The sequence below is a fragment of the Euprymna scolopes genome, chromosome 34 (genome assembly GCF_053919585.1).
Source record: "Euprymna scolopes isolate OS-2025 chromosome 34, ASM5391958v1, whole genome shotgun sequence".
Classification (NCBI taxonomy): domain Eukaryota; kingdom Metazoa; phylum Mollusca; class Cephalopoda; order Sepiida; family Sepiolidae; genus Euprymna; species Euprymna scolopes.
This window is the reverse complement of record NC_136515.1, coordinates 21,768,079-21,912,257: the sequence shown is the minus strand read 5'-3', so window position 1 is coordinate 21,912,257 and position 144,179 is coordinate 21,768,079. Positions and strand designations below refer to the sequence as shown.

The 144,179-nt window shown below is 32.9% G+C and overlaps 1 protein-coding gene across 4 annotated transcripts; it reads right to left on the bottom strand.

Moving 5' to 3' along the window:
• Positions 1-36,427: 36,427 nt before the first annotated feature.
• On the bottom strand, positions 36,428-136,914 carry LOC145259126 (RNA-binding protein 26-like). 4 transcript variants are annotated; one of them, XM_080116802.1, is made up of 23 exons: positions 136,721-136,914; positions 119,382-119,402; positions 108,869-108,987; positions 102,063-102,298; positions 96,310-96,383; positions 93,762-93,991; positions 92,947-93,228; positions 90,793-90,903; positions 86,259-86,375; positions 83,181-83,360; positions 77,727-77,897; positions 75,094-75,224; positions 67,264-67,413; positions 63,020-63,169; positions 60,055-60,282; positions 57,086-57,154; positions 55,938-56,000; positions 54,758-54,844; positions 54,326-54,484; positions 47,567-47,773; positions 44,764-44,850; positions 44,096-44,209; positions 36,428-37,325 (listed from the first exon to the last, which is right to left on the bottom strand). In XM_080116802.1, exons 1-23 carry the CDS (start codon positions 136,777-136,779, stop codon positions 37,224-37,226), a joined length of 3,147 nt encoding a protein of 1,048 aa, XP_079972928.1. In that variant the 5' UTR covers positions 136,780-136,914; the 3' UTR covers positions 36,428-37,223. The 4 variants fall into 4 exon arrangements, with proteins under 4 accessions (XP_079972928.1, XP_079972930.1, XP_079972929.1 ...); XM_080116804.1 differs by lacking the exon at positions 136,721-136,914 and adding an exon at positions 124,296-124,420; XM_080116803.1 differs by lacking the exon at positions 119,382-119,402.
• Between the last annotated feature and the right edge of the window lie 7,265 nt (positions 136,915-144,179).

Sequence of the window (144,179 nt, the reverse complement as noted above, 5' to 3'; positions counted from 1 at the left end):
CATTATTCATTAGGGTTATTATTCTTTACTTATTATTTCATTATTCATCAGGGTTATTATTCTTTACTTACTATTTCATTATTCATTAGGGTTATTATTCTTTACTTATTATTTCATTATTCATTAGGGTTATTATTCTTTACTTACTATTTCATTATTCATTAGGGTTATTATTCTTTACTTACTATTTCATTATTCATTAGGATTATTATTCTTTACTTATTATTTCATTATTCATTAGGGTTATTATTCTTTACTTATTATTTCATTATTCATTAGGGTTATTATTCTTTACTTATTATTTCATTATTCATTAGGGTTATTATTCTTTACTTATTATTTCATTATTCATTAGGGTTATTATTCTTTACTTATTATTTCATTATTCATTAGGGTTATTATTCTTTACTTATTATTTCATTATTCATTAGGATTATTATTCTTTACTTATTATTTCATTATTCATCAGGGTTTTTATTCTTTACTTACTAAATATTTTCCAAATTATATTAAACAATATATTACTTTTATTTTCCTATATTCATTTCCATGAAAGTTATCTTAACTTATGTATTTTATACGTTAACTATAGCCAGATCTTTTAAGTGAAATATTATAGTATTCCTTATTTTTATTAAATACATCTTTATTATTGAATAGTTTTGAAATTCTATTAGATATATTATTTATCATTTTTAAATTGATTTTGCGTGATTTGTCTACAATAAATGTTTTCTGATTTATGAAAAAGCTTAAATTTATGAAAAAGCTTAATATTACCATTTTAGTTATTTAATTAATTTTCTTATTTTTATCTATAGTTTTTTCAAGATCCAATTCTGTAAATAATCTCTGAAGCTTTTCTTCCAACTAAATCTAATTACATATAATAAAAAATAAGGTAATATCGCTATATAATCCAATTCAGGTATTGTTCTTTCAATTTCACTATAACAAACTAGTTCCTTACGAGCTGTTCTCTAAAATAAATTATATATATATATATATATATATATATATTCCCAACGGATATAAAGGTTGGGCCAAATCTGCTGAACACATGATATCAAAATTCAAACATCTATCCTTTCATATTTTTCCATCATACACAATTAAATTCTTTCTAACTAGTTTCACACCTGCTTCCAAGTTAGTAATATCAGTGATCTATTTTTTCGTTAGTATAGGTTTATCTGTGATGGGGAATTAGATGTTAAAAAGTATGAATCAAGACCTATCTTTATTATCTCTTAAGCAATTTTATAATATCATTTGTAGAGAACAAGCTAAATTTTTAGTAACATATTTATTTACAGTAGCTACATCTCCTATACTAGGTGTTATTAGGCTTATCTACCAAAATCTTTTTTATGATTTTTTTTTTTTTTTACACAGTGATCACCACTTATCAAGGCCCGGAAGCCACTCAGGGATAAGGGTTATTGCAAGTACATTATGTTAGTGTGGAGATTTGCTGAAGTGTTTACTTAAGGGGGCGGTTCATTAGGAATTTGTTAACATTGGACTTGAAGACATCCAAGTTGTAGTCCGGAGGGAAGCAGGCAGACGGAACAGAGTTCCACAGGCGTGCAGTTCTAAGAAAGAAGCTTTGTTCATGGAATTTATTCTGGAGATATTTCATGTTGAGGTTTTGGGATTTGTGGAATAGGTCGGCATACTTGGTTAGAGCAGTACAGAGAGGGAAAGTAAGAGAGAAAAAGACAGGAAAATATTTTTTGTAGCACACGAAAAGGTAAAGCCGTAACAATTACCCACTAGTATGGCATCGAGAGGCCCCACCAGAGACTACTGCATGGTCCAGATCCACTCACCAAATGGCAATACAGCAGTCCCAGTACTTTGCGCCTGCTGATAGGACAGCCTCCTTGGTGGTTAATCCAAGGTTCGGGTCCCTGACTATCAGGCGGATAACGTCAGCCCAGACAAAACGTTTACCTCCAGCACCCTTACTAGTGACATGGCCACAAGGACAGACAGAGACAGAAAAATTTCCGACATCTCAGACTACTGGTCACCAAATACTACCAACCTTTAAGCAGCTTTTTCTTCACCCTTTGTCGGAAAAATCACTCATTGAATGAGGACTGAATGACAAAATAGGAGAAGCGAGAGTTACTGGAGCTGCCGATAACACATCCACTTTATTATCTACTCTCCATTAAAAAAAAAAAAGGGGGGGGAGGGGAATGGGTACAAGTGACTTATTTATATCTAAGTATTAAGTCCGGTGCTAAGTTAACAATTCGGGACACTTTTGATGATAATCTCCCCTCCCATATTAATGGGTGGAAGTTTGTCGTTATCTATCGAGTTTAAATCATTCTTTCAATGTTAACCAGAGTTCGCTAGATATAAATATTTCAATATTATGCTAAATTAATTTGTTCAAATATTTTTCTATCATTCCATTCTTTTACTTTATTTAATTCCTTATAGTTTTATCACCAAGGACAATTAAATTTTGTTAATTCTTGATTTTTTTTTTAAGTTCCCTTTTTCAATTTTATATTTCTTACCAGATTCAACATGTAATTTTCAAAGTTCTCAAGCATTTTAATAGGCGGTGAATTCTGCAGTGATTTGAGTCCATATCATTTTGTAAAAGTTTTTTTTTTTTTAAAGTAGGCCGATATTCTTTCCATAGTCTTGTGATTTTGTATATTCATTACTATTTTTTCCATTCATAGAGCTAAAAACCTTTCACCAAATCCTTCATATAAATGAATAAGCTTGCATCAAATAATTTTTGTTGATCTTGAGTTGGAAGCATTGTTTAGTTTCAGAAGAGTTTCCAATAGTTATTCTATACAAGTCCCGGAGATGACGAGTTCTCAGGAGACAGCTGTTCTATACAGGATCCAGACTTTATAATTTTGTAGCGAAAGAACAAAAGATTCTTCCACAAAGAAAACACATGCAAGGTTGCTAAAAAAAGCTTTAATTTTTATGAAATAGTTCTAGTTTCTGATTGGTTGGTAGCAAAACATGAATTAATTTGATTTGTCAGTTCCTAGCAGCATCGTTTATAAATAAAAATCTCCCAGCTGTGAAGGACAATACCCCCATTATCAGTCAAAAATATTGCAACAGTTGATATCCGAGCACTGATGATATGCTAAGTAAAGAAATAGAAACATACTTGGTCTATAACAATTGTTTGTTCTAATGAACAATGAAAAGAATTTTTTAATGAATAGTGCGTTCCGTGCATTAAAAGCAGTTATATATATATATATATAAAGCTAACTTAATTATATATACACATGGTATTGAAATAACTTATTTTCACACACACACACATATATATAATTGATAAAGATACAAATAATCTTTAAGCAAACAATTCTATCAAAAGAATAAAAATGGAGCAATTTATATGAGAAATAAAAGATGCCTTTTTCCCCTTTTCTGATGAGAAGTATTTGGCTTCGAAATGCTATTGCCTAAGAGGTTGTTTTTCATTATTTTCTTATTAATCTGATGATGTAAGAAAGTTTTATTTAAATTTAAATTCTAATCTTTTATTTCATATATATGTGATGCGACAATTCCAATATTTCTCCCGATAATTCCTGATAACGAGACAATTACCAATTTCGATTCTTTATAAATCTCTAAATATTTCATTCTAGATAACAACACATGTTAAATGTGCAAATATTTTCTCAAGCATAAGAATACACTTGTGAGATGGATGAACTATAGATTTGTTTAAAATCAACGGACATTTATTATTTTTATTGAAAGTTTAAATAAATATTTATTATTTTATCATTCCTACCTGAAACATTTTGCTTTAAACAAAATCAAATAAAAAAAAAAGAAAATTAAAAGAATCGTTTTTTGCCATCAGAAAATAGGCACACATTTTTCCAATTCCGATATCCCTAAAAGATCCGATTTTTCTGATTCTGATTAATCATTCTAACACTAATATATATATATATATATATATATATATATATATATATATATATATACATACAGGGTGTCCAAAAAGTCACTGATGGGTTCTGAACTTAAGTAGATTCTTTATTTTTGATATCTTTCTGTAATTTTAACACAATCTGGCTAAGACAGAGAAATATTTTTTTTAAATACAAAATTCAATCTTTATTTATATCTTTTAAATGTTGCCGATTTTCAGCTTCGCATATTTGTTCTCTTTCTAAAACTTTATTCATGACAGATTGTAGAATCTCTGGATTGCGATTTAACTCCCTTATTTTGTTCCTGATGTTTTCCTTTAATTCTTGCAGAGTTTGAAGTTTGTTAACATAGACTCTTTCTTAAGATATCCACTCAAGAAAAAGTCGAGGCTAGTCAAATCTGGGGAATGTGGTAGCCATTTGGCAATTCCACTGATAAGCTCTTTGAGTAAAAACAATTGACCTCTGATGTTGGTAAAACAATTTCACAATTTGCATATGTCGCTCAATGCTATACTTATGCATAATTAATTTCCAAAATATTATCTGTTGTCAGGACTTGCTGACATCAAAATTCTTGATAACTTTGGCAGCATCACATACAGATATATGAATGTCGCTTAATATTTGTTCAATCATTGGCGAGATTCTGGAAGCAAGTGACCATATCTGAAACAAAGTTCTTTTCAAAACAGTTTCACTTTGTCAGACGCAGAGGAAATCACAGCAAGAAGGGCTTTCATCCGTTCATTATAATGTTTGCTATTTTCGAAAAAAGAAAGAAGGTTCTTGAGAAACAAGTTTCTACTTAATAATTCTAGATTTTAAAAGTTTAGGTACAGGACCCTTTCGAATTTTCTATAATCTCTTTGCAGCGGTTGCAACTTTAGTTTCAAAGCATCTGTTCTGTTGATAGGAATTAAAATGATGGTTTCTGTAAAATATCTGAAATAGAGAAAAAGAATAATCATTAATGGTAAAATAACAAAGATTTTCAACCCTTCAGTGACTTTTTGGATATATATATACATATATATATATACATACATATATATATATATATATATATATATATATATATATGAGAAAGAAAATTAAAACTGTAAGTTGAACTTTACAATCAAAATTTATTGTTCGACTGAATACTCCAAAAAACAATTTACAAAGTTCTTATTCCGCGGAGTTTCAAAGAATGCTATTCTTATTATTCTTCTCATCAGAGGACATAAAGAAATCAGCAAATTATATTTGTAGCAATGCTAGAATTTGCTAGTTAAGGCATTAAGTGAAACCGCAATTTATTGTAGTTATAAATTGCCAAATATAAAAAGAAAAAATATTGGATATGTAAAAAAACTGAAGTAAAAACAAACCGCATATATTTCAGTTTGAATGAAACTCCTCTAGAGGTGATCCAAAAATAGTTCTTTAAATAGAATGTATTCCAAAATAAATCCAGCGTGACGATGCATATAATCCGATTGGAAAGTTTTCAAAACAACTGAAATAATGTAAATTGTTTTTTTAAATAAATAAATAAATATATATATATACACACACACACACACTATCTTATACAAAACAAAATTTATATGAATCAGCATGGTGTATGTATATAGCACGTTTGACTGGCTTCATTATCGTTGGCATTGGTTTCCCCGATTCTAACTAGAACCAGGTACTTACAGGAGGGACCACGTGAAGGTTGCCAACATCCATAAGTGAAAGTGGTGCTATGGAGCTGATTAGATTGGAACTTGTCACATCCAGGACGTCCGTTTGCATTCTTCTCCACTTCACCACCGTCACCTCCCATTTTCTTCTGACCACCATATAAAGACACACTGGTTATTATGTAGACCGCTATCGGTGGCTGATTCAAGTAGCTTCCTGCAATATTGAGTAAATTACTTTAAAAAAAAGGCAAACGTTTACAGAATTGGTTCTAATATGGAAAGTCTCTCTCTCTCTCTCGTATTCGTTCAACATCAAGTTTCCCTTGAACAGAGGTTAAACATTTTTGGATATTTCATAAGTTCATTCTCCAATCTGCTCAACGAATGAAGGTGAATAGCTTTTATTACTTTTGAGTTTCATATTAATTGCTAAATAAGTAATTACTTTCTGTTCTTTATTATGAAGAGAGGCGAACGAAAATAAACAATTGTGACGACCTGGATCCTTGATGTCAAATCGGTTATGGGTCAGACCAGGCGAACGAAAATAAACAATGAAAAAGGCATTAGAGGACCTCAATGTGCATCATGTGACCACATTGTTCTATCACCCCCAGAGTAACGGCAAAGCTGAAAGGTTCCACAGAACAATGCATGACGTCCTAGCGAAGAAAATAGGGGACAATGAATCAAATGTTAGCGGCTGTCAGGTTCCATGTAAGCGAAACAAGGAAATTTTTACTCAATTAATCACCAAACAGACATATATGTAACATTTACATATGAGAATGATACGATGGGCATGCAATCTGAGTCTTAAAGACAGGCTTAGATCTGATGACCTCAAAGGCAGATTAAATCTGCACAGCATACAGTAGACTTTGATTTATTTGCCTATGTATATTGTTGTCATATTTGGGCTGGTGCATTTGCTACTAGTCTCTCACTCCTGGACAGGGTTCAAAAGAGAGTCACTAACTTGATAGGTCCTGAACTGTCATCTAAACTTCAGCCTATCGACAAAATGTTGTATCCCTCTGCCTGTTCTACAAGTATTTTAATAGTGAATGCTCTGATGAACTACAAGCACTTGTACCCCCTTGACGTAAATACCCTCGACAAGCAGCAAAATCCCACCCCTACACAGTAGAGATCCCTAGGTGTAAAAAAGCCTTCTACTTTAATAGTTTCTTCCCCAGAACTGCTAGACTTTGGAACTGCCTTCCGGGATTCTGCTTTCCCAACTGTACTGATATGCAGAAGTTCAAGTGTAATGTGAACAGACATCTTGCTGCTCATCTCCCTTCATAATACCCCTGCAACTTATATTCCCAATAGTAGCCCCCTACTTCAAAGTGGCGCTGTGCCTTGTTTGGGGTGAAAATTGAATTTTAAAATATATATGTTGAAAGAATGGGCAAGTGTCTTTGAGTTAGTAGATGTAGAACAGTTGAAGTAGCAGAGTTAGTTCACAGGAGAAGGCCAAGGAAAACATGGACGAACTGATAAGGATGGATTTGAGAGAAAAGGAAATAAATAAAGACCTGGTCAGAGATAGTTTAGTTTTGAAATCAATTTCTTAAAGCTGTCCAATGTATACCAGCATGTATAATGGACAATAATCGGAATATGATGATGATAGGAAATTACATGGTGGTTACGAAATCAATTGTAGCAGTGTGAACCATAGTATCAATTAGCAATACTCACTCTTGAGGGTAGATTCGTTCTTGTAACAGAAAATGTACGTTTCTGAAGTTTTGAGATGAGGAGTGATTATTTGTATTATTTGAATTCTTCGAACTACTGTTCCCGTCTTGAGTGCGATTTTCACAATATTTCAGTCAATGCGACCTCCGACCTTCTTCAGGTGTATTTTGTTGAACTTGAGAATCTTTCTGTCGAACTCGGGAATCTGGACAGAATTTTTAACGAAACCCTTTATTTAATCCATAAGGATAGCATACTCTCATTCCGTCAACCATAATTTGGTAGAAATCCTAAGTAACTTGCAATTTTATTTTTAGCGTTGCTCACACTGAGGATTGAACCTTACTTAGGACTTTTACCCTGGCTGATGCAACTAGAGCATGTGGATTAAATAAAGGGTTTCGGAAGATGACCAAGTTCAGCAAGATACACTTGAAGAAGGTTAGAAGTTTAATTGACTGAAACTTTGTGAAAACAAAAACACTCAAGATGAGAACACTATTACAAATAATATGAATATATTTAAACTGAGAGTTCAATCTTTAGTGTAGTGATACTAAAAATGCAATTAAAAGTTATTTAAAACGAGCAAGAAGGGGGGCACCCAGCTTTGCCCGGCTGTAAAATATGCTTAAATATGATAGTTTAATATGTCCAGGTTTTGTATAATACTATAGTCGTGATTTCAATAGAATCAAAAGCAAAACTGAAGATTCCAAAGCTGGTGACGTAACCACTGTACCAACCTGACACACATATGAACTGATTAAAAACTATTTTAACAGGCTAAAGACCCATAAAAGAACGATCCATAAAAAATCCTATCGTTTGAGGCCCTCTGCGACTTTTAGTTTCAGAGGAGATAGAATTTAAAAATATGGAAACAGACAGACAGGCATATAGCCTTTTATATATTAGATTTCTACCCAGTTATGGCTGAGGGAATGAGAATGTTCTCTCATGGATTAAATAAATAGTTCTGTAAGAAACTTCCATATAGATTTCCAAGTTTAACTAATTTAATTCACTGCTCCCCTGTAATTGTAACAGTATTGTATGAAAATATTAGCAACAGCCAAAGGCAAGTGATTTTATTAGCAGCAGGAGCAGCATTTGAACGCATATGCAAATATGCTCAGGCTTGCGTCTGAAGAAAAAGAAAAAGAAAGGACACCACGTGGCTGGGGGAAACAAAGTTGGTGCTGAAGGAGATGGACGTGTAAAAATGAACAGAGAAGAAAGGAGGCGTTAGAAAAAGATGAGTGTGTAGTGGAGCAGAAGTGAGAGACAGGGAGAGAAAAGCACGGAAATAAATGACTTGAGTTATAAAAAAAAAAAAAAGAAAAAAAATGCCAACCCAGATTTGTATTTATTTCCCTTGTTATTAACTGCAACCTTACATAATTATCTTCTTGACAGCTAGCCTAGATTCATATTTCTTCTCCCGTTTTTATGGCATACTTTTGGTTTGTTTTCTTATTGAAAAGGTGAGGTACCTCTTTAAATTATCAAAGACATTTTACCACTCCATATATTATTATATATACTGAATCTCTATGTAGAAGATTTTTAAAAATAGAAATGCAGTGATATATAACTTAAATGTGACCTTTGTTCGTTTGTCGATTTTTGTTCATATGTCAAATCACTTTACAATCAAAATATTCTACATCGCTATCATCAACACTGACCTCTGTCTGGTATCAATTGAAATGAATGGCTCTTGTGTTAGGGAAGCTCCATGCTTTGACAAGCTTCTGGGTCTGACCTTTACTTACTGAAAAGGAACATGTACATCAAATCTGTTGTCAAGGTCACTGGAAAAATAGTTGGATCATTCTACTGCTCTAGTAGATATCTCACTGCTGATGCAATTCTCTACCTGTATAAGATGCAATTCTCTATTTGGATAAGAGCCAAATGCATCCTAGGATGGAGTACTGTTGCCACATCTGGCCAGGAGCTGCTAGAAGCAGCTTATCCTACCTAGACATAGTTTAAAGTAGACCTTGTAGCCTAGCAGAGGATTCCCTTTTCTCTTCCCTGCAACCTCTTTCCAACAGAAGAGACGTTGCAAGCCTGTCTCTGCTTCATCGTTATTTTCATGGCATGTGCTCATCTGAGCTCCAATCTATGGTCTACACTTGCCGAACTTTCAGGAAAAACACTTGTTAAACTGAAACCACTGTCAATTTCTCTTTATCTGTGCTTAAACCTAAACGTGGATTCCATGAACACAGCTCCTTTCTTAGAACTGCATGCCTGTGGATCTCTTTTCTGTTTGTCTGCTTTCCAGCTGACTACAACATGGTTGTCTTCAAGTCCAACGTAAACAAGTTATTTATGAGCTGTAATCCAATTCACCAAATTTCCACTACTAACAATTAGTACAATATTATCCCATTGACTACTGTACACTCATGAACCCTTATCCTCGAGTGGTCTCTGGGCCTTGATAAGTGGTGACACCTTTGTAAAAAAAAAAAAAAAAAAAAAAGGAGCCTTCTCATACGTTTACATATATATATATATCTCGAGTGTATAATTGACTCCATTATACTTTTATACGTTTTGTCATTCTTTTAAACACAGCAAAAATACATGAACTGCATATATCACGATCACTTGCTCATTGTGACTAGAAGCTCCAATCCTGAGGATCCAGTGTCCTTCTCCAGAAGAGTCCTAATCATAAAATCAGACTAGTTGGGTTTTTTTATTAACATTTTTACTGGGTCTGTGGCTTCTCCTAACATCCACATAGGAGGTATTTTAACTTTCAACTTAACATCTACTCTCACTGCCACCCACTTCACTAGGAATTTATTTCGATTTTTGTTCTTGCAATTGTTTATTCACTCCTCTACATTTTCAACCTTAAGACGGTGATCCCTTCAACAACACTCTGGGTATTTTAAATGGTTATTCCAAATGCTTCCTATTAGATTTCACATTGACAGAATAAAAGAATAAGAGTTCAGAAAAACAGAGGATCTTCAATCAAGAAAAAGATGAAGTTTTCCCTATGGAATAAAGTCGGTCTAGATATCAGGATATTGTCACAAACAAGATGCTGATAGTGAACCAAAGCAGATAAAATGATTAGATATTTCTTTTCCATGTCGATCGCAAAAGATCGTGATCAGTTTTGGGATAGCTGTTCTTATTCCCCTATGGGAGATAAGACGGACACAGACATAGTGAGTTTTATAAATTAGATTATAGATTTTTTTACAGTAATCTGAAAATTAGAAAAATAAAAAACGCAAATAGTTAAATGTTTAGAGATTTTAAAAGCATCAGAATCTGTTATCTATAATATAAATCTCACCTGTCTGTTTAAATGTATGTATGTATGTATGTTTGCCTAAAACTTTCAACAGAGGTGACGGATTTTCATGAAATTGGTATTGTTTTGAAGCTCACGGACGACAAATATTGAAAAATTGGCTAAAAACATCAATTCCTTCGCCCTCAACTGGGAACTTTTCTACAAGGATGGGCCCCTTTTCTTGCTGATATTTTCGAAAGTAATCCCCTCTTGGCGATTGACTAGCCTTTGGCACTTCCGGTTTGGTGATGGACGCAACGGCAAAGATGTCACGTTTTTTTTGCACATTCTTTTTCTCCTTCACGGTACATGTTCAAGCTTGCCTGCCTAGTAGCACTTTTTAGGGTTGGTTTTTTTTTTTTGCTCAACACACACCTCCAAACATCTGTGCACTGAGGCTAGTTGTATTGAAATCAGGAATTAAGAAAAGATTTTGCTATTGGAATTGTCTTATCACTAATAATTTCTCAACATGGTCTTAGTTCTATACACAGACACAATGGCTGACATCCAGACCGTTAGTGAAAATTTTACTGCAATGTTAATTGTGCACTATAGTGTACTCTCATGAGCCATTTTCTGTTTCGCATAGGGCTTCTTCCAGAAATCATCTCAGAATTACTAATAGCACTTGTGATATCTCAACATACATACTCCTGATAAGCAGCAAAATCTCACCCCTTCACTGTTGAGGTCCTTATATGCCGGAAAGCCTTCTACTCTGATTTCTTCTTTCAGACTGCTAGACTTTTGCATTCCTTCCGATTCCCTGACTGCACTAATCTACAGAAGTTTAAATGTAACATGAACAAACATATTGCTATTCAACTCCACACACTCCCTCGTTAGGCACAATTCCAAATACTTTCGAAGTGAAAATGAGTAAAATACAAAATTTTAAAAATTAGTCAACCGTACCTGTGCAAACAGAAAGAAAGCATCTACATTTACGTAGAGCTTATAGGTGTACGCGGAAAGATCTCTCTTATTTTTATTAACTGTAATATTCGCTAATTGCTTTTGTGTTGTTTTTTATCTGTGATTTCACCCAAGTTGTATTGTTGGAGACAACGTTGAACTATGTAAAAAAAAAAAAAGAAAGAAAAATCCAGTTAAGAGAGAGAGGAAGGAGTGGAGAAATCTTATCAACATCAATGCAGCTTTAAAACATTTCCTACTTTTTCAAACAATATCTTGATATCCCCACCCACCGCGTTGCCCGGATGTGTAGAGATGGTGTAGTAAAGAACCCCAGTGAGATGGGAACGGAGGTTTAAAAAAAAAAAAAAATGGTAGTGGTGGGAGGGGGGGGGAATCAAAACTAGATAGACAGTTCCGATGGAGAGAGGTGTTAAAATAAGTGGTAGTGGTGGGAGGGGGGATCAAAACTAGAGTAGACAGTTCCGATGGAGAGAGGTGTTAAAATAAGTGGTAGTGGTGGGAGGGGGGATCAAAACTAGAGTAGACAGTTCCGATGGAAAGAGGTGTTAAAATAAATGGTAGTGGTGGGAGGGGGATCAAAACTAGAGTAGACAGTTCCGATGGAGAGAGGTGTTAAAATAAGTGGTAGTGGTGGGAGGGGGGATCAAGACTAGAGTAGACAGTTCCGATGGAGAGAGGTGTTAAAATAGATGGTAGTGGTGGGAGAGGGGGATCAAAACTAGAGTAGACAGTTCCGATGGAGAGAGGTGTTAAAATAAGTGGTAGTGGTGGGAGGGGGGATCAAAACTAGAGTAGACAGTTCCGATGGAGAGAGGTGTTAAAATAAGTGGTAGTGGTGGGAGGGGGATCAAAACTAGAGTAGACAGTTCCGATGGAAAGAGGTGTTAAAATAAATGGTAGTGGTGGGAGGGGGATCAAAACTAGAGTAGACAGTTCCGATGGAGAGAGGTGTTAAAATAAGTGGTAGTGGTGGGAGGGGGGATCAAAACTAGAGTAGACAGTTCCGATGGAGAGAGGTGTTAAAATAAATGGTAGTGGTGGGAGGGGGGATCAAAACTAGAGTAGACAGTTCCGATGGAGAGAGGTGTTAAAATAAGTGGTAGTGGTGGGAGGGGGATCAAAACTAGAGTAGACAGTTTGGGTAGAGTGAGGTGTTAAAAAAAAAAAAAAAAAGTGGTAATAGGTAGGCAGGCTTGAACCCATAACACGAAGGAGGACAATAAAATTTAAAAAAAAAAAAAAAAAAAACCTAATGTCTTAGCTGATGCGTCCATCATGTAACCGGAAGTCGAGATTGTTTGAATTAAGGGTAGTCAATCCAATGGAGACGATGACTTGCAAAAATGTTGACGAAAAACCGACCCCTCCTTGTAGAAAACTACCCAGTTGAGGGTGAAGGAATTAATGCTTTGGGACAATTTTTTTGATATTTGTTGTACGGGAGAGAGCTTTGCAATGATACTAATTTCGTCAGGATCCATTTAGCAGATTATTATTATAAAATCAACATTGATAAGACAGGGGCATGTTCGAAATGAATGCTTCTGTTTTGAGGACAATTGAACCATAATACTTGACTTTTGAACTTTAATTCAAGCTATTATTTAAAAATAATTTTATAAAATCAACAGTAGGTTCTCCACAGTGTAAGCAATGTATTATGGACAAAGTCACTGTGGGAATGGATGTGAAGTTTCCTCCCAGTGTGGCGCAGTTGGTTCCCCAAACTAGAGCAGGTAACCAATCGATTCGATTGAAAAATGGGTGATTTCAGATTTTTATGACAATAAAAATATGGGGTTGAACATTCGCTGATCTTCATTCAATCCCGAGGAACATCTGAGCTCACTGCTAGTTATACTAAAAGTTTAACTTGACTTCTAATGAAAAGTTCTTTCTTCTTGCTAAAACTAAATTTGTGGAATCATTTATTCTTACAGCACATTTTCAGCATCGCAAATTCTTTCCAACGTCTGAAAAGAACTATCTAAATATCTTGATAAGCTGTAACCATTTTCAGCAAAAACAGATATCATAATCTAATGAGTCAACTAAAATGTCAAGTAGAAAGATGAACAGTGGTTTCAGCTTTTCGTCTTTCTAAACAGCTGGGATGGAAAAATTCACTCAATGTCCATCCGTCGATACAAAAAAGACCATCCGATCACCCTGGAGAGATGATGGATTATGCGTAATGAATTGTGAAGCAAGGGTTGCACAATCCTAACCACTTCTCTCCTGAGTCAAGGCTGCTGGATCCCAGTGGAAAAGAATGCCGAAATAAGTGGAGAACATGTAGAGCAACTGGAATTCACAAAGGGTAAACCATCTTAGAACTGACCAGGTTCAATGATGCTTAAAACACCGAAATGTTACAAGTTACTTATTAGTGTTTTGACAATTAATTGGAATCGGGAATTTAAAAAAAAAAAAAAAATTTTTTTAATCAAAATATTTTGGAATATCGGAAAATTTTTTATGTACTTTTTAATACTAAAAACGATTCCTTGAATTAATTAATTTTTTTTAAAACTTAATTTCTCATTGATGAGGAAATGATATTTATTGATTTTAAACTACATGTAAAACTAAACATCTATAGATAACACCACAAATTTCATTTTTACATCTGCGGAAATGTATATACACATTACATGGGTTTTTGCAGTAATCCATAATCTGACCCCTCTCCTATTAAAAAAAACAAAACTCGGTATTTAGAAATTCGAAAAGAATCTGAATTGAAATCAGTAATTGTATCAGAATCGGTAAAAATATTGGAATCATTTCATGACTACTTATTACCATAGTAATGTTATAGCAGGATCTGTGATACAGGGAACTTTTAGGGTCGCTGATTCAAGTGCATGATCATTAATTATAATTAACAAAGATGTAGTATCTGTTCTAATGCTACATTTAGTCTATTCTGTCTTTGGTCAGTAAAGGAGAAATTCTAAACGGAGGAAATTTTTATTTTTGCTCCAATCCAGAGTGACACTTTCTGAGGAGCAGGATTGTCCCTATATTAAAAACTGACCTTTTATCTAATTTTACTCTCAAGGGGAAGCAAGTAAAAAAAAAAAAAAAACACAGATGGTTCAGAGATAGGAAGAAGCAGAGCCCACATGATTAATATCAATACATCTTTAAGAGAGGTATTCCACTTTTTTAGCTTTAATAACGTTATGTGAATTACTTGTTTTTTTTTAACTATGTTAAATTTGACTCATTGACCTTTCTGACATGTACTCCATCTGGCCATTCTGTAACAGCACATATGGGTGCATGAGAAAAATCATCAGCAGCAACATCTGAAGGATAGCTTGCTAGCAAAAATATTAGCAGCAGCAATCAAAGCACTATGCAAAAAAGCAAGGATGTGCAAGCTTGCGTCACAAGAAAAAGAGCAAAATACACTAGATGCTCGAGGAGAGAAGCAAGTTGCATGCTGATCAAGATAGACGTGTGAATATGAGGCCAAGAAGGCCCTGACTCGGGCTGGTGTGGGTTGGTGGCGACAGACTTTTAAGAAGCACGTGTGTGAAAGGACCTTGGAAATATAATGAAATGCGTTGTTTTGGAAGAACCACGAATAAATGCATTTCATTTGCACTTTTAAAAAAATGCCAAGTTGGATTTTTATTTCTTTCCTTTGTTTGTTCATGCAATGTTACAATTCAATATATGATACAAAATAAAATTTTAGCAATGATATTTTTTCAAATGTTAAAACTTTGGAGTAAAGTCAAATCGACAGAAATTTTCATTTGTACTACGTAAATTTTTATTTTTTGTAAATATTAAAATTTATCAAAAGCAATGCTCAATTGAAGCAGAGGGTGGATATACTGAAATATCTGTTCTGTGGTGATAATACCATCCTCTCAAGCATAATGCTCTCGTTATATGTTTGTTCATAATGATACCATCATTCAAGGAATTATGTCCTATTCTGTGGGAGAGAGTAAAGTAGTTTCTGTTCTTTAATCATGGAACCACCCTTCTAGTCAATGTGAAGTCGAACAGGAAGTATTTGGAATAACCATTTAAAATACCTGGAGTGTTGTTGAAGGGATTACCCTGTCTTTGTTTTGAAAATGTAAAGCCATGATGAAATAATTGTAAGAACGAAAATTAAAATAAATTCCTAGTGAAGTTGGTGGCAGTGAGAGTAGATGTTAAGGAGAGAGTTAAAATAAACCCTATGTGGATGTAAGAATCTATAGACCTATTATTATTGTACTATCTTTTACTGATAAATTCATATCTAGGGTAGAATTTGTTGTTTTAATAGATGGGGTGGAGTGATAATGTAGTGTCTGTTCTTTAGTTATACCATCCACCCAGGCATTAGAGAGAGATAAAGTATGAAATAAGAATCCTGGAAACCGAAAGACTCAAAGGGAACACTTTTCTATTGACACCAACTGATTGCCAACACACGTTGTCACTTGCAAACAAACATACATAAACTGAGTTGCTTGTTTTATTAATTGATTTTAAACATTTAGGAAAATTTTAAAAAGTGGGGAAAATATAGTTTCTATGTAGGTAGGTTTTTTTTTTTCTGGAAGAGGAGTGGGGGGGGGGGTTCCATTTTTTTTAAAACAAAACTTTTCAATAAACGAACATAGAGATGGTGTCTATCGAGTAATTTCTCTTCATTTAGTTCAGTTACTCTTATAATTACTAGAATGATGGAGATCTTCCTAAGATTCCAGTTTCTTTTCATGTCGTACAAAAGCCTTGTTATCTTATCTTTTCTCTTTTTCAGCACTGTTTAAGCCGTCATCGTTAGAGGTACTAAAAGCTTCAATTAGGATTGCTACTTTCTCCTTGTTTCACATTAAATGCAAAGTTTAACAGTTGTTTTCTAAGCACGTAGCTCTAGGAATTGCAGCTCTAGTGGATGGTGTATGACTTATAGAGGGAAATATTTTCCTAGAACTTCCTTCTAAACTCAATATCCGTTTTATATTCAAAACTAAACAACTCCTTAAGCTAAGCAGCTGTGTTCCACAATTCATAATGATCGGTTAATTAGTTGAGAAGTTAATCCTGTATAAATAATTTCATACAGAGATAAATATTTATAAATCACTGAGCAATCAAGTAAACCCAATTATTAGCAGAGTTCTATGATGGCTGCGTAAGATGCATGATGTTGTATGGCAGTGTTTGGCCATCACCTCACTTGTCCGAATCCAGGTGGATATGCAACGCAAAGTCAGACCACATCCAGAACATTAGGTCAGACACCTCAACTTGAAAAATTTGCCAAAGCTTGATATCCTAATAAGGCAAAACATCTTTACTGGTTCAGGCAGGTTAGAAGAAGCAAGGATTATACCAACACTTGCAGAGATCTAACATTTGACAGTAAAAATAAAGCCCTAATAAGACATGAAAAGAAACCATTAGGCAAGACTGTAAACAGTGACAAATGGACACAATAAATCCTCATAACCCAACAGCATCAAACCTCTTGCACAAGGGAACACAAATCTAAGTTCTCTTTCTTTCTCCGGTTTGTTGAGATACTCTATCTTTGTCACTTCCTAAAGCAAGTTTTACAGGAAAGTATTAATGATAGTTCCAAACCCCCAGAAGTAACAGATTTATGTGAAAGTAATATTCTATAACTTAGAAACTCCTATGAGACCTGCTCAACAAAATCAGTTTTCTCCAGACTTTACTAACCAGCTACCTAAACACAGAAAACCCAAAGGCATCTGCTACCAATCCCCACACCTTTGAACTGGGAAGGAGAGGGGGAACGATTTATATGTCTGTTTTCTTCATCTCATGTACACATTCCTACATACTAGCAATAGTCAGGCGAACAGAAACAAATTGCGATTCACATATATTACTTACACACACATATTCACCTACAGATTTTTAAGCCTTGTGACTAGTAATTCACTTTTTTTTTTTTTTTTACCAAAGTCAGGCACCATGCCACATAACTAAAACCATAAGAGAATGAGGACTTAACAAATTACACTATGAGGCAACATTTAAAATCTACTATTAAAGGTTGAATTATATATTTATTATTTATATTGCATTGAAATTTTTATTTCCCCCATAGTTTTATAATTACAGTAACAGCACAGATATCTTTTTAACTGAAGCACTATTAAAATGTTATTTTAAACAGATTGATAATATGAAATAATTAGGAATCACACAAGTTCTAACAATGGTTAATGACAAGCTGTGCTAACAAAGAACCAAAAGACAATGATGCTTTTGTTAAGCTTTTAGTTGAGCTATCTATTCAAGTTTTGCACGTGATGTGTTACCATTTTATTTCTAGCTATATATGAACTAGCATCAATACTCAGTGTTGCCTGATGCTATTAAAAAACTAAAAATTTTAAATGGTGTGAAGTTCCCCCTCCCCCCAAAGCAAAATTTTTTTAAGTGAGGAAAAAGGAAAACTTAAGAGGCCCCCAGAGCACTATTAAAATTAAGTTTCTCCCACCCACTATTTTTTGTAAAGAAATGACAATAGTTAAGAAACAATAAATTAAATCTGGAGTTAGCATCTTTCAATTTAAAAAAAAAAAAAAAAATGTTGACTCATTTCCGGGATTATATTAATGCATGATAACATTAAAAATAATGGTTCATTCATGATATGAATTGCCATTTGACCCACCCCACCCCCACCAATGAAGGTTTTGTTTTTCTAAATTTTAGATATCATTTTTCCTGGATTATGCTTATTAAAACAATACCAATGTTGTATAATTTTGTTGTGTATCTTTTAAGTTTTAGCTGGACATACAAATACAATTGCCCTTTATATAACTGTAACATATTTCTATTAAAACTAATCTCTCTATCCCTCCCTGTTTCTCTTTCACCCTCTCTCTCTCTCTCTTCCTAAACCTATCTTTCTCCTTTGCCTATTCCTCTAGTTGGATACACAGATATAACTATTTTATAGAATAGATTCCTCATGGAACTAGTCAGCATTAACTTTCCAAATTAGTAAATAATAACATTGAAAACGTTGACCTTCAATAATTTTGTTTTAAATTTTTTATATTATGCATACCAGGCAACACTGATCAAGAAAACCCCAACTTTGTGGATCTTTGTTTTGTATTTACTTGCTTTTCGATAAGCAGGCATACATACACACACAACTGCCCTTTATATAATCGATTAGGTTTCACAAAATGAAAGCATAAAGGACATACTAAAATTGAGGATGCCAGGCTTGTTTTAAAAAGTTTTTTTTAATGTGTGGTCACATTATATTTGTAGAAATGAAATGTTTTATTACAAGTACATAAACTTAAATGTCATCATCATATCTAATGTCCATTTTACACGTTGCTACTTCTAAACTGAGCTATCTTTGGTCAGGTCTTTTCTTTCTTTCTTTCCTTATCGCTCCCAATGTTTTCCTTGATCTTCCCTATGAACTGAATCAACTATCTCAATTGTTCTACATCTAGTCAAGTTCTCTCATCGACTCTTCCATTTTCAAAGTGGTTGTACTATTCAAGTTCTGCACACATCTCTATCCTATCTAAACCTTATCTTCCTCTGAGGCCATCAGATCTAAGCTCATCTTCAGGATCCGCATAACACATCTATTGTATAATTCTCACATTTTTTCTTTCCAAGACAGATCCTTAATCCACACAATCCAACTTTCACTTTTTTTTTTTTTTATTAAATGAAAATCACTTAAGACAAGGTATGAAGTCACTTGAAGCTAACAAGAAAAAAAGCTGATTATTGCAAAAACAGGAGAAACCTATTGCTCTTAATCTTGAAAAGACCAAGGCTGTAGGTAGAAAGAAAACTGATCAGGAAGAGTGTTTAACAACCTTGCAGTCCTTGAAAAGTTATTGAAATAAGAAGCTGTATTACAATGAGGTATCCAGTGAACTGATAGAGATCACGAGACCAACAAGTCAAACGAGCTGGAACAAAGGAAGCAGGGAATGGCTTAGACAATTCTGAGACACATGTGCCCTAATAGTATTTATAGAAAAAACTGATACAGAGGCTGCAGTAAAAAAGTGTGAAACCAAATTACAGATACATTTCTGCAATTTATCAGAAACCTTTAAATTGGACAGATTCATCAGCTCAAATATGACAACAGCACTCCATACATGGTCTGATAGTAGACTTGTAGAGATGGAGAATAGGCTCGGGTAGAAAGTGTTTAGATCGATAAAGAGAATGCATTTTACGAGCAAAAATAGCAACCAATTTAATACAGGGTGTCCACAAAGTCTGGCTACATTATGTAGCCAGACTTTGAGGACACCCTGTATGTGTGTGTGTATATATATATATATATATATATATATACACACACACACATACATACAGGGTGCCCACAAAGTCTGGCTACATAATCTACAGGATGCTTCCACAAAGTCTGGCTACATAATGTAGCCAGACTTTGTGGACACTCTGTATATGGACTCCAAAAGATTTGATGAGAAAGACCAAGTTGTAGAGTGGATTTCCAAAAGAAAGCATAGCCATCCATAAGAATCCCAGGAAGAAAATGCACACATCTATGATTGAAAGACAATAGCAGTGTATTACTCGATTCACACCTAAATTTTGTAATCACACTAGCACCTGCTCCACCTTGTGCTCTAATAGTATCACCAAGGTAACAAACTTTCGAACAACAAAAATAGATTTAAGTAAATATCTTTTTTACGTGTGACAGGGGGGAGAATTGAAATGAGATGACATCGTAATTAACTTTTTTTTTCAAGCAACATTGTCCAAGGCGAGTTGAACCAGCTTTCCCCAGTGGAAGATCTTTCAAGTGAATATCAAGTTCACAGGCAGTTCCCAACTGCTCATTATATCTCTGTCAGAGAAAACGATGATGTTAGTTCTTGGAGGGAGGTATAAAGATTCTCCTACATACAGCTCCTATTATTCTCAAATGGTCAACCAGCTAATACTAACAAGGTCAATGTTGTTTAACTTCAGTGATTTAATAACAACCGGTACGTCAATATGATTGTGCCGGATTGTGTTTGATTGCCATCATATGAAATTTTCAACTAAAAAGTCTTATATTTTATTTTTGTAAAATTCAAACATTGGCTGGCATTGTACGGATTACCTACGTACATTACTGGATTTTATAGTATTTTATTTGTTTCTTTTTCGGTAACATTTGAACGAGATGCAAATGTTTCTTTGATTGGCGTTGTACAAAATGGATCATCTAAATCTGAACATTTCACCTATTATCTTTTTCGTTTCCTTTTTACATTAGCTTTTTAATTTCTTACTTTTTTATTCTTCTTACTGACTTACCTTTACTCTGACTTACCTGACAGCTTACATTTTCAAATAAGACTGCAGCTGCTGCTATTTAAGAAAGAAAAAGAAAAAAAAAATGTCTACTGAATTAATGTTTTCAAGAATTCAAAAGATTAAAAACGTAAAAAATAAAATGATTATGTGCACAGGACTTTCTAAAAATGGTCTTTCAAGTCAAATTCTCGTAGCATCAGGAATTGTAATTATTACTGGTAACTTAAAATGATAATGTATTATTTAGAATTATGAATCAAGTTCAATTGGAAAGAGATGGAGTTATGTTCCTCTGATTCTCAATATAAGACAAAGCATTTGAACTTGGGTGACTTTGCTCTGGTTGCCCACCTTATCCATGCTGTTAAGAGATTAATCTTTCATTTAGAATTGAGATCACTAAACCTGAAAATCGCCCAGACTTTGACATAAACATCAAAATCTTAAGTCAGGAGTTGCATAATCTTTCAATGAATAATTATTTTGCTTTATACAAAAGATGTATTTCTTTTGCTTTGAAATAAGCTTAGCTCCACAATAATACATTTTTCTTAAAATTTCAACAAAAGGTCTTTTAAGAAAATGGACCATCATTATTTAAAATTTTGAGGAAGTGGGGGGGGGGAGAGAGAATGAGAGAATATTTTAGCAAATGAGTTAATATTTAATCTGCCAGCTTCAAAACAGTTAAAAAAAAATATAGTCAAAGTTTGCGGATTGTAAAACAATGGATTTAATGACAAAATATATCATTTTGATTTCTTTATTTTAGGAAATGTGTTAAAATATTTACAAGGAAAAAAATCTTGCTTGCTTGACTGACTTTTCTTGAATGAAAAAAAATTTTTTAAATGGAAATTGTTTAATTAATTTAGATACTTCTACTTTTAATTTTGTCTCCCGTTTCTCATTAATTATTCTCAATCCAATAATTGCAAGTAAAGAGTAGAAATTAAATTGCAAGCAAGCCAACTAATACTTGAATAAAACTCTCTCTTTGTTGCCCCCCTCTCTTTGATTCCAGCTTGGACGATCAATAATAAAATACTCTATTTACTCTATAATGACGTGTTTGGTTAATTAATTGCTTAATGTTATTTTTGTTGTAGCTGCAAAATGTTCTCAGTCAGAAAGCTCACTATTCACATGTACACAACTTAAGCCAGAGAAGACTTAGATACAATTTTAAATTAAAAGTTAATTTGAACTATTAATTATTACAACTATTTGTGTTGGCATCTGAGAGTCTGTCAGGTATATTCATTCATTCAATAGGCAAAGAATAAACGTACAAGCAATTGCCATTTACAAGGGGATAAAGTCAATAAGAATTTAGGGAGCTATGTACAAAGAGAAACTATACAGGGAGAAAACTGGAGGTCTGACCAGTGTCTGTCCAAGGCCGCCTTGAAGCCCTGTAGTGTAGATTGGTTTACGATCTCATCAGGTAGCTAGTTCCACGGAGATGCCACTTGAACCGAGAACACTGCTTGGCATCGAAGGCTCTGGAACCATAGAAGATAGACCTTTTTCGCATGCCCACTGAGCCCGCGATTCAGGGCGGGGGTGAAGAATAGGTCTTGATCTAGGCCACACTATCTATGAAAGATGTAGGCAAAGACGAGCTCACTTCAAAGCCTCCTGTGCTCAAGAGAAAAAAAAGATTTAGAGCTCTTAAACATTGCTCATAGGATAGATCTCCAAGACCAGCCATCATTCTCGTCGCCAAGTGCCTAACCCATTTGAGATGCTGGACGTCCTTTACGTCATAGGGGGGTGTAGCCTGAATACTGTATTCGAGAATCTAGCACACTAAGGAGGTGTAGAGAGGAAGGAAGATGGAGGGAGTGAGACAACCAAAGGAGCAACACATAAGGAACAGGCACCCCTGACCTTGTTAGCAGCAGTTATGCAGTGTTCAGAGGGTGAATATGTGCAATGCACAATCACTCCAAGATAACACAATGTATATATTGAGGGTTTTCTATATTTTAAATATGGTACATGCTGATTGTATGTTTATGTTTCAGACTGAAGTACATAATATTAATATATAGATAATGATGAACACATCTCAATCAGTACGAATCATACATCTGAAAAAGGCTGAAGGATACATCCTCTGAAACATGGTAGAAATAAAAATATCAATGCTGATGAAGACAATCATCTGATGCTAAACAGTCAAGCTACACTGACAAAAGGTAGCACCTCGAAACATCCATGTCTGTAGATTACTATTTTATAAGTAAAATAAGAATAATAAATAAATCAATAAAAATATTTGTTTACATCCCAAAAAATATGGGCGATTTTCTAAGGAAAAAGATCTTCAAGATTGAAGGTGTTATTAATCATATTATTGTTTAAAAATCAACAAGAAATCTACATCTCATGTTAAACAATGTAAATGCAAATTTCATCCATGAAATCGCTGTTTTTGTCTGAGATTTTCTTTTATACTCGAGGAACATGAGTAAGCATTGGTAACCCCCACCCCCATGTCTGCGAAGAGGGTATTGCAAGAATTAATTTGTTTTCTCCTGTAAACAACTCTAATCAGTTTCAACTAAAAGTTACAATTAAGAAAAAAAAACATTGTGCAGGGGATGGTGGGGGAGGGTGGGAGGAGGAGAAAGAAATTCACTTTTTCTTTATAAAATAAGTCATCTAATTTCCCAACAGTCTAAATAAATATATTCAAATTCTTAGCCTTTACAGCTAAATTATTTTTAGTTTTCAAAGAGAACTGTTATGAAAAAAAAAAAAAAGGGGGGGGGTATCAATAAGTTGGAGAGTCAAAGAGAAATAGAGAAAAAGATAAAGAGCGAAAGAAAGAGAAATAAAATCCAGTCAAATAACAAAAAGATAAGGAGGTAGTGATTTGGTAGATATCAGCTTTTTCTTAAAAAAAAAAAAAAAAAATTCCACTAAACTCACATCATTAAGAAACCGAAATTCTTTTTGATACAAAAACAGAAAAAAAAAAAAAAAATACCAAATTAAATCCTTAACTCGTTTTAATACAATGTTCATCTAACGAAGATTTTTAGATAGCGTATTATTACTTACATGTTTCAGACCCTTTTGCTTGCCATTCTCACAATAGTTGTATTCTACAACCTTCTTCAGAAAGAAAGGGAAGACTTTCTTTTAGAAGAAAATCTTAGAATTTCAAGATTCTTTAATGATAAAAATTAATTACATTTAAGCCGAGAACATAATAATTATAAAACGTTTTTTAATCTCTTTCCAACAACTGGTGCTACTGATACGTTCGGAGACATTTATTTCTCCCATATCATTTCTATTGCACAAAAATCTTATTCTATGTATTCAGTATTTAGATTTGGATATTTCTGAAAAAGTGAAGAAAAAATGATTTCAGCTTTTTATACATTTTGCTAATGTAATATAAACTCCATACGTCCTTACTGCTATTTAGCTGGATTTTAACATCTCTCTGAACACACAGCCACAATAATCAGAGGCATTTTTACATTTTATCACATTAGACGAAGATTGCATAACAGAACTGCTTTTTCTTGGAGTTATCTTTGGTCTACATTTTTGAATGAGAAGTATCTATTAGAATTGAGTAAATGACAAGTTATTAACCCTGACAAAAGCAACCCAAAGGAGACCGAGAAGTAAAATATCCTAAACACTGTGCAAACGGCAGCAATAAAGATGAGGAAATTAGTCCATAACATAGCAAAAAGCATTCTTTTAACTTTAATAGTTAATTTCAGTTTGGAAAATCGCATAACATTTATGATGGATAAAAAAAAGAAAGAAAAAAAAAAAAAACAAAAAAAAACATACTAACCCATCAAAACTTACCCATCCAAATGAGTTATAAACATAAAATTGTCACTGCATTCAAATTAAATTCTCTGAATATTGAAAGACTTGGTCGGAAATATAAAATTTACAGATATTTAACTTACCATCATTTTAGAAAAACAGGATTTTTAAAAGTAATGAGATCTTAATCGTAGATTTTTTTATACATTATCTTAAATAAAAATTTAATTGTTTGTATAATTTAGAATTTGTAAAACAATAAGGCTGATATGATTATTCATTACGCCATGAGATTGAGAAAATGGGCCAGATGTTCTCATCTGCTTTTTAACCTGCATAAAAAAAGAAAGAAAAAAAAAAAAGACATTAAATAAATTATGTGTAATTTGTCTGAATAATTAAATATTTTATAACAGAAAGGAATTAATCTAAAATATATCAAACATTTTTTTTTATGCATACATTTTTTTAAATACCTTTCTTTTATAGCGTTCAAATCACATTTTACCAAGGCAGGTCTGACAGGCCTGCAACTCTAGGTATGTAAGTAGTCAATGGGAAAAAAGACACTGAAAGTGAGATGATTTTTCACCCTGAGGGGCATGACCCTCTTCTGTATGTAACCGCGCAAGTGTGTAGAGATGGATGCACCAGAAAAAAAGAAAAAAATAATATTTGGTGCTTATTTAGAATAAAACACATTTTCAAAACAAAAATACAGAACTTTATGATATTTGTACGAAGATATCACATTCCAAAAATCAGCTCAATTGATTAAGTAGGGTTTTTTTTTTAACTAAGAAAATCAAATTTTACAACGAAGCAAGAAGTTATGCTTTGATCTGCCAGGTTTAATAAAGGGGAGATAATTTAAACTATCAAGATCAAAATCAGCCTTGTAATGGCTACAAATCATAAAAAATGATTTTCAACATATATAAAAAAACTTCAATTCATGTGATTTTTGGAATATAACGTCTTCACTATCACAGGTATTATTTTTCTCTAGTTTTTTTTTTTTTTTTTTAAATGGGTTTCATTCGAAATAAGCATTAAAAACTCAAATCAGTTTCATGTAAGAAAATCCAAATTCAGAAAAAAAAAAAAAAAAAATCCACACTAATGAGTATGAATTAGCATGAAAATATTTTCACATGAAAAAATAAAAAAAATGTTAAAATAATCATCTGCACTATTTTATATGGTGCATCTACATTCTAATAACGAAAAAATATTGAATTTCAAGTAAAACGAATGGTACCTACGTAATTGTCACATCGCAAATAATAACCTACCCAAAAATGGAAAAATAATTATTAATGAAAAAACTTTGATAAAGTTTAGATGAGGAATAAAATTTGTCCGACATTTTGAATTATGTTCATTACGTGATATAAACAACAATTATCACCCGTTATTCTTTAGGAAGGGTAACAGTGATTTTGCATCATTTCACTAATTTTTTAAAATTAATAATTCTAACTTACCATTTTTTTTTTTTTTAATTTTGGGATAGGCTACTATCTGAGACATAATTATGTAGGTACCATTTGTTTCACTTGAAATTCAATATTTTTTTTTGCTATAACAGAAGTACAAGTTTATAAAGGACAAAAAAAATGCTGATTTGGCAAGTAACAAGACCTTGAATACTTGCATGATGCCATAAAAAGAATTATATGTCACAATGTTTTGAGATTAAAGGCAAAGCGGAGCTGATCAACTGATCGAAAGAATATAAAGATGAGCATCTAAATCTGATTCCATCATTTGCATATTTCTTTTCCATCTGTTACCAATTCTTGCAGATATCTTTTTTCTCTTTAAATATTTCTGAGGACAAAACTTTACTACAAAGTTCTAATGACAACTTGTATTCAAAAGAATCCATTTTATTTCTGTGCAGTCAATATTGAACATATAAAGGTGGATTCCAGATATTAATGCAGTTGAACATATCTCTTAATATGAAACAGAAAGGTAAGAATAGAGGAGTGGGGCCTTGTGGAAATTCTACATCAATTTGCATAATTTGCTGTTTAAAATAATATTGTTCTCAAAATAATGTCCGTCAAGGTCATTACTATTAAGAAAAAAATGAATTCTTCCATAATTCATTTACGTGATTTTTGGTGCATGATATTCTCTTTCCGTCATGGGTATGTACATCATACAGATTTTTCATTATTCATAGAGAGAAACCTGGACAGGCGCAAACAAAAAAGATTTTCTTTTTCTTCTACAAATTTTGGTTGGTAATTCTCTTTTGTAATTAAATTAACTTGAAGAGAATCAGTTATCATCTGCTTCTTATTTACAAATACAATGAATATCTGCATTAATACAGATTATCTCCCTTTAGTTTAACATGTAGTGGCTAAGTAAGGGAATGACTTGCGGGTTGATTATTAATAGTAAAACCTGCAAAAATTTCTACATCAAACAATACTATCCCTGTGAAAATAATGTCTATCACAATGAATATTATAAAGAAAAAAATAGTCTTTTTCCATAAAAATAATTGGTAAATATTCTTTAAATAAATAAAATGAATATGCCCGATTTATAAAATTTGTAACAATCCAATTGGCTTTTGTCCAGAATCTCCCCCTCCCTTTATAAAAAAAAAAAAAAAAAAAAAAAAGATGCATGCACTCATGATGGAAAAAAAATATTGCCTACCGAATATCAGAAATTGATCAAGTAGTTTTTTTTTTTTTTTTTTATGAAGAAAACAAATTTTAAAGCAAATTTGAGTTTTTCCAATATTCCAATAATGGCTAAAATCTTGCAAATTGGAATTACTTGAAGTTATTTCCTTTGTTCCTTCAACCTGTTTTCAAGATGGAGTTATATCTCACTGCTGAGCGACCATATTTGATTTTATTATGTAATAATAGAACTACTTGATCAATTTACATGATTTTTAGTGTACAATATTTTTTTCCATCACAGGTATATATATATATATATATATATATCATACAAATTTGCTTTGTAACCGTTTCTGGTAGCATTATGCTGGAAATTAGGAAGTGTGTTAGCTGTCTATAACCAAAAATTTCCAATCAATTTGGAAAGTAGAACGACCTTTAATGTAAATGTGGTATTCTGGTGACGGACTGATGATTCTAATAGTAGGGTAAACAATTTTAACATTTTTAATCAAAGACGACTGACAACCTCTATTTCCTCACACTTTTCATGTCCTACCTAATTTGTTACAAATTTAAATCTTTAGAATTTGTGATATCATTCAAAGTGTAGTATCTGTTTGGTCAAAAGATGGTACAATAATATTGTGAGGTCTGCATCTGAAGTCCATAAAATAGAATGACATCCAAAACTCCTACAATATACCACTTTCCCCGCAACTGGGTATATTCTGAAGCTACATTAACAAAAGTACTTGGATAAAAATGTTTCCATTTAAACAAATGTACTACAATAATAGGGTCTGCATGTGCCAGACATCTATAGGATAATAAAAAAAAAAAAAAAAAAAAAAAAAAAAAAAAACAGCAATCTGCAACAGATGAAAGATACAATTGTCAAATTTCTACAAATCTCTCTAGTCTTGCTTTAATTATATTTTAAAATCCACATCGTAACATCTTGCAATCATATATACAGAAGACTAATGGTATCTGTTTCATTTCAATTTTGGTCAAAGCATCAAGTGCCAAGTAGGTAATTGTCATAGTATATGTTCCATGATTCATGGTGTCATACCATTGAGGTAACAGGGTTGTTGAATAAGTCATACTTTCACTCATCTTATTTTTTCAAAAGTTGAGCTTCTCAGTCGATTTCCATGAGGGTGGGGGTGAAAGGTACACCTAATCATCTTAAATTCATAAGTTGGTGCTTGTGTTTATCTTACATTATTGACTTTAGCAAAGCTTTTTTCTTTTCTTTTTTTTTTTTTTTACAAAAGAGTCACCTCTTATTAACGCCCGAAGGCCAATCGAGGATAGGGGTTAATGAGTGTATGGTAGTCACTGGGATAATACCGTAGCAATCGTTAGTGGAAAAACTCAGGCTTTTACATTACATTTTAGTGTCTGTCAAGTAGATACCAATTCTGATTTATATTCGGTTGTTTGAAATATCACATATCTTTAAATAAAATGTTTTATAATCAGAAAACTCTGTAATCAAGTTAAAAGTAGAAAAAAAAAAAAAATATCAAAGTTTATCACTTGGTTGTTTTTTGAGCTCATTTTTGTATATGTAAACTTAGTTATTAAAATTATCATTTTTAAACCAGAATGAGTAACAGTAATATCTATTAGTCTATTCTGTCCTGAGTCAATGAAGATGTTCTTCTAGAATGAGGCAATTTTTATTTTAATTATGAGTTGCCCTTTTGAGGGAGCTGGAGGTTTCTACCTTAAAATTCGATCTTTGTGTCAAACTTTACTCTCAGATGGAGGTAAGTGAATAGAAACGAATATTCTTTAAAAATGAGACCAGAGTTATCTCCTCCTGTCATCTTTACTATTTAAATTATAAAAACAATCATTTAAAGCTTTTGTAAAATTTGAATGGAAAACTGTATATTTATGGAAAATGTCAATTTTTTTGCCAATTTGCATGGAGTAGGGGCAGGGGTCATTTTTCAATTCTCCTTGTTGGCAAACCAGCGATTTCTTGGGTTCTCTAGTAATATACAAAATGCAGCTTGTAAGTGATTTGATAATTACAAGTTTCCTCATCTCTTGATTGTAATACAATTATTCATTATATCTTAAATTCCCAATTCTAATTCTTTTTAAATTAATATATAGTAACAAAACCTTGATTAAAAACATGACCTCTGCCTTAGTAATAAACTTACACTGTATTTAAATGTTATGAACCATAGACTAGTTTTACTGGTTGTTTAAAATCAATTAAAATTTATCGTCTCCTCAATTGAAACAGCAATAGAAAATTTAGTTATATATAAAGCAACAGAATCAGTTTGGAAATTAAAAATTAAGTTAACATTTTTATTTCAACACCTAAAACAGTTGATATTTCTAATCGCCTCATAGCTACATTGGAATTTCATTAAATTGAACTACGTTCAAAACTCCAAGAATTTGGGCAGATATCACTTTTCCTGCAATATATATTCAGGTATATTTTGAAGCTACATTAACCGAAATACTTAGATAAAAACGTTTTAACAAATGGTGGCACCATAATATCGTGAGGTCTGCATGTGCTGAACATCCATAGAATGAAGAAAAAAAAAATATTCACATTTTGACCAGTATAATTTCACCTCCTTTTCAAGTGTGTATTTTGATCCAAAATTCATGAAGAATTTTGAACTGATAGACTAGATTGTTCTATTTTCATTAGCCATGAATTGATAAGTTAACATTTCTACTTGTCCACAGCTGATTCAGTAAGAATGTGGATCAGGTATAATGGTCAAATGTCTTCAGTAATAGATTAAAATTTCAATTCTTACTAAAGATAATAACTAAAAATATGATTAACATTTCTATTCAGTCATGGCCAACAGAACAATCTACCTCCATGAATAAAGGGTTCAATTTGAAGTTCCATACAGGTTCCCAAGTTTTGGAGTTGGGTTTCTCACATTCTCACTGCAGATGTGACACAAGATCAGAAAGTCTGAAACCAGCAACCAAATATTGCCTCAGCCACCCCATCAGCATTCCTCAAAAGGGGTATCTCAGGTGATTAGCAGTAAATTCACCTCTTTTGAAAAGGTGTGAAGGCAAGTCTTAGGAAGGTAGACTTCCTTGGACCAGACAGACAGTAAACAGTCATCCTTAAAAATGGATGAGACTGCCGATCTAAATTGACATGGACATCAGTTAGAATTGAATATAAGACAAAGAGAATTAATTCTAAATTATTAATCCTTATCTAATAAATTGCAAAACCTAAAATAAAATTGGGGTTTGTATTACAATCCACAGAGGTACGAAATAAGTGTCTAAGAAGAGATATATAACAAATAGGCAAGATAAGTCATTTTTCTACCTAACTAGGTAAGTTTTTAGTGTTTTTATTTAATGAAAAATGCATATTTGGTTAAAAAAAAAAACATTAAGCACTACCGAAGAACAAAAAAATAATGGCTGCAATGTCTTGGAAGAATTTACAAAGACTTCAAAATAAGACAAAAAAATAAAATGATGATAGAAACCCATCCAATATCATCGTAACACATGTGGGTTTCTATCATTTTGTTTTATTTCTTATTTTGAGGTCTTTGTCAAGTCTTCACAGACATCTTTTCTTGTTCTCTGGTAGCACTTAACATTACTTGTTTTTGGAACCAAATAAGCATTTTGCATTAAATAAAAACTTACCCAGTTAGGTAGAAAAGTAATTTACCTTGCCTTTCATTTATTTATTATATATTTCTTTTTTCACAACTTTTTCGTACTTCTGTATATTGTAATACAAACCTGAAATTTTTTTTTTTTTTCACCTTCTACTTATCACTAACAAACAGGCAGAAGCAAACCGATTTCACTAATCCAGCAGATGTGTGTTTATAGAAAGTAAGATACCAAATTACCTGGGTAATACGTTCACACTCTACCATCCACTAAGAGGACACCGGGAAATATCCACCAAATCACCATGGAGACAATGATGACTGGATTCAGAGAAAGGCTGTGGAATGATCCGGATACACTGGTAATAAATGGCTGGAAAATGAAGTGATCTTAGCAGGATCTAACAGAAGCTCCAGTATCAAAGTGAAAACAGACTTCAGTTAATGTATTCAAATTAACCAAATCAGTTTCATTATTCATTTATATAGTAAAGTTTCATTACATATATATCTCTCTCTCTCTATATATATATATATATATACACATATATACATACATACATATATATACATATATATACATATATACATATATATACATACATATATATACATACATATATATACATACATACATACATATATATACATACATACATACATATATACATACATATATATATAAAAAGTTATGTTTATATATTTGTATGTACAGAAGTTAGTTTTAATTTCATTTACTGCTTATGAATTTTGGAATACAGCCGCTAGGTATAAAGGGTCCAAATATGGGCTATATTTAGTTTTGTGTTTTTAGAAAAGACGATTGAAGCCCTTTGTGAAAAAATTAAATGGCACCATTTTTTTTTTTTTTTTTTTTTTTTTTTTTTTAATTTAAACAATGTGTATGAAAAATCAATTTAATATCTTACAAATTTGAATTTCTTTGGGGTATCTTAAAGTGGTCATGATACATGCTGTTGTGGAGACGCCCACTAATTAGCATACGTGGGTGAACAAGATATAGATAAAGGTATCCAGTCAGCAAGACCGGGGAGCTGTGTTTGAACGCCGGATAGGCAAGACGCATGTGTCGATTTCTCCATGAAAGACTTTAACACGCCCTCTGCCAGTCAATCTTCCAACTGCACCTTTGTAAATATGTATCATATTTTCGTCTTAATATATTTGTTTTACCTTTACTTTCTGCGTTCGTGTTGTTATTGATACAGACACAACACATGCACAACATCCATTTGAAAATTAAAATACTTCTGGTTTACTTTATTCAGAGTCAATTGACATAAATTAAGCAAGATTCCTTGAATTTTAATTCTTTCTTAAGACCTCTTAAGCTAAAGGCCTAAAGTTTTATACGTTTATTAGAATCAAAATCAAGTATTTGATAAAAATTGAAATAAAGATTATAGACATGAGGTTTAGCATGCTCACATCTAGAGTTTAATCTTCGTAATAAGGGCATAATTCCCCAAAGAAAATTTTTTATCTTCTCTGGGATAGGTATTCCTCTAGGGCATGTGCATATAGATTCTTTGTCATTCAGTCACTACTGTTTTATTGATTTATTTTTCAATCATTAAAACCATTAGCAATAGACAGAGGCCACCAAGCTAATTAGGAAATGGATAAAACTTAGAAACATCACGATAGTTAGTCAATACAGAACTCTGAAAATGTAATACATGTTCATTCACACAATTCTGAGACAGCACGTTCAGTATTGCAGAACACAATGTGAAAGGAGATCACAGGTACATCTCTGAGTAAACACCAGTGTGATGATGCAGAGATTATAATGTCGGCGCAGGTTTGATCTGTTCAGCCGCAGCATAGGGCGGTATTTAAGCATTGTGATGGGGTAAGAACTATGAGAATCTGTAGACAAGGGAAGCAAGTGTTACACGCACATACAAGGAAAACTGAGATATTACAAGACCTGCAGCGATTACTGGTCGTTTCAAGTATGTGGTCTTTATGCGGTGATTGTGCAGAGAGATAAGAGGCCACAACTGGCATGCACAAGCTGCAAGGAAACAGTAGCTGCATATGGGCGTGAACTTAAAATTGTTTCAAGGCAACGAGAGGGGACAGAAGTGGAGGGAATGAGAGAAATTTTAAAAGAGGTTATACATTTTTACCTATTTTATTGTATATACCTCCGGGCAATGTCGAATAACGATGCTAGTAGTGTATAATAATGGGTTGAGAACAGTTGTTTAATGGCATATCAACCTTTAAAGTCATTTAACAGAAATTACATGATGATACAGCAGGTGTGTAGTGGGAGTCAGGAATACAGGAAGAATAAATCTGGTTTACTCACATTGAAAGAATGGCTGATAGTGCTTGGATGAGTAAATGTAAAACAGTTGAGGTAGCAGGGTCAGTTAAAGGAAAACAAAGGAAATATGGGAGCAAGTGATGAAGATGAGTTTGGAAAAAAGAGGGATAAATAAAAACCTGGCCAGAGATAGGTTAGCTTGGAAGTCAATTTCTAAAAGCTGACAAACATGTAAAACGAACGTTATGTAAGATAAATAAAGAAATACTTAGTCTAAAATTCACTTTACCAAATGAAGCTTCTAAGATCCTCACTAAGCAAGAAATACACAGCATTGTAGGAAAGAGGATACTTTCCATACAATTTTGGTTTAGATTCAACAATTTTATTAACAGCTGTTTTCTTTCCCCAAAGAATAAAATAAAATTCATTTTTCATTTTTTTCATTTTTTTCTTTTACTTTTTTCTTTTTCTTTTTAATTTTTTCTTCTTTTTTATTGTTGAGATATTTTTCACCTGATTTTTTTCAAAAATTTATCCAGGCTCTAAATTTTTTCTTTTTTTTTTTTTTTTTTTTTTTAAATATTTCTTTTTTAACCTGTTTTTTTTAATTATTAGGTTATTTCTTTTTTTAACATTTTTTTTTTTAACATTTTATTTTTTTTTTAATTAGAGCAGGACAATTTTTTTTTTTTTTTTTTTTTTTAATATATATATATTTTTTTTTTTAACCAGAAGAAAATCAGGCACATCAAAAATAATACAAAGAAAGTCTGGGAAAAATAACAGCAACCTTTATACAGATTTTAATTTTTTGACAAAGTTTTTAAGCAAAATTTGCTTGATCAAAAGTTTTTGGTAACATCTACGTGTTTATACAGAAAGAAATATTCAAGTTGGTGATAGCTGCCTTCCATAACAAAAGAAAATAGAATCTGAAAGCGGACAGGCATTAAAACCAAACATTCTTTAAAAAAAAATAAAAAATAAATAAATAAAAGAAAAATAATTAAAAAATAAATCATCTCTGCAGAAAAAAAACAAAAAAAAACACTATTCTTTAGTTTATGGGGCTAAATGTTCTGTCTCACTGACAGTGAGAGAAAAAATTACTGAAATAAAATAATCTGTGCAAAAATGTAATTTCATAAATAAAAATCCAAAATTGAATTTAAACAATTTTAGAAAGCAAATTCTATAAATGCATTTTTTCAAAGCAATCCAATCACATTAACTAAAATTACAGCAAAAGTAAAAATTTACATATCTTAAAAAAATTTTTTAAAAAAATCCTTTCTAAATAAAAGCTATTAAAACCACCTAGTATTGTGACATTCAGCTTTAATCAAAAACACAGGATTTTACAAATCACGTTCAGTTAGAGATAAAAAGTTAAGTTTTCGAAAAACAATTTGAAATATTCAAGAAAAACACAAAATTTCAATCAAATTTGATTTGGTAGTATTTGTTTTATGGCATATCAACCCTTCTTTGGGTTATTTAATACGATAATTTCAGATAAAGGATTTCATGCTCCAAGCTGTTTATATCTTTAAATATTTATTCGTGGGGTTTGGTTTCTAATCAAAGTTGAACCGCATCTATTGAGATTTGATAGCAAAACAAAAGCTTGATTTGCGTTTTGTCATCAAAGAACTTTCTTAATCCAGCTGGCAAAGTCTCAATAATTGCATAAAAAAAAAGAAAAAAAAAGAAAAAAAAAAAAGAAAAAAAACATACACACAAAAAACTGTAACCAAGTTCACTTAAAATCCTAAATACTTATTTCCTACATATATAAACCAATTTCAGCTTTTTCAAAAGCATCTACAGTTAGAAAAAGATATTTATACAATTCATCAGGGGGAGATGCATCCCCGAATAAACTCACCTAGCGGATAGGTGAAAAGGTGGTACACCATGTAATGGTGTATTGCCAACTTGCTGCAAGATGCCTTCCTGAACCTGCATGTCAAGCACATGTTTGCCACAGCGAATGATGACATCTGAAATGTGTGTGACACAAAGTTGTGCCTCATGGATCACCTAAAACACTTTGTAGCTAGGGCTGGCTCAATCCTTATGAGCAAAATGTATACTCATATCAGAGTTCTGCCAATGACGATGATATGCATGCATACAATGCACATACATTTTCATATTGATCAAATAGTGAACCGAAGTTAACCACAAAAATCAAATGTCAACTTGTAACAGTAGCTCAATATTCCATATAGTGTCAAATACAAAATTTGAAAACAATTCCATCGCACACATATATTTGAAGGTAAACAGTTACATTTCATTGCTACAAACAGTCATCTGCTTCAGTCAATGAGACTTCATCAGACGACCCTGAACCATTTGTCACTATATAAAAGAGAGCATCAAATGGTTCAGGATCGCCTGATGAAGTCTCATTGACTGAAACAGATGGTTGTTTATAGCGACCAAATGTAACTTTACCTTCGTATAAATAAAATATTTTGCTCTTGTCATCGAGCACTATCTAACAACCTCATTGTATTCATTAGTTCCTACTTTTGAATATCTCAAGCCTGGCTATATATAACACTAACAATATATTGCATATTACTTTCAGAATTTACTTTAGTGCTCAATATCAGTAGAGCATAAAGTGTCTATACATGAAGCTACACAGAAATGTTCATGTTTCATTCCTAAGTGAAATCACCAGGCTAATTAAATGAAAATACTATTATATAAGGATTGTTATACACAGACATAACTAATAGATTTACCTGCTTAAAACTTGGCCAATTTCCTACAGCCTCTTTTTTTTTTTTTTTTTTTTTTTAAATCGAGATCTTGATTTTCCTTAAAATTAAACAGCAATCTAAGAAAGGGTGACAACAGTGTAATATATATACACATATATATATATGTGTATGTGTGTGTAATGATCATGATCAACAGACTTTTTTTTTTTTTGTAAAATGATTTATGGAAAGGGGCGAACCAAAGTAACAAGATTCTTAATATGCAAATAATAGAAATTACACCTATTTCTTCCATTTATTTACCTTCTAAAAGCTAAAATTTTTGTTTGGAACATAAAAAAAAAAAAAAAAAATTGCCTGAGGATATTAATATAGTAAGAAAAAAAAAGTGCTACTTCTATTTCTATCTTTATTTTCAAATGGAAATGGTCGATCAGCCATTGGCCTTACGTATATTTTTTTTTAAATTAAGAAAAAAAAAAAAAGGTGCTACCCCTAGTTGTCTTTCTTTCTTTTTAATAGAGAGCCAATCAGTTATAGGTCTTACACTGCATTAGTACTAAAACCAGTTAAAGATGTCATTTCCATTCTGATGTTGAGAAATTATTGAAATGTACACTAAAAAATTTCATGCATTATAAATAAGCAATCTTTAACAAAGATTTAGGTCATTTCAGAAAAAAAAAATGGACTACCTATAAAAAGGCGAATTAAAAATCTGAGACTTAAATTCTGGTTGGACTAAAAATCAGTCTAATTTCAGACATCTATTCGATAAAAAATAATTTGAATAAAGTGAGAGAAATCAGCCCTGAGACTAAGAATAAAGTTTTTTTTTTTGTTCTGCAGGATGAAAACAAAAAAATAAAAATAACTTTTAATTTACAATTTTTAAGTTACATGTTGGTGTAATAAGAGAGCCTAAAGTAAGCTCAGCAACAAACAGTGTCATACTCGATCAGGTTAGTGGCAGCATGAGAAACCTCCCATGGTCATTTACAAGAGGGAGGAATTTTTTCTTTTTTAGATTTATCTTTGAGGAGTTTGAGAGTCCAAGAAAATATGTATAAATGCAGATTTAGGAGAATGTAAGGAATTGTGGGTCGTCCCAAGAGATGGTCAAGTGAAAGTTATCTTCTCCAGGAACGACTTTCTTCATCCTCTTCATCTTCATCATCAGCAGCCAACACAGAATCATCCAAATCAGTCAAGTCAGATGGGGAGTGAGGCAACTGAAAACAAAATTTTAGTATTAAAAAACAAGAAAAAAATGGGACAGGACAAACAATGAAAAGGACAAATGTGAAATGAAAAAAAAAAAAAAAAAAAAAAAAAAAAAAATTGTTTTTTAAATATGTGAAAAACAAAATGAAAAAGACAAAAAAAAAAAAGAAAAGATTTTAAAAAAGTAAATCTACCACACAATTTTTTAATTCAGCTTTAACACGAGACATTAATTCCCAGCTCAAACCAATAAAACAAATTATAATCAAAATTCAACTTCATTCATCGACATTGTGTACACGATAGGGAGAAAAAAAAAAGCAGATTTCAACACTTTTCTAAAAATTTGATGCCTTTTTGGTAGAAAAATACATCTTAGCTTTATATATCACTTATTCAGAGCCTAGAGTATTCAAACACTTAGTTGCTGAGGAACAGATCTCGAGAATAGGGTGGGTGCAGAAGTAATTTGAAATACAACTTATGTAGTTTTGTTATTGTTGCAATCTACTTTTAATGTAGTCCACTTGTGAAACACTGTTTCCTTCATTTAAGACATTTTCTGTTGACCTCCCCCCCCCTTCATATGGCTGGCCTTACTAGTGTTTACAATGAAAAAAAGTCAAGTATCATGGTCCATTTGTGCTTTAAACAAACGTTAATTTTCAATGCACCCCCATCATATCAAAGAACCTACTGTTGATTTTATATGTTGAGCTTTTCGGCTTGTAGTAATAAAAGTTCTCAAATGTTTATGTAAGGCTTTGGTCAAAATCTGTTCCTTTTTTCATCAGATTATCGATACTTATCAAAGACATTCCCAAACTATCTAAGATCACTGCCAGGAACATGAAGTACCTTCATATGAAATTTCATAAAAATCAGCCCAGCTGTTTACGAGTCCGTAAGGAACTCTCTAACAAAGTTCTTTTTATAGGTACTTGTACAGTTTAATCAAGACATTAAAAAATGGAAATATCGAGAAAAAAAAAAGTTTATATTGTACGTATCTGTTATGAAATGAAATTCTCCGAAAAAAAAATTTCACTTAATTTCATCAAGTAATTTTATGGCGAAAAAACAATTTGTTATAATACCAAGCAAAAGGTTTGATTTTTAAGAAAAGCTAGTATTAAAGATGGGGAGGGAGTGTCTGCACTTTAAACAGAGTTATCTCCCTGTGAGTGTTCAAACTATTCAAAAATGTCTACCATCAACGTGCTGTCATAAAAACATGTTTTTCTGCTGTAAAAAAAAAACAAAAAAAACTGCTCATTAAATTAAGTGAAATTTTTTTTTTTTTCGGACATCTTCAGTCCAAGACAGATACATACAATATAACCTTTTTTTCAATGTCTTGATTAAACTGTACAAGTACCATTTTATATAATAGTAAATACACTATGGTTTCATATATCTATACAAACATTGTTACATTTTTGTTTCTGTATTGATTTTAACAGTGCTCAATACACAAGTAGAGCTTTGTAGTATAAAGCAAGTAAGCTATACTGAAACCTTTTTGTTCTGTTTCATTCAATAAAAGAATCTGTTGTCCTGAAGAATTTCTCCATTGAATAAAACATTACTTGTTAGAAAAACATTTTTTTTACTCATGTTTCAGCTAGTGCATTAGTCAGTGTTCTTCAATGTTTATGAATTAAAAAAAAATAAAATAAAATAACAAGTCGTGCGTGTGTGGTCTCCCTCTGGTGCTGCATGCGAGATGATGCCACAAAAAATAGAGAAGAAATGATGAATGTGAGATATGTGAAGGGCCAACGTTGCCTTCACATTTTCGCCAAGTTTCCAAAAAATCTAATGGATGGGGCAAAAGTTATGAGGTAAAAAGTGTCATTTTTGGCAATTTGGGGGCATTTGTGACCCCTTTTGAACTCTTGGGAATACCAAATCCTTGTGAAAATCAACAAATGGTGCAGTTTCACACCTTAAGACATGTATATTTGAATTCAACACCATGGAAAAATCACTATATAAACACAAAGTTTTTGAGTAATATAAAAAAACCTCAAAAAAGGCATGTTTTTTTTTTAGCCCTAAAAGTCCCAGAGGGATGTGAACCAGAATTTTGCCAGGGTCACCCATACTGGATTTATATTAAGAACAATGGGCTCCACATATTGGCCAAGTTTCAGAAAAATCTAACGGATGGATCAAAAGTTATGGGGCAAAACATCTCATTTTTGGCCTCGAGCCCCTGGAGACAACGGGAATTTTCACAAAAAAAAAAAAAAAAATTTTTTTTTACTGTACACATCTATTTAATGAAATGCAATTTGTGGCAAAATTTCAGGAAAAACTAATGGATAGTTATCTGGCAATCGTCCAGACTAACGGACGCAATTGAAAATATAGGTCCCTCTCCGATAAATCGGGGGGACCAAAAAAACAAATAAAGATTATGTTTTAAAATAGGAAACAGGCATACAAATCAGAGTAAACAAGAGTGTACAAAAAAAAAAATTTATATATATATATATATATATATATATATATGCTTAAGTGATTGCCTGGGGACACAGGGCATCATTGTAGAAAGAAGTGGGTTGTTTGGTTGGTTGTTTTACGGCATATCAATCCGTTTCAGGTTATTTATGTCAAATCCAAAGATTTAAGAAAAATCTTTCATTAGAATATATTTGTTGTTTTCAAGTCGGTTTCTATTTAACCTATAGTTGGGACCCTAACAGGTACTACCACTCCGAGTCAGAGTGGACCTGGGAGCAATGGTAATTAAAGGGTGGCTCCACACTCCCCAAAGCCCACAAGCTGGGGCCTCACCACTGGATATAGTTTAAGGTCATATCCAGGACCGAAAGTGGGAGTTGAGACGTGGGAGTTGAAGTATTAATAGGAAAAATAAGAGTAGGAATAGATAGGTAAGGTAAGTTTTTGTTTAATAGCACATCAACCCTATAGGTCATTTCATGCCATGAAATGTGAAGAAAGTATTCTTCATCGAGTCTTTAGGTGATAAATTGTTTTTAATTAAGACTTAGTATTTCTAAGTCTTTTTCCAGGGTTTTTTTTTTCCTTTCAAATGTGTTTCAAAAGTTTAATTTTCCTTTAAAAAAATCTATTTTATAAGGTTTTCCAAATATTGCTTGAAGGTTTTGTTCTTTGAAATATTTCACACGCATATTTTCATATTTTTTGCATTTCGTTAATGTGTTTAATGGTTAGTGGATGTTGACAGGTTCTACATTGGGGGATACCTTCTGCTTTCAGAAGGTATTCATGAGTTAGTCTTGAATGACCAATTCAAATTCTGGTAAATATAGTGTCTAATTTTCGTATTGGTATTATGGTCCTATCTTGTCCAACATTCGGTTGTATTTCTCTAAGTTTGTTGTTTAGTTGTTCATTCCATAGTTTTTGCCATTTGGTTTTTATGTACGAGTTTATTTTGTTTTTCCTATCTGTGTATGGTATTTTTATCTTTGATGGAGCACTTTTTGTTATGTCCTCAGCCAGTTTGTCAGCTTCTGAATTTCCTTTTATGCCGACATGACTCGGTATCCATGCTAATATTGTTTTATTTTCCTTTACTTGGTGTTGGTATATTTCCATAATTTCCAGGATGTACGGATGGTTCATGTTCCTTTCTTTCAATGCCATTAAGCTGGACATGGAGTCACTGAAGATAAGGAATTTATTCTCGCTAGACTCTCGGACTAGTTCTAGAGCCATCTTAATCGCCTGTAACTCTGCGGTATATATAGAGGCATCGTCCAGTAATCGGACCTGCTTGTGTGTGTTATGCATTTTTGTTGCTGCTCCTACTCTTTCAGTAATTTTTTAACCATCCGTATAGATGTTTTGTATGTGGAGTATTTATCCCTTAGTTCTAGGAACTTGTTTTAATAGGTTTGGTAGTTAGTCTGTTTTTTAGCCGTTTTAATAGTCATGTCTATATATGACTGTGATTGTCCATGGTGGAGTATTATTAATTGTGTAAGTTTGTATGTTTTTGGTTCTTCATATCCTTCTGTAATAGCCTTTTTAAGGCGATATCTCAAAGGTTTAATAACTGTAGGTTTGCTGATATAGAAATGTTCATACATTGATGTATATATTTTTTCATGAGCAGGATTTTCTGTTAGACTTTTAAGTTTCAGTGTATATTAGAGCAAGAGTTTTTCCCATCTCAGGTGGAGGGGAAGTTCATTAGCTTCTGTGTGCAGGCTTTGAATAGGTGATGTTCGGAAGGCTCCTATACAGAGTCTGAGTGCTTGGTTTTGTATGGGCTTGAGTTTCTCTAGATATGATTTCCATGTTTGAGTTAGATATAATGTAACCATAGCCTAATTTAACACTCATTAGAGTGCTCTATATAGTAGGAGCATGGTTTCCCTGTCTGCTCCCCAGTTTGTGTGTGATATTATCTTTAGTATGTTTAATGCTTTTTTGGCATTTTTTTTTAGTGCTTCTATATGTGGTTTGAAGTTAAATCCTCTTGGTTTGCAAAAGTGCATGCAAACTGTTTTGGTTTTTGAGAAGATAAACCCCTTTTCATCAACCCATTTCTCTATTTTGTTAAGGCATTCCTGTAATTTTTTTTCTATTGTTAACATATTAGGGGATGAATAGGTGATTGAAAAGTCGTCTACAATGAGGGATTTATCAATGTTTGTGGTCACTTTTTTACCAATACTATTGATTTTTAGCAGGAAGAGTGCAACGGATATTATACTGCCCTGGGGCACTCCCATCTCTTGTTCATACACTTCAGATTTTTCTCCTCCAAGGTGCACCCTAAAAGTACGGTTTTTAAGGAAATTTTGTATAAATGTTGGCATCCTTCCTCTGATTCCCAGGTTGTGCAGGTCCCTCATGATGCCGTATTTCCATGTGGTATCGTATGCTTTTTCTAAATCAAAAAATACTGACACCACATGGTGGTTTCTGATAAGTCCATCTCTTATGTAAGATTCCATCCTAACCAACTGATCCATTGTGCTCCTTTTTTTTCTGTAGCCACATTGATGTTTTTCTAATATCTTGTTTTTTTCTAATATCCATATGAGACGATCGTTTACCAGTCTCTCCATGGTCTTGCAGATACAGCTAGTTAGAGAGATAGGGCGGTAATTTGTTGGATTCGAGGGGTCTTTGTCAGGTTTTCGGATTGGTACGATTGTGGACTCTCACCAAGCGTTAGGTAAGTAACCCAAGAGCCAGATATTATTGAATAAGTTTAAAAGAGTATTTAATGAAGATTCTGGTAATTGTTTCAAAAATTAGTAATGGATTTCATTTGGTCCGGTAGCAATATCTTTGCTCCTATCCAGAGCGCTTTTAAGTTCAGATATTGTGAATGGTAGATTATATTTTTTTGTGTTGTTTGATGTGAAATTCAGTTTTCCTTTTTCTGCTTCTATTTTGTAGTTTTGAAATGTTAAGCTGTGGTGTTTGAGTGAAGAGATTTGTTTAGTTGTTCAACAAGTAAGTTTGCCATGTCCTTTTTTTCAGTGCATTTTCCACCATCAGGTTTTTTTACGTGCATAGTGGGGTATTGGATTTGTTTCCCATTAATTTTCATCACCATATCCCATACTTTCTTGCTAGGTGTTTTATTATTCAACTTAGATATATAATCTTGCCAGGTTTCCCGTTTGGCTTTTTTGGTTATTTGTCGTGCTTTTGCATAGGCTTGGCGGTAAATTTCTAAATTTGTTGTGGATGGATTTATCCTGAATTTTTTTGGGGGGCTTTTCTCCGTTTCTTGATTGTTTCTATACACTCTTTTGTGAACCATGGTTTATGCTTACTATTTTTCTTTGAAGTTTTGGGGATTGTTTCCTCTGCTATTTTTATTAACCTTTGAGTGAACGTTGCTACTGGGTCAGGTTCCTGAAGTATTTCATTTATTTGTGCTTCGCAGAGATTCCTTAATGTGGACCAGTCAGCTCTCTTTAGTTGCCATTTTGGTGCTCCGTTTTCTATTGCGGGATTGTTTGTTTTGATGATAATTGGATAGTGGTCACTACCACACTGTTCTTCATGGATATCCCACAATTAAAGTCCATGTAGATTGTCGGAGAGCTGAGTGTTAGATCTATGGCTGGGGTTGTTCCTGTAGGTGGATGTAGGTAGGTGTGTTTGCCGTTGTTTAGTATACATATGTCTGTAGTTTCTAGTATGACTTCTATTATTTTTCCATTGTGGTTCAGTTGTGTGTCTCCCCAAAGATGGCTGTGTGCATTAAAGTCCCCCAGGATTAGGAATGGTGCAGGGAGCTGTTTAATTAATCTGTCTATTTGAGTTTTCCCTAGTTTATATTTTGGTGGAATGTAGATTGAGCAGATTGTGAGAGTTTGGTGTAAGGTAGCTCTTACTGCTATAGTTAGTGTATTCTAATGCCCCACCGACAGGGCCAGGAATAGTAGAAGTGGGTGAGAATAAGAGAAGGGGAGAGGTAGAAGAGGTAAGAGAGTGGTAGACAAAGAGAGGGTAGAAGTAATGTGATAGGACAGTAAAAGTAGTGGTAATAGGAGAAAAATACAAATTTAAGGAGTGGTAATAGGAGAGTAGAAGTAGAATTTAAGAGGAAGAAGGAGTAGTAATGGTAGTAGGAGAGAGAAAGAGAGGTGGGGGTGATAGGATATTGAGAACACTGTGTCTTCAGTTAGAGCCTAGACAATAAAAAAAAAAAAAAAAAAAAAAAATTTAGGGACAGAATAAATTTAATACCGAGTTAGAGAGACTATCTTATACGAAGAGACAATAAAAAAAATTTGAAAAAATCATGTCTTACAAATTCAGTTTCTTCAAGATCCAATGTACTTGTATCGTTCGTAATAGCTGGACCCGGAACATACCACTGAATTTTCAAAATTTTGCCTTTGTAGTTTGTACATTTTATGACAGCCTAAAAAAAAAATAAGATAAAATAAATGAAATAAAATTTGAACAAATTTTTGTATAGCACAAAAAAAAAAAATAGTTTATAATTTTTGGTTTTGTACAGGTATTCCTTGAGACGCAATTTATTTGAAGAATGGCGTAAAGGTAAAAAGGTGGAGAAACCTATCTATAAAAAAAAACAAGGAATGTTTGTGTTAAACAAATCAGTATGTTAAAAAATTCAAATAAGTTCTAATAAAGGTCAAATTATTTTTTAAAAATCTTTAGAAACCAATGACATTTTCCTTTAGTTCCATAAAATAACTAAAATATATTAAAACATAAAATTTTTTTTTTTTTTTACACAGATTTTCTTTGTTTTGTGAACAAGTTGTTTTAATCTACAATAAATCAACAAATAGTCAACTTCTTCAGCAAAAGCAATGTGTTTAATGACAAGCAATAAAGAAATTCAACCTGCAAGATTAACTGCTAATGCAATGATTCCTTAGCAAAAGAATATACGTATATATTATGTGATTTGGGGGAGGAAAAAAAAACAAAATGTTAACTGCTAACCTTCTCCGCATCTTGCCGGGTTTTGAATGTAAGTATGACACTGGTTTCTGTTGCATCTGGCTCAGATTTAACCACTTCACAGAATAACTAGAAGAAAGGAAAAGTTGATATAAATCATAGTTAATAAACATTAAAACACAGAAGGGAGAAAATGGATTAAAAAAGAAAGAAAACATTTTAGTTACATTAATTGGTCTGCTTAGTCACCCACCCCTATTTACTTGCCTCCCTACAAGGGCTAAGTCAGGCACAAGACTTTTTAATATGGGCTAAGACGGGGGTAGGGTATAAAGCTATCTCCCACAAAAAAAAAAAAAAAGAACGGCCACTCTGGATTGAGACAAAAATAAAAATTACCACAGTCTAGAAGGATTTTTCCTTTACTGAAGGAAGGCAAACAATAGTGTAGCATTAGAATAAATACTACACTTGTTTTAATTTAGGATTCAACTTAATTAGAAAAAAAAAAAAAAAAAAAAGACATCTTTATATACATACCCATCACAGAACGAAAATGTCATAATCCAAAAATCTTAAAAATTATTCAATTTTTTTTTTTTTTAGTAAAGAAAAAAAAAAAAAAAAAAAAAATCAAATTTTACGATTTTTAGTGATTGATACTTTTTGGCACACAGGTCAAATTAAATTGTCAATTGTCTTATATTTACTATCGACATCCAAATAAGGCAAAAAAAATGTCTAATTTAGGTGATATTAAAACAAAACAAACAAACATTTAAATGAAGACAAACTTTTTTCTTGAGAAAATCTTTAGTAATAACTAGCAGTTCAGCTTGGCTTTACTCAGGCCCTATGTACTGTTCACAACTTAATGTACACATGTATTAAAAAGTTTCACTTATGTCCAAGATAACCTACATCTAAAATTTCAGGTGTTTAGACCCAAAATTGACAGAGAAGGTTGGTAAAGAATGCAAAGGTCAACTCTTTTAACTTTGACCTTTTGGCAGCCAAATTTTCAGCCAAAACTCATTAAAAAGCTTGCTGCATGTCTGAATATAAAATGTAAATTTCAAATGTTTAGACCCAAAATTGGCTGAGTAGTTTGCTAGAGACTGCAAAGGTCAAATCTTTTTAGCTTTGACCCCAATTTTGACCGCTTAACATTTGTTTTGGGCTCAAATCAAATTAAAAAGTTTGATCCATATCCAAGTAACCTACATCTAAAATTTCAAGTGGTTAGACCCAAAATTGGTGGAGGAGTTTGGTAAAGTTTTCAAAGGTCAAATCATTGAACTTTGACCCCATAAAAGCCAAATTCCTGTACGAAAACAGATTACAGACTTGAGATTTGAGAAAATCTTAGACTAAAAATTGACAGTAGTTTGGTAGAGAAATGTACACACACACACACACACACACACAATTTCACTTTTATAGATATATAAATTACAGATCAAAACATTGTCATGTCAGGGTAACAAAGGATGTTACATATCTCTCTCTCATATATATATATATATATATATATAATTCTATGGACCATCCGGGTGTGTGTGTTGCTTGAATCTTTTCTTAAAAATCGGGCAATTCCATCTTTTGAAAAAAGGAAGACAGGTGAATTTTTATATTTATATATATATATATATATATATATATATATATATATATATGGGCGTGGCTTAGCGTCTAAGGTTGGTTGGTTGTTTTTGTTTTACGGCATATCAACCCTTTTCAGGTTATTTAATGTCGAATCTAGTTATTCTGAAGAAAATTATTTTAATAGAATATATTTGTTTTTTGCAAGTCAGTTTCTATTTAACCCATAGTTGGGACCCTAATAGGTACTACCACTCCGGGTCAGTGGACCTGGGAGCAATGGCAATTAAAGGGTGGCTCCACGCTCCCCAAAGCCCACAAGCTGGGGCCTCACCACTGGATATAGTTTAAGGTCATATCCAGGACCCCCATTGAGGGACTTTTGCTCTCTGCAAGGGGGCAGTCGGCGTATTCTAATGCCCCACCGACAGGGCCAGCGTCTAAGGAATGAGGGTGGAGAGTTGTAGGTTTTGGTTCTAGCTGATGGCACCCAAGGAATTTTTTTTGTTTTGATTTTACTTATATATTAGGTAAAATATAATAATCGATAGAGAATTGTCTATAATACATAATCTGCATGAAGTAAAATATCATATTTAAGCGTATTTCATGACTGGGCAATGCCAGGCTGCCTACTAATATATAAGCACACACACACACACAAGATGTACACACCCAGTGTTGTCCAGGATGCAATGAAGGCATTAAAATTTGTGCCTTTTTTAAAAGTAGACAAGTATCAGAACAGATATTACACTTTACTCCTAGACAAAGACTAATGTTAAAAAAAATAAATAAATAAATAAAAAATTTGAAAATCTATATTATGATTTAATTGTTTATTTTTTCCTGGACAAAGCAAAAGAGATTGTCCCGTGATCAGAAATACTAAAAACTTCAAAGTCTTTTTGTGCAATACAAGGCATTTAAAAGATTAATAAGCTTTTCAAAGTTATTTGGTTGTAGCTTTGGTTTCTAGTTATTTATCTTTCTCCATATACATTCTCATTAGATCTAAGTGTAGCACCATCGAACCTGGTTAGTACTGCGTGCACAGACTCTTCTGTTGGTCGACTATGGTAATGCTCTAGTAAGTGTTAGAATTTTTAGCTAGGATCTCAAGACTCACAAAATTAAAAAGCTATCAACATCACTGCCATTGTACACCTGTAATCAAATACAAATTACTATTTTACTCAACAAATAAATCATAAAATGGGGGGAGGAAAAAGAAAACACTTACAGCAAAATGTGCAATGATGTTTTTGTACTGCTCTGCCTCAAAGCCAGAAACCTGAATCTGTTTGGGTCGATTATCCAGTGATCGACTAGATGTATAAACTTTGTGACCACGTCCTCCCCGTGACCAAGTATGACTACGCGTTCGCATTCCACCTCTGATTATCCCTCTACTTCCTCGACCTCGCGGTAATAATCCAAGAGAAGCAGCCTGTAATTAGATAAAAATAAAACAAATCATAGTTTATAAATACAAAAAAAAAAAAATTAAAAGCATATATTGCAATGTTCAGATATATGATCTCACAATCCGCAATAGTAATAAAATTTGATATCGACTTCAAGAAAATCCCAAAATACGTATGAATATACAGATTAAATTTTTGGTATTTATCCAGGACCTGGCAACTTTGCACTGGCATGTTCCAGTACGTTACATAAGCAGTCAGAAAAAAAAAAAGACTGACATGAAGGCCATCAAACACTGAAAACAAAACTGAAAAATAAGATGATGCTAAGTTGGATCAGGCTCTGGGATAAGTAGAAAATTTTCCTAAATATTTCAAAAGATCTTTCCTTAAAAATAAAATTAAAAATGTAAATTGTTCTTATATATTTTTTCAATATTATCTAATACGTAAAAAGTTAAGTCGATTTCTAAATTTGATATTGATAGACTTGAATTCAACAAATCAACATTTGATTCTGCCTAACCACTGCCACCATCCCTTCCAGCATGTTTTTTATAATACCAAAATGTCTTCAACTTCAGTTTCTTTCTAAGAATACTTTTTTCAGCTAGGAAGATAGTTACAATGAAGACATTTTTCAAGAATTACCAAGTCACATATAACATTAATAACAAAAAATTTAACTTTAATCTTTTTCAATCACAAGATAAACAATTATCTTCTTTGTTTACAATAAACTATTAATTTCTTACAATATTAAATCTATCCCATAATATAAAAAGTTATCAATTATTCATTTTGAAGAATGGATTTCCTATGATATAAGCCGCAAGTTATTCATGAACATACTTTACATAGGCCCAGTTTCTTATCTATTTCACTAATCTATTAATCGTTCATAAAAAAAAAACAATTATTGGTTCGAGTACGAATATTATTTTTCTATTGAAAAAAAATATACAACTAGCAGGCCACCTGGCATTGCTTGGTTCTAAAATCTGAATGAATATATTTTAATTCATACAGATTTTGTACTTATTATTATAGAGACAATTCTCTAGTGATTATTATTCAACATATAGTTGTAACTAGTCTGGGTGCTTGGCATTGCAAAAAAAAAAAAAAAATGTGGTAGTAGGCAGGCAGGCGTGAACCCGTATCACAAAGGAGGAAAAGAATGTGGGGGGAAAAAAAAAAACAAAAACAAAAACAAAACAAAAAAAAAAAGTGACGTCTTTGCCGTTGCATTCATCATCAAACTGGAAGTGGGGAAGGTTTAAATTAAGAAAATCGAAAGAAGGGAATAACTTTCGAAAATATCGGCGAAAAAAGCAACCCCTTGTAGAAAAGTGTCCAGTTGAGGGTGAAGGAATTAATGTTTTTAGCCAATTTTTCGTTATCATCCGATGGGTCGAGCTTCAAAACGATACCAATCTCATGAAAATCCATCGTCTCTGTCGAAAGTTCTAGACAGACATACAAACATACATTTAAACAGACAGGTGAAATTTATAATATAGGTGATTTCAAAAGTTAACAAAATAATCTCTTAGATACCATCCTCTAGAAATGAAATCAGAATGTTTAGCGCTCAAACCTTAGTCATTATTTATTTCTCTAGCGTCATTACTGTCTGAGCTACCAACAGATGGATACAAAAGGTTAAAAATTAGGTGACTTTGAATGGATGTTTGATTTGTGTATGCACAAAAGAAACAGCACGTGTCATTTTATTTGACTTACCCTGTCAAGTTTAACTTTTATTTTCAATTTTGACCCCTTAACAGCAATTTTATCAGCTAAAAATGCAAATTGAAAATGTGCTACACATCCAAATATGCTATATATCAAATTACAACTCCATAGACAAAATTTTCAGAGAGGCGTTTTGTATATATATATTAGTGTTGGTACGATTAACCGAAATCGAGAATCAGAAAAATTGGAATTTTTGGAGATATTGAAATCGGAAAAAATTGTGCCTAGCTTTCTGATGCCAAAAACAATTCTTTTAATTGTCTTTTTTATTTGATTTTGTTTAAAGCAAAATCTTCTACTGGTGATAGTAATGATAAGTATTTAATTTTACACTACCAGTAAAACTAAAATCGATAGTAAAGTATTTTTTACATTTGAGAAAATGCGTTTTGCCAGTAAACAAGAAAAAAAAAAAATAACTCTATAGTTAAATATTTTAAGATTTTTAAAGAATCGGAATCAGTAATTTAGTACAAAATCAGTAATTCTATCAGAATCAGGAAGAATACTGGAAATATTTCTGCATACTAGAACTTTTTCCTCTTAAATTCTATGCAATTATACAGAATATAGAAACTATGCATAAATAGAATTCAGTGTAATAGTGAAATGAAAGCCATAAAAAGGAATAGGTAATTAATTAGCGCTCCTTTATTAAAATATTAGTTAATCTTCACAGTCACTTGCATATTCATGACTATATTAAATATTTTAATTTTTAGTAAATAAATTTTCTTTTTTAAATACAGCAGGAAGATCTGTTCAGGATTGATTGAGGATCGTTACTATGTACTTTTTCAATACGCTACTAACACTGTTTTTACTGCCCCGTCTTCCCATTTCACCTCCTAATATAATCGGAGGAAGCTGAAACTGTTGAAAACTCTAAATTATTGCCTTATATATATGGTTTGAATTTCATTAAAATTATAAGCTTTAAGATTCTGTCCTAATTAGTCACTTAGGGATATTGGCACATAAACACTTGGCACATAGGGGACCGACCCATTTCTATTGTATTCTCCGGAGAATTTTAGGATATAAATTTCACAAAAATACGATATATTTAAAGTTTTTAAGGAGATGATGCTCCCACAACCAACTTCATGGTGCACTTAGAGATTCAAGAACACTTCTATTGTCTTTCCCAGTAAATGTTACAAAAGAATACACTTTTAGATTTTATGTAGATTCGCTAATCTTTCTATAGGAACACGCATACAAGTTTGTTTTTTTTGTTTGTTTTTTTTTACTTGGGAGTATCAAGGCTCAAAAGCCACTCGAAGACAAGAGTCAATGAATGTAAAGCAGTATTGCAGCAATTGTTAACGGTGTAAATAGGGTAAAATTTTGTTTATGGGGACGGCTCAACAAGAATGTTACGTGCATACAGATATTGAGTTACATATATTCTTCTTTAATTCATCTATTTTAGCAAAATACAATGTTTTTTGTTTTTTTGTAAACATTTCCATCTGAAATTCGTTATTTCCAAACAGTTTTAATTTTTTTTTAATACAATTTTATTTTTTTCGATATATTGCTCTAGATTTTTAAAAAATAAAATCGTTGCTTTCTGTTGAAATGCACGTCTGAAAAAAAAAAAAAAAAAAAAAAAAAAATTACAATACAAAAAAAGTTCTTTGTGATCACACTATTTTTTAAAACTTTAAACCTGTTCCTCCCTCAAACCGATAACTACAATTAATGGGTTTTCACAGTATTTTACTTCATTTTCTTTTACTGAGTACTTTACATATTTTTACTATTGTTTTAGTTATTTATTTTTAAGGTTTATCAATTTCCCTCTTTCCCAGATAATGCCAGGATAAGTGTCGCTATTACTAGCTGAAGTACCTTGCATTGCCAGGTTGTATTTGATATATTTGAATATTCCATCCTCATACATAATTTTCTTATTGATTAAACAAAATATTAATTCATATTGGCTTCTTTCTCCACTTCCTCCATGAGGTAGGAACAGTAGGTGCGTGTTATTTCATGGAGGTTTTGCCAGTAATCCTAATCTTCTTTTCTAGTTTAATCTTTTAGTCCTCCTCCTTTCAAAATATGATGTAAGAATTGCAAGTCTAAATATTTACACACTTCAAATAAATTTTTATGTGAGAATGTGCAGAAAAAGTAGAAACAGGTTAGCTTGATGAAATGAAATTTCACATTTCAACTATGTCAGTACGCATTATTTATCGATCCAAAAAGATTTTACTTGTTATAAACCCTCCTTAGTGTATGATTACTATTTCTTGTTAATTTCAGTGTTATGTGACGAGTTGTTTAAGCGTTTATCAGTTAAATATTTACACACACAGATTTATTGTTTTATTTATATAGATTACCCAGTGTACTAGGATAACTATATAATGATCAAAAAGGATACATTTGCGTCATACATCTATAAAAATGGAAAAAGATTTTACTTTATTAATGACATCAAAATTACAGGGGGAAAAAAAAAAAAAGATATTAAGGAGGTTCATGGGTTGGAGCATACATGCACAGGTGGTCTTCCTTGATCATATGATATATATATACTGCTCTGCCGGGAGTGGAGATAAAAGACTAATTTACCAAAATTTATTTCAAGTTACTTTAGTACACCTCTCTTTCAACCAATTGATACCAAATACAATTTAATGTGATAAAATGTGAAAACACAAGGAAATAAACGGTAACATGTGACAAAAATGGTGTTATATGTATTTACGATGGTCATTGTGGAATGACAGACACACACAAATAGAAACTCTAACAAATAAGATGATACTTTAAAGTGAACCATGACAGACAAATTATCATTCGTATCCTGTATACTACCAGTCTACAGGACGGAGTGGACATGGGTCTAACTAAAAAAAATAACCTCTTCATGCTCACCGAAAGCTCTGAAGAGTTTCATCAGATGTAGATTAATATGCAAGATTATGAGCTTGTCATATTTATACATTCTAACACAGTCACGCTTTGTGACCTGGCTAAAGCAATAAACACCATCTCACCATTTCTCTGTCTGGGACACCTGCTTATCACTCAGTTTCAAATGACTAATTTGAGAAAGTCTGGTTCTGACATGTTGAAGGAGAAAATGTTTGATAGCTTGTCTAGCTGCTGTTTCTGATGGTTGGTTGTTGGTTGTTTTTGTTTTACGGCATATCAACCCTTTTCAGGTTATTTCCACAGAATATGCTCCAATAAACAGTTTACTTATATTCCCTAAACAGACTAGCAGCAAAATCCCACTCCTTTACCATAAAGATGCCCAGATGCTGGAGAACATTCTACTCTAATAGCTTCTTTGCTCAGATCATTTGTCATTGAAACTCCCTCTGCTACCACAACCATATCAACATACAGAAAGCCAAATGTAATATGAAGACCTTGCTGCCAATGCCTCAACCAGGTTTCTTCCCTATAAATCTAGATACTATAAAAAAAACAAAAAAAACTACACACTAGCCAGCAACTATTAATCTACCTTTAAATATTCTTTTTAAAAGAAAAACTTGCATGTATTTAATATAAATCTATTGTTAATTTTTAAACTAAATTTTTAATTTAAATTACCTCCCCTGAAAATAAAAACGACAATGGTTGTGAAAATTTCTTATTTTTACTTTGTTATTATCAGGCTGCCCGGCATTGCCCAGTTGTAAAATAGGCTTGAATATAATTTTATTTATGCAGATTTCATTATTATCAATATTATTATTAGAGAGCCAATTCTATCAATTATTATAATGTACCCAATATATATAGTAATGATTTCAAAAGTTTAAAAGACTTTGGTGCTATAAGCTAAGGACACATGCGTATCAACTTGAAAAATTAATGTAATTAAACATTAAAAAATTGGCAAAGTAGTTTAGCAAAGACTATTCTGCACCCCTTACACATAAAAGGTCACTGTGTGCGTGTGTATATATAAATATATATAATCACTTATCAAAACTATTGCATATATAAAATAGGAAAATAGAAAATTACAAATGAATCACAGCAAACATTACTAACTTCACAAAATAGTTATGCAAATTAAAAATACATGTTTAAGTCTTTGCTCTCCACACTATCAAGAAAAGATTATGTTGTATTATTGATTTAAATAAGGGAGACATTTTGATAATATAGATGAAAAAATGTTTAAATACTTTTGCACTTATTTAGATATTAACAAAAAACATTTTCCTTGCTTCTTGAAATCTGCCTCGATAAAAAGAAATATTTTTAAAAATTCCTATAAATTATTAAACTTTTCAATTAAATGATTCATTTTAGTTAAGTACTTGATCCTGCTTTTGCTGATGTACAGATCATAGATGCATCAGATTTTTCTTTACTTTTTTTTATAATAATATAAAGGAATTTTGGACATGAACTGATAAAAATAAATTTCTAAATTATGACCTTCATTTATGATAAACTATTGAAAACTTAAGATAAAAAAATAAATTACATTTTTTAAAAAGAAAAATAATGTTGAATGAATGGAACAAAATATTGAAGTTTTAATAAATTGTTTGTCGTTATTTATACTACTATGCTACGATGCTTATCTGCAAAGTTTATTCCATGAAATAATTTTCCACAAATAAAAATTTTAAAAAATAAAAAAATGGTAATTAAAATGAAACAAAGTTTAAGCACAAAATTTCATTTGATTTAAAAACAAAAATAGTAATTACACTCATATATATTTTGATTACAACAATTTCTGGGGGAAGGGAAAAAATAAAATATAAAACAATATAAAAAAAAAAAAAGATAAATACATCAGGAAAGTAATCGAGTAAAATTACCTCCTGAGTGAGTTCTATTAATTTTTTACGCAGTTCTGTGGTGTCTTCCCCACTTTTCTGCTTAGAAATCAATTCCAATTCAGTGTCCAAGATTTCCTTTCGAGTTTTCTGACTATTAGGAGGAGTTGTGGCCGTAACAGCAGCAGCAGCAATAACAGCCTATCATATGACAAAGAAAAATCGCAATTTTAAAATTTAAAACAGACAGTTTTCACGAAAATTCTGACTTTTTTAAATTCCCTGAAAGGATTAGAACCTTCTTCATTCAATTTACTTTTGAAAAAAAGGAGAAATAATATTCTACGCAAATAAGATCCAAGCATTATTTTCTTATATTATCGTTCAAATACATTAAGTTTAATATTTGAAAACATCCATCTTTAGCACAAAACACATTAACTCAATATGCAATTTACAAAACCAAAATCTTACCGCCGGTTTGTTTTGGGGCAATTCAGGCTTTTTCGGAGCAATTTCACCTTGAAGTTTCTTTATCATCTTGGTAAGATTTTCAATTTGCTGAAATTAAAACAGAAAATTAATTTAAATCAAATCTATAAACTAAGGCATATGTATATGCATATACAAGGTGTAAAAAAAAAAAAAAAAATTTTTTTTAAATGTACTCGCACTTCAAATAAAAATTATACTTTTATGAAGACAAAGTGAAATGGACTAGTTTGGAATACAGAAGGCAAATGTAATTGAAAAATCATGTTCACAAACGTTCAAATTGATGACCATTATTATTCAGACAATGCTGATAAAGTGAGTACATTTTTTTTATTAAACACTGTAACAGTACATATAAGCGCGTGGGAAGATAGCAGCAGCAGAAAAACATACATATGCAAATCAGGAAGTATGCACGAGTTGATACAGCAAGAAAAGAGAAAAGGGACATCACATGGTCAAGAGGAAGAAAGTGCACATCAAAGAAAATGGATGCTAAAGTTGAGGATAAGAATGGGTCGGCATGCTATTGGAGGACAGAGAAACATAAATGGATATATATGGCAGCGAGAGATTTTTTTTAAGTAGTGAAAAACTTTTGTTAAAAAGAAAAAAATGCTGACCCAGATTTAAACTGATTGAGAAGCTTGCCCTATCTCTGAATATACTTATGTAAAATTTCAAATGTTTAGATCGAAAATTGGCTGAGAGATCAAATTTTTTTTTTTTTTTTTTTTATAACTTTGATCCCAATTTTGACCCCATAACATTTGTTTTGGGCTCAAATCAAGTTAGAAAGTTTGATCCATGTCCAAGGAACCTACATCTAAAATTTCAAGTGTTTAAACCCAAAATTGGTGGAGGAGTTTGGTAGAGTTTTTAAAGGTCAAATCGTTGAATTTTGACCCCTTGACAGTCAAATTTGGCCGAAAACTGATTAAAAAGATTTTCCCAAATCTCAATACCCTCTTATGTCAAATCTTGAGTTTGCAGACTGAAAATTGAGAGAGTAATTTGGTAGGAAAATGTACACGCACAGACAATTTCACTTTTATAGATAAGAATTTTAATTTAAAACAAGCCACAAATTAAGATATCATACACAAAGTAAAAAAAACAAAAAGCTTTTTCTTTGAAGAATTAAAATAAAAATATGTACCTCTTTTATCTTTAATTTCGTTTCTGAAGGGTTGCTTTTATCTTCATATTTCTTGATTAAAATCTGTAAAAAAAATAAATAAAATAATAAAAAATAACAATCAACAAAAACCTGCAAATGTAAATGTTTTCTCTACTTGAAAATATAATAAGAGTTAAAATGGAGTTAAGACTATCTTAACAATATCAGGAGAATGTATAGATGTATACTTGACAAAATTTTGTTACGCAAGTTACAGGTTACTGAGATTCTAGTGTGGTACTAAAGATGTTGTAATTTTGGCATAACAGTGTGTGAGAGACCTTTGTAGAGTCATATTGTAAAAAAAAAAAAAAAAAAAAAAAAAAACCCTACTTGATACATTCTTGCTAAACATGCGCAACATTATACGATGAGGGTCAAGAAAGAGTGATTGGAGTAATCCAAGCAAAAAAGTGATGCTCTCCCCATTTTGGAGGAGTCTATTTCCAAAACTCTTGTAAAGAGCTTGTGACATTTTTATTTTATAGACGTCCAGTACAATAAAATGCAGACCTCATGCACTTTGAAATATTTGCAAAAAAATCAAAGTTTACATTTACAACAAATTAGGCACAAGGCCATTCAAAAGTTTGGAGAAAATGGGTGTTATTGATCATCCTTTATCACCATGACTAGAAAATATCTAATCAATCACCACAATACCATATTTACTCTAGGGGCTGTCCTACTTAAAATTTTCCAAATTGTTCAAACATTTTATTGATAAAAACGTTTATTAACACGTTAGGTAAAAAAAAAAAAAACGCAGTTCCCATATACTTTGATTCTAATCCAAAGACCCAGAAAGTGTATTTTACTTATAGTTTTATGTTTAACACAAAAGTTTTACGTTTAGTACATCATGAAATTTAAAAACTTTTTTGCAATGCACTTTGACCAACCCCATCTTAAAAAAAAAAAAAAATAAAAAAATGGGTGAACATACATATGAACATAAAGTTGCCTTAAGATTATTATATAAAGTGAACAAAATAGATTCCATTGTTCACATCCATTAGGGCAATCATGTAACCCCCCCCCCCCCCGCCACACACACACACACACACACACTTAATGGCTTAAAGTTAAATATTGAACTTGGTGATGTTAAAAAATCATGAACTCACTTTTTGTTGCTGAAGATAACTCGTTAAAAGTTCATGTCTCTTTTTTTGAACACTCTTCAAAATGCTATCCTGAAAACAAAGTGTAAAAGTAAAAATTAATCCAAATCAAAATCTGAATTGCCTCAACTATATTTTTGTTTTAGCATTTCTGATTTAAATACAAGAAACATGAAATGAAAATTTTATTAATATGTTGAGAGATGCATGTATTTACACACACAGAAATTGTGTTGTACAAAACTGGAAATACTAGTACAAAAGGTTAATATAGTTTGCTTGAAGCATTGTTTAGTGTGTATATAAAGAAAATTTATAGACGGTAATATAATGCAGAGGTGTAACGGATAGACACAAACTGAAACAACTTAAGAAATAACGATGAAACAAGCTTTGCAGATTCACTGATGCAATGTGTGTGTGTGTGTGTGTGTGTATGATCCGCTGGCAAGACAGAATTCCTGACACAGAAGTCTTGAAGCGCGCGGGGCTCCATACCATCACCACCATAATCCGCAAAACCCAGCTCCGGTGGGCAGGCCATGTCTATCACATGCACGACAGCCGAATCCCCAAATAACTTTTCTATGGGGAACTCAGCCAGGGAAAGCGGAATGCAGGGGGCCAAAAGAAACGATATAAAGACTGTCTGAGAACGTCCCTAAAAGACTTTGACATCAGCCCCCAGTCTTGGGAGAGTCGCGCTGCTAAACGTTCGGCCTGGCGTTGCCTCATCAGCCTAGGAGCCGACAGGGCAGAGAATCAATGCATGACACACAACCAGCAGAAGCACAAGAGGAGGAATGAGAGAGCTGCCGGTTCACAGCCTGCCGATACCGCCTTCACGTGTCCAGAGTGCGGAAGAGTCTGCCGAGCACGGATTGGCCTCATCAGCCATCTCAGGACCCACAAACCCCTGACGCCGAACTGATTGATACCTTGGTCATCGTCGACTTCGACGGACGAGCAAGAATATAGTGTTAGCTCGATTAATCAAAATCAGGAATAAAAAAACAAACAAAAAAAAAAAAAACCCTGGAAATTTTGGGGGTATCGGAATCGGTAAAATTTGTGTATTTTCCAATGCCAACAATGATTCTTTTAATTGGGTTTTAAAAAAAATATTCTACCACCGATAGTAATACTAAAATAGTAAATATCTATTGATTTTAACCTATTAGTAAAATTAAAATCGATAGATCATCCTCCACGTGTATTTTGATGTTTATGAAAATATCTGCACATTTAACATGTTTTTACAGTAATCTTGAAAAATAACTTTATAGTTAAATAAGTAGATTTAGAAAGAATCGGAATCAGTAATTGTATCAGAATCGGGAATTTAATACGGAATCGGTAAAAATACTGAAATTGTCCCATCCTAGTATATGTATATTTGTCAGCATGGTCAGATGGAGGATCTGTATTGTAATATTTCGAGAAATCTTTCCTTTGTCAGGCACATGTTTGACTTTCAAACTTGCATATTCCGGCTATTGTAAATTTGAGTCACTCCGCAGAAATTGAGAATTAATTGTGTTTTAAAAATCTATGATATTACTTCTTTTTTTTTTTTTTTTTTTTTTTTTTACAGGGCATCAACACTTATCAAGGCCTTTCAGTGGGAAAGAGGTTGCAGGGAAAAGAAAAGGGTATCACCTACCAGGTTTCAAAACCAGTCTATAAAGGCAGGATAGGGCATACTAAGTAGCTCCTGCCCAGATGTAGCAACAGTACTCCATTTAGGACATACTTAAACTTAATGTAGTGCTTGTGTTAATACTCAATATTATTTCATTTTTTTTTCATGTATTTATTGTCACCACACGAAAAAGAGAGAGCGCAAGAAAAAAATATGTGTGTATATATATATATATATATATATATATATATATATATATTTGTTCTCAAGTGACGGCACTGTTCTTAAATTTGTCCATGCAATTTCAAACACCACCGCCAAATCGCCACGCCACGCCACAAACAAATACCGTTGAATCGACACGTTCCCCAGCAGGACCAAAGAATCTCGCCGAATTGACACACCACAATACACAAGTAGCCCTGACTCATACGCTTGTACGCATGCTCGGGACATTTATAATAAATTCTCATTTGTTTAAGTTTTTAACTTATTTTCTGCTATCTTATTAAAATGGTTGAAGATTAACTATCAAAAGCGAAAGCTAGTATGTTTATACTTCAAGGAAATTAAAGTTTTTCTCCATCCTACATAAAAATAGACATAACAGTTCACAGCATCATAGACACATTATAAGTATTAGATGTTTATAACTGTAACAAGTCACGGAAACAAGCGTCCAAGGGCAGCGTGAGCGACACTCAAACTTGAAACCCAACGAAAAGATGCATGTACATACTATTCCGAATGGTAGGATGCGTGACTATAGTTCGCAGAATGAATACAAAGTTATCCCGGAAAATCCGTTCTGGCAAATATTTACTTTCACCATGACTAATGCTTGTGCAAAATTTTTTAAAAATCAAAAAGCGTGGTAAATCAAAGTGCGAACAAACGAACGGGAGTGAATTTACTAGGTCTAATCCCAACTTTGTCAGGGGACCAATAATAAAAAAAAAAATAAAATACAGCCCTTTTTCATAGCACTGTGCTGTTAAAGGAGTTAAAAAAAAAAAAAAAAAAAAAATGTAATGCAAATTTTAGGCTAATCAGTGTTAAAATAGAAAAGGCCATCACAAAGAGGAAGAAGAAAATCAAAGAAAATGTTTATGTAAATTATTTTTATGTTTTCAATATATCGAGAAATTGTTCATGTGAGAAAATCATCAAGTATCAAAGTGAGAACACTCCGCTACATACAAAATGGTTTACAATAAATAGAACTTTCAATTTCACAAAAAAAAAAAGAAAAAAAAAAAGAAAAAAAAAAAAAGAAAAAAAAAAAAGAAAAAAAAAAAAAGATTAGTGAAATAAACAAAATGGTTAGTACCTTTTTAGGAATGATCTTTTTTGATGTAACTAAATCTGTCTTGGTAAAACTAGTACTATCTGTAGAAATGGTTTGAGCTGTTGTAGTTGATGCTGATGTTGTTGTAGTTGATGCTGATATGGATGTAGTAGTTATTGATGTAGATGGGGTGTTGATTTTAGATTTCATCGCTGCCGGGTTGAATACAGTTTTGGTTAGATGCCCCATGGACGTTGTAAACACAATTGCCTTGAAGTACAAATGAAAACATAATTCATGAAAGAGAAAGTCAGCAAGTGCTATGGCTTCAAAGGATATAGTTTAAGAATATGCAAGATTGTAGATAGAATATTTTAATGAATCCTTGCCATTAGTAAATATAAGGGATATTAAAAATATATTAAAAGAAAAAAATATTAAAAATATATTAAAAAAATATCAAAAAAATATTAAAAAAGTAAATATTAAAAATATAAGGGATATTAAAAATAGAAGGCATACAAAGAAAAATTGATTAAATAAACTAAATAAAGTTAAATAAATTAAATAAAATTAAATTAATAGATGAATAAAACAAAAAACAAATAAATTTTAAAATGAAATTTAAAAATAAATTCTAAAGAAATTAATAAAACAAAAAATAAGAAATAAATTAAAAAAATAATTTTACAGAATCAGTTATAAAGATAAAATAAAACAAAAATTTAGAAATAAATTTAAAAAAAATTAATTTCAAACAGCTGCTAAAGATATATTTTTAGAAAAGAGTCATCACTTATCGAGGCCCAGAGGCCACTCGAGGGTAAGGGTTAATGAGTGTACAGTGGTCAAAGGGAACATGTTATAGTAATTGTTAGTAGTGGAAATTTGGTAAATTGGATTACTTAAAGAGAACGGCTCATCAAATTTGTTTATGTTGGATTTGAAGACGATCGTACTGTAGTCAGTTGGAAAGCAGGAAAATGGAACAGAGTTCCACAGGCGTGCAGTTCTAAGAAAGAAGCTTTATTCATGGAATCTACATTTAGGTTTAGGCACAGATAAAGAGTGGGGGAAATTACTGATAGTGGTATTTCGTGAAAGTCAGGACAGGGGGGATCATAGATTGGAGCTCAGACGAGCACTTGCCATGAAAACAACGATAAAGCATGGACAGGATTTGTTCGATGAGGATCGATAATTTCTGCCATTTGGATTCTTCTAACTACTTTTCTCACCTTCCAATTTGATATAAACATTCAAATTCAACAAGACCCACCTGATGCAGTGCGTAACTTAGACATTTGCAAAAACGTTGTGAAAATAACATCCAAGACAAGAATCGTTAGAAACATCCAAATACAAAACTGCTTGTCTCATTCCACTTATGATGGCAATTGGAGGATCGTTATTACTATTGTAGATTAACTTGTTAAGTCCCAGGATAGCTATTTTTTTTTTTGTTGAATTGAAACTGTAATAACTAATAATTGGATCGAATGCACTAATCGAAAGGAGAAAAGTTATTTTATTTAGAAAGGTAAATAGTGACTCCCATAAATAGGACACTAGATTTTTTGCGATACATTTTAGAAATCAAGAGTCTATAATCAAAATAAAATTTATACATCATTGTAAGGAGCAAAGCAGTTCAGAGTTACATTGCACTTTTCGAAAGAAGGTAGTGGCTTATTATTGCAAGACTCATTATATATATATATATATATATATATATATATATATATATATATTGGTAGCAAGTCCTTATCAAGACACCTTTGATTAAATGCAACAGTTTATTTTTCTATTCATTTTCTCAATCTGCTGAGCATTTTTCTCGTTTCAGTTGGTAAGTTGTGTATTCGGTTACCGAGTGATTTTTGTCATAAAAGAATAAAATTAATTGCATATAAAATTACATATAAAAAGGTAACAGAAAAAAGCCTCTTTAACAATAACAAAATTGCTCCCAATGACAATCAAAAGTACTAGAGGAAAATGGCTGACAAAAATGTCACTCGACAACCTAATCTTACCAACTGAAACGAGAAAAAATGATCGGAAGATAGAGAAAATCAACAGAAAAATAAAGAAAACTGTTGTATTTAATCAAACGTACCAAGAATAGTATTTAAATATATAAACAAATACGACAAAGTTCTTTTTAGATAGATCAATATTGCAATATTAGAGCGATATTTCTTATAATTCACCACTTTACAAGGAATAAACAATCTTTTTTTTGCTCCTTTCAAAAATGTTAGATTTTATTTGCAACACTTGCGGACAAAAAATGAGCATTTATTCCTTGTAAATCAGTGAATTATATATATATATATATATATACACATACAAACACATAACAATTCACTGCTTTACAAGGAATAGATGCTCATTTGAAATTTGCTAAAATACTATTTGTTTATATATATATATATATATATATATGTGTGTGTGAAATAAATAGAATTTTAGCAACTTTCACAAGAATTTTTAAGAGGATTCCAATAATTCTCAGAGAGGAAATAACAAATGGTCATTTTTTTACTGTTATTTCACTTTAAAATAAAGCACACAGTGCTCCTTTGATGTATTAGGGACAAAATTTACAGAAATACTATGTAGGGAGTTGAGCAGCAAGATATCTGTTCCCATTAAACTTGAATTTTTTGTGTATCAGTCGGACCTGGGAGGGAATTCTAAAGTCCAGCAGTTTGCGGAAAAAACTATTTGAGTAGAAGGTTTTCCAGCATCTAGTAATCTCTACAGTATAGGGTGGGATTTTGCTGCTTTTTTAATAGTAAGGGGTATTTACATCAAGAAGGTACAAGTACTTTGAGTTTGTCAGTAAGAAGTACTATTTATTATATATTATGTTAGATTTTAAAAAAGAAATTATTTTGTATCCTATTTTACAAGACGGGTTAACGTCATAATTAGGATTGCAACCTTATACCTTTCAACTCCACAAGCTAAGTTATAATGGGTGTTTTTTTTTTGTTAATACCTTTTCAGCAGTTTCTGTTTTCTTTGGTACAGTGTTATCGAGACTGAGTAAGCTGGGAGCAGGAATACCGAGCCGGGCTTTCACAGGCATTCGATGATCTGTTTGAGGAGTCGTAGTCGTTCGAGTCGCAGAACTTGTGGAAGTATTTGGCTGAAATAGAATTATAGAATTTTTTTCTTGTTAAATAAAATTTGTAATTCTTTCAATAATTGATCGAGAGCATCTGCGGAAATATCAATGTTGTTTAAATCAAATAGGTTTTAATTTTATTCTAAATGAATTGATATGAAAGTTAGGCCCATTTCTTGCACAAATGGTCATGTCAGAACACCCTATATCAATTTAAAATAATTTTACACAATAGATAAACCATCTATAATATAAATCTCACCTGTCTGTTTAAATGTATGCCTGCCTATATCTATCTATAATTAAACGAATAGAATTTTAGCAAATTTCACAAGAATTTTTAAGAGGATTCCAATAATTCTCAGAGAGGAAATAACAAATGGTCATTTTTTTTTTTTTTTTACTGTACTTTCACTTTAAAATAAAGCATACAGTGCTCCTTTGACATAATGGGAACAAAATTTACATGAATACTATGTAGGGAGTTGAGCAGCAAGATATCTATTCCCATTACACTTGAATTTTTGTGTATCAATCTGACCTGGGAGGGAATTCTAAAGTCTAGCGGTTAGAGGGGAAAAAATACTTGACATAAAAGGTTTTCTGGCATCTAGTAATCTCTACAGTATAGCGGTGGGATTTTGCTGCTTTTTTAATAGTAAGGAGTATTTACATCAAGACGGTACAGGGCAACAAACTTTCACAAGATCGGTATCGTTTTGAAGCACAACCCTTCGGACGACAAATATAAAAAAAAAAAAAGAGCACTTTTCTACAAGGTCGCTATTTTTTTTTTCCAAACGATATTTTCGAAAGTCATCCCCTCTTTGATTGACTAGCTTTAATTTAAACCTTCACCACTTCCGGTTTGGCGATAGACGCAATGGCAAAAACGTCACTTTTTTTTTCACATTCTTTTCCGCCTTCATGGTACGGGTTCGAGCCTGCCTGCCTGCCTACTAACCCATTTTTTTTTTTTTGCTGAACACACACACACACACACCACTAAACACCCAGGTAATGCCGAGCACCTAGGCTAGTCTTTTTTTATAAAATGCTCAGGTTAATCAAACTGCATATTCGTTTGGAAAACGAACATTTTATTAATTCTCTATTAGTGATTATTTTTTATTTATGATTTTTTTAAATACTGTGTTTTGATGTTTGCAATACGGTTTTATTTCCTGGCCAAACATTTAGTATTTCTGTGCAATTTTTTATTTTATTTATTTATTTTTTTTTTTTTGAGGGATTGATTTTTCAACAAGTTGTAATCTATTTCAGAATTATATGTGAAAAGGCAAATTGATGTATTCTTTTCCCTTCATTAGGGTAACATTGTATCAAAATTACAAAAATGTTAATGTTTATAAAAGATTTTAATCAAAAAGTTTATTTAATTGATTTTAATCAAAAGTTTATTTAAATTAATGTTTCAAGTATTTCATGTGGCAAACTCGGCAAAGCCAGTTTATCTTATGTAAGTTAGGAATGTGTTTATGTTTATTATATGCTTGTGCTTACAAAAGGGGCTCCCTCAGTCTTCAACTGACAAACGATACCCACGAAGGAGTGCCTGCACATGAAATTTTTGTGGCAGAAGGTGTGCAATCTCCAACCACACCTCTCCTGAGTCGACATTGTTAAATACCAATGGCAAGTGAAATGTATGTACAAGACGACTAGAAACAAATGCCGAGATAAACGGAGAGCACATACAGTGCCTAGAATTACCAAATGGTCACCCACCCACCAGGCTCAGTTAAGCAACATGCTTGTGCTTATATACAGCACAATCACGTTGACACACCGGTTGTCATCAAATCACCAAAGTTCATCAACATTAAGCCTGGCTAATACCAGATGGGTGACCATTTGGGAATTCTAGGCGCTATGTGCTCTCCGCTTATCTCTGCATGGTTTCCAGTTGTCTTGAACCGCCACTTGCCACTCAGGAGAGGTGTGGTTGGAAATTGCGCACCACTTGCCACAAAAATTCCACATGCAAGCACCATTATAATGGACATGATAGTCTCAAGACCGAAGGAAGCTACTATATGCTTGTGTGAAGTAAACTAAAACTAATTAACATCATTATGTATTTTAGAACAACCGCTGGCTGTGGTAGCAAGTAATGTGGACCATACAAGGCATAACTTTGGGTCATTTTGTAATAACACTAAATTATTAATCTAAGTTCCTTGTGGATAGAACAATGGATTTCCAGACATTTCTGGCACAGTTCTCATATGTACTAGCAGGGAGACCCAACGTTGCCCAGGATTGAATGATCAACGAATATTTCACAATCCCAAATTTTTATTGTCATCAAAATCAGTGAAATTGACTGTTTTTCTAATAAATCGATTAATTGCCTGTTCTGGTTGGTGACCCATCTCAGTGCACTAGGAGGAAGTGCCACATGCCTCCCCACAATGACAGTCCACAATACATTGTAGTCTACACTGCACTGTAGAAAACTTACTGTTCATTTTATAAAAATTTTTTTATATATAACTAGCAGGGGTGTTGGAGGTGTATTGGGGGAGGAGGAGGTAGATCAAAACAAAATGGAAACTAAATAATAAGCGAAGTAATAACTGTTTAAATATTAAAAAAATGATATTAAACGCGTTAAAAACAATCGGGGAAAAAACAAACAAAAAAAAAACAGCGAAAAAGTTTTGGTAGGGGGGTAGGCTTGAACCCGAAGCTTTGGGGTTAATAGTCTGAGGACGCTACGAAGGTAGGGACTTGAGAACAGCCGAAAATGAACGTTTAAAAACGCAGGTGGTTGAATGTCAACGTATGGTTTTCTAGGTCAAATATTACGCCGTAGTAGTAGTAGTTGAGAAAACGAATTCACAGCGTGAATTTTGTAAGATAAAAGTCGTTGAAAGAAAAGATAATTATGACGCTGTTTCTTAAATATTATAATCTAAGGAGTATATAAAAAGTTCTAAGACATAGTACCCCCCCCCCCGGAAAACTCCCGCGAAAAAAGCCTTTGCCGGACATGCACAAAAAAATGCACACACAAACACACATTTTGCCTTTTATATATAGATGGCTTGCATTCAAGTTTAAAATGGAAAAATAAAATCAAGTAGCATGCTTCAATTGTGCTCTAAATAGAAACATTCGTTCTGAACGTGCACCTGTCATATCAAAGAACCTACTGTTGATTTTATATGCCTGGCCTTACTGCTTGTGCAGTGATAATGGCTTGAATTCAAGTATAAAATGAAATGGTCAAGTACCATGGTTCAATTGTGCTTTAGACAGAAACCTTTATGTCAAATCAGTCCCGTCATATCAAAGAAGTTGATTTTATGTCCGGTCTTTCGGCTTGTGCGGTGATAAAACTGTTCACATGCACTTGTGATGTTAGGCTGTGTAAGGTGTTAACTTTGGTTAAAATTGTCTGTTCCTTCTTTTATCAGATAATTTTAATTGTTGATACTCATCAAAAACATTCCAGTACAAAACACATCTAAAAACACTGCCAGGTACAAAGTACTTTTGTGTGAAATTTCATAAAAATCAGTCCAATCATTTTCAAGTCCATAGCGAACAAACTCACACAATGTTCCTTTTCTAAAATAAATATATTTGCCAGCAGCACCAAATGTGTCCGAGTATTAGGTCCATCATCTGGCCGCTATCTTCTAGGACGCCTATATTTTACATGACTTGTAAGGCCCAACTGGTGGTAGAAGAGTCGCGGGCCTGTTCTTTTCGCTCTCTCTCCTTCTAGCTTTTTCATATCGTCTTCTTTTTTCCTCAAAGTCCATGACACCTTTGTGTGCCAGAATCCTCCATTTTGTACGGTCTCTGGCAGCCTGTTTCCACAAGGAAGGGTTGATGTTAGTCATTGTCTGGATGTGACTTACTTGGTCTTTATAGTGCCGTTTAGGTGCTTCTCATTGGCGAGCTCGCCATAAAGTATATATATATACATACATACATACATACATACACACACACACACACGAGAATTACTCATGTTTTTTTTTATTTTCCATAAAAAAAAATTTAAGAAAAGATTAAAACGAGATACTTAAAGAGAAAGATAAAAACAAAAAAGAAACAGAAAAAAAAAAAAAAATACTCACTGCATTCTGATCTGGCAATTTTTCTCGATGCCAAAATACTTTAATAAATCTGTTATTAAACACTGGTTCACTGCTCCTGTAGGCAGTGTTAGCTTGACTATGATTAGCAAATGTAATCAAGGCGGCTTCTTGATCATTTTCAAAAGAAACCTTAAAGATAAAAAAAAAAGAAAAAAGACTTATCAACTATTTCTTTTTACATATAAATGATTGGATATATGTATGAGAGTATGTGTATGAACGATTGCGCATATATATATATATATATTATATATGTGTGTGTGTGCGTGCGTGCGTAACTAGTTGTAACCCATAGAAATTCCAGATTATTTTTAATTCTCTAATGCGATCGCTTGTTGTGTTTTGAAGGTTAACTATTCATTGGCGGCTCTTGTAAATATTACTTTTAGTCTGGATATCTTTTTGATCACTCATTTTGACAAAAACTGAATAAATACTACACTTTGATCCTAACTCAAAGGTGAGGTTGCACCTATAATATCTGGTCATGACAGAATTTGAATTCTCATCTGTAATCTCTGAACTTCAGGTGTACCTTGTCAAACTGAAATCTTTGGTTTACAAATTTTTGAGACGAGGATTGGTTATTTGTATTATTTGAATTCTTCAGAATACTGTTCTCATCTTGAGTATCATTTTCACAACATTTTGGTTGATGTAACTTTTGACCTTCTTCAGGTGTATTTTGTCAAACTCCAAAATCTGCATGAAAGTTTGAAACGAACGATTATTTAATCCACAAAGGATTAGTATGCTCTCGTTCCATCAGCTATAGCATGTTTTGTTATAACTAGATAGAAGTCGTAAGTAATCTCAATTGTATTTTCGGTCACCCACTCTGGGGATTGAACCTTCAACCTTCAGAAGATCACTTCTACAAGGACCTGTGGTGCAATGCAGGTTCCCGAGTTTGACAACTTGAACCTGAAGAAGGTCAGAGGTTACACTGACCAAAATATTGTGCAAATGGCACTCAGGATGAGAACAGTAGTCAGAAGAATTCAAATAATCTGTAATCTTTGTACAAAATTTTGAAGGGAACCTATTTAATTAATTGAAATAGCTTGCTTTCATTCCGTCAGCCATAACTAGGTAAGGGTTTTAAGTAATTCATAATTGTATTCTTAGTATCACCCACTTGGACTTTTAACCCCCAGAAGAGTGCCACAACTGAATTTACCTAGTACTTTATCCGTTATGCCACAGTAGGGCAGGTCAATTTTGGAAGCCGGGTAAGCCAATGGTGATGATAGTTGGTGTTTAACCTAGAAAAGACCTACACGAAATATTTTTCTCAAAATCGTTATCTTTGCTTGAGGAAATGACTTTAAAAGTTGAAAAATTGAAGCGATTAAAAGTTTTTCGGTGAATTGTCAAGAACGTCCCGTCATCAAAACAATCCATACTGTTAAGAAAATAGAATCATTATTTAGAATATGTTTTAAACTACATTTTTAAATAAAATGAGTGACGATAATGAATTAATAAAATACATATTATGTGTAAAGGTAAAATTATGTTTTTTTAAATAATAACGACCAAAGTTTGTTTTTTCATTTCAGGAACTTTTTGGGGGTGGAAACATTTTAGATTTCACCGTCGCAAAACATTAACGTTTGTTTATTATTTAATTTGAAAACATTATGATTTAAGCTTAATTATTTCAAAAGAAAAAACGAAAAAGACTTAAAATATATTATTACTAGCAAAAGTACCAGTCGTTGACTGGGTTCAAAAACAGCCTACAGAAAATGGACTCTGATTTATGAAAGTATGAGAGGTTATGAAAAGGAAGGATTGTAAAGAGATAGCTTTGAATTTGGGGGTATCAAAACCAAAGCAAAATATGATGAAAGTAAAAAACCCCATAATTTATTATACCATACCTGTTCACACTGAAACACTTATCACAATATTCTGTGGATCTATCTTAAAAAACCTTGTTAAACTTTGTGACATATTTCCATTCTATGTAGGTCAGGTGCGAACAAACACCCCATAATTTTATTATACCATATTTCTTCAAACTGAAACATAATTATCAAAGTATACTTATGCAGATAGATATTCAAAGTCTTTATTAAAGTTTGTGCCCATTTCCATTCTATGGAGGCCAGGCACAAACGCAGACCCCACTATTTTATTATACCATCCCTATTTAAGTTAAAACATACATATTAAAGTATTCTTATGTACATCTATATCAAAAACCCTTGTAAACGTTTTTTCTTTTTCATTTTTTTTTTTATTTCCATACTTTGGGGGCCAGGCGCGAACGCAGACCCCACAATTTTAATGAACCACCGTTCTGCCAGATCAAACATACCCATTCCTGTGTCTCGATACATCTATTATATGTAATCAGTTTTTTAAAATAGTCAACTATATCGGAGCCTATTCATGACCAGACACACACACAGCTTTATATTATAGATATTTCAAGTGTCTGCAGTGAATTTAAACATTTGTTTTATCTTTTTTAATTTGTTTTTCTATTAGGTTGGCACAAAAACAATGTCATTTTTTGACATTCAAATGAACGTCAAAAGCATTATTTTTGCACCAACCTAATATTTCACATCAAATTCTATTTGAAATTTTTATTAAAATATGTTAACACTCCAGTTTTATATTAAAGCACAAAAAAATAGTCCATACAATTTTATTCTACACATTCTTTACAGAAAACATAACCACGTAAATTTTCAAGTTTTTCTAATTAATAAAAAATACTTTGCAGAAAATTAGTGTCAAATTTTAATTTCTTTTATTTTTAGGGAGTAATTGTTTTTAAGCAGTGTTTTTCTTCTAAAATTATAGTTTTAAAATCAGATAACCCACAAAGATTAATATGAGTAAATAAGGAAACTCCTTTAGAGGTTTTTTGTTATTTGTGCATCAATGTTATTGTGCTAAAATAACTTATTTAGAAAGCCATTCTTAATATGGGAAGGAGGTTGTATTGTAACTATTCTGTACTTTCACCTAAAAATTTAATAAACAAAAATTTCATAAAAATTAAATTTAACTTGAAAATACTATTAAAAATAGCATAGTAACATAGATACACAAGTGCTGGTTTTTCAAACTCTAAACACTCGTTTAAAATGGCACAGCTACAGCAAGAATTAATCTCTTTATGGATAAATTCATGTTATCGAAGGAGGAGCTAAAATCTGCTAAAAATGTCTAAACTAAACACTACTATGCCTCCGATTTGGTTTGGTCCTCTCTCTTCAATACATCTAATTCAACTATACAAAGTTTTTCATTATTTCTTATAACTAGTGCCTATTTTTTTACGTATGAAACTGGAAGATAGTCTAAAACAGTTTTCTTCAGTTATAATTCATTTATTTATTTTACTTTTCAGATTAGAATGTCAGTAAAAGCACAACGTTCAGTTTTAACCCGTGGTTCACAAAATTTGCTGGTCCACCTTGTCATTTGGATGAAACAGCACCCCCAACTTCACGACAAGTCATCCAGTTTAGTTATTTCCTCGAAAACAGTTATCCCCACTTAAAAAATAGTGAGATTTCCAAGTTAATTGTCAAAGAAATAATTAGTATTCGGCAAGCAGTCAATCCACAATTGCCCTTGTTAAGGTAACATTATATAGGACAGAAAGTCAATATATTTTGCTTTAAGAGGGCCAAACAGATTGACAGGAAATCTCTTGCAGCAATCAAAGTGAAAAGAATGAAGGAACAGCTAGATAGACTGTTTGATATATCTTCTTGTAGCTGTAAACTTTCTGTCTTGAGATGTGATGACTTTGCAGTAAAGTGCAAGACAAAAAATTGTCAAACAAGGCACATAATCTGCACTTGTCCTCGTAACAAGGAGGTAAAATTAATTCTATAGATTCACCTGCAATTATGTTCCTTTTCTGTGGAAAATAAAATAATATATTGGTATTTATTATGTAATCTGGCTCTATTATTAAACATGCAAATTTTCCAATTTTCAGGTTCCACTAGAACTGCCATTTACAACAATTTTTAAATTAATTGATGGAACAACAAAAAGCCTAACAACATTTACTGGTCCTTTGGTGAAACTTTGTATCAATAATTATCAAGATTTGTCTCAAGTAGAATTCTAAAAAATTAGTGTCCCTCCCGATCATCATTATCTGACAGCAGAAGAAACAAATAATTTAAGTGTGAAGACCAGAGGCTACTTTTGGAGTATGCTGTTGGTATTTCTTGTGGAGAAGTTAGGGTTAGAAAATTGGGCTCTTGAATCAAGGAAGATGGCTAACATAAGCCACAAGATTAATGTGTTTATGGACTAGAGTTGTCTATCCTCAAACACTGATAAATTTAACATTTTGGTCAAATTTATCATCCAAGTATATGCAGTTAGTTGGTTTGAGATCAAAACCGACAATATTTTTTTTTAACCAACAACAGTATATTTTAATGATTCAGAGAACAAAACAGTTAACTGAAATCCAAATTACTGTTTTAAACAGTTCAAAATATAGTGCTTTTGCACTACTTCCAGAAAATATAATATCAATGATAAACTCAGATGAATTGGATGTGAGAGAAGAGGGCATTCAAAGATTTTGTCCATTAGGTAAATAAATATTTATCCATTAAATTTTATTAGTTTTCTTCATATTACATCGCAAAAATATTTTTTAAAAAAAGTGTTTTCAAATGTTTTTTTTTCCAGAAATAGTGAACAAAAAAAAAAAAATTAAAAAGATTACTGCTATCAATTTTACAGCCACACTGGTCAAATTTGATTGATTTTTCTCAAAAAATTGTATATGGCCAGGAAGCAAGACAGACACATTACTAAGTCATCGTGCCAGCAAATTAGACCTTCATTTTCCTCAAAAGGAAAGTATACAGAACAATTTAGTTCTATAATAAGTTTATATTATTGCATTTAATAAAACATTAAAATACATGGTTCTGTAACTTGTATCAAGTTGTTATATTATGTAATACATCTCATATCTTTTTGAATTGTGAAATTTAAAAGACTTGCTAATTAGCTTTTTTTACAATTTTTGTTTAATCAATGTTGTAAAAGTTGAGATATTTAGCTAGTTGTGATTCATAATTAAAATTATAATTCATGTATTTTTCTTTCAATGTATTTCATATAAATATATCAATTTTAATTGAATATTTTATAAAAATAGTGAAATTTCAAAATCAGTGTTGTGAAAAATGCTATGAAAATTAAGGATTTTTCAGCATTTTTCTACACGATTTTTAAAATTAAATACTCAATTTTCTGTTCAAGATGGTATATGTTCTTATTACATCAAATCCCAACTATCATGACCAGTGCCATGTTGATTTTCTGAAAAAAGTTGCAAATCGACCTGCCCTAATGCCACAGGTCCTTGTAGATCTGTCTAGTATGAATTTTGGGAGCCTTAAATCTATTTTTGGTTTTAGATATACAATCTTATTACTCATCACTAATATATATATATATATATATATATATATATATACACACACATACATACTCCTATAAATTCGTTTTTCTTTTGCGTGTATTGATATTCATATTAAAAACCCTCTTTTTTGCTATGTATTGGTTGTGGAATTGCATTCACTAGCAAAAGATCTAGCTAATTTGCATATTCTTTTAAACATTCATTTTAATTAATTCCCTATTAGTTGCTTCGGTTTTCTAATTGGATAATCATCTTTAGTTAACTATTACGTGTAATTATATTCGTACAGATATTCTACATGATTTATACTTGCATAATATTTGCGTAAAAAGTTTATAGTAAACACAAAATTGTTTCCATATATATTTATGTATACGTATATATTTGTTTAACAAATGTTGCCTACTAAACTTCTAGAGTTTTTGCTCTACAGGCATGAATCTTCATATATAAGGTATTTGAATCCATGCAAAACTTTATATTTGGGTTTTAGCCCAGAAAAATCGGTGCAAAAGTGTGAAAATTAAAAAAATATATAAATAAAAATTAAAAAATATTTAAAAAATTTGCCCGGTGAAGGTCGAACGCCGGCATTACGAATGCATAACGTAGTAGCTATTGGTTCAGGTTTTGATTTTTAGCCTTGCAGTAACATGTTTTCATAGGCCAGTCATTGACAGCAGAGGCAAAATAAATCGTGAGCTGAACGTTTTGGTTTTGATTCTCGGTGGTGGCGCATGAGCCTTCTTTTTTTCCTTTTTTTTAATACTTTTTAAATCACTTCTATATATTGCATCCAATTTATCTATCTATCTACCTATAAAAGTGAAAATATCTGTGTCTTTTCTCTTTGGTAGTTAAGGAAGACTATTATACAGAAAGGCATTACTTCACATATTCACACTTTTTAATATATACATATGCACATAACCTTATGAATAGTGCATAGGGCCCCGAGCAAAGCCGGGCGGAACTGCTAGTATATATATATATATATATATTTGTAGTATTATCTATTATTTGTAATAATTGGTTCCCATATTGTATTAAATTCTATACAAAGTCTTAGTAGGTGATCATCATCCAGAATAAGTGCTGCTTTTTTTAAGTCATCTTACTCTCCCCGGTTCGGTCTATAATTTTATAATATAAATTATCTTCATCTAAAAAATTCAGAAACATGACAATCGTTGAGGATATGACAATATCATTAGCACAATATAAGATGATATTCAATTTCAGAACAATTATTTTCAAAATATGCAAAGCGGGGATCTGAATGGTCAGTAGTAAAAGAAGAAGAAAAAAAAGGCTAAAGTCAAGTTAATTTTTCTGACCTGATGTCATGGTTGCATGGAGAAAAGGCAACAAATTGTTTTCCTACACAACTCCAATCAGTTTTAACATAGAAAGTCAAAATTAAGACAAAGACAGTGGAAGCATATGTGAAAAGAGGTGACGGAAGTCATTCTTTAATTCGAAGTTATCTAAGTCTCCTACTCCCTTCATGAATTGCTTCAAGTCTTAACCTTCACAGCAAAATAAAGATTTTTAGTTTTTAGAGAGAACTATCGTAAGATAGAAAACCAGCCTTTTATAAAAAAAAAAAAAAAAAAAAAAAAAAAGTGGAATTTGGCCAAAAAAGCGATTTGCGGAAAATTCTGCTTTTAAACATTTTCACACAACTACCACAAATCTTGCTAAATGTACTGCTTTTTAGGAAGGATAGTATAGAGTTTTTATAATACGTTCATCCCTACATATTCAGTCATTATATACAGTGTTCCAATAAAATGTATACACTCTTTATCTCAACTTGCTACATGAATACGCTATGCCACGTTCCCAAGAGATGTTTAGAAATAAAGAATGGCACTTCCAGCAAGATGAAGCACTTTCCCACTATCATTAAGACATAAGAGCATATCTGGATAGTAACCTGTGAAACAGATAGTTAGGACGAAGAGGAAGTATCGAGTACTGTCCACGCTCACCGGATTTGAGCTCCTCCATGGATTTTTCTCTTTTAGGGGACCCGAGGGGTGGAGGATATGTTAAACACAGGGTTCACACCACAAAACGAGCTACAGTGAATGAGTTGAAAACAACCATTGAAAGAAGATGTGTCAACATACCAATTGAACTGACTTAGGAACGTTTTTGATTCAATCAGTGAGCGTTGTCAGATGCTCAAGGACCACAACGGCCAATAATTTGAACACTTGATAATTGGCTGGTTTCTATATTTGTTCATAGTATTTTGATGTATGAAACCTCTTTCTTATAATAAATGTTGGTTTTATGGCCATTTAAATAGTGTATACATTTTATTGGGACATTGTATAAAACAAACATTTTTTCTTTTGGGATTAACATACCTGGATATTCTTTAAAACACCAAATTTTCCGAAATGCTCATTCAATTTGGCAATATTGTTTTGATCTCTTGGTATTTTACGCACTTCCAAAGTCGTATTAAGATGCCGTGGGACAGTTCTCCCTTGCGTAGCTGCAAAATAAATAAATTTTAACTTAAAAATTTTCTAAATTAAATAATTATTGAAGTAGAATTCAAACAGGAAATTTTTTATTGAATCAGCTTGGAATTATTTTGGAGACGAGTAAATCGTATAATTTTTTGTATTCAATTATTTGAATTATTATCCTCATCTTCCAGTTGTTTTCACGACGTTTCGGCCAATTTTTCCTCTGGCCTTCGTCAGGTTAACCGCGACATGGTGCAGTGGATAGAGATGCGGATATCTAAGATTCCAAGTGAGCATTGTCTAGAGGTAGCGATTTCGATCCCACCCAAAGCCAGTCAGAGGATTAAGTGATCAAACCGTGGTGAGATGACAACAGCTATTGAAGGCAGCAATTGCTGTGGATGTAGTCATAGGTTTCGACATTCCTATCTCGTCACAGTGAACCTGATGAAGTCCAGAGGAATAATTGGTCGAAACGTTGTGAAAACAACAACAACTAGAAGATGAGGATAATAGTCAAAATAATTAAATAGAAAAAAAAAAAAAAAAAAAAATTAGGACATTTTTTTTTTTATATGGAATTATTTTAGTGCGAATTTTTTCCAGCAAAAAAGTTAGTTTTAATTTTTCTTTTTACATTAAATCATTTTCATGAAAACGAAATAAGCCACATTTTTAAGAAAAGAAACATAACATTAAGTATTGGGTGAATAGAGCCACTAGTATATAAAATGATTACTTGAGAAAAAAAAAAAAAAAAAAAGATAAAATCAAAAAAAAAAAAAGATAAAATAAAAAAAAAAAAAAGATAAAATAAAAAAAAAAAAGATAAAATCAAAAAAAAAAAAGATAAAATCAAAAAAAAAAAAGATAAAATCAAAAAAAAAAAAGATAAAATCAAAAAAAAAAAGATAAAATCAAAAAAAAAAAAAAAGAGTTGTCAATCGGTCCAACTTTATCAACTAAGCTCCAGCCTCTGTCTCATCGTCACAATGTTATATCACCGCCTGTTTTTTTTCTTTTTACAAATATTTTAATGGAATGTGTTCTGATGAACTGGTTTCACTTGTACTCCCTCGACGTACATAGTTTCTTCCCTCGAATAGTTAGACTTTGGAATTCCCTTCCTACTGCCTGCTTCCCTGGCTGTCTCGAGAAGTTTAAATGTAACATAAACAAATATCTAGTTAATCTTTCCTAGACATGGCCCCAAATAGTAGCCGTTTACATTCAAGTGGCGATATGCTTTGTAAGGGGGGAACAGGAGTTAAAAAAAAAAAAAAAAAATGTCAATCAGGTCAACTTGCTGGACTAGAGATTAGGATAATAACACTTTTGTTTTACTGCATATCGAACATTTTCAGGTTATTTAATGCAGAATCCAGTAATTTTGGAAAAAGGTTTTACGCTTCAAGTTCTTTACCTCTTCAAATATTTATTCAGTGTCTTTGGTTTGGTTGTTTTGTAGAGGAAAATTGTTTTTGATTTTGTAGAACATCATTGCGCTTTTCAAGGGGGGGGGGCGATATTTGGTGCATATCAGGTCACGAAGCCAGTATTTAGGATTACTAGACTGAGAATCAATAGAAACTGCTGAGAGAGAGAGAGCGAGTTTGGCGCTTATTTTATTTTTTAATGAGACTCAAATGAAATATAACAAGTCAAAATAAAATAAGGAAAACGAATTAAGATTAACGTTTTAATAAAATTAATTTACTATTTAGAAACAACGAATTCTAAATGACATGACTGTTTGATATCTTCATATTAGAAGAAGGCAGATAATCTATACCACAACGGCTTGATGCAAATGTTATTCAGAGTTCATAAATTTATCTTTTTATTAAAATACTTGATAATTTTCCGTAATTTTTGGTGTGCACAAATATTTTTCAGTAATAAGTACATCCAGAAGTTCTCATGTTATTTTATTTTGAATTGGCACTTGAGTCTTACACAATATGTCAAAATGAGAAAGTGCAATGTATTGACAAAATATGATTAATCAGTGATTATCAATCTTTTTTGACTTCAGACCAAAACAGGTTACATCCTAAAATATGAACAGTTTATTTTTAATAGCCATTTTTTTTTTAGCATTGGTCCATTTTGTTACAAAGAAAAAACTCACAAGCTCTTGGCAAATTATTCCTGCTCGTAATATTTTTTGCAAGAAATCTGCAGCAATTTCTACTATCATAGTAATACCGATATATTCTTGCATTTAATAATGCTAGATAACTGCTAAAAAATAATTCAATTTTATTCAAACAGAAAATGCAAAGAAAAGAAATAGGTGTGCCTGAAACATTTTACTTTTCAATGTCGAAAAATGGTCATTTGCTGTCTCCATTCGTCTTAAATGGAATTTGTTATCTGCCTTGCAACTAAAATGTTATATTTTATTATTTTGTTATTTATTAAGTTTAAAAATGTGAAAACGAAAATAAAACCTAAAATGACTGTAATACATCCCAAGCAACACTGTATAGGTAAAGCAAAGCAAAAAAAAAAAAAAAACGTACGTTGGTAGTTTGGTTGAAAATTTTGGTGATGCGGTTGTAATCTTGCTTGATAATGATGTTGCTGATTGTTTGGTTTGTGGAGATCATTGGTCGGAACATAATCCCGTTTCGGGGGAATCACAGTACGATTGGTTTCACAGGATGCATTGGTGTCTTGCTTATCTTCAATGTCTATAAAAATAAAAACGAAAAAATGATCAAGAGGAAACAAAATACATAGAACATGACTTTTTTGTTACTTGTGGAATGACAATGAAATAATCGAATTGAACATCTGAAAAAATCTGAACACAAGAGAAAAAAAACAATCTATATTCTTTAGATTAATCAGTCTACTGTCCTTATTTTTGATGTGACAGTAAGTGGTCAATTATAGTCAAGGAAGATCCAAAGGTTCCATTTTTCATGAGCTACTACACCAAAGTGTAACCACTCCTTTCCAAAGCTTACTTTACTCCACTTAACCTTGATTCTTCATTTTATAAATGTTACAGGTTTAGCAAAAGGGGGATCAAGTACCATTTTTAGAGTCTTTGTTATGTCTTGACTAAAGATTGAACCCTGGTCTCCCAGCCAATTAGTAAAAAATCAACTATTGTGCCAAATGGACCAGTTGATATCACAGTAGTTTGAATAATCCAAATACAAATTATCAATCCTGATTAAAAAAAAAATTTAATCCGAAACGTAAAAGAATAGACATTATAGAACAGAATTTAATGTAAATCCAGCTTTTTTTTTCTTCTTTTTTTTTTTTTACTTAAAATGCACCAAACATCGAGGTTACTGTCTTCTTTCGCTGTGCAAAACTCAATCATGTCTTGCAACGTTAAATACAAAAGCAATAATTTTTCCTCTACAAAACAACCAAACCAAACACTATAAATAAATGACAAAGAACTTTAAACATAAAAACATTTATCAAATTGACAAGATTAGGCATTAAATAAAACAAAATGGATTGATACACCATAAAGATTAAAAAAAAAAAAAAAAAAAAAAAAAAAAAAAAAAAAAGAGCAGGGGAGGGGGGGGGGGGGTAACATCTAATGTGTGGTAATGACATCTATTGTGCACAGTCATTAAATTCCACATAATTGCAAATAAAGGGGTGGGTGCTCCTCTAAATGCAGAAATTAACTGTCAATACATGAATAAGCCATCCTGGACAAAAATCATAGGTTGTCCTCTACCAAGTCAAATTAATGCCATCAAAGTAATTGAAGCAAAAATTGTTCGGTTGTCTCGTTTTATAGCATATCAAGCATTAAAGTTGGTATTATCTCCAAATATGATTTATTGTCTATATAAATAGCTTATAATTGTTTCATAGGTGTATATAATCTATATATATAAAATGCAAAATGTGTTAGTGTGTGTGTGTGTGCATTTTTTGTGACTGTCCATCAAAGGCTTGGGAGGGAGGGGGGGTCGAGGGAGGTCACTGTTTAACTTTTTATATGCTCCCTAGATTGTAATATCTCAGATTTATGAAAGGAGCTTGCGTGTATCTTATTTGGTCGACTTTTACACCATTTTCGCAATATTTTTTTTTACTCTCGTGTTTCTTTGACTTTTCCGTATAAAAAAGCGAAACTGAAAGCAAATGCGTGTTCACGGCCTTTCGTGCAGAGACGTCCAGAAAAGCAATGAGCATTGATCAATGCAGGGGAAACCCCTTATATCAGACAATTGCTATTCATTTGGACACACACCCCCTTTTTATAGGGAGCTGGTTTTCCCAACATCTTGAAAAAACTAGCTTGCAGTCGAAGTTAAGTCGCGTGATGTTTGACCACATTAAGTTCATACACCTGTCACTTAACTTTTTAATCATTAAATTAAAACACTTTACTCCTGTCCTGTCGTGGCCGAGCGGTAAAATATCAGGTTTTTTCACACTTTTTTTTACCTTTGCGCCACAGCTTCGGGTTCAAGCCTACCTAACTCCCCAAACTTTTTTTTCTTTTACGTCTCCAAACACCCGGGCAACGCCGGGCACTTTCACTAGTCTATAATATAAATCTTACCAGACTGTTTAAATGTATACATGTATGCATGTCTGCTTAAAACTTTCAACAGAGGCAATGGATTTTCATGAGATTGGTATCGTTTTGAAGCTCGATTCTTCGAACGACAAATATTGAAAAATTACCTAAAAACTTTAATTCCTTCACCCTCAACTGGGCACTTTTCTACAGGGAAGAGTCACTTTTTTTGCGTTGCCATTTTCGCAAGTCATCATATCGGTTGGAATGACTTTACTTAATTTCAACATTCTGAACTTCTGGTCGTATCATGGAGTAATGGCAAGATGTCAGATTTTTTTTTTTTTCACTTTCTCTTCCGCCTTTGCGTCACAGGTTCGAACTTGCCTGCATACTACCAATTTTTTTATTTTTTTGGCTCAATACACACCTCCAAACACCTGGGCACCCAGGCTAGTATATATATTTATAAACGAATTGAAGCATAAAGTGTAGAGACTATAGCTACAGAAAATGCAATTTCCAAATTTTCTGTAAAAATGACTTCATAATAAATAATTTTCTATTCAATGAATTTTCCTAATTTTTTTGATATATTATTTTCCAATACATTTAAGTACTGTTGTTTTTGTTTAAAACCACATTAAAAAAAAAAACTATCGACTATCACAAGCACTGAAAAATTAAACTCTTAAATTTAGAAATAATGAACCTATTTCTCAGCTTTTCATAGGAAAAATTGTTAATATGATTACTGTTATTATTAATAGTATAATTATTAGTTACAGTAACTGAAAACAATTTCAATTTAACGTTTATAAATGGCAGGGGCGCTGCGAATGTAATCGGGTCAAAGGAAAGTAAATTCCGCACTTAATTTTAACAGTGGGATAGTTCTTTTGGGTTTGTTTTTTTTACCCAACTTTGTCTGGTTTTGTTTCCCCCCCAACGTGTTGGGAAAACCAGCTCCCCTTTATTAAGGGAGTGTGTCCAAATGAAAGCAATTTTCTGATATGACTGAAAACCGACATTGACCAAACGTCTATTGCTTTCTGGACGCTCCCGGCCCGTAGGCAGAGAACCGCACCTTAGTTTCACATCAGTTTCGCTTTTATACGAAAAAGCTAAAACAACACAAGAGGAGCCAAAATAGCTAGAATTGTGTAAAACTCAATGTAAATAAATCTAGCCGCGACGCACGTTCGTAATTCGTATATATTATGATCTACACAGTATATAAGTTCTAAGCAATAATACCCCCCCCCCCCGAAAAAAAGCCTTTGTTGGACATACAAAACTCTCGCGTGCGTTTTGCCTTATGAGGGAATTATGTATGCGTGTTCTATTTGAATACATCATAGGACTACTTAATGTTAGTAATAATAGTATTATTGGTAGTGCTGGAATGAGTAATTGGAATTGGAAAAATGTGCCTATTTTTCTGATGTGAAAAACAATTCTTTTGTCGCATTTTTTTTTTTTTTTTTTTTTTTTTTAAAATTTGATTTTTGCATAAAAAAAATTCTTCCACTACAGGTAGTAATAATAATTGATTTTAAACTAATAGTAAAATTAAAATCTGTAGATAATCCTCCACATTTACATTTTGAGAAAATATCTGCACGTTTTACATGTGTTTTCACAGTAATGGGGGGGGGGGGTAACAGCTCTATAGTTAAATATTTAGAGATTTATAAGAATCTGAATCAATAATTGTATCGGAATTGGGAAAGATATTGGAATCGTCTCATCACTAATTATCAATAGCAATATCATTTAAAGACATTTTTCATAAACAAAAATTCTTTGAATTTTGCATTTTTTTTTTTTTTTTTTAAATTACCTAATGTCTTATTCAGATTGTGTTAAAATTACAGAAAGATATCAAAAATAAAGAATCTATTTAAGTTCAAAAACCTTCAGTGGCTTTTTGGACACCCTGTATATACACACATGTATGTATGGTATAATTACATTGACACACGACTTCTCGTTAGATCACCAAAGTTAAGCAATAATGAGGCTGCCCTGTACCAGATGGGTGACCATTTGGAAATACTAGATGCTGTTTGTATTGCACCAATATGTAGAAATTTCCAGGTTAGTATCTTGGGGTGCGTTGAAATCACTAGGAGAGATGCATCCTCAGTCTTCCTTGAGACATGCATCTAGGAGAAAAAACTGATGTAAACCCTGAGGTTTACTGTCTGCTCTGTGGCAATCATTTGCAACGACTGAGGTTAGTAGTGGTTCTAAAAGGTGTGGATAGTCCTACACAAGGCCTTCACTGCTATAAAATCATCTGTGGATTTCGGACAACTTAGTTGCCTGGACATCATACACCAGGATTTGACGGAAGAGTATGTGTATATATATATATATATATATATATATATATATATATATATATATATATATATATATATATATATATATTATATTATGGCAGTAGAGTTTAGTTTCCTAGAAGTACATTCAATGAAACATGTGTCAACCAAAAAGTGCTCAATGAGTAAACAGCAGGTATATTAAATTTATTTATACAAACATTGATGGTTACATATGTGCATACATGTTTCTGTAATCATCCGTGCTGGGGAGATTACGTCTTCAGGCCATGAATAATTTTGTAAACGAAATAAGGTAATGTTTTTTTTGTGTCTTGAAATGTCAGTTTTCGAAGATTATTCATGGGCTAAAGACGTAATCTCCCCAGCACAGGCGATTACAGAAACATATGCACATATGTAGCCATCAATGTTTGTATAAATAAATTTAATATATATTTTATCAACAAATATTATATAGTCGCTACACTCAACATGGTAATGTTTCTGACAAATTGGTTTGCAAGAAACCAAAAGTAAGGCGACGTAAAAAAAGTTTATTTGCCACCGAAGGCATCTGGTTCAAAAATGGAAGAAATGAAATATATTTTTTTTAATAAAAATAAAATGTTAAAATGCTAAAATTTAAGTGGGAGGGATGACATTAAGTCATCTGACATTTGACATAAGAATGTCAAGACTTAACAGGATAAATATTTTGTTCTTTTTTTATTGAACACTCTTAATAACCTCGTTTTAATTCATGAGTTTTATCTCCTGAATACCTTTAACTTGAGATCATATATATATATATATATATGTATTGATAATCAAGAATTGATATGATTTGCGTAAAACAAAATTTCTAGTAAAGTCTGGCCATTTTCTAAAAGATTCTGCTGCAAATTGGTTTGAATCACTTAAATTGTGGCACTGGTTGTATCATGGAAAATTGTTCAAAAACAAAACTTTCAGATTAAAGTCACATGATATCAGTAAAGAAATTAAAGAAAATTAGTTCAGTTCCAGGTAAAATAAAAATGTCATTCATGAAGCATGTAGAAATGAAAAAACAAAATTACAAAAATTAATTGCCGAATAGAAATATAATAAACAACAACAAATCAAAGTGTACTAACTTAGAGGCTTTAAGACCTCTGGAATGGTTGGCACATTAACAAGATCTCTCTGTCTTGGGGGCTGCGAGTAAAAGGGTTGATTCGGACGAAGAGGTCCTCTGGGTCCAACCCAGAAAGGTGGCCGAGGCGGGTTAATGCCAGGAGCTTCAGGATTGTAGCCTTCTGGGGCATACGGTTCCACTGTAAAAGTTAGTTTGGTAGGAAAAGAATAAAGAAAAAGAAAAATATTAAAATAGTTAAATCAATTATTTCATTGTTTTATTGTAAACATTAGAGTTAGCTATAAGAAAAAAAAAATAAATAAATACAAAAATAGGAAAAAAAAAAGATAAAAAATTTCCAAGTTAAATTTTAATTTACGGTAGACTAAGTAGAGGACAACATTTGCTGTAGAGGTGTAAGTTATGTGTGTCACAGCTGAAAGCAATACAGACAAAAACAGCTTTGTTCATTTTAGGAGGAGGAGTGGGTGGGTTTAAAAAATTCTTATAAAATCCTATTAAATTATGCATTAAGGACATTGAATTGTCTACAAATCTATCTATCAAGACTGTTTATGCGCATTAATTTTTGTAAGTTTTTATTGGCAAAAAAAAAAAAAAAAAAAAAAAAAAAAAAAAAAAACACAGTTTCTTTTTACAGAAAAAAAAATAACTATGGAAAAGCCATTTTTTAAAGTTTGTCTCTTCATTCTGAATAGTACTTGCTCATCTTATTGAAACCTGGTCAATTTCTTTGAAGAACGTCTTGACATCGGCCGTGATCAATTTAGCGTGGTAGTAAGCATTTCTTACAGTTTTATGTAAGTTTTAAAATTTAAATAATACTTCTATCATAGAAACCACAACTCTGACGATATATATGTGTGTGTGTATTTCTTATTGCATTGGTGATAACACGAATAAATTCAGATATCTAAGGTGAAACATTTAAATGCTATGAAGGATTATTTCTCTATATGGGGAGCATCTATATTTATAAAATATAATTATCCATGGATACATATACGTATACATTAATGTGCAAGAATGTTTCTACCTCCAGCAAAGTTTATAGTAAGGGTACCTAAATGCAATAACTATGGTCGCAGTTTCAAATCAATCATGCTGGTAAGTTGTATTGACAAAACGTGTGTCTGGATAATTATAGTTTATATTTATTTATATAAATCAGATGAACAAGGAAATATATATATTCTTTATGTAAATACAGTCATATCTCGCTACGATGTGCAGACTGTTTCAACCATATTTGATTTCATCAGACAAGAAAAATTAAAATACAAAAATTAAAAAGGTTCCAAACCTTTTCAAACTTTGAGGAGAGAAGATATGCCATGACTGGCATGAATCAAGGCTAAAAAGAAGAACTAAGTTTGCTTCACGCCAGTCATGGCATATCTTCTCTCCTCAAAGTTTGAAAAGGTTTGGAACCTTTTTTAATTTTTGTATTTTAATTTTTCTTGTCTGATAAAATCAAATATGATTGAAATGGTCTGCACATCGTAGCAAGATATGACTATTTATATAAAGAATAATAAAAAGTATAATTTGCTCTCAGATTGAGCACTATCAATGACCTTTGTTGAAATTCAATTATTCTTAATTTTTGAATATTTTTCTACCTGGAATAACTATATATAATTCTTTGAGTGTATTAAATATTCTCTGGCTATTTGAATTTAATATGCCACTATCACCTCTCTCAAAAGTTCAACATTTTTCCATTTTTCTTCCAACTGATTAACATATTTCTGAATTCTTTAGACGAGTATCATGCAGATTACTGTTCTCATCTTGAATGTTATTCGCGCACTAGGAACGTGGCACAATGAAGAAGCTCCCTTCAGGGGAGCTGGGGCTTCTGCATTAATAAAACTTGTAGCAAACTTGTGCTTGTGGGGGTGATGAAAAAGGTCAGAGGTTATAACTAGGATGTAAACAACAGTCCAAATAATACAAAATTAAAAAAGTTACGGATGAAGTTTGAAAACTAAAAATCACATTTTATCAATCAGCATTTTACAAATATAATATACATTATAGAAAAAATTTTAAATTACAGAGTGGGAATGCATGAGGTTCAACTCAGACTTTCAGGATTCTCAAAATTCTGATTCCTTATTTTAAATTCATCCAATATTCAGACTTGATTTTTCAGAGATTAACAAATTTGACTCCTTTCAAAATTTCCAACTGTATAACCAATTACTATAATATGAATGAAATCACTATTTCAGATTTTTTTGTATATCTGTCACTCACAAGTGTACTTTTTAAAATTAAATTCTTTTGGGAAGCTTGTCCAGAATTACTCCTATATTAAAAAACAAAAATACAGAAGAATATGTATAATGTACATACTCATGATGAGAAAAAAAAAATGCACCAAAAATCAGGTAATCAAGTAGTTTTATTTTTAAATACAAAAATCAAAGTTTACAACTACAAGGGATGATCTTGTGACGTCATCTTGAAAACGGGCTAAAGACAAAAGAGATAAATCCAATTCAAACTTGGCAAAGTGTAGAAATCCATTCTTTACATAAGGAGGGGAAACTTAAAATTTACTTTATAAAAATAACACTACTTGATCGATTTATATAGTTTTATTTGTGTATATCTTCTTTCAGTCATGGGTACATAATCATAGTTTTTATGTTTGCTTTTAAATAGAAGGACAATTCTGGACAAGGACAGTTTTTGTTGTTTATGAGCATAGCAAAATTTTTTTTTTTTTTTTTTTTTTTTTAATATATTAGCTACATTTATAATATTTCTAATATAAATTATTGAATTAAGTGAATAAATTTATCTTTTAATAAATTATGTACAAAAGAAAACATTTTACATGGTTGATTAAATCAAAGATTGGCAATTCCACACAGATAAAACTGACCATATAAATGTTCATAAAAATAAAAACATCTTCAATTCATTAAAAAAAATTTTTTTAAATACCAACAATTATTAAGATAAAAATGAGTTACATTTTAAGTAAAATTTTAAAAAAATTAACGAACAGAAAAACTTAAAATCGTAAATTTTCATTTTTTTTTTTTCTCTTTTGAATCATTACCTGGCCTAGATGGACGAGGAGGTGGTCCTCGAGGTCCCATTGGAGGTAGGTGAGGATGAGTAGGTGGAGGAATTCTGGGGCCTACAAACCCTGGACCACTAGGACCTGTTGGTGGACCTAAAAGAAAAAAACAATTTTGAGATTTATAGATTAGGATTGTGTTTGAGAAAATGTTAATTTCTGAATAAGAAAAAAAAAAAAAATGTCTATGATAATGTTATGAGATAAGCTGATCTACCTATTTTAGGAATCATGGACTTAGAGATTATAAATATAGTTATATTTAACATATCATTTGGTAGCGATTCTTGGCAGTTATGGCCCCAGAATCACGATGTGTACTTCTGTAACATACTTTTGCTAATACATCTTGTTAATTGTCTTGATGATTAAGGCTACAAAATATATATATATATATATATATATATATTATATATATACACACACACACACACACACACACACACACACACACATACATACATTACATACATACACATGATTTGTAAGGCTACAATAGATAAATATATGTACAGTAAAACCCCAGGATGTGGCATTAAAAAGTAGTAACAAAACACAGTATATAATACATATATATTTAATAAAATAACATAATAAATAGCACCATAAAGCAGCGCAAATACCATAACCAGGGGCCCAGAAAAACATTGTATTCTACATCGTAATCTGAAAAGTATCCTCAGGCCACCTTCTCATGTGGCTCTACTGTTGATTATTTTCCATAATTTAGTTAGAAATTATGTAACGTTTTTTTTGTACATGAAAAAGAAAGCATCCATTGAAAATTTCCATGCTACATTTCATAGTTCAAATTAATACAAGCTTTATCTTATTTTCAGAGAAAAAGGGTGTGTCTACACACACACACTAGCAGGCTACTTGGCATTGCTCGGTCTTAAAATATGCATAAACATATTTTAATTCATGCAAATTTCTTATCTATTATTATAGAGCCAATTCTCTACTGATTATTATCCAATATATAGTCATGATTTCAAAATTTATTTTGAAAAAAAAAAAAGCCTTGGTATCGTTTACTAGAATGAAAACTAAAATGTTAAGCCCTCCAGCCTTAGTGTTATTTGTTGCCATCTGAACAGATGGCAACAAAAAGTTAAAAATTAAGCAACATGGAGTTATGAATGTTTAATTTTGCGCATGTGCAAAACAAACAGCAGGAGTAATGCTTTATTTGACATACCCTGCCAATGTCAGCAGTTTTTTTCAATTTTGACCCCTTAAGCAACAATTTTTGCTAGCTAAAAACCAAATCGAAAGTGTGGTACAATCCAAAATACTATATATACAATATATTTTCCCAAAACCTCTGGCCTTGATGGATGAGAGACTAAAACTTGCTTTGGTTTCAAATGATTTGAAATAGCAGCAAGGGGAGATCGATTTTAAATATTTCTCATATGCTATATCTCTCCAGTATCAAACAATCCTTATACAGTGAAATTTACTTTATGTATAAAAACCAATGAGGGAGGATATAACATATGAGAAATATTTGGAATCAAGTCTCCCCTTGCTGTTTTTTCAGATCATGTGAAACCAGAGCAACAAGTTTTAGTCTCCCCTCCATCAGGACCAGAGGTTTGGGAGAAATATCAGATATTTTGTAATACAGTATATATGCACAACTAGGAAAACAAATGACCTATTGAAGTATCTTTCCAGCCATAAAAAAAATCATTTAATATTATCACTATTATAGGTTTTTGAGGGTGCTGAAAACGAAAACAACAGTTAATATCCCAGAAAACGAGTAGTTTTTAAGAAATAAAAGAAATTAGTTTTAAAAAGTTGAAGATCATTTTTCTATATTAACCGAGCGTAAAATGAACACCCACTTTATAGCCAGCTTGTTTGGTGGGTGGGGCGTCAGTTATTTTTATATTTATATATTTTTTATATATTATTTTTAGTATACTGCTTATTTCCTAATTGTGACCTTGTAGACCAACATAATACTACCTTAAAAAACTTGTTTTCTGTAGGTTTTCAAATGTGCTGAAAAAGAATATCACATTTAAAATTTTCACAAATAAGTATTTTTCCGACTATTAAGCAATGTAATTCTTTGTTATAAATGGAGGCCATAGTTGTATGCGAAAGCACGTATATTCGTGCTTAATACCCGGAAAAATATTTGCGGAAAATTATAATGCGATATTCATTTGGGTCAGTTCTTTACTTAAAATACAAAAGAAACTATTTTCATAGATATTTTGATAAACTTATATTTGCCTTGAGTTATTGACTTTTCTGTTCAAAAATGCAATTTTTTACATTATCCAGAAAAATATCAATTTCATCAGAACATATTTGGTGATTAAATATATTTCTCACTCCATGGAATTTCCACGGGTCCTGCTTGTTTTTTTTTGTTGTTTTTTTTTTTGTAAATCTTTATGTTAATATTAAAAAAAAATAAATATATTAGTTTGATATGTATCGCAAGCATTTTTGATTCTTTGTAGAATCATCTTCCAGTGACAAAAACAAATGGACAAAAATCTGGAGAAAAGAGAATTTCAAAAAGGAAAATCTGAAGACTAAAAAGAAAAAATTTTTTTTTTTTTTTTAAATGTTCTTTCCAGCTTTTTGTTCATTTGTCACGTAAAGATAATTCTTTAAAGATTTGAAAGTGTCACTGATACATATCAAACTAATGTTGATTTTGACTCAAAGATTAGAAAAAAGATATTTAACAATGTTTGCTTAAATAAAAGAATGCTGCTTAAACATATACACAAATTTAAATCAATAAGAAATTTTTTAGATTGACTAGAGATCAATTTTTAACTTGCTAACACTGAATGGCTCAATATTTATTGAGATAGAGCTAAGTATCTATGAACTTTGAAATTAAAAAATATTTGAAGTATACCAGTTTGAAAAGAGTTGCTATTTGTGCAATTTTTATGCTGCATTGTATGGCTAAAAATAGATACCAACTTGAAACAGCTGTAAACAACTTGAATATACGTTTTAGTTGGAATATGATTTCAATTTTATCAGATAAAGGCGTGACCAGATTTCTTTTACATTCAGTTAATGATCCATTTATTTCATAAACCCTTATTCTAAAGTGGCTTTGCACTTTAAATGGTCACTCATTAGTTAAAATAGAACTCACGGATCAACCTGACCTTACGCATGATAATTTTTCATTGATACATATCAAACATTGACTTTGGCACAAACGAGATTAGAAAAATTCTGAAGTAAAAAGGGGGAATATCCACCAAAAGAATTGTTACTTTCAACAATGTTTAAAAGGAAAGAAATGCTACTTAAATACACACATCCACAAATTTAAATCAATTAGAAAAACTTTGGGTAGATTAAACTGTAAACACTGAAACTGCTCAATATTTATTGAGATAGAGCTGAGTATATGAATTTTTAACAATTTAAATTTATTTGAAATATACCATTTTGAAGAGTCATTATTTGTACAATTTATGTTACATTGTATGACTAAAAATACAAAGACTCGAGAGAAAAAAAAATAGGAGGGGAGTGCTAGGTGCTGACTACTCCAGGTATCCACTAAAAGACAACAGTTAGACAGTGTCCATTCAAAGTAGTTTATCTAGAGCTCATCAAAATATACTTTTAAGTAATTTGCACTCAGTATGATTCCCTGTTTAAAGAGGCAATTACTTTATTTCAAAACAAAAGAACATCTCTTGGGTGGCCAGACTCCAACCAGAGTTACTTTCAATTCTCTACCTCCACCCCTTTTTTCCTTAGCCAGACACCTATCACCTGCAACATCTATCATTTACATACACCACTGAAACGTAGCCTAGCAGCAGGTTTACACCTATCAATCGTTTGGAATTTGGAAAAATTAACATTTTCAGAAAAAGGCTAAAGGGAGGTAAAGCACGGCAAGACAAAATGTGGCAAGAAGAAACAGGAAAAAAGATAATGCAAAAAAAAAAATAAATAAAATCAAGCAAAATGAGGGGGGGGGTCTATAGTGATTTGGCCTTTTTCTTATAAACGAGACGTTCCAAAAGTAATGACATTTTTTTATTTTTTTTATTATTCGGCCCGAATGGATTAAAAAGGACTGCAAATTGCATTGTTATGATGATTGAACATAAGCACTCATGACCTGAAAGTTTCATCTTCCTATTGCAGATATTTACGGTGTGAAACTAAGAAAACTGTCCCTGTCATGGACGTGCATCAGAAGCAGAGACGCATCACTGAATTCGTCGCAAAAGTGCATTGAGAATGGTGATTCTATAGAAAAATAAATTTTGGAGCATAAAAAAAGGTCACTCATTTTCATGGTACCACTCTTGTCTTCGACGTTTTGAGCATTTAAACAAAAAAATAAATAAAAAAATAGGCTTTACTTTTTGGACAACCCTCAGTATAAAAAAATATGTTCATGTGTGTGCGATTTTTGCACAAACAGGAAATAGTAATTTTAATTTGAAAATAGAAAAAAAAAAAAAAAAAAAGAAAAAAAAAGCACGACACATACCATGACCATGTGGGAAAGAGAGCACATTTGGTAAGTTGACATCTTCAACTATCACTGGGTCTAAACCATGATCATAAGGACAGAGGTCACCACGCATACAATACCCTTTTTCTGAAGAGAAAATAAAAAAAAATAAAGTTATTTTTTGGTTTGAAAATCACAAAATGAAATTTAATAAAAGAAAATGTTGAAGTTATTCAAATAATTTTCATTAAACTGGAGATTCATTTCGATTATTTAAACCTTGTGCAATCTTCTTTAGATAAACATTGTGGAATTTTTAATCTAAAGTAAACTCTTATTTTATTTAAATATTTTAGTATCATTTAATGTTTTTCTTAAGCATTCGCAATTGGGATTGAACTCTAATTAGAAGAGAGTTTAATTCAATGCTTCATTCAACTGACCATGTGTCCAGTAAAATAATCTAAGAGAATGGGAGATGACAGTCTAATGGTTAACAACATCAACTGACGACCAAGGTGACCCAAATTCGAATCCAGTTCATTCCACAAAAATCACTTTCACTTAGATCTAAGTTTTTAAGGCTTGCATTACACATCCATTATATCACTCTCTCCATGCAATGCATATCCTCAAACCACACAAGTATTACTTCCATACACCATCATACTGTACACATGCCTAATAGATTTCTCTTGGTCAACAATAGTGAAACTCCTGGTTAGATTTAACATTTAATTTCAAGCATTGATTGGGTGGTAGAGATAGTGTAAGTAAAGTTACACTACCTGAAATAAATTTTTTCAATTTATACTCTACAACTTCCGTGTGACAAATCTAGTCAACGTCTTCTCAGGTGCAAAGGCAAAACCTGGGAGTAAAAAACAAACGTAATATGCATCCGCAGCGAAGATTGGACTCACTACACGAGTTTGTAGTGTAATTAAAATCTTGTCTGTAGCTGAATACTTGATGCTTTGCTAGGGCTATCAAGGGTATTTTTTTTTTATTGTGACACTAGGTTGCCTAGCATGGCTTCAGAGAGGGCCATCTACCCTCAAGAGAAGGATAGACCATGCCAGTTTCTCAACCTGGTATTTTACCTCGTGGTACCTACAACACCTCGTCTTCCCAAATGGTCACCCATCTGGTACTGGCCAGGCTCAACGTTGCTTAACTTTGGTGATCTGGCAAGAACCAGTGTGTCAATGTGATTGTGCCTGGGAGAGTAAACTTCAAACTGTATAAGACAAGAACTGTCGCAGCCAACAAGCTGCCTCAACAATGGCCACGACTCTGGTGGCTTCGGGGCCGAAAGAAAACACTGACTTATTTAAACTGGATTTTTTTGTAATTTTATTTTGAGGGAGAATTCTTTTGTTTAAACACTGGCCGAGATCACACGACCAACACTGCGACCGGTGTTGGAAACAAATGATTTTGGGTCAGTAGAGGAATGTTATAGAGTTGATGTAAGAGGTAGCACAGTGGAAAAAAATGTAATCGTTGATTTATAAAATTTAGTCAATAATCCAGGTTTATAAGTTTCTTCTATTGTGCCAATTCCTTTTGATAAACTGAATTATCTCCCTTTTTTCACTTTCGCTATTTAAAACTTTTAAAAATGGCAGATCAATATACGTTTTTTAATAAGAAAAAAAAAAAACACTTGTAGTTCTCAATTTTTCGGAATTTTAATCATTTTGACATGATACATGATTACGTCAGTGTTTTTGCTTAAAACACATTTTTTGATATGCAATTATAATGCATAAATACCAATATATGTAAATTAGCCGATTAGTGGATCACTTACCAAATCTGATAAGAAAGCCAAACAAGTCCGCAATAATTATATACCAACATAATAGATGTAAAGTTTCTACATTTTCTTTTTTTTTTTTTATGACAAAAGATTTTCCTTATATGTTGAGCTTGGCTAATACTAAAATGGGTGACAATTTGGTAATACCGGGTGTTATATGTGCTTGGAGTCTGGAGAGGGATGGGCGGCGCCAGGCTATTTTTGCCCAAGACACACTGCATAAAATAATGCAGTGCTCCCATAACCCCCAAAGGTTAAGGGACTCATGTCATTTGTCACAAATTTCTAATCATTATATGAACTTAATAGACTTCGTTTTTACTGAAAAAAATACAAATAAAGGCAAAACCAATCTTTGAACTTACCATCATAGTCTCTACATCTTGGACGATTGGAACCAGTGCCAGATGGAGCTGTTGTACGAGGTGGAGCATCAGAATTAGCAGGAGTGGAGGCAGCGGCAGCAGTAGGAGGCACTGTAGGAGGATTTCTGCTGGCATCCCACGGAGCGACAACAGAGATTGCATTGCTAACTGTTGGGACGGGACTCGAACAACCTGGCGGAACAATTGATGAGGCAGAGGTAGCATTGTAGGCATCAGCATCTTGTAGAGGAGTTGAGCCGCGACTGTCAACTTCCTTCCGACCTGAAATAAGGCAATAGCATCAAAATGAATCATCCGATATTTATTAAGGTGTGACTAGCATTTCAATAAATTCAGCAAATTGATAAAATTTTTGTTTGAATAAAAAAAAATGAGGGGGGATTTATGCTAGATGATTTGTAGATGTCTGTTTAAAAAAGTTTGTTTAAAACAGCAAGATTACAAATACACTCAAGCTTAAAACAAGAAAAAAGCAGATTGAAAATTAAAAAAGGGAAAAAATAAAGATGGAAAGAGTAAAATGCAGAAAAAAAAAAGGAAAAAAGAAAAAATGACGAGAGACAGAAAGACAAAAAAAAAAAAAAAAAGATCAAAAGATAAAAAATACATAACCACAAAAACAAACAAAAACAAAATGACGAGAGAAAGGCAAAAGGAAAAAAAAGATCAAAACAAAGAAAAAGATCAAAAGAAAAAAAAACAACCACAAAAAACAAAAAGACAAAGGCAAAAAGGAACAACTATCCGGTTTTAATTTAAGTACCATATTTAAAACATTGATGATTACAACATACCTCTTGATCTAGAACGTGATCGGGAACGCTGGGGTGACCAGGATCTCGAACGAGATCGACCACTAAATGGTCTTGCAACTGGACTCCTTGATCGTTCTCGTTCACGAGCAGAGTCCCTTAGAGGACGGTGTCGTTCCCTAGACTTTCCTCTGGGACTTTTTGATCTCGAACGGTCTCTGCTACGTCGTCTGTTAAATCTGCGGTCATCATGACGTCTTCTACGATCATCACTATTAAAAAAACATCCTAAGACATTACAATTAACCAAAAAAAATAATGCTTGTTTAGTGTAATTAAAATTTAAAATATGCATTTTAGATAAAAACACTATCATATTTACATGTCATGTTGAAATTTGTAAAAATTCCAACTAGAAGACCTGCTAGAACTATTTATATTAAAAAAAAAAAAAAAAAAAAAAAGACCCCAAAAAACTAGCTGTCCACCATTTTCTGTTTTTAAAAAGTGAATTTTAATATTTTGCTACAATCATAGACTACAGTTACATCCCTGGATTTTAAGAACTCTTCATTAACAAATTTTGGGGGAATTTTTACTAATTTCGATATGACAAGTTCATAAGAGTATTTTTACCTAAAGTGTATTTATTTGAAAATTAATTATACTGCAGAAAAACTACTCCTGCAATAACCCAGCCACCAAAAATATACTTTTTGTCATGCCTTGGTATTAATGTGAAAATGGGGCTGGTGCTAGTGTACGAAAAGGATTCCAAATTTCTGACCTCTGAAAATTTAGATCACGTGGTATTAGCTGATCAGTGTCACATGACATCGCAGCACGAGGCAGATTTGGGGAACACATAACAGTGCAAAATGGAAAAATGTATACAGTAGAACCCTGAGATACAGCATAAAAAAATTAACAAAATACAGTACAGTATATAATACACACATATATTATGAATAACACCGTAAGGCGGGGCAAATACGTAACCAGGGCCCAGAAAAATATATTCCACATTATAAAAAAAAAATTTTTTTTTCCAGGTTAAGTATTCTAGGGCCACCATATCCTGGGGTTCTGCTGTAGTTAGAAGCAAAATTTCTGTATGTTCTATTTATCAAAGATTAATGACACAGGTGAAATGGTTCAATACACATTGTTAGAAATGGCCGTCACATAAAGAGTAATTTATCTTGCCTTTGGTAACATTTATTTGTTATATATTTGTTTATCACTGGCTATTTACAGAATTAGTCCCCACATGCAAAAATCATTCAATTTCAATCCTGGACTCTGAAATCTACAGAATTTCGATTGGAACCTTTTTATTTAATCTACGGGGATAACTTGCACTCATTCTGTCAACTGGGTAGAAGTTTTAAGTAAAGGATTTAACCATTAACCTCCAGAAAACTCTTGCAGAAGTAATTATTATTTAGTACTTTATCTGTGATGCCATGGACAATTCTAGTATTAATTTTAAGAGCCTTGAACATATTCTTGATTTAAACAGATAGTCTCATTACTTTATTTATATATATATATATATATATATATATATATATAAAAATGATTTAATCTTTTATTTATAATTAACTAGCCTGGGCGCCTGGTGTTTGGCAGGTGTTTGAGCAAAAAAATTAGTAGGCAGGCAGGTAGGCAGGCAGGCTGGCTCAAACCTGCACCACAAAGGAGGAAAAGAACATTGGGGGAGGGGGGGGGGCATCTTTGCTGTTGCGTCCATCGCCAAACCAGAAGTGACAGCTGTTTAAATTAAGGCTAGTCAATCAAAAAGAGGGGGATGATTTGAAAATATCGGCGAAAAAAGTGACCCCTCCCTGTAGAAAAGGGTCCATTTGAGGGTGAAGGAATTAATGTTTTTGGACAATTTTTCGATATTTGTCATCCAAGACGTTAAGCTTCAAAATGATACCGATCTCGTGAAAATCCGTCACCTTTATCAAAAGTTTAGGCAGGCAGACCTACAAACATACGTACATTTAAACAGATCGGTGAGATTTATATTATAGATGCTTTTCATATTGTATTAAATTCTATTCTAGATCTACTAAGGTCATTATCACCCAACATATGCTTCGCTTCTTCAAGTTGTCTTATTCTCCACTGTTCTTCTCCACCTATAATTTTTTACTTTGTCCTAAAAGTACAGATGATTTCTCTTTGGCTGTTTGTACATTTCATGCGAGTCAAGGTACAGACAGCATCCCAATTCAGTTTTATTTATATAAGTACAGAGGAGGATTCTGGACTCAGAACGCTACATCAGTGTTCTGTTATGGCCATCTTTAAAAACTTTTCTCTCTGAACAAGACATATTACTACTGATGTATAAGGGGGTGGGGGCTACAGTGATAGGAGCCTGATTTATGTGAGAGAAGATTTGAGTAGCAAGATGTTTGTTCACAATACTGTAAAAGTAGATATGCCATACCTCAAATACTTCATTCAGTAAAAGTAATTGAAAAGTTACCATCCAAATATAACAAAAAAAAAAAAAATAATACCATTTTCTTTTTAAACAGTCAAGTTAGGTGAAAAAAAAAAAAAAACCCACACATACCCGGGTCTGCCTCCTTTTGGACTGGAACTGCGGGAACGTTTTTTACGATAATCTTTATCTTCTTCACTCGGACCCTACAAAGAGTCAGGAACTTGTTAATAAAAAAGAAAACATCCAATTTTTTTTTTTTTTAAATTTCTTACTGAAAATTTAAATGCATAATGTGTTTTTTACAATTACAGACTTGGGGTGAAAAAAAAAAAAAAAAAAGATTATTTGAACTACTGTAACCTCCAACACTCAAATGCATCTTTTCGAACTGTGGAGAACATGTACGAAACTTTAAACTGAGATCTTTATTCCATATAAGTTTTTAAATTAGAAAATATGCATTTGGAGGTCCGTAGTTGCATTTGCTGAAATGTTGCAAACATAACAGACAAGAATAATCCATATAATCAACTGTCATAAAATTTTTTTAAAAAGGATCAGATGCCCCATAAAGTAGTATATTTTCTCTTCCTATGGAACAGTATGCAAATGAGGCTACTGAATGGTTCAAAGCTGTACACGTCTTCACACCAAAGTTTTATAGCAAACCCCATTCTTCCCAATGGTTCACTTCTACTTGTGCAGCTGCCTTTGTTCAAAAGCAGCATGTATTCCACAGATTTATCCAACGCAAGTTCAGTACAAATAGGTAAAAGTATAGAGAAGTTAGAAATACTTGTAAGAGTGAAATAGCCGCAGCCAACACAAGGCATACCGAAATCACCAGGAGTTGCAGAAATTAGGAACTCGCAATTTCTGGAAAATTTATAACAGTGTAGCAAATATTGGGCGATCAACAATTCTCCCACTATCCAACAACCATGAGACTATTTGCACTGCAACCGAGAAGGCTAACCTGTTTGCCTGTCAGCTCACCAGCTCCACAACAAACCACTCCCTCCTAAATTTCCCTTAGCAGACGAAAGCTACACTATCTGAAAATCATTCCTTCACATGTATATGATGTAAAAAAATAAAAATAAAAATAAAAAAAATAAAAAAAACTACACTTTGAAGGTGTGTCACCTTAATCTCATTCCTACTATACTAAAAATGCTCCACTGAGCTTGCCCAATTCTCTCTACACTCTTCAACAAATGCCTTATCAAATATGACTTTTCTGACTGCTGAAAAATTGCTTCTGTGAAGCCAGTTTTAAAAAATTCTGGTGAAAGAACCAAATCCCTAAATCATCATCACATTAGTCCCTTTTCTTCTCTTCACCAAAATCTTTGAGTTCTTAATGAGGATATAAATGCATGGTAATATTCAATGCTACTAAGACTAAGCTTCTTACCGTTAACAATTACAAAAAATCTTTCTTAACGACTGACTGGCAAGACTAATAAGATCTTCGTTCAAACTCTTCAGCTTAATATTCACAGGCAACACGAATTGAAACAAAAACATTGAGGACATTGCCAAGGTTGCTGCGAAGAAGGTGGGCTCTCTTTCTGCCATGATAGAAAATTACATCTTAGAGTATCCTATATTTCTACAAAACCTCTATTCAACTATGCATGGAGTATTGTTTCCCCATCTGGGCTGCTGCAACTGTCATTAGTCTCTTGCTCTTAGACAGGGTTAAAAAAGTTTCTTACCTAATAGGTACCACATATTATCAACTAAACTTCAACCTGTCCCATTGCTGAAATGCTTCATCTCTGTGACTGTTTTACAAATATTTTTTATGGAATATGCTTTAACAAGCTTGAGACAATTGTACCCGCCTCAACTTAAATACCCAACAAGCAGCAAAATCCAACCCTTACATTGCAAAAATCCGTAGATGCCAGAAAGCTTTCTACTCTAAGTTTCTTCTAACTGCTAGACATTAGAATTCCTTCCCGGTCCCTGCTTCCCTGACATGCAGAAGTTCAAGTGTAATATGAACAGATATTTCGTTGTTCAACTCCCTACATAGTGTCCTTGTAGATTTGGTCCCAAATGGTAGACCTTTATGTTCAAGTGATAGTGTGTCTTGTTTAGGGTAAATCAGTAAAAATAAAAAAAATTATATAAGATTTGTTGTTGGCATTTTTAGTAATATTAACAATTTTGAAATACTTTCTTTTTTTTTTTTTTGCTACCTTTTTTTTTTTTTTTTTTTTTTTAAGAACTATAAGCTCATATATATATATATATATATATATATATATATATGGAGTTTCCTTTATTTTTTTATGGGACATTGATCCTTATTGTTAAATATTACTTATTTAATAATTATATATACATGTTTATGCTATCAACTCCATCTTAAAACAGTCTAGTAAAATTCATGGTTATTTAAAAATTAGATGGCAAATTGATGCCTCCTTTTACTAGCACTAAATTAAGTTTTGCTATGAAGTTTGTAATAAAATTTTTAAGTCTATGAATATCAAATTTTTATTTCTTTCCTTTTTTTTTGTTTATTCCTTTGCAACAAAGTACCTGGCAACGTATGGGTCCGTGTGGTTGAACTGTAACGACACCGAGCGTAATGGCCACATTACACAAAATTAAAGAAAAATCTGTATGATGTACATACCAAAAATCATTTAAATGGACCAAGTAGTTTTATTTTTCAATAAAAATAAACTATGAGACAACCTCGTGATATCATCTTGAAAACAGTTTGAAGAGGGATAACTACAAATAATTCAAACTTGTGAGATTCTAAACAGTCATGAGAAGGGGGAGGCATTGGAAAAATTCCAATCCGTTTAAAAATGATTTTCTTCATAAAATTTGAGTGATTTTTTGGTTTACGATATTTCCGTTCCCATCACAGGTACATACATCATATATTTTGTTTTTTGTTTTGTTTTTTTAAATAGGGAAGAATTCTGGACAAGGACCTAATTATTAAAGTAATTCCTCTTCAGGTCAATGTCAAGTCCCTACTAGTTTATTCTGATCTTTTCTATATGTACATGATTTAAAAAAAAAAATATTAAAAAATTATTTACTAATTTATCTCTAATCACATTAATGCCTACTAGATACTATCCTCGAATGTTTAAGGTTTCTCTGTACATGGGTTTGTCAGGCAAACCTGTCATGAGAATACTTTTTCTACAAGTAAACCCTGACTAAATATTTAAAATCACATAGCATTCACGGCCCCAAATAAGATTTCCTCGGTATGACTAACCCATACTATTTTTTTATGAGGAGTGGTTCATATTCTCCAAATGAGGAATGGTGCACCTTCTCCAAGTGATGTTACCTCAAGTAATAGAATGAAGCTGGATACTCCATCAAACTGGATGAATTCTTGTCCTGTAATCAAGTAAAACTATAACTAATTTAAATAGTCAATTGAGGAGAGGAAAATTATATTCCCAACTTTTTTATTAACTCAGTGTTTAAGAGGTTCGAATATCTATATATATTAACTAGAGATCAAGTGTTAGCACACCTCAGGAAGAGGTACCTTGATTTCTGAGAACTTCAACTCACGTAAAACTGGAACAAATTATTTTCTTTTGCAAACTAGATGTGTATCTATATGTCTGTTCAGTGTGTATGTTTTTATATGTGATGATGAATGCACAATTTCCGCACGTTGAAGTATATTGATTATTAATTAGTTAGGCCATTCTTGTCTTTTATTTTATAAAAAAATACTAGCAAAGATACCCACGCTTTGTTGTATGCTCAGGTACTCACTTCGCAACCACACTTGCAGTAAGAGGATATGGTAAGAGCAACTATTGGTTAAGGTGTTTAAAAAATTTTATAACTACCTCCTGTAGTGACTGAAACCCAACTATGAACTTTAGGTTATATCAAAGTAAGTTGACACTTATATTGTTATACAAAAATTGAAACAATTACAAAAAAAAAAAAAAAAAAAAAAAAAATAGTTAACATTTGTTTAGTACCACAAACATATTTATAGCAAAGATACCCACGCTTTGCACAGAAATTTGCTGTGCATTCGGGTACCTATATCACAGGTATCTTTGCAATAAGTCGACATTGTAAGAGCAACTATTGCTTAAGGTGTTTCGTATCTGAAAGGGGAAAGGGTTATCTTGAATTTTTTCAAAAGAAAAATATGCATCTCAAGAAAAAATAAGGATCCTTAATGATCCCTTACTTTGTTTTTAGCAGCGTTATTTTGGAAGGTCAAAGTTAAGAGATACAGTGCAATAGATTTTGGCCTATGTCAGTGACAATTATCATGCTAAATTTCATCAAGATTGGCTGAGGGGATGGAGGAGGATGATCTGATTCAAATTCACAAAAAAGTTGGCTGGCGCCATGGTGGCAAACCTTAACTTGGTATGCACCATCTCTAGGTGGGGAAGTTTATAAAGAGCGGCACCAAATAGGACTAACCTTAAAAAATGGTGTGCACTATCCCTAAATCAGAGACCATCAGGTCAGATTTGGTCATGACCGGTTCAGTGGTGTGGGCTGTAGGAGAGTTGTACACACACGAATGCTACTATCTTTCTCTGTCTCTCATATATATATATATATATATATATATATATATATATATATATATATATGAGAGAGAGAGAGAGAAATGATGCTGTTCAGTGAAATAGTACGGTATAGGTAAATCCTCATTTCTGCAAACATTTGCATTTTTTGTATTTGAAAAATATTAAATGAACATGTTTATTATTGCTGATATTAACTACAATGGAGAAAAAAAAATAATCTAATTAAAAAAAAATAAACATTTTAATTTTTTTTTTTTTTTTTACATGGAGGTCACCACTTATCAAGGCCTGGAAGCCACTCGGGGATAAGGGTTATTGCATGTACAGTAATCAATGAGATAGTATCATAGTAATCATTAGTATTGGAGATTTGATAGGGTGTCTTAAGAAAGCGGTTTGTCAGGAATTTGTTTATGTTGGACTTGGAGACATTCAAGTTGTAGTCAGGTGGGAAACAGGCAAACAGAAGAGAGTTCCACAGTCGTGCACTTCTAAGAAAGAAGCTCTGCTCATGGAATCTACGTTTGGATTAAGGCGCAGATAAAGAGTGGGAAAAATTAATGACAGTAGTTTCAGCTAGACGGGTGTTTTTTGTGAAAGATTGGCGAGGGGGGGGGGTAACCAGAGATTGGAGCTCAGACAAGCACTTGCCATGGAAATAACTAGAAAACAAAGACAGGTTCGCAATGTCTCTTCTGTGGGAGAGAGGCTGCAAGGAAGAGAAAAGGGCATCCCCCACTAAGCCACGAAGTCTATATTTTTTATTCCCAAAATTAGACAAGCTCTGAAAATAAGCACAAAAATAATTGCGGCAGTTTAATACGGATGTAAACGCGTTGACTTGTTGCAGGTGAGAGAGGTTCGATCAAGAGAAATGAGGTTACACCAGAATTTCAAAATATCTCTTATTTTGGATTTGGTAACCCAGAATCATTTAACGCCTTAGTCTTTATGGCAAGTTAACATTTTCAATTTTTATAGAAAACTGTCATCAGAGGGAAAAAGGAAGAGAAAAGGAAAAGAGAAAGCGAGAGAGGGGAAGAAAGAGAAAAACAAAATCCAGCCAAATATGAACGATACCAACAAAAAAATCAGATAAATAAGGAGGCTCAAGACGTTTGGCAGAAATCAGACTTTTCTTTAAAAAAAAAAAAAATTTCAACTAAAAAGGTACAGAACTCCCATTCATGCAAGATTCAAGCAATTCAAGTGAAAATCAATTTTAAGAAAAAAAATTTTTTTTTTTTAATAAAAAAGTGGACTTTCACTTAACAGAAAATTTATATTCCTGAATGATCGAAAAATGTCAAAACTTACTGCATCAGAACCATCAACAATTTTCCGTTTACGATCAGATTTTGTAGGTGTCACTTGTGGAACAGAGGTTGAACTGTGATTAATCGGATTCAAAGCTGCATTGCTTTGATAGTTGTTTGTATTCTGCGTGACACTCGCAGGAGGTACGGTGACACACGACATTCCATTACTTGAGCTATTAATATAAGACTTTGTTTTCAAGGCTTCAAAGAGCCCACTTACAAAAGGGCGTGTTCCTAAAAAGACAAATGAAAAAAAATAAGACATTATTATTAGGTTTACACATTGCAGACCCTGCCGTAGCTTGGGATTAGTACATAAGTTAAAAAAAAACAAAAAAAACAGAAAAAACAGAAAAGATTATCATGTTTACACATGTAAAATATTAAACTTCAATTGGATTGTAAACAGTGGGGTTTTTTTTTATTTGAAAAGAATAATGCAATGGTAGGCGCTGGAAAAATATAAGCAGGGCTCTACATTGCGAGTGAAACAGTTGCATTTGCGAGCGATTTTTTAAAGTGGCAACTAGAAATAATGAAACGCTTATCTTTTGGCGATTGCATTTCTTTCCCTAACAATCTTCCAAAGCTCACTACTTTAAAAATCAATAAATATTATTTTATCATGAATACCAACAGTGAAGATTTTGTTTTAAACAAAATCAATAAAGAAAACAAAAGAATCATTTTCGGCATCGGAAAAAAGCACAACTCATTTAGATTCTGAAACTCCCAAAAGTTCCAATTTTCCAGATTCCCGATTAATCATCCCAATACTTTATATATAAAGTAAACCCCTGGGATATGGTGGCCCTAGGATACATTTTTTTTTTCAGGTTATGTGGAATACGATGTTTTTCCAGTCCCTTTAGCCCGCCTTATGGTGTTATTTGATTATATACATGAGTATTATATACTGTATTTTATTAATTTTTAATGCTGTATCCCGGGGTTCTACTGCATATATATGGGTGGGTGGGTGCTGGGTAATCACTTATGAAGGCTAAAAAATATCTCATGGATAATGATTAAGTAGATGATTGACAGTTAAATGATAATATGGAAGAACTAAAAATTCCCACATACAACTCACTGAAAACAGCAATTCTTCCCCCTCTGTCAGAAATACTGTTCATGGAACATGAGGAGTGAAAAAATGAGGTTGAATTTTTAACTTGTGCCACCATTCGTCCCAGGTTTGATGGACTTGTCCAGTGAATTCACTGCGCCCAGACAAAGGACAACCAAGCACAACACTATAAGCAATGTGGGGACAAACCGCAACCAGTCTTGATTTTACCTGCAAACATTGTAGATATATGTGGACAATTAATGAGTTCAGCATCATGATTTAACATTCGTACAGTTTGAGTTGGTCATCACACTGCTTCTTCCCGACATAAAGTGGAACAAGATTGATGGTATTTTCATGCATTGCTGATGCTGAAGAACATGATCAAACGAACAATGGCGTCTCATGAGAACTTGCTAAAAATAGGAAATACGGCACCGAGTACGGACCTCCATGTTTCAGACAAACTGTGGCTAGCAAACTCTGAACATGTCAGCATGTGTTGAATGGCTGTAAGAAATTGACTTAAAATTGATCAGGTTTTTATTTTTTTTTTAAATTTATTTATCTCTTTCAAGTCTGCTTTTGTCATTTCCTCCCATGATAATAATGGACTTAAGAGGGATAACTAAAGACTTGAATAGAGATAGGTTAGTTTGGAAGTTAATTTCTTAAAGCTGTTCAGTCCAACACATGCCAGCATGTGAAACGAACATTAAACAAAACATGATGGACACCATCTTAAAATATTTTTTTTTAATTTTGACCATATCAAAGTCTTATTTTTGAGGAGGTATTAAATTAAATTTTATTCTCAAAAACATGGTGCAACAATCTACAAAAAGAACTGATAAACCAGAATGAAATATTGATTTTGTAGGAAGAAAGCTATTAATCACAAAAAGAATGAATATACTTTATATTACAACATTACAGGTTTTTTGGCATATTTATTGGCTACGCTAGACCATAGTATTATGAAAGCAAATCGATCATCCAAATTGATGTTGGTATTATGTTGTCTCCAATAAATTATGGTATATTACAAATTCAAGCTAGAAAAAAACTCCTTTGAATATCCAAGTTACTTGATGGCAAAGATAAATGTGGATATTCTTAGAGAAAAGTACATTCAAAATGACAATGGAGTGTGAGCAACAAATGAAGAGGACAGGAAAGAAGGTTGGAGATGCTAATACGAGAAATCATTGTATACTGAGTTTCCATGGAACCGTGAAAATCTAAAAGTTGAAGCTATGGAAGAATTTAGAAGAAAATAATGGGAAGCTGTGAACAAGATAAAGAGCAAGATTGAAGGATCCTCAGGCGTTGTAGAAAATTGAAGGATGCAGATAAAACAGGAATTGAGATGATCACAAACTTGACAAATCAGATCATAAAAGAATTGTAAGTATCAAGTGAAAAAAACACTAATTACTTTTTAACCGTCGTTTAAAATCGTTTAAGTATCAAAGTCGCACTTGTGTGTTTTCTTATTCTTGTCTACCTTCAGTTGTCTTCGGACTACTGTTCTCATCTTGAGTATTACTTGCATAACGTTTTGGTCACTGTAACTTTCGACCTTCAAGTATATCTTGTCAAGCTCAGGAATCTACACGGGATTTCTAACAGAAGCCTTTACAGGCTTTGTACACATTTTCAATGTCTATTTTCCAAGCTTTCTCCGGACAAATTTCAAGTTTTCAAAACAAAATTTAATATATAAACAAGGATATAATAACTCAAACTTAATTGACAACAGAAAAAGTCATTTTCATTTATCTATTTTATGAAGTAGTTTTAAAAAAGGTCAGTTATTTACATGTAGTTCTTTAATGTACAACCAAACTGGTCAACTATTTACAGATTTTGTTTTGTGTTCAGTGCCAGCCATGTGCAATTTCAAGGCACTTTCACCCAATTTGCTTAAAACAAATGCGTTTTTACACACACAATATGCCTATCAACAATCATTTACATTCCCTGACCCACTTATGTTTAGCCAACCAAGCGTGATTAAATATTATTTCCTCATTGTAGAATTATCTACGCTGTGTTCATTTTCTTTTAAATTTCTGGTATTTTCAATACAAGAGTTACATCCCTTTATCAAAAAACTACCCAATGTTATATGGAAAACATCAGGTAGTTTTGTGATGAAGGGATATAACTCTTGTATCAACAATAATATGTGGCAATTTCAGAACAATGTATTTTGGTTTTATTTTCAATGTTTAAAAAATATTTTTAGTAATACTTAAAATAATTTAATATTTATTTCGATTTAATCTTCTATATAATACATTACAAAAATTCCCCTCTGGACCAAATTACCATAGGTTTGCAGCAACAGATGCTACATACAAATTTATTATGTCTAGACTATTAGTCACTATCTTATGTAACTTTAGAAAGCCTTTTTAGACACATTAAGTCGTTATAAAACTCTACATTTCATCCTAGGAGCAACATCACAATCGCAACCATCTTTAGAGGAAGTAGTTTCTATTTTTCCCTCTAAATAACATGTTGTCCTACTGCCCCCACTCATCACCGGGAGGATTTCTGCACTTTTGACAGATATGGGATTTCACCCTCATTAACTGGATCATATACTCCTAGACATACCATGATCTTTCCATTTCCCAATTCAAAAATAATTCTCCCTTCTCACATTCTGCCAAATCTCATTGGCCGAGAGCTAACTATTCATTCATTCCAGAATCTAAATCTTAGAAAAAAAAAAAAAAAAAAAAAAAAAAAAAAAAAAACACAAATGCTCCAGAAATTTTCAAATATGGTGTCACTCTCTACAAGAGGTAATCGTCTTAAATAAAATAAACCAAATACAAATATAATAACTGACCGCAACACATCAAGACATGATCATAAGCCAAGAATTTTTACTTTTTTCATTAAATATACCACAGACGTTAATTGTTCTTATACCCATGCTAAATCTTGTGTTTACATAAACCGTATGTTATTAAATACTGTTTTTCGACACATCAGCACATGCTAATAGTGAGCCATGATTTCATCTTTTTTTTTTTTTTTTTAAAGCTAGATAAATCTTTCTTTACAGTATAGTTGACTAAAATTCTTTCTTTATACACAAAATTAAAAAAATAAAACAGATTAAGCAAAAAATATAGTCAAGACCTGGATTTTTCAGAAACCTAACACAGCGAACTATATTGCTTAACTAACATTTAAATTATCACCAGAAATTTACAGTTTATATACTTCAAAATCTCCTTATGTGTGATTTTGAAGCTTTTAAATTGTTTATGCCTGACTATGTGCATGTGTGAGCATGTGCATGTGTGCGTGCATCCAGATCTGTGTGTGATACAAATCATTCAACCAGACTTGGCCAGGGCAATGCATGGTCGGGCAGGTACAGCTAGGTTTTAATGTTTTGACAAATTTTTACTGGACACAAAGAATACGATTTTTTATGCCTTTTCAAAACATTTTCCATATTTTCAAGGATTTTTCAAGGTAATAATAAAAATAAGTTCTTTTCTAGGCAAATGTCAACATACTACCCCTGTGAGTTAAAGGGTTCCATTCGAAATCCCATGCAGATTCCCAAGTTCAAAAAGATACATCTGAAGAAGGTTGGAGGTTATATTGAAACATTGTGCAAATAACATTGACGTTGAGAACAGTAGTCATGAGAATTTAAATAATTTGAATAGAATAACTTCATTGCATCCTTGACAACGTTGAGTACGAGGGGCGTGCAATAAGTAATGCCCCTGACCCACTTCCAGTTGTCTGATCTAGCTGAAATTTTGCATGTGCAATGATTTATATCTCTACAGATTATGTGGCAAATTACAGCTCTGAACTAATGTGGTTTCTGTTTTACAGGTGTTTGAACTGAGTCAGGTGTGAAATCGAGCCTGTTGAATGTCGAGCAGTGATCCGGTTTTTGTATTTGAAAGGACACACCACAGGAGACTTTTGATGAAATGAAAGAAACTTCTGATGATAATGCCCCATCATATGACCTTGTAAAATGCTAGCATCGTGAATTCAAACATGGCCGGAAGTCTGTGGAAACAACTCCCAGACCTGCCCCCCCCCCTTCTGCCATTGAGGAGGCATCTGTCCGTCAAGTTGAGACTGCCATTTTGGAAGATCGGCACATTAATATTCGCCAAATAGTTCAAGATGTCAAGATTAGTACAGGGTCTGTGGAAACTATCATTCATGACTATTTGCATATGCATAAGGTGTCTGCCACATGGATTCCCAGGTGCTCACACCATTCCAGAAGCGAGAATGCGTCAAGTGCTCGAGGATGAATTTGGAGATGTGCCAAGAAGATGAGTCAAAGTTTTTTAAAAGACTGATTACACAGGATGAAACCTGAGTCCATCACTATGATCCAAAAATCAAAACCCAGTCAATGCAGTGGAAGCACTTGGACTCACCACCTCCAAAGAAGGCAAGGGTACAGCCCTCCGCTGGCAAGGTCATGCTCACAGTCTTCTGGGACCAGGACGGAGTAGTGATGACAGATTTCCTGGCAAAGGGTACCACAATTACAGGAGCCTATTATGCTTCACTTTTGAGGAAATTAAGGGAAGCTATCAAAATCAAGAGGCGGGGCAAGATCAGCAAAGGTATCCTCCTCCTGCAGGACAATGCTCCGGTACACAACTCGCATGTCGCCAGACCAGAAGCACGGGCGTGTGGTTATGAAATCCTCCCCCATCCTCCCTACTCTCCTGACCTTGCACCCTCTGACTTTCACCTCTTCTCGGCCATGAAGTTGTTTTTGAAAGGAAAGCGTTTCTCAGATGATGCAGCCTTGATTTCTGAAGTCATGACGTGGTTAGAAGACCAACCTGGGGTGTTCTACAAAAACGGTCTCCAGAGCTGCATCAAACTATGGGATAAATGCATAACTCTGGGTGGTTCTTATGTAGAGAAAGACTAATAACTGTGCCAAGTTTCGTTGCTCTACTACTATGGGAAGTGGGTCAGGAGCATCACTTATTGCACGCTCCTTGTATATATAACTAGCTTAAAAATTAATGAGAAAATTTAATTACAAAAATATTAAATGTTTTTTTAAAATCTGTATAATCATTTTTTTGTAGTTTTATATGGCCTTGATTGTATCACATGAACTAAATAACTAGCCAATTACACTGAGAGGTTTCAAAATCACGTAATGTGTTTCATTATGGAACATCGCCTGATAGAAAAAAAAAATATCCATCCCTCCGTCAAACTACTTCCCTACCCTGTCTATTTGATAAAATCAAAAGTAAAACCCTTTAACATTTTGGCCCTGTCAAAGTTATGTTTTGAGGACATGCTAGAAGGCAAAAGAGGCAGAGGAAAGCCAAGGAGATGATGAAGAGAAAATGTTTTTGATTGGACATTTTTCAGCAGTTGGGTGTCCATCAACCAACTTGCCCTGGATTGGAAGGAATAGCGAAAAATAAATCACATGGCTTTGCAATCTGCACCAAGCAGAAGATGCAATCCATGAGGATAATCATTTTTAGTTATTTTCTAAACTTAAGTCATGAACAAAAAAAAAAAAAAAACAAGAACTTCCACCTGTAGGTGATTAAGTATAGGAATTGGCTCAGTTGGGATCTTGCAAGAAAGAGTGTTCATTTTTGTGACCAACTTCATAAATCACTCAACCTAGGCTCGTCCAAGTAGTTAATTCCACACCCACACCCCAACGTTAAAAAACTTACTCTGTTGCAAGAAAACATCCAGTTGATCAATCAGGTTGTTGTTGAGTTCATTTTCAGGTTTATCTTTTTTTACCAAAGCCACAACGTATTTAGCCAAAGCCGCAGGGTCTGCATCACATCTGCAAAAGAAAAACGTGAACCAACTTCAGAACATGACATAGGCTGTAAATTAGATGTTTTGTCAATTGTCAAAGTAATAGATCAGAGAGAATGACAAATAAAAAAAAAAAACTGATATGTTGCTGTAAAAATAGACTATTTAATGACTGCATGCACTAAAATTGAAATACCAATAGATTTTTTTTAAATCTTCATAAAGCTGCCATTCGCCCATGCATAGAGTATTACTGCCACAGGAGTTGGTGGACCAACCACCTCTTCCTCTTACATAGGATGCAAAAAACATAAACAATTTCTAACCTTAATAGGTCCAGCATTGCCTGCAAGCTCCTGTCATGATGCTACAGACTTGCACCCCTGCGTTTGAAGTACTGTCTGCACTTTTATCCCCCCTCCTTCAATGAAAATACCCCAGACCCACCTAACAGCAACATCACACCTCTTCCATATATGTCAGAAGATTTCCTACTCTGACAGCTTCTTTCTTTGGGTCGTTTGCCTTTGGAATTCCCTTGCTGCTGCCCTCACCCAATATGCAAAAATTTTAATGCAATGTGAACAATTGATTGAACTACCAAGGTAATTAGAAAATAAATCGGAACAGGCAACTGTTTTAGTCCGAATTCTATCTCTCCCATCTTTCTCATTTTACAGTTTAATATAGCTCAGCTGCTGAATCTCAAAAAAAATCTTTTATTAAATCTGTTCCTTGTGTTATGGGTGACAGTAGAAGGACTCCTTCCTAAGTGTGATAGTAATTCATCATTTTCCCCTCAGCTGTTTAATCCAGCATCATTGGAGACACTAACTTCTAAAGTTGCTTCTTTCTGTTTGCTAGATATCACTATGTGAGGTTTAATAGCTCCATTTTCTAGATACATAGTTATAGGTATTTTATAGTCATAGTGGATGGTGTAGGACATATTTCCAACTGTTCTTTTTGGTATATGTTCCCAGGACTTGCTACATTTGATTGTGCACTTTCATGTGATATTTAATGTCATCAGCTAATTGGCACACTTTAAAGCATCAAGAACATGACATGTGATTCTGTACCTGTCTGGGAAAAGTAAATGAAATGCTTCTGGAAGGTAAGCTTCTTTTGTTATCTTCTCATTAAGGATAAAATTTTAAGCTTTGCTCCACCTCTCAAACTTTGAATAGTGGTAGCAAAACAATACAACCTTTTCTGTAACTGACCATGGTTGGGCTTTTAATCCTCTGTGCTTTTTAGTTGCTAGAATAAGTGGTGATGTAACCAACCTCTAAGGGGGGGGGGAGCAGAATGGTGGCATTAAAAGGGGTGAAATTGGCACTGAATTGAGGCTTTTTGTATGAAAGCTCTCCTAGGCAGCAGCGGATGACCCGACGAGAATCAATATATCAAATACAGAAACAGCTGAAAGTTGATAATGACGAATAACTTGCCGAGTGCAGGTGCAGGAATGGAGAAAAACAAACCAGATATGTTTTGTCTTCATCTGGGATCCGAGGTCAGCGGATTGACCTTTATGTTATGAGAAAAATATGATTCACACAATTCTTTTGGGAAAGATTAGTACGCAGGTGTATGTTGGTTAATTAATCAACCAGAAAAGGCCCTGTTGAGGGATGAAGTAAGAGGATTAGCCAAAAGGGGGATCTGACATTCTTCAGGACCACCCCATCCATGACTATTAAAGGAATTACGCAGGCAAATTTTGTCTGAGCCAGTTTGAACCGAGTTTTTGAGTTTGCCACACTTTCCCCTGCCTGCAGCCGTCGCCACCAGTCAACTGAGAAGATTGGAAATTTCTAGAGGCTTTAAAAAGAATTACCGAAAATTTGTATTGTAAAAAGAAATTGTAAATATTTTTTTTTTTTTGGCCTCAATTATTATAGTAGAAAGAAAAAACAGATTTTTTTTTCTGTGAAGCTGATTCTTGTCTCTTGGTGCCTGAATGGTGACCCTTTCAGTTATTAACTTTTCAGCAGACGACCGGCATATCAACCCTGGATTCAAGAAGGAATAAGAGAACACCCGACCTATATTAAAGACTGACCGTATGCACTCAAAGGAATGATCACATTTGGGGCCCTGTTGCATAAGATGATCACCTTTGGTTCCGTGATCAAAGATTGGCTCTCTCGTGAAAAAGGGTCTCTGGGGAAGGGATCCTTTTCACAGTGATAGGGGACCAGGGCCTTTCTTATTAAGCTCTGATAGCTGACCCTGGTTAGCCTCTGTTATGACTATCATGTCACTTTCAGAGGAGAGAAGGTTTACACCAATTACTTACCTCTACTCGCTTGGTATATAAATGGGTTGAGGGACCCTTTTTATCCAGAGTGCTGGCCTGCCAGTATGTAGTTTTATTTTTACTCATTTTTTATTAGTTACTTAGTTCCTCATTATCCACAGCTTCTGGTTTTGTATTAGAAGCCATATATATATATATATATATATATATATATATATATATATATATATATATATATATAAGGCAAATGCGGCGCACGCATTTTTTGTATGCCCAAAAAAGGCTTTTTTGGCCGACAGTCCTGGGGTCGTTACTATTGCTTAGAAGTGTCAAATAGAAATAATGGAGTTAACTTTATTGTGGGCACCTGTCAATTCAAACATCTTTCCGTTACTATTTCTTGGTCAGCAAACGGTTAACGTCACACTGTTTTTTTTTTCACACTTTATTATTTTCCAACTGCACCTCAAGGCTATTCCTACTTACCTACCAAAACTTTTTTATTTTTAAAAACAAACACCCAGGCAACGATTTTTTATCATTCTTTTGTTTTGATTTACCCAAACCACACACATCTCCAAACACCCAGGCAACGCCGGGTACACCCTGCTGGTCCTGTATAAATAGAGGGGGTGTCCTCGTTCGCAACCCGAGAAGTATGCTAGATGGCTTGAGGAGACAGCAAACCATGTTTTTGAATATTTGGTCAGGATGTACTTCCGATGAGAAATATCCTCATGACAGGTTGCTCTGACAAATCCCCTGTACGAAGAGACCGAAGATATGCGAGGATAATCTCTAATACGCATTCAAGTTCTGCATATATGTGATTTTACGTGATTAAAAGACCTGCCTTTGACAACAGAGTCTAGTCGCATACCCCACATCTCTACAATTGGTCGGTAAGGTTTGATTTCTCACATGCTCTTTTCAGTTTTATATGGTCTATCCTGGCTGTTTCAGAACACACAAATTTTTTTTTAAACACAAAGTTGCAGAAAGACAAAGGAAATGCATCTGTGCATCGAGAAATTGAAAAATATTCTGATATTTTCATGCATTGATAAATAATGTTGCATTTCCTATTTCTGCCTCATTAATGTAAACAACATTCATCTATAAAATGTGACAAAGCTTCTTAACCAAAAGAGGGAAAAGCAATTCAAGTTCAGCAATAAAAAAAAAAAAAAAAAAAAAAAAAAGAAAGGGGGGGGGGTGTAAGCATGGGAAATAAAAACTAGAATTTGTGGAACAATTTTAGTTTACTGGTACAGATTATGTTTCCATGGTAGTCAACAGCAGATAAAGGATGTATTTTTTAAGTGACATTTTTAGATTTAATTTATACAAATGATGGATGAAAATAGTCAAAGTGTCTCCCTCACCTTGCCATGTTAAGAATGGGTTTCTAAATAACATCCAGAATCCTATTCTTAACATAAATAGGATATGTGGGTTTTGTTGTTATTCTGTGTCTTCAACAAATTAAGTTTTAATCCCCATATTAAACATTGCCTGAAATTTTAGACCACAAACAAATTTACATAAAAGTAGTAAAAATATAAAGAATTTTGATTTGTGTGTGTGACCTGGATTTTTGTGACAACAGTTAACTTCTTTTTTTTTAATTCAATTAAAATGGAGAGAAAATGATTTTAGAATGTTATTTTTTGCAGAACCAATTTAACTGTAGAGTAAAGTATAGAATAGTTAACAGTCAAGAGAACTCGAGCAAAATATAATTCATAGTAAACACAGAATTAAATTATTTACAAACCCATATACTTTTTAATGTATGAAAACTAAGATTTTTTTTTTTTTTAATTTGAAAATATTTGATGTTTGACACAAATAGTAACATGCCATACTGCACTGTAGCACTACTCACCCTATACGGGTTGAATCAGCTTCCTCCTTTGGAGGAAGTTTCATGGGAGTATGAAATTCACAAACAGTTCTCCGTTGCATGTATCACATGCTATCAAATAATATTGCTTAACTTTACTAAACCAATATGTTTACTTGCGGACTGCTATCCTCATCCTCATAATTGTTGTTTTAACACATTTTGGCCAACTATGCCTCTGGCCTTCTTCGGGGCCCATGGCGTAGTGGATAGAAATGGTTCCAGGCAGGCATTGTCTGAAGATAGCAGTTTCAATCTTACCCAAAGCAGGCCAGATGATTAGTTGGCCAAAATTTGGTGAGACAACAACTATGAAAGGCAGTAATTACTGAGGATACAGTTAAGACTCAGCATTCCTATCACATTGCGGTTAACCACCTGAAGAGGGCTAGAGGAATAGTTGGCCGAAATGTTGTGAAACAATAACTATGAGGATAAGGATAATAGTCCATAAATAAATATACAAATTATTTAAAGAATTCTAAACAATATGGTTTTAAAAGTATTTTTGCTTTTTTTTGGGGGGGGGGATATTTGCCACTTAGATTGAGGGTAGTAGTCTTTTTTAGCATGAAGTTAAAAGTTAAGCCATTAGTTGGCTACCATTTCGGTTTGCAGGTTTCAATAAAATGATAAAAATAAAATTCTGAAAAGTCTTAGTTCAATTATATTAACAGCATGAGATTAAAAAGAATCGGATTCTACTTTGCTATAAATTGTTTTTATTTTGTTTACAAGTTTACAACTGTTAATTATTCTAAACTGTTAGATGATAGTAAATATTTTGTACCAGTAAGCTAAAAACAAACCCATTTCATTTTGGTAAATAATAATTGGTGCTTCTTTATTATCACACTTCTACATTTTTTTTATTTTTTTACACATTGTAATAATCAATTCAGAATCTCTTCATTTCATTAAAAAAACTTTTGTCTAATTTAAATACTTATTAAAGAATGTTTCCATCATGTTTATTATCGAGAGCAGTGGCATAAAAACAGTTATGTGTGGGCGTTTCATGAACACTACCTGAGGCACCTGAATTAGAGCCTCACCACCATCTGCAGTTTCATATCATATCCAAGCATATTTTGGGATTAGAGAATACTTTAGGTAGTTAATGAGTTTGGGAAATGTAAAAAAAAAAAAAAAAAAAAAAAAAGTAATTAGGAGCTGAGGAAGATGGTTTGATTGTTTTGTTTTATGGCATATCAACCCTTTTCCGGGTTATTTAATGCTGAATCCAGTAATTCCGGGGGGGGGGGGGGGGTGAGTTATACTTGGTCTTCAAATATTTATTCATGATGCTTGATTTGGTCGTTTCGTTTCCTTGTAGAGTTATTTAATGCCAAATCAGTTCATTTTGGTGAACATTTTCATGTTTTAAGTTACTTAGATCTTTAAATATTTATTTATAGTGTTTGGTTTGGTCTTTTTGTAGAGGAAAATTGTTTTGTTTTTTTTTTACTTTGCAGAACATGATTGAATTTTGCAGGGAGGGAGGGGGACAATAACATCAATGTTTGGTTCATTTTAGATCAGAAAGCCACTAGCTTCATACAGCCTGATCTGGTGGCACCAGATGACAAAGATGGATGTGGGGTGAGAGTAAACATCTTACTCAAGAGCATCTGAGGCAGTTCAGTGCAATGTGCAAAAAAAAAAAAAAAATCTTGAGAACCGGACTATTAAAAAAAAAAAAATTATCATGCTGATGTGATTATAAAGAAGCCCCAAATATTTCATTAGATGGTGCAACCTAAGAAAAGGCATGAGAAAATACACACAAAAGCAGATTTAAACTGCGTTTATGTAGAAAGAAATCATCAACAAACAAAAAATGACACTGCAAAATTATACACAAAAGTGCTTTTTTTCTTTTTTAAAGTCGTTTTCCATACAACAGTGACACATGCAAAAGTTATTTACGTTTCGAGTGTAAACGTTTTCTTTAAACTTTAATTCAAGTTCTTTTTAACCAAAAGTTTAAATAAATAAAAAGGCTTTAAAATAACTATAACTTTTAAGTTATTATAAAAAAGAATAAATTTCTTTTAAAAATATCTGGCAGGTATTTAATTTTTTACCCTTCAAATTGATTTTTTAAATTATGTTTCGAAATTTTTAGATTTGGATTATTCGGGCTACAGTTCTTATCTTTAATGTTTTTCTCACAAGGTTTTGGAGAATGTAATGCTTTTTCATGTCTATCTTGTCAAACTTAGAAATTTGTATGGTATTTCAAATAAAATTTTAGTTACATGGTTAACAAATTTGCATATTGTTTTGAAAAAGGACATTTTTTCTTTTTGCTTTGCTAATTCAATGATTTTAATTTTCTATCTTAATATTGCTCTATTTCCTGGACAAATATTTAGCATTTAAGTCCAAATTAGTGTTGGGATGCTTAATCGGAATCGAGAAAAAAGCTTTTGGGGGAAATCAGAAAAATTTGAGCCAAATTTCAGATTCCAAAAATGATTCTTTCGATTCATTTGTATTTTTTGTTTTTCTAAAAGTTAATTTTCTATTTCTGGTACCAAAGACAAAAAATGATAAATGATTGATTTTTAACTGCCAGTAAAATCAAATTTACAGATCCTAACAAATTTCAGTAACAAGTAGATTATTCAGAAATTTTTTTTTTTTTTTTTTAAATTTGAATTTCTTGCCAGTTTACAGTTATTGGATTTGCAATTAACTAGTAGGGATACCCAGCACTGCTCGGGGCAAAAGTGTAAGATATTTCTATTAACACTTCTATCTTTCTCTTTCCCTTCCCAACCCCTTTTTCTTCTGCCCACTACTCCCTACCTGGATAGGTACACACACACAAAAAAAACTTTTATATTATAAATTTATAGAATTAGCATTTTATTTTCAAATCAGTATATAACACTTAAAAACAAACCCAACCCTGTTGACCTACAGAGAATGAATAATTCAATCTAAATTTTAAATATTATTTATCCAGGGCAATGTTGATAAAAAATATACCAACTTTACGGGTGTTTGTTTTGTAGTTTTTGACTTAGCTGGATATAGAAACACACATACACACAGATAACTCTCCTTTATCTATAATATAAATCTCACCTGTCTGTTTAAATGTATGTATGTATGTCTGCCTAAAACTTTCAACAGGGGATGGATTTTTATGAGATCGGTATCATTTTGAAGCTCAACGTCTCGGACGACAAATATTGAAAAATTGTCCAAAAGCATTAATTCTTTCACTCAACTGGTCAGTTTTCTCCAAGGAAAGTCGACTTTTTGCGAGCCAATTTTGCAAGTCATCATATCGGTTAGATTGACTTTGTTTAATTTTAACATTCCGAACTGCCGGTCACACCATGCAGTAGGAATAAGACATCAGGTTTTCTTTCACTTTCTTTTCCACCCTCACGTCACGGGTTCGAGCCTGCCTACCCACTACTTTTTTTTTTTTTCTTAACATGCACCTCAAAATACCCGGGCAACGTCGGGCACCCAGGCTAGTATAATTGATAAATAAATTCGGTTTAATCATTCAAATAACATTATCATAAGGGTGAAGAATGGCACAGATTTTGGTTTCACAATTTGTAATATTTTATTATAATCAAGTTTTGAATGTTATGCTTGGATTCTCAAGCAATAAAAAAGAAAAAAAAACAAAAAATACATAGTTGTCAAATATAAACTAAGTTTTAAGATTCTTTGACATGATCGGTGTACTGTTGAAAAATCAAGTATTCATTAGGCACACGTGAATAATATTGGACTTCTTTGAATAAATTATTTTCAAAATCACTTTCAAAAGCCACAAATAAATGGTCTTTTTTGTGTCTAAATGAATAAATATAAACATTTTTCATTTATCATATCTATGTTACTATCAAAATAGCTTATTTTATTATTTAATCAATAATACAACAGCTTTTGGAAATTATACACACACACACACACACATATATATATATAGCAGAGATCAAATACCCAAACACAGCCACCGATATGCCAAGTTTGCAGCACTAGTTTTAAACAGTTTATAATAAATTAATGTTTGGTGTTATTTCGAAGTTTAGCTTCTTTAATTATTTTTTTATACTTACAGACACTAGTATTTCATGCTTTCGCAATCATCAGTGTAGGAGGTGACAATTCCTATCAGTCAGGAGATTCAAACCCAGCCACAAAGACACCTGCGAGTATACTTTGGGCCACTCCACTAAACAATTGCCACGGGAATGAAGGGAATTAACTTATAAATGCCAAATTCTGGTGTGTAGTAGAAAGTCTAGAGTATTCAAATGAGTATTAGTCGTGAACATTGTATGAATTCTAGTTGACTGCCTTTTAATTTTTATTTCCCAGGCAGTGTTCAATCAAATATTCTTAAAGGGTTGTATAATATATATATATATATATATATATATATACACACACACACACACACGCAATAGCTTTATCAATGTTAAGTGATTTAATAAAAAAGGATAAATTATCAAGTTTTAAAATACCAGGTTCATTAATTTTACAAGCAGGTAATTTAAATAAAAACTAATATCTTAGTTTGCGAGATTGAAAGATATGGACACAGCATAAGCAAGAACACTTCATAGAAAGAGAGGGCAGAAGGCAACTGTTCTCTCTCGTTACCATTTTTTTTATTTTTTTTTTTTTTATTTTTACAAGGGAGTCACCACTTATCAAGGTCCAAAGACAATTCGAGGAGAAGAGCTAAATAAGTGTACGGTGGTCACCAGGACAACAGTGTAGTACTCGTTAGTGGTGGAAACTAAATAATTGGTTTTAAGAACTTATTTACATTGGATTTGAAGACATCAAACAGCACAATCACGTTGCCACATCGGTTCTCGCCAGATCACCGAAGTTAAGTGATGTTGAGCCTGGCCAGTACCAGATGGGTGACCATTTGGGAAAGCTAGGCGCTGTATGTAGCTTGTGGAAAGGCTGGACATGCGGCCAACACCCTCACCCCGAAATAAGAACTCCTTGCTACAAAAGCATCTAAAAAGTTGTAGATGGCCTATGCCTCTCCAGGGGCTCAAGGTTATGGCTGGATTGAAGACTATCATGTTGTAGTCAGTTGGAAAGCAGGCTAGTGAAACATTCCACAGGTGGGAAATTCTAGAAATAAAGCTTTGTTCATTGAATTTGCATTCCGATTTAGGCACAGATAAGGTTGGTTGTTTTACGGCATATCAGCCCTTTTCAGGTTATTTAATGCCGAATCCAAAGATTTTGAAGAAAATGTTTTTCATAGAATATATTTGTTTTCAAGTCTGTTTCTATTTAACCTATAGTTGGGACGCTAACAGGTACTACCACTCCAGGTCAGAGTGGACCTGGGAGCAATGGTAATTAAAGGATGGCTCCCCAAAAGCTCGCAAGCTGAGGCCTCACCACTGGATATAGTTTAAGGTCATATCCAGGACCCACAGATAAGGAGTCGAGGAAATTGTTCATAGTGGTCATAGTTAGAGTATTTTTTGTAAAGGTGTGACGGGGGGGGGGGTAGATTGAAGCTCAGACGAAATTTTAGAATGCAATGGTTGTTTGAATCCTAGCCTTTACTTTATGGAGACTGATTTGATTTTCAACAAATTTGATCTATTTCTAAACTGCAAGTTACAGAAATAAATTGGGGAAAAAAAAAAAAAAAAAAAAAAAAATCCATCACCCAAGCAAATTGATTTTACTTTTCATTTCTTTAAAAGATCAATTTGTATTAAAATTATCAAAATGTTAATGTTTATATGAATTAAAGCAAAAAAAAAAAAAAAAAATTGTCTCGTTTACAAACTCATCAAATGTGTGACAAAAGATTAATTTTAAGTAGAGAACTTTGCCAAACAATAGACAAGTCAACGACTTTACATTAAATGAAAATTGTGTATGTGTCTATGAATGACACCTCGAAATTAGAAAATAATTTTGAAGTTTTTAAATTATCGAAAAGAAATTTTAGTTCATTTCAACTTGTTTTAAGTAGTTTAACACTTATTTAAAATTTAAATAAAATTTTTTTTTAAATTTCATTATCAAAAACTAATATTTCACAATTCTGAAATTAAAATAAAAATGTCACTAATTTTTTTCGACTTTCTTACGATAATCAGTGTTATTTTTCGTGAGTTCACAAAATCCGAGAGTTTTGCTTAAACTGAGAAGTTCGTTAAAATATAACACGTTAATTTGTTAGAGAAGAGAGAGAAAAAAAAAACGATCAAATGTTTATTACCCAACTGCCGACACACACAGCCTACAAAAAGCAATTAAAAACAATTTTATTCAGCAGTCTAAAAATGTTTTACTTCAAATGGGAAGGAAAATATGCTTACTTCAATCTAAGCCAAAATAAAATGGTATAAAAAAAAAAAGTGAACAATCTTAAATAATCTGAGAAGATGACAAAAATGAGTAATAACAAATGAGAAAAATAAAACAACTTCATCTAACGCAAGTCATCTGCCCTATTTCAATGTCATCTTACATGGTTTGGACATGCTGTTCGGCAGCTGGAGAGAAAATTAATTTGCTATGTTCTTTGCTTGGGTGGTCCAAGTGTGTTATAATAGAAAGCCGAGAACCTGGACAATAACCATCAATAAGGACTTGGCTGATCTCTCAAGTCCACAGGTGGTGGTCTTCGACTGTAGAATCGCAATTGAGATGTAGTGCGAACCAGAGAACAAGTATGCCCAACCCGACATAGGTCATTACATCAACAACAACTTCTCTCCCACACAATATTTTGTCATGTAATCCTCCTCATCTCTCTGCCTCAGTGAGATGGGTGTATCAATGGATGGCCGAGTAGCTGGACAGCAACCATCAATGAGAATTTGGTCAAGCTTACAGGTTCACAGGCGGTCAGCATTCAATGATGGAATTGTGATCGGCTAGTCATCTAACGTGACCTTGCTTGGGATTGGTGTGCAGGAGCCGCCACAATTCCGAATTTAATACAAGCCAGGGAAGAAGTCAGTTCCACCCGACTAGGATAAATGCTGTTGCAACAATACAATTTTACAACTTGAAAAAAGAAAAGTGTTCGGCTAATTACCATTACCTTTTCAAGTGGCTATATATATATATATATATATATATATATATATATATATACATACATACATACAAGCTTTGCTACACTGGTATGACAGTTTCAATCTAGAGATTCAGACCTTGTCATGCCAGTGTAGCAAAGCATGCACATTACACACATACACACTGGTGGGGGTGGCTTTGCCTGGTCATAAAATATGCTTAAATATGGTATTTCAATTTGTCCAGATTTCGTATATATATTATAGAGTCGTGATTTCAAAAGTAAAAAAAAAAAAGTATTTGGGCGTGTTATATTATAAATAGGCGTATGGTGGCAGGAAAGAACCAGACAAACAATATAAGTTAAATTTTAAGCGATTGATTGCATAAATATTTATTTTTAAAATAAATCTAAAAAACTCAAAATAAAATGTTCTTCAGTTGAACAACAGTTTGTTCATGCTGTTAATTGTTCATTCAGTATATCAGTCCTTATCGGCGATTGAAGAAATATACAAGGGAGACAACTCAGCATAAACAATTTTTTGATAAAACATGTCAACGTACGTTATTCTTTCTTTGTACCGGTTTGTTTGACAACAATATTGGAAAAACAAGAATCTTTTTTGATGAAAGATTTTCAAGGGAAGCAACTTAACTGTTGTTGATAAATTATCTATATATGCTATTCTTTTATGGTATTGTTTTGTTAATATTGAAGGACAGGAGCTTACTTTTCAGTGAAAAATGTTCAAGGAAGACCACTTAGCATAAATAATTTTTTGATAAAAACATGTCAACGTACGTTATTCTTTGTGCCGATTTGTTTTGACAAAAATATTGGAAAAACAAGAATTTGTTTTTCAATGAAAATTATTCAAGGGAGACAACTTAGAGGCCTTGTCATCTATTTGACGTGGAAATATTATTCAACTCACGTTTGAATGGGACAGTTGTTCAGATGCGTTTCTCGGCTTTGTTGATCCTAAACTTGAAAGATTAATAAATCGAAATGAGATCTTGTTCATAATTATGTAACAGGTGCCATCAGCTAAACGTACCAACGTGACATACATATGAACTGATTAAAAATAGAGATGAATGTACAAAATGTATAACAATTTTTTTTTTCAATTTTGACCCATTTTTGTCTCCTTAAAAACTATTTTAACCAGCTAAAGATCTATAAAAGAACGGTCCATAAAACATCCAATCATTTGAGGCCCCTAGCACTGCTCTGCGACTTTCAGTTTTGGAAGAGACCGAGTTTGAAAATATAGAGAAAAAGATATAGTGAGTTTTATAAATTAGATATAGCTCTACTTACTATTGAGCACTATTATATAAACCCAGTGGATGTTCTACAGAGTTTATCCATGAATACATTCTTAACCTGGACTAATATATATATATCATTCCAGCAGAGGGGGGTATTTTTCATTGTCTCATAGTTGAGGTTTGTGTACCTCTCAGAGACACAGGTCGCGGGACTCTCAGCTAATGGATTGCATAATGTTGGACTTTATTTAATCAGGCTAAGAATTCTCATTTGCCAGTTTGTTATTCAGTAAAAGAAACCTCCAAAGAAAATAAATGTTTTTTTGTTTTAACTAGTCGTAATTTTATTTGAAGGAAAAACCATTCCCTTGCAGCACTGATGATCACGACCTACATGGTAAATGAATACAAATGCACATTGTTATTTACAGAAAAATGCATAAAACGAAAAGCAATTTCTTAAATTCATTAATCTTTACAGTTCTTGTGTGAAATTATTTATTTTATGTCAAATTAATTTTTTTTGTATTTCATGTCATATCAGATTATTGCAAACAATTATATTTGTAAATTAAAAAATTAAAAAAAAAAAAAAATCTATTTTAACTAGAAAATGTTTCTCCAGTTGCATATTTTTGCTAGTCTGGGAGGATATCTTGGTGAACGAACATACTTCACTGACCCCCACCCTCAAAGGTAATACCTGGGAGGATAGTCCCATAAAATAAGGTAATGCATGTGAATATGGTATCATGGCAACAGAACATATACTTCATTACCTCACAATCCCCGCCCCCCCCCCAAAAAAAAACGATGTAATCCTTAAGATGGTCTGAAAAGAGATACATTACACCCTCCCCATAAGAGGATGCAATACCTGAGAAGATTACCCCATCATCTTAAGAAAAGTAATTCCTATAGTAGATTCCAGCAGGAATGTCTTTCATGAGGGACTATTATATAAGCAACACCGGTTCACCATAAGACTTAGTTTGCTCATAAGGCTATGTGACCGGTTTGAATGTAGATAACATATTCTACTAACTGATACTAGTTCAAAGTGAACAAACCTTAACATAAATGTATATACTTGAGCATGCATATTTAGTCGACTTATACCTGCTAAGTTTCAATTTTTTTTTCAATTTTGACCCCTTAGCAGCTACTTTCACTGGTTAAAAACCTACAAAAGACCGGTCCACAAAAAATGCAATCATTTGACCCACCTCACGCCACTCTTAGATGAACTTAAAAAAAAAAAAAAAAAAAAAAAAAAAAAGACAAATGCATATACACAGACACAGGGAGTTTTATACATAAAAGTAATATAAAATTATGCCATTATCTTAGAATCTTATTTATGGTGACAGTGGTAAAGAAAAAAAAATGTACAACAAACATTAATTTCTCTAATAATGCAACGAACAGCAGGAAAAAAAAAAAAAAGAAAAGAAAAAAGTTACTAATGAATTTTTAATTAATGGCGTTAAGAAAAAATTATTTTCTTTTTCTATGGAAAAACAGATGGAGATTTTGTATGCTTGCGTGGTTGGAACCCCCCCCCCCAAAAAAAAAAAACTATGATAGTACATTTTATTGCTATAAGACATTTCTTAGTTATCTAACACTGCCTTTCTTTTTAAAAAGAAAAAAAAAAAGTGGCAAACATAAACCTGCTTAATTATGATATGATAATTAACATATTCAGAAACACTCACCATATTATAGCCATAATGAAATGGGACAGCAATAATTTACTTGAGGCATTGCGTAATATAAAAACAATTTGTTTTTTTTTTATATTAAAACTACCTTGTATAATTTAAATAATTTAAATGTTGAAATTAATACCAGATGTTTGCAAGATGTTTTATTTGTTGACATCAAAAAAAATTTTTTTTTTAATATTTTAGTCAGGAAAATTTTCAATTTGAACTTTTTAATAAAAGGCCACTTGAAACCCTATTTTAAGCCTACCATATTGATGAATGACCATTATTATTTAATATCCGTAGACACACAAATAGCACATGCACTATATTTGAAAGATACCATCTTTTAAATAAAATTAACAACACCAAAAATAGTGAACTAACTTAATGTAACCTAGTAAAAAAAAATTTAAAAAACAGTAATGCTATAAGAGAAATTGTACATTTACAAAGAGAAGGTGTTTAATTTTGTTTACATAAAAATTTTATTAAACTACCCCACCCCACCTATTTTTTTTTTTTTTTTTAAATGAATTCAAGTGCAAGAATGTTTTATTTTTTATTTTTACAGGAAAAAGAATTTTATTTCCTTCCTTCTACTTTATATCATGATATTTTAACTCATAAGTTTTTCAAGCTTTTCTTAACTAGATATATGCAAAATGAATGGCCAATCCCCAAAATGTAAAACTATTTTGACCTCTCCCTTCATTTAATTCACCAAAATTCAGGAAATCAACCAATTTTAATGAAATTTTCAGTATTTATTAAAACTCATTTTTGTTTTTTAAAATCTTACTGAAAATGCATTATTTGTAAACAAAAAACGTCTTTAAAGTTTATATTTCCAAGTACGGAAGAAAAAGCATGAATTTTGTTTCTGAAATTTTTTTTTTTTTTTTTAGATGAAGATCGACAATTTCTATTATTTGTACCACTGTTCTTATCTTGAGCATTGATTTCACAATGTAAACTCAGACCTCCAGGTGTAACTCCATAATTTGTCAGTGAAACTCAAGAATCTAATAAATTCAGATATTTACATTTTGCTTTGTTTATAAAAAAAAAAAAAACTATTTTAATTAAAATGTGGACACCTGTATTACTTCAGTACTCACATTTTCATTCTTTTTACGCCACAATGAAGCCATATCGGTGATTTTTTTTCAACAATCTAAGGTATAGAAGTTCATTAGATATCAATCTTGGGAAAGTGGCCTCAAGAATATATTCAACCACACTAGTCGTTGAATGGTATATATTTTTAGCTGAAAATGAATGACGTCATAAAGAATGAAGGTTGCCAAAAGTAGTGTGACGTCATAACAGATGGATGATAACTTAAGTTTTTTTGGGTTTTTTTAATAATACTTTTCTAATTATCAGGTATCATCAATGTTCAACACAAAATTTATATAGAGAAATATATTAAAATATTTGGAAATTACAAAAGGTTTCCATAAATATTAATCTTTTACATACATGCATTCATCCTAAGGTTAAACTAGCTTCCTCTAAAGGAGAAAGCATCAAGGAAATATTAAATTTATAAGATATGTGGGGTGTGAGTCGGCATTCACCAATTTGCAGTCGAAACCGGTCGATATTAGAGACCATTGTTGCAGGTGCATGGATATCTATAAGTCGAAAGAAGGATTCTATCGAGTCACAATCACATCCATACAAATTTAAAAGGAATAATTTTGGAAAAATAACAATGTTGGAATAAGAATTCTCGATAGCTGCACTAGGATAAAACATTAACATGTTCAAGGAAAAGTAATACAAATTATTTCAACGTCAACGTTTTGCAACAAGTGTTCATTAGACAATCCTTGTTAATGAGTGTCTCAAAGAAAAGGAAAAAGGTTCATGATTATGAATTTTCATGTCGAGAACACGCATGGTTATTTTTGGAGGGAAAATAAAATGGTCATTTAAACATGCGTACATCTACATGTTTAAGTGACGTGCATGTGCGTATGTGTTCATTACGTCTGCAAATAGCAGTTCGAAATAACTTGAGAAGAATTAGTTCTCGTTTGCTATGGTACTTTCCATAATGTGAATTTAGGTGCATGACGCAAAGTCATGTTAGTGTTTTTACATCACACAATGACCGAGTAGAGCACAGTGTTTCTAAGTAGTAAAACTGCATCCTTACTGTTTTGATTTACACATGCAAAAGCTTATATAGTCGAGTTCCAGAATGTTCCAAACTATTTGCTGTAGCGTTAAGTGCAAAGTAGTCCTTTTATAGTTTGTGTGCAGAAAGGCAAATCATGACATTGTAAGTAGTAATGGGACGATTCCAATATCCCCCCCCCCCGATTCCTATACAATTACCGAGTCGGTACTAAATTCTCGATTCTGATGCTTTATAAATATCTAAATATTTAACTACAAAAGTGTTATTTTGTCCAGATTACTGTCAAAACACAAATGTGCATATACTATTTCCAACGCAAAAACACTTGTGAAGGGATAATCTAAAGATTTTAGTCTTACTGGAAGTTTAAATCAACAAATAATTTTATTATTACAAGATGTTTTTTTAAACAAAAAGATAATCAAAGGAATCGGTTTTGGCATCGGAAAACATGCAATTTTTTCTGATTCCAATACCCCAAAAAGCTCTGATTTTTTTGATTCGATTCCACTTAATCATCCCAACACTAACTGTAAGCTTACATTCACTTCACACGCGTGCTGGTTGAAAACGGTGATTGCATTTAGAATGTCTCTTCCAGAGATTTGGTCCGGCCATATAAAGCGGACGCTACAAATTCACAAGCGGTCCCCAGTCACATGTATCAGAGTCAGAAGATAACATTAGGGCTTTGCAGTTCTTGCAGAGAGGTGTCAATGTCCTACACACAGCACCTGGTATTGCCAAATGGTCACCCATCTGGTATTGACCAGGCTCAACATTAACTTCAGTGATCTTAAGAGAACCAGTGTGTCAATGTGATTATGCCATATATTTTATCTTCTATGTATTTACACAAAAGAATGTGTCTAGCTACAAATCAAATTATTAAAGACATACACACAAAGCTGGGCACTTCAGCATGACAGTGACATGAGGCGAATGTATGTATTTTAGTTTCAAGAACGGCCGATAGAGGGCGTGTGTCACCGAACAGGTGTTAACACTAAATTTTGATATATGTCTATATAATCTCGATAAAAAAAAGAAAATATATTCTTAAACCTGTATAAACGTTTCATGTTTTTAAAATTATATTTTGCTACATTAAATCACTCATTGAAAAGAAATATTAATACATTAAAATTATATTTTGATACATTTTTTTTTTATTCAATGTTTCGATATTCATATATTTGTGTTATTGTAAACATTTGTTTATATTTGAGGTTCACATAATGCCCACTAGATGTCATTTCTCTTTCGAAGAACTGAGGTCGATAACTCATCTATGTCGTTAATATGTCAGTCATGCAGAAGTGCCCAAAGCTGATATATTCTTAGTGTTGCTTCAGAAAAATATCTAAAATTAAAAAATTGATTCTTTGGTCAACTGGAGCAGAATTCATCAGGTGGAGGAAGGGTAGGATTATTATTAAATGTAGTAATTAAAAAAAAAAAAAAAAAAAAAAAAAAACTGTAGAGTTATTACACAAGATTTTGAGAAACATTAATTTCCCAGATTTTATTTAATCTTTATGAAGGTTCTCTTTAGACTACTGTATTTCTCCAATATTTGTGAGAATTACAAGAAACTTAGAATTGCCTGGGCACAAAAACTTCAATGTATTTTTTTAAGTAAATGTAAGGTTACAGTATCACATTTGGTAAGTGGTATATATTCATCCAAAAGTGCTAAATACTAGTGATGGGACAATTCCATTATTTTTTCCAATTCTGAACTATAAAGATTGCTATTTTCCCCGATTTTCATAAAAACACGTTAAATATGCAGATATTTTCCTAAACGTCAAAATACACTTGTGGAGAGTGATCTATCAATTTTAGCTTTACTGGTATTTTAAAATCAATAAATGTTTATTATTTTATCATTATTACCAGCAATGGAAGATTTTAGTTTAAATAAAATCAAATAAAAAAAGACAAAAAAGAATCGTTTTGTCATCGGAAATTAGGCACTAATTTTTTTTTGGATTCCGATACCCCCCCCCCCAAAAAAAAATCTTTCAATTTTTTCGATTCCAATTAATCGTCCCAACACTACTAAATACCCTGGATAAAGCAGGTCTATTTAAATACTGTGTTAGTTAAGTGAAATAACTAACCTGTTTTTGAAGGGCCAATAATAAAAGACAATATGGCAGTATATTTGTAACAGTGCAGATGCGCATATGCAGATGCATGGGAAATGATGTCAGCAGTAGGGAAAAATGAAGACTTGTCTTAGAGACAAAGAACGTTTGAGATCTTAGAAACATGATCATATTAGAGGCATGGAGGACATTAGAGATCATGTGAGAGGATACAATCACACGAGGGACATCACAGCAGTAATGAGAGAATGAGGAAATAAATGTCTGTGTCTAAGACTATGATTGTCATGACACTTCATAACTCTATAACCGTACTTTGGAGTAATTGCGCCAACTAGCTAAAACTGCTCTTTTGGCAACCACACATATAAAGAGCACTTTTTTTTTTTTTTAGTTGGCGCAATTACCCCAAAGTATAATATATCTCTGTTCTGATACTACACTTGATCTTTAGTGTTCATTCAGTGAGTGAAGAAATTCTTCTAGACGTATATAACCAATCTAATGTCTAACTGCCATTGTGGGGAGGCAAGTAAAGTTTACAAAAAAAATTTTGTGAACTATTTCAGCACAGCATATATTAATTTCTGATTTTTTTTTTGTTCAAATTTGTTTTGTTTAAATATTTTGGTTAATAAAAAATTTGCAAGCTTGTGTGCATATTTTGTTTATAATTCAACTGGAAATAAAAAAAAAAAAAAAAAAAAAAAAAATCTCGTTCTTAAGTCAAAATGTGTCCTTTTGATCATTTCTGATTCTGGGGTGCCTCAGGCATAATTGATTATATTTTTATGCAACTATTCATATGTTTTTTTTTATGAAGGTATATTACATGTGATCTAAAAGTGCTCAATATCCTAGACAGAACTAGTATTTAAACACTGCATTTCCAAGGAGAAAGAAATTTACTATTTTGTTAAAATGCTGTAGGAAAGAAAAGGTACTCTACGTTGCCTGGGAGCAATAATACAGTATCAGATTTGTTAAGTAATCTCGTGCTCAATACCTTAAATAAAAATGTTTAAATACTGCGTTGCCTAGGGAAAGAAATTCACAATGCTTTAATATAGTGTTGTAGACTAGAGGAAAGTTGGTGTTGCCTGGGAGTAATAATATTCTGTTTAACGTCTATCAGCATATATTGGATGGTTTAAAAAATTGTTTCCAAAATTCAAGTAACTTTTAGTTAAAAACAAATACAGTATTGCATTAGTAAGTGGTGTATGTTAATCTGAAAGTGCTCAATATTCTAGATAGCGAAAATGTGTTTAAATGCTGTATTCTAGAAGTAATAACTCCAATGTGTGTTGCATACATAGACAAAGAACCTAGTGCTAGTTGAAAGTAATAATTGTAATACAGTATCACATCCGATAATGTATGTCAAGCAAAAAGTTCTCAGTACTCTAGAAAGCAAGGGTATTTAAAGGCTACATTGCTTTTTCAGATTTTTCATTAGTGCTTTATCCGACAAGAAACTTGGTGCAATAATACAGTACTATTTTTTGCTAAATGGCATATGTTTATACAAAAGTGCTCAATGCCCTAGATAAAGCAGGTGTTTTTAGCACATTTTCCTGAAGCAAAAACTTCAACGCGTCTTATTAAAATGTAGTATACTAGACAAGAAATTCTGCATTTCTTGGAAGCAATATTAGTAATAATAGTATGTAAATGTTTATCAAAAAGTGCTCAATCTAGATAGAGCAGGTGTATTAGAACATTTTTGTTTTCAATTTTGTTATCAGTTCAAGCTGACCGGATGTCGAACATTCACCCATTTTCTCATATTCCAAGAGAGATCTTTTAAAGATTCTAACCTCCCTTTAAATGCAACTATTTGTATCTCTCTCTTGCACTTGGTTCACTGAGTATATTTGCCAGGTAGTTTTTAAAATGCTTTTTTCATGAGTCCAGTCGCTCCTATAATTATTGAAATGATACAGATCTTCCTAAGATTCCAGTTTCTTTTCATATTGTACATAAGACTTTGGTATTTCTTTTTTTTCCTCCCACTTGTTTAACCCAACATCATTTGGGAACACTAACGTCTACTAAGGTTGCTTCTTTCTTCTTCCTCTTATATCACTATGTGAGGTTTAAGCAACTGAGCTAAGACGACATCGACAAAATTCTGTTGCTTTTTCAAATATTTCAAGTAAATCATGTTCCAACGTCGTATGATGCATGCATAGAACCGAACTCGTCATGAGAGGATGGTTTTTGCTGACCCCCCCCCCTGTAGAAAACTACTGATTTCAGGGTGAAGGAATTAAGGTTTTTGGCCAGTTTTTCGATATTTGTCGGGCGAAGGCTGGAACTTTAAAATGATAGAGTGGAGGATCAGCTTGGTATCTAAATTTAATTTAAAATGATGTCAAATCCCCAAGTCAGACTAGTAAAATTGTAAAAACCAATCTTTTAGGCTAAGTAACTGCTATAAAATATTAGAATGGCATGAAAATAGGGCATTGATTTATGTTAAATTTATATGCAAAACTGATCCCTTATTCTAAATTCTAAAATTTATTTTGAGCTTATGCATCTATGTTACTGCGCTATTTTTTTTCAGAGTATTTTCAAATTAAACTCAATTTTTATGTTTGTTTATAAATTCTCAGATGAAAGTATATAAATAGTTACAAAACACCCTCCCCATATTAAAACTGGCTTTCTAAATGCTATTGCTCTGCAATAACAGATGCATAAGTACCATGTTTTTTTGTTTTTTTTATTCTTTTCCGCCAAATTTTTTTCAGGATGTTAACACATTTTGTCTAAAAAAAAAAAATATAGAACCCTGTTCTGTTTTGTTAGGGAGAAGGGGACAAAAACCTAAAAATACACTTGTCACAATTTTTTTGTCAAAAAAATGAAAAAAAAAAAAAAAATCTTGTCAATTTTCTACTTCATAGGAAAAACAAATATTAACAGAAAATAAGCAATAGACAAACATGAACATTAGGTGACACTTAGGTCGCTTTTTCTTTATTGTTTAAGGTGATATGCAGTAGCTCCAAAATTGTATACTTTTTAAAAGATTATGACGTGCTGAAGTAAAAATCCCAATTTTGGTGATTTTTCAAAGTAGCTAACATAAACAAAAAAAAAAAAGATATGCAAGAATCACAAATGTTACCAAAAGGCAAGCTAGGTTACTCTTCCAGCTACTTGGATCAATTTTTGTTTTTTTAACTTATTTTAAAGTGTTTTTTTTTACTAGTGTAAAGCATGCAGTTAGAACAAAAAACAAAATGGTTTCAGTCGAGCTTCAATAATCGCTCAAAAATAGAATATAAAATTATAAAAATCACAATGTTACTAATCGTGTGAAAACATAATATACTACCAGTGTTTTACTTAATTTTCAATTTTTGAGCAATTATCGATGTTTGACTATAGCTCGAATGAGACCATTTTGTTTTTCATTCTAACTCGACAAGTTTGACAATACCTTTATTTTGAAGTAGAAAAAAAAAAAAAAAAAAAAATACTTGTGTAAAGACGACAGATGGATTTTTTAAAATATGTCATTTTAAACAAAAAAAAAAAAAAAATGCCATGCTGAAAATAACGTAAATTTTATTTTAACTAACAACGCCAACCATTCTAGTTTTTTTTAGGGGTTATTGAGGTAGCTGAAACCAAATCTGCCATTTAAACCGGTCGCGAATTTACCGTTTGCATGGTATTAACCACTGGACCTTGGGGCTATTTTGCACCATTTCACTGCTTCCATTTACGATACGCGCAGTAGCAGTTTCTTACTGAAATGCACGTTCACGCATGTGCACAGTCACATGACATTTCACGAGGTGCATGAATACATGGTGGACATTTTAAATTACAAGAAATATATTTTCTATAAAATAAATAGTAAAAATGTTGTCAGTGTCAGAATAGAAAACGGTCGTTAAAAGAATTCTTTTTTAAAGTAAAAATAGATTTTTTTTTTAGTATTTTCAAATTAAATTGAATTAAAAAAAAAAAAAAAAAAAAAAAAAACCCTTTCCCTCCCACATTAAGAAATTATTTCTAAATAATAAAAAGAGTCTAAGAAACACTTATACAACAAATAAGTCTATCAAAATAAGTCTTTAGTGTTTATCACCACAGCATGAGCGCATGAATAAAAAAAGTTAAAAAGGTAAAAAGGTGTAGCATATTTGTACCCTCAAATAAATCTGGGGATCACTTTTCTATAATAATTTAACGTAAAATGAGCACCCATTTTTTGTTAGGGGTTGGTCAACCAACGTAAATTAGGTAATTGTGGCCTGGTAGACCAACACAAAACCTACCTTAAAAAACTTGTTCTCTAGGGGTTTTTTGGGTGTGCTGAAAACGAATATCGCATTTAAATTTTATGCAAATAAGTAGTTTTCCAGATATTAAACAATGTAATTTTTTATGTTATAAGTAGTGGCTATTTTTGTCGCGCTTGCACGTACAACAATGGCTACCACTTATAACAAAGAATTACATTGCTTAATATCCGGAAAACTATATATTTACGGAAAAATTTAACTGCGATATTCGTTTTCAGCACACCTAAAAACAAGTTTTTTTGGTTTTTTTTGACCATATTTATTATTTAGAAATAATTTCAGTAAATGTTTATTTAAACGCTGACCATTCTAGTTTGCTTTTAGGGATTATCGAGGCCACTGAAAATGAATCTGGCATTTCAACCCGTCACAAATTTACTGTTTGCATGGTATCGATCCCTGGACTCCGGAACTATTTTGCACCATTTCACTGCCTTCATTATAGTGTTTTCTTACATTATGCGCATGCGCGTACTAAAGTGACTCGTCACATCATGGAGGAATCTTTAGCGGACATTTGGAATCAGTTTTTTCAAAAAATAAAAAAATGTGGTTCATATTTTTTGTGTTATGTAGTTTTAATGCTTTTTAATTGATCTAAAAAATTAAGTTTTCATGAGCAGTTTACAAAAACATTGTTTTTTTTTGTTTTGTTTTTTCTCCTTTGGAGGGGGTACTCACTTTTTTTTTTACATTTTCACTCCAAAAAAGGCAGTGTCACTTTGATGTAGGGAGCTACTACCGGGGACGTAAGTTGCAGGGATACTATGTAGGGAGTTGAGCAGTAAGATGTATGTTCACATTACACTTGAACTTCTGCATGTCAGTACAGTTGGGAAAGCAGAATCCCGGAAGGGAGTTCCAAAGTATATCAGTTCTGGGGAAGAAGGCTTTTTTACATCTAGGGATCTGTGTAGGGGTGGGATTTTGCTGCTTGTCAGGGGGTATTTATGTCGAAGAGGTACAAGTGCTTGTAATTCATCAGAGTATTCACCATTAAAATACTTGCAAAACAGGTAGAGGGATGAAACATTTCGTCAATGGAAGGATGAAGCTTAGATGATAATTCAGGACTTATCAGGTTAGCGACTCTTTTGAACCTTGTCCAGGAGTGAGAGACTAGTAGCAGATACACCCGTCCAAATGTAACAACAATACTCCATACATGGGTGAATGGTGGCCTTATAGAGATACAGGATACTTTCAGGCATAAGTAGCTTTCTAGCACGGTAGAGAGAGCCTACCTTTGTCGCAGTGGCCCTGCTGGAGCAATCTCGGCGGCGCATTTTTTTTTTAATAGCACAGCTGGGATGAGATCGGGTCCATATGCTTTTGAGGTCTTAAGATTTTTTATATCATACACCTGAGAAGGGGTGATTTTCAGGTCATCTAGTGTGGCGTCTGTCTACAAAGGAAAGTCAGGGAGGGAGTAGTTTGCTGGGTCCAATGTGGATTTTGAGGCAAACTGACTGTCAATCATGTTAGCCTTCTCGGTTGCCGTGCAAACAACCTCATGATTTTGGGGGAATTGTTACTTGCCCATTATTTACTACACTGTTGTAGATTTTCCAAAAATCTCATGTTCCTAATTTCTGTGCTGCGATGCGGTTTCTGGTGCTTTCTGTATATTCTCTCTTAACCGTTGCCATTTCTCTCTTACAACTACTTCTAGCTTCTACAAACTTCAGTCTGTTTGAACTGAACTTATGACAGTTAAATATGTGGTATCCATGCTGCCTTCGAGCAATTATAGAACTTGTATAGTTTTTAACAGGTGGTTTTGCAGTTTAAATGTTTTTCCATAAGTAACGCACCAAAATTAACTGAACAGAAGAACTGTTTAATATTTCACAAAAATTCTTTTTACATTTTGGGGAGGTGTCTCTGCAAAATTACAATGCGATTTTCGCATTCAACATAGTAGAAAACCTATCAATAGGGACTGCTAAACGATTGTAAAAAAATGGACCGCATGTTTCCGTGACATTTTTTTTTTTTTTTTTTTTTTTTTTTTACAAAGGCATCACCACATTATCAAGGCCCAGAGGCCACTCAAGGATAAGGGTTAAAGAGTGTACAGTAGAAGTTGGTCAATATAGTAATCATTAGTAATGAAAATTTGGTAAATTTAATAACTTATATGGAACGGCTCATCAAGAACTTATTTACTTTAGACTTGAACACAACCATATTGTAGTCAGCCGGAAAGCAGGAAAACGGAAGACAATTCCACAGGCGTGCAGTTCTAAGAAAGAAGCTTTGTTCATGGAATCTATGTTTAGGTTTAGGCACAGATAAAGAGTGGGGGAAATTATTGATAGTGTTTACAGCTAGACGAGTGTTTCTTGTGAAAGTTTGGCGAGGGGGGACCATAGATTGAAGCTCAGTTGAACACTTTCCATGAAAATAACGATACATCAGAGACAAACTCGCAACATCTCTTCTGTGAGATAGAGGTTGTAAGGAGGAGAAAAGGACATCTCCTACGAGGCTACGAAGTCTATTTTGAACTCTATCAAGGCAGGACAAGTCTTTTCTAGCAGCTCCTGCCCAGATGTGGCAACAGTATTCCATCCTTGGACGTACCTGGCTCTTATATAGATAGAGAATAGCATCAGCAGTGAGATATCTACTGGATCGATAGAAAGATCCCACCATTTTTCCAGCGGCCTTGGCAACAGATTTGATATACGTGTTCCATTTAAGATCAGGAGTAATGGTCAAGCCCAGAAGCTTGTCAAAACTTGAGGCCTCCTGAAGACATCAGATTTGTGTTAACTATACGAACTATGGAAAAGCAGAATGTAACGTGTTTATTCAGCTCGAAAACCATACAGTGTTTACCGATGTATTGGAAAATTCAAGATGGCGCCTGACTCTCTTTAACACGGTAAGTTGTGGAAAAGGTGTTATAAGTAAAAAACTAGACAAAATACTATTAAAACCCCGCCGAATATATGTTAACCTATGTCATGGTAACATATATTGAGCGGGTTTTTAATAGTATTTTGTCTAGTTTTTTATTTATAATACCTTTTCCACAACTTACCATGTTAAAGAGAGAGGCGCCATCTTGAATTTTCCAATAAATCGGTAAACATTATGGTTTTCGAGCTGAATAAACACGTTACATTGAATAAAAACACGAAAAATATATTCAGTTTGGTAGAAAAGTAACTTATCTTGCCTTTGATAACATTAATTTGTTTTTTTGACAACTTTTTCGAATCTATGTGTACAGTAATACAAACCCGTAATTTCATTCTAAAATGGCTAAAAAAATATCGAAATTTTCACGAAAATCTGACGATTAGTTGATTTTTGTTAGATTTATTAAATACGGGTAGGTTTTCACGTTCGGAATGTCTACGACATGGGAACGTTATTTTAAAGCGCCAATTATGTAAACACGATTTTCGTCTCGCAATTTCATTATTTTCGTTCGATGAAAAAATTTTTTTTTAATTATTACTGGTTTATTTTGCCCTTCTTTTAAATGGTACAAAAGTTATATTGATAATTTATAATGAAGTTACATCGTGTTACATATAGGGTGGGGTAATTCTCAGAATTTCTGTGGTGAATTTTGGCAGTCCCTACCTATCAAAACTGTTATTTTAAAGAAAGTTGTGGAGGTGGACCTAATGTAAAAAAAATACCAAAAATTCTGAAGAGTAATTGAGTAGAATAACTGCTAGTGTGTTCTTAATTAAAAAAAAAAAAAAAAAAAGTATTGATCTGGTCTGCACATGTCGGACGCTGTTTAGATGTAATTTAAAATATGCGTTCTGAGTTACGTCTCCTATTTCTGCAATCTTCAGTCTAAAACATCTACGAAAAATGCAATTTTCCAATTTTGCGTAAAGTAATTTTAACTATACTCGATGAATTTTCGGAATGTTTGGATATATTACTATTTTCGACATGTCAATTAACTAATCTTTCTTGGCGGACTTGAACAAGAACCCCCCCCCCGCCCCGTATTAGTGTCCAATCAATAATAATCCACTGAAAAATATTGCAAAAACCTAAAGGCCGTTTTTAACATGGGGAGTTTGGTGGCCTTTATTCCGAAAGCCGTTCTCCGGGAGAGCGGGGGGGGGGGTGAGATCTTGTTCAGGTCTGCCTTTTTTTTTCCTTAAAATGACAAATCGATCTGTCGCCTTTCTCTTAATTAGAAAAAAAAAAGTCAATATTTGGGTAAAAAACGCCCTACAAATATTTTTTTTTCGGACAAACTGTCTAGTGTCCATTCGATAATAAACCACTGAAACAAAAATTATATATACAGAAGAGGTAGCACTTCCATAACGTGCGCCATATTTTCAAATTACATTCAATTTTTTTGTTACAATAGTTTTGGTAAATTTTTATGACGTGCTCCAGGCTCCACTGCTCCAGCGTATTATAAACACCCCAACCGCCCATGTTAACAGCTTTCGGAATAACACCCCCTCAAGCTCGACCGCCGTTCTTAAACATGGGGAGGTGTTTATTCCGAAAACCGTTCTTAACATGGGGAGGGGGGGTTATACTACGCTGGGGTAGATCGTAAAAAAAAAAATACTACATTTTTGTTCATTAAATTGTTAGAATAGTTACAAAACACCATTCATGTTAAGAATGGATTTCTAAACATTTCAGCGCGATATGCACAATTACGTACAATTTTATATCGCTTAAAAAAAAATGGCTTAAATATTACCCAATTTTTACGTTTGTCAAGCAATATTGTGCATTTAAATGTAAAAAAAAATCGATTATCTTGAACTTTTCAGCTTTAAGATGTCTGCCAAAATTAGGTTATTATTATGGCACGAGTCCTTTAAATTATTAATTGAACCAAACGATTATAAAACTGAATTAATTTGGTTAAGATAATGCTATTTCGATAGCAGCCATCTTAAAGCTGAAAAGTTCAAGAAAACCAAAATATATATATATATACTTACATAGGCGATAAAGTTTTAGTTAACCAGGTTTTTAAAGCTTCGACATTTTCAATTATCATGTTTGCCAACCTTTGCGGTTCAATTTAAAAACTTTCCGGCTTCTTTTATCCAGGACCAATATTCACTCTTAGACGATTTCAGGGAGTAATTTACTTTTTTTAAAAAATATATATTAAATTATCCTATAAATATATTTTGTAAAAAAATAAAAATAATAAATAAAACCCAAAACCGAGTTTAGTTCGATGCGCTTTCGGGTACAATCTGGGTATTCAAAGAAATACGATCTTTCACTTTTCCCCACGTAACAGCAGGAAACAATCCGCAATCAGCCAATTAAATAACTGAAACGATCCGTGCGTTCATAGTCTCAATGATGATACAGATTTTTTTTTAAATTGTAAAAGTATTTGCAGTATTATAATTGCCGTATGTTCGACATTGTGTGTTCCTAGTTTGTTTTTTTGATTTTCTTTACATAAGATGGACTCCGGAGCTACAGGATACTTGTCACGTGACTCACGAATTCTCGTTTGGACGAGAGTTGACAGAAGAAAAGTCTTTTTTTTTTTTTTTTTTTTTTTTTTTTTTTTAATCAAAATTGTTTTTCAATTCAAAATATATTTTTTTATTAATATTATCATTTTATTTTAGCAAATATTATAAAATTATTTGAATGCTAGCGGGATCTAAAAATGTACGCTATTTTATTTATTTACTTTTTTTTTTTTGCACGCGATCCCTTAATGATGAAAAGAACAACACAATGTATTGCATAATAAGGAGAAATAACGTAGAGAAATTTTCACAGTTATCTTTGTATATTCTTTGGTCTTTTCGTTGTAGTGCACTGTTCTGATACTACATTTCATTTTTTTTCTGTCCTCGATCAGTTTAGGAGAAATCCTTCTAGACTGAGATAATTTTTTTTTTATGTTTGTCTTAATATAGAGTGTGTCCCCCCCCCCACATTAAAAACTGAATTTGTGTCTGTGTTGTGCTGTTGATTGTTTGTGGTTCCTAGTTTTTGACAGAAGCCATTTTGGAACGTCTTTAAATAACCAACGAACCAAACCACACCAGTATCAATTGAGGTAAAAAGTCATTGTTTTAACGAAGGAAGAAAATGAACGAACATCTATATGCTCATAAATAAAAGGTACTTTGTATGTGTGTGTGTGAGAGAGAGTTTCCTATAGACTTCGAAACAGCTAGACTAATTTTTTTTTTTAATTTCACACAAATGTACTTTATGTGTCCAGGAGTGTTCTTAGATAGGTTTTAGTAAAGGAATGCCTCCATTAAGTACCGATAATCGAAAACATCCAATTAAAGAAAGAACAGTACAATTTTGATCAAAGTTAACACTGAAAAAATTTGGGGGTCGTCACCAAAATCTGTTTTTTTAGGGTAACACATTGTAAGAGAGAGAAAAAAAAAAAGAAACATGTAGAGCAAATTTTACGGAAATGGGAAACTAAAGAAATGAGCAAATGAAGTACATACCTAAAATGTGATTAAAATGAATCGAATTTTATTAAAAGAAAATAAAATGTTATTGTTGCTTTTATTTTCCAAAGCTCGGGTTTAAAAACCTCTTAAGGTAACATATGAAATAAAAAAAACAAATACAAGAAAACCACAATTCTTACTTGAAAGAAAGGTTGAAAGGAAAAGAACATGCAAAAAATAGAAAATAGTTCTTTTAAGTCTTTAAATTCAGTCTTTCAACAAAAAGGGTTTTTTGTTTTTTTTTAGGAAAGAAAACATGCAAGGCTGCGTTGCAAAGTTGCAAAAATTTAGATGACAGTTCAGGACATATCAGATTGGCGACTTTCTTTTGAACATTGTCTAGGAGCGAGAGACTAGTGGTAGATACACTAGCCTAAATATGACAACAATACTCCATACATGGGCGAATGGTGGCCTTATAGAGGTATAGGATACTTTCGGGTGGTTTTTTTTTTTTTTTTTTTTACATAGGCATCACCACATTATCAAGGCCAAGAGGCCACTCAAGGATAAGGGTTAAAGAGTGTACAGTAGAAATTGGACATTATAGTAATCATTAGTAATGAAAATTTGGTAAAGTTGATAACTTATATGGAACGGCTCATCAAGAACTTATTTAGGTTAGACTTGAAGACAACCATATTGTAGTCAGCTGGAAAGCAGGAAAACGGAAGACAATTCCACAGGCGTGCAGTTCTAAGAAAAAAGCTTTGTTCATGGAATCTACGTTTAGGTTTAGGCACAGATAAAGAGTGGGGGGGGGAATTATTGATAGTGTTTACAGCTAGACGAGTGTTTCTTGTGAAAGTTTGGCGAGGGAGGACCATAGATTGAAGCTCATTCGAACACTTTCCATGAAAATAGCGATACATCAGAGACAAACTCGCAACATCTCTTCTGTGAGATAAAGGTTGTAAAGAAGAGAAAAGGACATCTCCTACGAGGCTACGAAGTCTATTTTGAACTCTATCAAGGCAGGCCAAGTCCTTTCTAGCAGCTCCTGCCCAGATGTGGCAACAGTATTCCATCCTTGGACGTACCTGGCTCTTATATAGATAGAGAATAGCATCAGCAGTGAGATATCTACCGGATCGATAGAAAGATCCCACCATTTTTCCAGCGGCCTTGGCAACAGATTTGATGTACGTGTTCCATTTAAGATCAGGAGTAATGGTCAAGCCAAGAAGTTTGTCAAAACTTGAGGCCTCCTGAAGACGAGAACTATTCATTTCAATTGATGTCAGATGTGGATCAGAATGTTGATGATGTAAAGAGAGAAGCTTGGTTTTAGATGCATTAAAAGTAACCAGCCATTCTTTACCCCATTGTACTACGTGCTCAAGATCAGAGGAGAGAGAATTGGAGAGAACTTGGTCGTTTAGTGTCTTAGATGTGCTACCATAAATGGTAGTGTCGTCAGCATAGATGTCTACAAATGATGTAAGGATGTGATTTGGAAGATCATTAATGTAGATCAGGAAAAGAGTTGGGCCCAGGATGGACCCCTGAGGGACACCGGCATTAATACTGTGTTAGTATCTTTCTAGCACGGTAGAGAGAACCTACCTTCTTCGCAGCGGGCCTGGCGATACCCTTAATGTAATTGTTCCAACTCATGTTTCCTGAGAGTGTTAGGCCGAGAAGTTTAATGGATGTTCCTCCCGCATTTATATCGTATTGTTTAGATGTATGACTGTCGAGGACAACCTGGATTTTTCTCTTATCTAAGAAGGATTTAATTATGTCATGTATTCTTCCAGTGATACCATATGATCTGATTTTCCTGAGAAGACCATCATGCCATACCCTGTCAAAAGCCTTAGATATATCTAGAGCTACCTCTCTACCCTCCCCCGCTTTGTCTAGTGAATGGTATATATGTTCAGAGAGTTCTGAGATTACAGTTAGGATGTTTGCTGTTGAATGGGCTTGTCTAAATCCATATTGTTGGTCAGTCAGAAGTTTAGCATCTGTAAAGTGATGGACTACAGCTTGGTTAATTATTGTCTCAAAGGAGACTAATGGAGTGATAATTTACTGGGTCAGTTCTTTTGCCAGAATTCTTGAAAACTGGTACTACAGAAGCAGTTTTCCAGCAGGCAGGAAAGCAAGATTCATTAAGGCATTTGTTGTAAAGTTTGGAGAGAACTGGAGCTACTTCGGCTGAGCACTTTTTTAATGGCACGGCCGGGATGAGATCAAGTCCACATGCTTTGCAGTGTTAAGATTTCTTATGATAGCATGCACCTGAGAAGGGGTGATTTTCAGATCGTCTAGTGTGGCGTGTGTCCGCAAAAGAAAGTCAGGGAGGTGGTGATTGGCAGGGGCCAATGTGGAGTTGGAGGCAAACCGACTGGCAAGCATGTTAGCCTTCTCAGTTGCAGAGCAAACAACCTCATGATTGTTGGATAGTGGGGGGATTGTTGATTGCCCATTATTTACTACACTGTTGTAGATTTTCCAGAAGTCGCGGATTCCTAATTTCTGTGCTACGATGCGTTTTTTGGTGGTTTCAGTATATTCTCTCTTAGCTGTCACTATTTCTTTCTTACAGTTATTTCTGGCTTCTGTATACTTCTGCCTGGTTGAACTGCACTTATGTCGGTTAAATATGTGGTAAGCTGCCTTTGCATGATGTCGGTTAAATCTGCGGTACGCATGCTGCCTTTGCGCGATGGCGGCTGCACAAGTAGAGGTAAACCATTGGGGAGAGTGGGGCTTGCTATAAAATTTTTGTGTGGGAACATGTGCTTCAATTGCTGTTTTGAACCATTCAGTGGTCTCATTTGCGCATTGTTTAGCAGGAAGTGAAAAGATATTTTGCCCTGGGCGTCCTGATGAGATCCCTGATGGCTTCCCAGTCAATCTTTTTATAATATCTCATTGTTTTGAGCAATGGCTCTTCAGTTTTGGCTCTAAAGTTTAGGGCTAGTTCAACTATTACCACTGCATGATCGGCATTTCCAAGTAGGCTGTGGGCATTAGTTACACAGTCATCGGGAACTGTGGTCAGAAACAGATCTAGAAGTGATGCGTGTTGTTCTTGCTGGTCTGGGAAACGGGTTGAAAACGTAACTATCTGTGATAGGGAATGAGATATAGAGAAGTTATATGTAGTTATACCAGCTGCGTCTGTGTGAGTAGAAAATCCAAGCCAGTTGCTGTGGTGGACATTGAAGTCACCAAATACATGCACTTGTGCGCTAGTGTCGAGGGAAAGTGCTGTATCTATGCTGTCAGAGACTTTGTTTATTAGGGTACAGTCCTGGGTCGATGGAGAGCAGTAAAAGTAGCTAATGTTAAGTTGCATGTTAAGTCTAAAGCACATAAAGGCTTGATCGTCCAATTCTTGTTTAGTTTCTCTAGTCAAGGGGAGGGTGTTCCAAATATATACTCCAAGCCCGTACATATGTCTGTCAGAGTCCTTACGGCAGAGTGGGAGATATCCAGGCATGTTAAAGTAGTTAGAGGGGATGGAGGAGTGTAGGTTAGTCTCACTTAGTGCTAAGATATCCAGGGTGTTTGTTAGGAGAAATGCTTCGGCATCATTTAAATTAGTTCTAAGCCCATGGATGTTCGTAAATGCAAACCTCAAGAGAGAAGGCAAGTTGGTTTTGTTTGAGTTTGGGCCTGGTTTTAGCATAATTTTTTATTGTACTGTCATTTTTTTTTTTAAGAGTTTCAATTTAGGTAAGGGATGCTGAAAAAGTGGTTATGCAGAATACCAGACATGCAACACAAGTAGAATCAGTTGGCCTGCGATCTACTAGGATTGTGGCCTCGGGATTGCCCACCGGGAATGAGGGCAGGGTCCCTTTCCATGCGCAACATGGCACTACAAACAACCTGATATTATACAACTGTTGATGGAGCAGCCACTCTAAGTGCTACCAAAGAGTTAGGTTTCCTGTACTACCAGTTAGGGCTCCTGTACTACCAGATGGCGACCAAGAATCAATGCGGTCTGTCGCGTAGTTAACTTCTTAAGTTCTGAGATATTATGTTGAACAAAGATGGTGGCGTAGTTCAGATCAGTAACCAAGATGGCAGCGTAGTTCAACATAATATCTCAGAACTTAAGAGGTTAACTACGCGACGGACCGCATGTAATGTAAACAAGGTTTTGTTGAGTTGTCCCTTTAAATAATCAAATTCTATCCAATTTCCATCACTAACGATCATTATGCTGTTATCTCACTATTCATTCCTTAACTCTTATCCTCGAGTGGCCATCAGGTCTTGATAAGTATGGGGTACTGTTGTCACATTTGGGCTGGTGCATCTATTACTAGTCTCTTGCTCTTGGACAGGGTTCAGAAGAGAATCACCAACTAAGCTTCAACCTCTGTCCCATCAATGTAAGGTTGTATCCCTCTGTTCTACAAGTATTTTAATGGTGAATGCTCTGACGAACTGCAGACACTTGTGCCCCCTCGACATAAATACCTCTGACAAACTTGACAAGCAGCAAAATCCCACCCCTACACAGTGGAGATCCGTAGATGTAAGAAAGCCTTCTACTCTAATAGTTTCTTCCCCAGAACTGCTAGACTTTGGAACTCCCTTCTGGGTTTCTGCTTTCCCAGCTGTACTGACATGCAATGCAGAAGTTCAAGTGTAATGTAAACAGACATCTTGCTGTTCAACTCCCTACATAGTATCCCTGCAACTTATGTCCCTGATAATAGCCTTTTACATCAAAGTGGCAATGTGCCTTGTTTGGGGTGAAAATGGAATAAAAAATAAAAATAAAATATAAGTGTAAAAAAAAAAAAAAATAGAGTTGGAGTCTCAATAAAAATATTGGTTTCTATCACCACACTGGATTGGCCTCAGGAAGGGCATCGAATCTATAAAAATATTTTTTCTCAATTTTTCTCAATTAAGTAAATAACTTGATCAGAGATAAGTTTAGAAGTTTTAAAAGTCATCCAACATATGCCAGTATAAAATCGATGATGATGATGATGAAGAAGAAGAAGATGAAGAAGAATTTTTTTATATCGTTCGCGGCTGTTTAAGGTCAATGTGCATAGATGTACATCCAGCTATGCTGTTTTCAAGATTCTGAAGTGGGAATGGGACGTTTTGGCATGGCTGATTCGGCATGGGCGATTCAGCGTTGCTGTTTAAGTTTGGCATACTTGGCGCTACTATTTCAGCTTGGTTGATTCGGCAGAGGAACAATTCAGCATCAACTATACCAGTCACATTTTTATAAAGATTTTATAACTTTTTTTAAAAAATTAAGAAAACAATATCAAAATATATCACTTTAACTGTTTTTAAGAAAAATGTTTTTGCAAAATTCTTATTGGTTAATTATTTTCTGATTAATTTTTTAAGGATTAAAAAACTAAACAAATAGCTTTTAGTTCTTTTTTTCAGAAAGACAATATGAAAGTATAGTCTTATTGATGACTGAGTTTTGCTCGTTTTTGTGTTATAATTAATTCAAGCCAAGGGGAATAACTACGATCCTTTATTTCCGGAAGAGCCAAAGGAATTTATTCTAACATTTTCCCCTTCAACAATAATTAAGTATGAAATTACAGAAGTTAAATTTAGTCTGTTCAGTACTAGGTTAAAAGGTCCTTATATTTACTTGGAAATCGTTGCATTCTGGATGATCTCCGCACCGACTCACAGGGATTTGGGTCCTCAGCGTCCACATCTTGGAGAGCATGGATATTTTCAGGATCAGGTAAGGGATTCTTCTCCTTCACGTAGGTACTGTTTTCATCAGGTGACAGTTCTTTAGGGGCTTCAGGGCTTGCAGGATTGTTTTCATTGTGTTGGTCTTCTTGATTTGAGAAGTTAGGAGCCAGGTCTCGCACATTGACAGTAGTTTCCACACCAGAGGACAGCCGTACATGAGCATAGTAGGGGTTGATGTCTAATAGGATAGCAGGGGTTACCGGAGGGTCGAGCTTACTAGACCTGGTAT

Coding starts and splice junctions, on each gene's coding strand:
- LOC145259126 (XM_080116802.1), bottom strand. CDS start 136,779: ATGATAATTGAAAATGTCGAAGCTTTAAAAACCTGGTTAACTAAAACT. Junction 63,170..67,263: donor AATTGCCAGATCAGAATGCA/GTGAGTATTTTT, acceptor ATTCTATTTCAG/CCAAATACTTCCACAAGTTC. Junction 37,326..44,095: donor ATCTTGAAGAAACTGAATTT/GTAAGACATGAT, acceptor TTTTGTTTTCAG/TTGCCTCACTCCCCATCTGA.